The sequence below is a fragment of the Lissotriton helveticus genome, chromosome 5_1 (genome assembly GCF_964261635.1).
Source record: "Lissotriton helveticus chromosome 5_1, aLisHel1.1, whole genome shotgun sequence".
NCBI classification, from domain to species: Eukaryota; Metazoa; Chordata; class Amphibia; order Caudata; family Salamandridae; genus Lissotriton; species Lissotriton helveticus.
In genome coordinates this window covers 1,827,264,514-1,827,404,780 of record NC_136065.1, presented here as the reverse complement: position 1 = coordinate 1,827,404,780, position 140,267 = coordinate 1,827,264,514, and the positions used below count along the sequence as shown (strand labels likewise).

Below are 140,267 nucleotides of genomic sequence, written 5' to 3'. Positions count from 1 at the left end.
ATCATGGAACTTATATATGACCAGCACATAGTTCATGCAGGCCCCAACACCATCCAACACGCCATGACCACATACTAGGCTGACCTGTGTATCATCTCACTGCCATATGACCCTAACTCATTGACTTCCTTCTGTGACCCAATACAATTACTTTGGCTTGATAATATGCACTGCCAATTCCTAGACGTACCTTTCATGACTGAGGGCATTATGCGGGTCGTCCAAAGTATGCCTGGGACAAAGCACTGGGCCTAGATGGCTCAACTGTAGCCTTCTACAAAGAATACACTCAAATTCTCACCACCCCATCTCCTGACAATGAATGAGGAATCCCTAATGCACAGTATACTGGCACCTTCTTTTCCTGAGCTGTTAATCATCACCATACAGAGACCTGACAAGCCCCAGTGCTGTTGTGATTCCTACAGGCCACTGTCTAAGATTAATGTGGCCAACAAAATTCTGGCAAAGTTGATTGCAAACTCTACTTGCACTTTTTCACACAGTCCTCATTTCAGCGATGCAGTGGTTCCTCAATGCCAAGGCTTTCAGCTCTCTAGAATGGGCATTTCTTTTCCAACTCCTGCCCTGTATCGGACTCAGTGATCGCTTCTTGCACCTGATTAGATTACTTTACACGCAACCCATGGCCAGTTTGTGCAACAGTGGCACAATTACCCTGTCTTCCATATATCTCCAGGAGCACCCTGCAGTGTTGCCAACTTTCACCCACTATTTGTCATTATGATGTGGCCCGTAGCTGCCAGATTTGGGCAACATCATTCACATCGATGGTTGCCTTTACCCCCCAGAAGAATCCTGGTGTCCAAGTAAGCGGACAATGTTACTCTATATGCCTGGGATACAAATACTAAAATCGCTCCAGTTATCCGGGAAATCAATTACTTTGGTGGACATGATGGGATACCGCAAAACTGATCCCAGGATGCTCGTTTCCAATCCAGGGAGGACCTGGCCTTAAAATTTTGGGCTACACTGTTCCCATAGGGAGCAGTGTCAAGACTGATTTGCATATGGCTGGGTCAAAACTGGAATGGCATGATGAGAAAATAAACAATAGATGTATTCCCATATCCCTAACGGGGATGAATGTTTGATAATGTTCACCATTCCGTCCATCATCTTATTGTGTTGACATATTAGGATAGCCATTAACTGGTCCAAATCCATCATATTCCCGTTCACCTTGGCCATGCAACCCTTTAATTAGGAATAACCTTGGCATTGGGTGACGGCACCAGTCAGGTACTTAGACATTATGCTCAGCAGGGATATCTATGAACTTTGGAGGGCAAACTATGATTGACTTATGAAATGTTTGGAGGACCGTGTGTCGGTGTGGATGAGGCTAGCTTTGTTCATGGCAGGGAGAACTGCCATTGGCAAAATGGTAGTGCTCCCAAAATTTCTGTGCTTACTCATCATTCTTCTGCTTCCTCTTACGGCCCACTGCCAAAAATGTCTTTAGACCAACTTGCTCACACCCTGACGTGCTAGGGAAAGACAGCCATCTGTGGACAGAACAATGGTGGACAGGTGCGCTGGGGCCAGCGCCACTGCCCAAGGAGGCTGCGAAACATTTTGGTGTTTGGGTGGACAGTCTTCTGTACTTCAAAGCTAAAAAAAAAGCGGTCGCAGGGGCATGCTTTTGGCTTCTACGTGGATTCAAGCCCCAGTTTGGGTTTTTTGACCCGCAAACTCACCAGATCATTATCCAATCGATGATTTTATCTAGACTGGATTACTGTAACACTCTTTATTTAGGTGCAAATAAAGCTGGGATTCAGCGCTTACAAACAATACAAAACACGGCAGCACAATCTCTTTTCGCTCTTCCTAAATTTTGCTTGGTATCAAAACACATGCCTAAATTAGACCTTCGTGTGATATTCTGAAGATAAATTGCTACAGGATTTACTTTGAACTCCACCGTTATATATTCTGGCGGCGTTGGAATTCATCAGTGTGGGACGTGCTCAGAGTTTACTATTCGGTTGTGGCCTTCACTTAGATGGCATCAAATTCTTGATATAATTATAAAATTTACTGGACGGGAAACAGCTTACATGCAGAGATTTATATGACCTCTCATTTCATGGAATTATTTGACTCCACCATCATCTAGTGCCCTGAAGAAGTCCTGCATTAGGATGAAACGCGTCGGCTGTACTGTGTGTTGAGTCATTAGAACTGGACTCTGTTTTTATCTACGTAAAATGAAACTGGAATAAAAAGAAAAACTGAAGGACTTTCCTTTCTGGATATGGACTTTATAATTGTCCTTATTGGTCAAATTTTGTTGTTTGTGCACCTTTGCTAACAAACCCCTGCAAGTATAAGGGACAACACTGATGGAGTGATATTAGGTTAGGTGCTGGCAGCTGGAAGGTCCCACTGTTAGGTATTTTTGTTTGCGCATGCCTAAATTACATTGGCTGCCGGTTCATTTTAAGACCTTATGCTTTGCTCACAAAATGCTTACCCTACAAGCACCTCCTATGTGTTCCAATCTGCAAGTGCCATATTCACCGGGACGCATGCTGCGCTCAGAGGATCTGCACCTAGCATGCATCCTCCAAGTCAAAAGAGCAAGCGCCGGGGGTCGCTCTTTTAAGGCATTGGCGTCAACACTCTGGAACTCTTTACCTGTGTCCATCAGAAGTATCTAGAACCATCAGGCCTACAGAAAGGCCATAAAAACCTGGCTTTTCCCAAACTAATGATTCAGAAAAGGGGGTGGTGATGAACAGAGTGCCTGAATTAAGCAGACCACTCTTACCCAGTCCAAAGATCAGGGCTTGATCCATCACCGTTTTTTAGCTCACTGCACCATCCCAGCTCAGAACTTGGCTATATGCAAATTAGTCTGTTCCTGTCCCAGTGCATGATGGGAACAGGACAAACCAAACTACCAAGCCAATTCTTATACTGGGAAGGAAACCAGCTTCCGGGGACCGGTTTCTGCCATTTCAGGCGTCGTCGGCCCGGCTTGCTTGAATCCTGATGGTGCAATGAGCAAGGGACTCACATCTGAGTATACCCTTCCACGCTTATGGTGGACAAAATGATTCAGAAAAGGGGGTGGTGATGAACAGAGTGCCTGAATTAAGCAGACCACTCTTACCCAGTCCAAAGATCAGGGCTTGATCCATCACCGTTTTTTAGCTCACTGCACCATCCCAGCTCAGAACTTGGCTATATGCAAATTAGTCTGTTCCTGTCCCAGTGCATGATGGGAACAGGACAAACCAAACTACCAAGCCAATTCTTATACTGGGAAGGAAACCAGCTTCCGGGGACCGGTTTCTGCCATTTCAGGCGTCGTCGGCCCGGCTTGCTTGAATCCTGATGGTGCAATGAGCAAGGGACTCACATCTGAGTATACCCTTCCACGCTTATGGTGGACAAAATGATTCAGAAAAGGGGGTGGTGATGAACAGAGTGCCTTAATTAAGCAGACCACTCTTACCCAGTCCAAAGACCAGGGCTTGATCCATCACCGTTTTTTAGCTCACTGCACCATCCCAGCTCAGAACTTGGCTATATGCAAATTAGTCTGTTCCTGTCCCAGTGCATGATGGGAACAAGACAAACCAAACTACCAAGCCAATTCTTATACTGGGAAGGAAACCAGCTTCCGGGGACCGGTTTCTGCCATTTCAGGCGTCGTCGGCCCGGCTTGCTTGAATCCTGATGGTGCAATGAGCAAGGGACTCACATCTGAGTATACCCTTCCACGCTTATGGTGGACAAAATGATTCAGAAAAGGGGGTGGTGATGAACAGAGTGCCTGAATTAAGCAGACCACTCTTACCCAGTCCAAAGATCAGGGCTTGATCCATCACCGTTTTTTAGCTCACTGCACCATCCCAGCTCAGAACTTGGCTATATGCAAATTAGTCTGTTCCTGTCCCAGTGCATGATGGGAACAGGACAAACCAAACTACCAAGCCAATTCTTATACTGGGAAGGAAACCAGCTTCCGGGGACCGGTTTCTGCCATTTCAGGCGTCGTCGGCCCGGCTTGCTTGAATCCTGATGGTGCAATGAGCAAGGGACTCACATCTGAGTATACCCTTCCACGCTTATGGTGGACAAAATGATTCAGAAAAGGGGGTGGTGATGAACAGAGTGCCTGAATTAAGCAGACCACTCTTACCCAGTCCAAAGATCAGGGCTTGATCCATCACCGTTTTTTAGCTCACTGCACCATCCCAGCTCAGAACTTGGCTATATGCAAATTAGTCTGTTCCTGTCCCAGTGCATGATGGGAACAGGACAAACCAAACTACCAAGCCAATTCTTATACTGGGAAGGAAACCAGCTTCCGGGGACCGGTTTCTGCCATTTCAGGCGTCGTCGGCCCGGCTTGCTTGAATCCTGATGGTGCAATGAGCAAGGGACTCACATGTGAGTATACCCTTCCACGCTTATGGTGGACAAAATGATTCAGAAAAGGGGGTGGTAATGAACAGAGTGCCTGAATTAAGCAGACCACTCTTACCCAGTCCAAAGATCAGGGCTTGATCCATCACAGTTTTTTAGCTCACTGCACCATCCCAGCTCAGAACTTGGCTATATGCAAATTAGTCTGTTCCTGTCCCAGTGCATGATGGGAACAGGACAAACCAAACTACCAAGCCAATTCTTATACTGGGAAGGAAACCAGCTTCCGGGGACCGGTTTCTGCCATTTCAGGCGTCGTCGGCCCGGCTTGCTTGAATCCTGATGGTGCAATGAGCAAGGGACTCACATCTGAGTATACCCTTCCACGCTTATGGTGGACAAAATGATTCAGAAAAGGGGGTGGTGATGAACAGAGTGCCTGAATTAAGCAGACCACTCTTACCCAGTCCAAACTAATTCACACCTACTATGCTTTCCATCCTGCAATGCTATATCCGGATTTTAGCACTGGGATGGCCCGTCGCTCGGGCAGCCATGCACTATATAAATCTTCTTATCCGGCATCTGCCCAGATGACTGGGAGCATGCAGAGGTGAAACCCCTCCTCAAGAAACCAACGGCTGACCCAACTGACCTGTAGAACTAACTACCAGCCCATCTCTCTCCTCCCCTTCGCAGCCAAAGTAACTCGCCAACGCCCAGCTGACCGCCTTCATTGAAGAAAACTCCATCTCAGTCTGGCTTCCGCAGCAACCAAGACTGCCCTCCTCGCCGCCACCGACGACATCCGCATGCTACTAGACCAGGGACACACCGCAGCCCTCATCCTCCTAGACCTCCCGCAGCCTTCATCACCGTCTCACATCGCACGCTACCCGCCAGGCTCCACAGCGCAGGAATACAGGGATCTGCCCTCATCTGGATCCAATCCTTCCTCCTGGGCAGAACCCAGAGGATCAGAATCCCCCCTCTCCCTACCTCACTGACATCATCTGCAGAGTACCTCAGGGATCTTCACTAAGTCCGACGCTCTTCAACATCTACATGGCCCCTATCACCGCCATCATCAGACAGCACGGGCTCAGCATCGTATCCTACGCCGACGACACACAACTTATCCTCTCCCTCACCAAGAACCCAGAAATCACCAGACTCAACTTCCAGGAAGGAATGAGAAACGTAGCCGCCTGGATGAAGGACAGCTGTCTAATGCTCAAATCCACCTGGTACAATACCTGGTGGCCCTCCGCCCTCAGGAGCCCACCCACCCCATCAGACCATGCTCGGAACCTCTGCATAATCCTCGACTCCTCCCTCTCCATGAACCGCCAGATCAACGCCGTTGTGTCCACCAGCTTCAACTGCCTCCACATCCTCTGCAAGACCTTCAATGGATCCCACCGACAGCAGAAAGACCATCACCCACGCACTCATAACCAGCAGACTAGACTACGGCAACGTCCTCTACGCCGGAATCAACAAAACTCTTCTACACAATCTCCAAACCATCCAGAACAACGCAGCCAGGCTCATTCTAGGCACCCCACGCCACGAACATATAACCCTACACCTTCGAAGCCTCCATTGGCTCCACGTCGAGAAGAGGATCACCTTCAAACTCCTCACCCACGCCTACAAATCCCTCAACAATATCGGACCCAAATACCTCAATGACCGAGTTTGTTTCAACTAACCCAAGAGGAACCTCCGCTCCGCTGACCTTGCCCTGGCAGAGGTCCCCCGCATCCGCAGAAATGGAACCAGCTGGAGAGCCTTCTCCTACATAGCAGCCATATCCTGGAATGAGCTCTCGGTCAACATCAGACGCTCCCCAACTCTCCAAACGTTCAGGAAGGACCTCAAGACCTGGCTCTTCGACTGAACCAGAGCTGCTCCGCCCCACGCCTTGAGACCCTCATGGGTGAGTAGGGCGCTCTATAAACCACTGATTGATTTATTGATTGATTGAACATAACATAACGTGGGCTGGTGAACAGCCCAGTGTAAATGGGAACTACTGACCCTCCCCTTTGAGAAGTGTGGACCTCTACTTCTACAAGTGCAGATTGTTCACTTCTGGCTGCATTCCTCCATGTTTCAGTCCCTAAACATGTTCAGATAGCCCCCTAAGTGCTACCTTATATGTGTCCCATAAGAAACCTTAGGCGGAGACCGACATTGTGGCATGCACAATATGGATGTGGGATAGGCTAACATCACACATAGGGCTAGACTGCATGCCCTGAATAGAACGTAGGTCAGCACCATCTGATCCCTGCACCCGATTACTCTTGTTGCGCTTACAACTCCACATCTTCAGAGGCATATACCCAGAAAGTAGTTTCGTAACATCACAGTCATACTTGACCCAGCCCACACACCTCTAGAAATCCTCACCTACCACTAGCTGCACGCCACCTTCTAAGTCATTCAGAACACCTTCCCTGCAACTTCCCTGACACTACGCACCTTAGAAATGATGATCGCGAACCCATCCCTGCATAAACTCATTATTTAACTCTTTGCCACAATGCAGGAAAAGCCCTGATTGCTATCCCAACTGATTGATTTGCATGGACTGCTGATATAGAATCCTTCCTCAGTGAGGAGTAGTGGTGCTACTGCTGCACTCAATCCAGAGCCCTCTCCCCAAACTTTAGGCTAAGGCTAATTCACTTTAAATACATACCTAGGATGTACTGCACACCAGTGCAGCTGCATAGGCTGGGACTGCCTGATGATGCGCACTGCACCACACACACACCACCACTTACCTGTACTTGACCTGGGAGGGCCCGCAGTTGCACAATTCTGGATGGGGGTATTTGACACTATTGCATTGATCACATACTATGCTTCTTAGCAATCCCCTCTGGTAGCTTTGAAAGGATATGTGTAGGCCATTCCCTTGGTATGCAAACGTTTACCACCATCCTGTCCCTGCTGGCCAAATAGGGCCGCCATCCACTGTGGCAGGTGCCATGCTCCTCATCTTAAACATTGTTTAAGGGACGCAGTCTATTGCGAAGAATAAATTGAGACCTACTGGGAATGAATGCCTGTGCCGTCAAGACCAAACAACGTATGGGTCCCACTTGTTACTTATCTGGCAGTTCAGCAGGATATGTGTAGGAAGCTGGCTATTTATATAGTATACCAAAAAGCTATACTTTGCAAAAAGTCAAGGGATTCCCTTTTAAGTGGACAGAGGCTTGTTCTAGCATTCCCACGCTGCTCTTCTAGGGGGTAGTGTGGTACAGCAGCCGTAGGTTTGTCAGAGAGGACTGTTAGACATCTGCAAAATACACACTCATTCAATAAATAATGAACACCACTCAATAAGGAGATGCACACCAATTTATAAAAATGACACATATCATTATATATGTTTAGGCAATAGAATGAATATGATCAGGCAAGTACGTTTTGCAAGAGAAATACTTTTATGTTCAAAAAGTCAACAGTGAATTTTTCAGAAGCTTCAACCTTATCCTATGGTGGAAAAAACAAGTACGGCATTCAGGTAGAGTACAGCAAATTACGAGACCAATCTCCTGGCATTAAGGTGAGTATGGGGCAAGGTCCAAGGCAGCACCAACAACAGGTTACCTCCAGCGGCACTAGGGCTGCCGGGTGCAGTGGTGCGATACAGCTTCGGGTGCCCAATGTTAATCTATGGGAATCGATCTTCTTGAAAAGAAGCTGCAGATTCTGGACTGGGAGGCCAGTCGGGCTGAATTATCAGGGGGGCTCAGGGGTTGTGATGCTCAGGGATGTGGGGACACATTTGGTCCTCTTCTCCATGGGCCAGGGGCGACAGGTGCAGAGGGATCCTTAGGTGTGGGGTTTTTGTCACTAGGAGCGGTTGCGGTAGAGGGGGGCCTACAGACAGAGGCCGCCGTTGGCATTGCGAAGTCCACTTCTGTGAAACACTAGGTGGTTTTCGAATCTGGCGGGTCTGGGGACGACGTTGGTACCATTGGCCCACTTCAGCTCAGCTAGGCGGCTCTGGTGCAGTGGTGCTTTCCGGCGTCGGGTTTCCATGGTCTTGGAGCCTCACAGCTCAGTCTTTGGTACCTGAAGGATGTGGGGGAGCAGCACTACTGTTCCACAGGGGTTCATAGTTCTTGGGTGAAGTACTGGTGATTCTCTCAGGCTTTAGAGAAACAGGAGTTCCAGTGCAAGTTGTCTTTTGGTGCAATTATCTAAGTGAGCAGACAGGCCGGTATGTTTGGCGCCAAGTCTGTTGCTGGATCTTCTGTTCTTGCTTCTTGTGACTCTTCACATCTGTCTCCTTCTTTAAGGTCCGCAGCTTCTGAATCTCTAGTGCCAGGGGCTTCCATAAATAGTGAATTTAGGGGCATTTGGGGAGTGATGGGTAGTAGCCAATGGGCTACCCTTGGGGTCACTATGCCCCCTATATGACCACTTCCTGAGAGAAGTGGGCATGACCCTGTACCAGAAATCCTAATGTTGCTGTCACCAAGACAGCCAACTTTGAATGGTTGCCTCCACTTCACATAGCCCACTTTAGGGATGGGCACGCCTATTGTGATGTATTCCTATAGGTTCTGTATCGATCCCCCTATTCCTGACCCTATTCTGGTTAACGAGTTAACTAGCAGCCATCCCATGATGCAGAAACCGTTATCTGATTACGCCAGACCACGGCACAGGAGCGCGTTATCTGATTAGGTCATAACGCTTGCCATCTAATTAGGCAAGCAATATTCCTCCAGACCCTGATAAGGCATACGGAGTTCTCAAAACAAATCAAACCTATGACAACCTGGGAAAAACCCTGCGGCCATTGTTTTGATTTGACCGAGAACTTCAGTAAAAGAATGCGCTAACGACCAGCTCGTATGACATCCTTATTGACGTATCTATGTCCATCCTTACGTCAATCTCGGCACCTTACAGGTATAAATATTACTGATATTGCCTTAAGCAAACACACGCGGTGGTGACGAGATCGGAGCAGCGAGACTTCCCGAAGCCCAGCAGAGAGCGAAGCCCACTAGCTGCCCCGCCTTCCTGACGCGCTGAGAACGAGACGCTGCCTTTCTCCTGCCGAGAAATCCAGCTCCGGCGCTTCCGAGCAGCCCTTGCAGGCAGCCTGGAATATCGAGACCAAAGATGAGAGATACCATCCCTCAATCATCCTAGATTCAAGGTACGGAACTGAAATACCCCTTGCAGAGAATTCTTGAATCAGTCACTTGGCAAAACAAACTTAACTTAGACTGCTACTTTCTATCCCCGCCCACGTATTAGGCTTAGGTCAGGTACACTGGGGTAGGCGTGGTTAGAAGCACCAGTTGAGTACGATTAGTCAAATGTTTATATGTATGTATCTATTTTATCCATTTTAAACCACCATATGGCTTAGAAACCATATAAATGTTTTTACAGTATTATTTTATACTTCTGCTTTTATTGTATGCACTTTACTTAACCATAAGTATTGCAATAATATCGATTCATTTCTCTTGTACGAGAAAAGAGACTGATCAATAAATAACATCTTTTATTGAACACGCCCGTCTCTTCCTTTTCTCTACAATCTGGTGAAACTAAGAATGCACGTACTGACTGAGTAAAATAAGTTGTCTTTTGTTTTCACACGACTCTAGAGATACACTCTTGATTAGGGGAGAGCAAAGTTGTCATGTTCTATGGTTGTCAGAAACTAAATCCCTTCTTGTCTATCCAGGGAGGTTCAACTCCTCCTTGTCTATTCGAGAAAGTTTCTAGTGAACTCTGAGCTAGCTGGCAAACTCAAAACTTTAAGTCTAATATCGACAGTAGAAGACCTAGTTAACGTCTGGTCTAGGTCTATACTATTGGAGGTATTATTCCAATGCGCAGAGCCTATTGGGATAATAAGAACTACACTACATGGCGCCCAACGTGTTTGGATAGGCGATAAAACTAACGCAAGACTTTAGAGTAACTCAGTCGTGCTTTTTCACTCAGACCCCTTTTTCCCATAATACTCCAAAGACGTCTGGAGTGGGTGAGAGGTAAAATCCGCCAAACCTCGCAGGAGGGAACTCCTAGTGATTGGTTCTTGGTTCAATCAACGTTGAAGGATACACTGTTCCAAAATATTGTGCATCTCATCTTTGTTTCCATAAGAAACCTGATCTGCAAACAAACAGAATAACCATCCTGACAGTAAAATGCCAGACAGTGATGATGAAAGAGAGAGAGCTAGAGTAGCAGCTGAAGTAATAGCAGCTGATAATACTATGCAAGAAGCAGACCCGGATATAATACTCATCCCGGTCAACATAAGAAGATCTATAACGTTAAAACTTATAGAAAATGGACTGACACCAAGAGGTGGTACAGTCATATTCGTAATTGAGGCACACGAATATCGGCAGACAGAGGTATTCTATTCATGGATAAACTTTCCAGCAGCAAATGCTGTAACAAAGGAGTTCCACTGTTATAAAACAGAGGAACCTCCGGATACCTACACTCCTTTCGAGGAAGTGGAAGTACCACTCAAATTCCAAGAGCATCTGCTCTTGTTTAATGGCGCCCTAAAACATAATAATCACATCACCAGGCTCGGTCCACTAGGTAGACCAGGAGCAACGTGGCCGGTCCTAGCCGGATACACACCACATCCAGACATCGAACGAATGTCTGCAGCAGATGTTTTAGTACAACTAAAACAATTAATTAAAATATATAGACAACTAGTCCAATATGTAATGCGGACTTCAACCATCCAACCTGTAGTTAAAATCCCACAGCTGACCCCTCATCAGGGGAACACAAATAAAATTACACCACAGAACATACAGTCCTGCCTAGGTAAAGTACCAGCTAAACGGGAACAAATACCATTCTGGTTAGCACAAAAAATCACCCAAATAGAGGCGGTGTTTCCAGACACCACCCCTGTGGATAAACACAGGATTCTGACTATCTGTCTTCCAATGGGAATCGCACCACACGTGGAGGACTGTGACACTTGGGGTACAGTCTTTGCTTCCATTTACACAAAAACACATGGAGTTCCATCCATGTCAGTAATACCAGATGTGCTAAAACAAATTCAAGACGAATACGGTCCAGAACCCGCTTTAACTCTTGGTATGAAATTACTAAAAGACTTCAAGCAGGTCTCTGCAATATTACTAGCCAACATAAAAGGAGAAGCAGCAAATGTGGCGATCCGCCAGAGGTTAAAAGAGACAGATATAGCAGACCAACCAGCTGAAATTGCCAGAATTATAGAAAAATCCTATGAAGAACTAGGTAGAGATAGTTTGGGTGGAATACCAGTAAAGCCCCAACTAATTGAAAGTCCTGAAAAAATATTTATTAAAAATAATTTAAACAGTCAAAAGAAGAACTGGGATGGAAACAAACAATCCAATCCAAAAGAAAAGAGATTCCAGTCCAGAGGAAGGTCTCCTCGGCGGAGAGAAAGATCTCCGGACCAAGGACCCAAGTCTCCCCAAAGGGAGCCCTCTGTGAAAAAATACAACCTTAGAAATAGGGATAACATAAAGAAACCTGATAGATATCAAGACTTTGATACACGTCCCTCTCAAGCTTTTCAGACTTCCTCGCAGAAATCGGAAAGAAGAGGACGATCGGAACCCAGGGAAGGGCATGTCAAGTCCAAAGACAAGGAACCTGCTCATCCAAATAAAAAATTACAGTTTCCAAAAAAGAAGGTAGCCAGTATTAAAGTATTCAACAATGCCGAGAATACTGAGGACACAGCGGAAAAACGGAGAGTGGGCTCAGACAATGCTAGACAGCGCAGCAGAAGTGAGCATAGCACGCAAAGTCCTTATGAATCATCTGGAGACAGTGGACACGAATGAATACATTCAGGTGGAAACTGCAGACACCAGAGTTAGCAAACCTCACAAAATATATGAAATAACTTTACGTATAGAAGGGGATAAGACTAGAAAAATAAGGGGCCTTTTTTGGGATAATCTCTCCAAGGGCTATGACATCCTTCTAGCTGAAAAAGATTGGCCACCAGAGTTCGTCAGGGAGTGCCCACATGGCGAAGAAATAATTATGCCTGCCTTCTCAAATCATATTCCAATTCATAAAAAATATACACTTGCAAGAAAGTGGGCAGTAGCTCAGGCTCCTGCTTTATATAAAAATCATGTAGGATGGGATGAGGACTCTCCTCCTCACAAAATCCAGTTAAAATCACAACCTACTGCACAAAGGCAGTATTCAATCAAGCAAGAAGCTAAAAAACAGGTAAAAGAAATTCTAGATCAACTAGAATACCAGGGGGTGATTGAAACTTGCACCTCACAAATGAACAACCCTTTGTTTCCTGTCTCCAAACCAGACAATTCATATCGTCTAGTTTTGGATTACAGACACCTTAACTCGTGTTGCAAAACTTTTGCAGTACAAAACTCGCATAGTGCTGCACTAATGAAAAACATAGTGCGCAAAAAATATAAAACAACATTAGACATCTCTAATGGATTTTTTTGTCAAAATATAGCACCAGAGAGCAGATACTTATCAGCGTTCTCAATAAATGGCGCTCAAAAAGATTTCTATCGGTTACCCCAGGGGTACAAGAACAGCCCAGGAGTATTCTCAGCGAGGGTAACATAGTTACTACAAACATATGATGACGAAGCATTATCTTATGTCGATGACATATACCTAACAGATGATGACTTGGATACTCACTTGAAGAGAGTGAACACCATAATACTTGGGTTCGCAGCAGAGGGTTACAAATTCAACTTTAAAAAATCTAGAATTGCCCATCTAACAGTCCTGTTCTTAGGATATGAATTATCAAGTGAAGGCAAAAGCCTGGCTGACAATTTCCTAGAGAAATGTGCCGTACTCCAAGCACCTAGAACACTAAAAAACCTACAGTCAATTCTAGGCTTCCTAAATTTCGGAAGAACATACATTGCAAATTACGCAGAAAGGGTCAAACCCCGTTATGATCTAATAAAACCAGATTTAAAAAAATCAAATTGGACTCAAAAACACACAGAAATTCTGAGATCCTTACAAACAGATATGTTAATTAAAACAAAATTAGAAACACGTGATAACACACGCAACCTTGTGATTCGAGTCATCCCAGGAAGATGCGGATTCACATACCTGACCTCTAATGAGGGAGAAAAGGTACCAATTGCATTCAAATCACACTTGTACACAGAAGCTGAAAAGAAATTCAGCATTAAAGAAAACATTGTTCATGCAGTTCAAACCGCAATAGCTAGAGAAAAAGATAAAGCTGACGGTAGACACATCACAGTCAGAACAGCGGAATCAGCCTTTGAGGCATTAACAACACCGTGTAATTTACCAACAACAGCATTGAATCCGGAATGGATACAATGGGTGAATTCCATTACAATGGACAAAGTAAAATACTACTTTGATCCAGAACTAGAGGAACTAAAATATCTAGAATATGAAAGAATATTCCCTCTGCCAATCGACATTCTGCCATTACGACAGTACGCTTGTGTAATCTATACAGACGGACATGCTCAACCATCCGTTTGGGGGGAACAAGCATACAACCCCACATGTGAGATTACAAAAGAAGTGTGGCGCGGAGGTATACTAAGACCTCTATTAACAAAAACACACTCAGTAGAAACTAATTCAGAACAACAGACTGAAATAATAGCATTGAAAATGGCGCTAGATAATGCAGATCGCGAATTCCCGACACTCATAGTGTCCGATTCGTATTACTGCGTCAAATCATATAACAGCGATTTGCAGAAATGGATTCAAAACGGTTACAAAGATGACACAGGTGCAACAATAAAACAAAAACTGCTTTGGGAACAAATAGTTCTGTTAAAAAAAGAACTACCAAAGACTCACGTGATACACTCACTGAGTCATCAGCGTGATGGCGTTCACGTTGCAGGGAATTCGTTGGCTGAGAAAGCCACAGCGGTAGCAACTGAATCGGCTTCCGTAGCTAGAAAAAAGCGTGCAGTAAAATACATTGACGGTGAAACAATGCTGGCGGTGAAAACGTCATCAAAAGGCGACTGCTCAGCGTTACCGATCAGTTACCCACTCAAATATACATACATAATCGATGCGAACTCCGTTCCTTTTGCTCGAATCCCTGGAGTGGGGGATAGAGTAATTCCAAACAAGGACAGGAGAACTTTGTTAATAGCAGACGCACATATGGGCGAGGGTCTCAGACACCTCAAACTAAAAGATTCTCTGGAAGAACTACAATCAGTGTACTGGTGGCCAGGCATGAGCCTGCATCATCACATCTTTGTAAAAAAATGCCCGGGCTGCAACAGAGATCGCAGCGGCAAGAGGAACGGGGTAATACCATGGCGTTTCACTCAATAAGGGCTAAACAATAATCAGTGAAACAAGTGTAAATAATGCGTCCCATTAACAAATAAAGACTAGTTTCCACTTATAAATGTAGACCCCGGCACTCGGCTGACGTCGGGACTGTTATACAAGATTTGCGAGTCTAAATGGCATACACGCTAGGAGCATGCTACGTTTGACCAATGTTTTCACTTTAGCCCTCAAGCTTGTGGGAAAGCACGGCCAAATGAGCATAGCGAAGCGGGATTCTTCTCACTTCCTTCCTGAGGGATACGGGACGGTGTAAAGTAAAAACCAAGACATAAAGCAATCTATAACAGCAAAGGTATTAGGTTCTGGAGCTGGGTGGGTCAAACATCTAATAAGTGTCCAACGTAGTCTAAACAACTTGCCAAGAAATTCTCTGAGGGGATTCAGTCCGTACGAATTACTGTTTGGAACTAGGATGCTAGTCTTAGATCTTGACAGTCAGACTTCAGTGGTAAAAGAAAAAAGCTTTGATATCAAAGATCGTTTGGCTATTTTACAGGACTTAAACGAAACAAGAAAAGACCTGAGCAACATAAAGTTGAAACAGCAGCCAACAACCACTGAAGAACCACCACCTGTCCCAGCAAGACCTGTCTGGATTCCAAAAGTCGGGGATCTAGTCAGAGAAAAGATCGCGGTAAAGAAGGAATTTGGGCCTTCTTACAGAAAAGCAGTTCCTGTCTTGTCCATCAACGGGACGAGATCAGTTGTACTACCGCCGCTTGCTGGTAAAAAGGAGAACCGAGTTGTATCCATCGACCTGGTAAAACCACAATCATGTGGCCGATAACAAACAGTAGGCCAAGTGGACTCCCGATAAGTAGTAGAACACCAAGGTTTGCTACAAGTACAGAGGTGCTAACTAAAAGGCTAATCACATTCGAAACGCCTACAGAACAACAACAAGGACTATGCAACAATGCAATGGAACTCACACCTCTGAAAACCCAAATAAAAACATTTAGTAGAGACACACCAACCTACAATGAAGTAACAAATGAATATGCTGAAGCTGCAAGAAACAGTAATCCTGAAGCAATTGGAACAATAGACAGAACGGCATCCGGCTACTTCATCAACTTTGAAGATTCTTCTGAAGATCTAAGTGAATCAAAGACACAGCCATCAACAAAAACTTTTAAAGATAAAGCTAAGGAACTTTTGAAACAGCTGAAAGAAACCTATCTGATTTCTCCGTGGATTGAATTTTGGGTGTCATTTGGTGTATTTATCCTGATACTTTGGCTCATCATGATACTATGTTTGGGACGCTTCATTGAGGGAAAATATGCTAAAATGGACACAGCAAGCCAGAAAATCAACTTGATCCTCAAGCCACACACGTCTTCACACGTCAAGAAAAGAGAACTTTCTTCAGTCAATTTCACAGCCAATCCTATACCGGGTGGGGTAGCATGGGACAATACTGACTATGAAATTTATGGTCCGGTAGAGATCCTCAAATATCCACACCAAATCAAGATCTCGTTGAGTGACTTTGTAAAACCAAACTCATTTGCTGATGATTGGGACTTTGAAAGTATTAATAACATGATGTCTGATCTAGTGATGTCTGCTAAATTTACCAAACATGATTATTTGCAGGGTTCGTCTAATTATGATAGTATGTACTGCTACAACCACTATGGTAACCATTTTTTACATAAATCAGCACAACCTAGAAATGTTTTAAATTATAATCAATGGGAACATTGTGCAACCCCTCCAAAAGGAAGCTCAAGAACCTTTTATGACAAATATTCATACTTTTCAGGGTTCAACACAAGTAATGCTGAAACATTTTATTTCAAATTGTCAAATAAGACAGGGACAAAAGCCATGCTTACAAACACAAAATTGATATATTCGGACTCATTTTTTGAACAAATGAATACATTTGGTTTTGATTATTGGGACAAAAATGTTGAAGTAAAAAGTGTTTGGGGTACAAAAGAATGGCAAGTACAAGGTATAGAATCATTGTTTAGAGCCTGCATGATCCCAGAACAAATTATATTCTTGAATGAAACTATTCAACAAACTACCTGTCTTGGATTAGCCAAAATCAAAGACTTAAATAAACCGTCTATTCCAAAACCAACAATGAACAGCAATAACTCTGCAGATGAAGAAATAGACGTAAACTTTGTATTAAACCAAAACAGAACAAATCCTGATTGGAAACAATGGTTGATCTGGCCCACAGATACTAATAACTGTCAAGACAGATTCCTGAACAAAACACAGGGGTTCAAATTGACCAGGCCAGACCCTAGATATTCCCAAAGACAACACCCAGGGATAATCACCACCTACAGTGTGGGCAAACTCTGCCTTCAATGGCTAAAAACCTCCACACTGACAGAAATTAAGCAACACCTAACTTTACTTACTGATGGTGCTGACTTGTGTGATTTCATTATGGGACCACGCAAACAGCGTCAAAAACGCTTCATAGCAGCCTCTATATATGCAGCTTACAACGAGGCCTGGAAGATAACTCAAATTGAGACAGCAGAAAGTATACGGGAAATTGACCGTATTAATTTGGAAAAAAAGCTTTCTGTAGTGGACAATGGGTTAATGACTCTGTCCTCCAGAATCTTTTCATTGGACAGCATTGTGTCATCAGCAATCGACATAATATCGCAAGACTTACTGTTGTTACAACACGGTCAGTCTCAATTGCGTTCTATTGTACAGCTTGGCTGGACGTTGCAAAATCTGCGTTCAGGCTATGTGCCTTGGCGTTTAATCAACACAACGTCACTATTCCATATCTTTAACCTTACTGATAAACAGATCAGTATGGCACAGAAGGGTGCTGATTATACAATCCTGAGCATTGAGAAACTCGAGAGATTACCATTGACAATGTCAGAACGACCTGTCATTGAATGGATAATACATGGGATAATTAATATTCCGATGTCTACTTTCAGGTTTCAATACTGCCAAAAATATATACAGGCTGGCATGTACGAAAAATTGGGAAAAGGGTACATTAAGACAACATGGAACTTGCCCTATTCACATGCATGTGTCAGTAATAAAGGACAGAAAGTGTTTCTTAGTGGCAATAATTGTGCGATGTCACTAAGCGGTACACTTCTGTGTAATGGAATTAGTTTGCATGGAGCCTGTGAAGGGAACTCAAATAACCTTTCATGTCACCAGCTAGGCACACCTGCAACAGAGATAGAACCATTCTTTAAAAGACTCTATAACGGGAGTTACATTCTAATTGTGGATCGCAGATGTTGTAGTCTACTGCCCGGGGTTCCTTATCTCGTTAGTACGACTGCGAAGGTCATGTGCTGTGGACGCTTATTGTTCCCCAGCTCCTTTCCAGACAGGGAGGCAAGGGCATGGCCTAACTTGAAAATTACTTCTATTCGAGTTGATACTTTAAGCAGAATGAAAACAGTGCTTCTTCAGACGCCGACCAGGCTCACGTCATCAAAAGAAACGTATGATCTCCTAGTCGCAAGGACGACTGCAGAGATTCACTCATTGTTATCAACTAATTCCCCCATACATTTCACAGAAATCCTGAATGAAATCTTAAATATTTCTGATACCAGTGGAGTCTCAAATGTATTTAAGACAGTATTTTCGATGGCATTAACACCATTCAAAGCCATACTGGGTATTTTTCCAGACTTCGTCCATTCGATTTTTGGGGGAGTTCCCCTCATTTTGGGACTAATTGCAGGAATCCTATTCTTAGTCCTTATATTTCGTTATGGCAAACCATGTCACAGACAAAACACCTGCGACAAGGGAAGAAACAATCCGAGCCATTGGATACCGGGACCGGATATCAAAAATCCTGGGACTAACCCGGCTTAGAGACCTGAACATGACTTGGTTTCTTTCATTTCGGCCGATATAGCAAAGATGTGTTTTACCTGTATTAAGTTGCATGCTGTGCGGAGAAGAATGCGTGTTGGACACCTGTCTGACGCTACAATCGGATGCGCCAATGGATGCAGAAACATTGTTGGGTCCGGTAAAGGTTCATGCATTGTGCTGCCCTCAACGGCTGCCAATCCTGATGACAGCATTCGTGGAAACTTCACCACTACGATTAAGGGGTAGTGAAGATCAAGATGAAAGCAGCATCGATCAGGTACAACCTTCTGTCAGCAATACTAATCAAAACGTCAATGGAGACAATCATGCACATGAATGCATGGTTACATCCTTTTCCGAGTTAGTGGAACTCTCACAGGAAGCTGTTGACAGCTTTTTCAGCAGTCTCAACGATATGATGTTCTCACCAGAGCAGAAATAACGACTCTTGAGCAAGCTAGCACACGGCGTTCCCGACACCTTGAATTTGGCCTTCAACTTTAATAATAAAGTAGCAAGATCGACTTTTCCTCCAGTCCACGGACAGCAATTTTTTTAGCAGCCCCAAAATATTTTTGTTAAATTTTACGGGACACTTTTCTTCTGCTTAAAGTAAGAACTATTCTTAGAGAACTAATTTCTATTTTTAGAAACTTCATAGACATTAGCTGCCCGCTGGTATGTTTATAAATATTTTTGAACTGTGATGAAGTGAACTTTTCTTCTGTATTAAGAGCCATTTCATGTGTAATTCTAATATTCAATTACTAATAATGTATACATATGCGTGATTATTTTAGCATTATTCTACTGCTTGAGTGCATATAGTACATATGACAATTTTTTTCCCATATGTTACATAATTTCAAAATGCATTATGTGTATTTTGGGGTGGTAAGGTATACACGATACTCTACAGTATGTTTTACTATGCCTAGATTCGTAAATATGGCCATAGTTAGCGTGGAGTGGGTGTGATGTATTCCTATAGGTTCTGTATCGATCCCCCTATTCCTGACCCTATTCTGGTTAACGAGTTAACTAGCAGCCATCCCATGATGCAGAAACCGTTATCTGATTACGCCAGACCACGGCACAGGAGCGCGTTATCTGATTAGGTCATAACGCTTGCCATCTAATTAGGCAAGCAATATTCCTCCAGCCCCTGATAAGGCATACGGAGTTCTCAAAACAAATCAAACCTATGACAACCTGGGAAAAACCCTGCGGCCATTGTTTTGATTTCACCGAGAACTTCAGTAAAAGAATGCGCTAACGACCAGCTCGTATGACATCCTTATTGACGTATCTATGTCCATCCTTACGTCAATCTCGGCACCTTACAGGTATAAATATTACCGATATTGCCTTAAGCAAACACACGCGGTGGTGACGAGATCGGAGCAGCGAGACTTCCCGAAGCCCAGCAGAGAGCGAAGCCCACTAGCTGCCCCGCCTTCCTGACGCGCTGAGAACGAGACGCTGCCTTTCTCCTGCCGAGAAATCCAGCTCCGGCGCTTCCGAGCAGCCCTTGCAGGCAGCCTGGAATATCGAGACCAAAGATGAGAGATACCATCCCTCAATCATCCTAGATTCAAGGTACGGAACTGAAATACCCCTTGCAGAGAATTCTTGAATCAGTCACTTGGCAAAACAAACTTAACTTAGACTGCTACTTTCTATCCCCGCACACGTATTAGGCTTAGGTCAGGTACACTGGGGTAGGCGTGGTTAGAAGCACCAGTTGAGTACGATTAGTCAAATGTTTATATGTATGTATCTATTTTATCCATTTTAAACCACCATATGGCTTAGAAACCATATAAATGTTTTTACAGTATTATTTTATACTTCTGCTTTTATTGTATGCACTTTACTTAACCATAAGTATTGCAATAATATCGATTCATTTCTCTTGTACGAGAAAAGAGACTGATCAATAAATAACATATTTTATTGAACACGCCCGTCTCTTCCTTTTCTCCACAATCTGGTGAAACTAAGAATGCACGTACTGACTGAGTAAAATAAGTTGTCTTTTGTTTTCACACGACTCTAGAGATACACTCTTGATTAGGGGAGAGCAAAGTTGTCATGTTCTATGGTTGTCAGAAACTAAATCCCTTCTTGTCTATCCAGGGAGGTTCAACTCCTCCTTGTCTATTCGAGAAAGTTTCTAGTGAACTCTGAGCTAGCTGGCAAACTCAAAACTTTAAGTCTAATATCGACAGTAGAAGACCTAGTTAACGTCTGGTCTAGGTCTATACTATTGGAGGTATTATTCCAATGCGCAGAGCCTATTGGGATAATAGGAACTACACTACACTATCTGAATAACTAATGTTACCACCTGTTCAGATGCCAAAGGGCTCTGGACAAAGGGGGTTGGCTTCTTCTCCAGATTCACATACCAAACGTGGTGGGCTCTTTGAAGTTCCCCTGCCTTGGAATGATAATCTGTAGGTCATCCTGTGGGAGGGCATGTAGACACCCTCTGCCTGAGAAAGCTTTGTTTTTCGCCTCCTGAGAGCAAAGGCCCTCACCAATGGGGGTCAGGAACTTGTCTCTGGTGGCAAGCTAGCAAAAACCAGTCAGTCAGCACACCAGTAGCTGGTAGGATATTAGGGGGAACCTCTGTGTGTGTACATTAATAAATCCAACTCGAGCATCAGTGTGGTTTTAATAATACGAGATTTTGATATGAAACATCCCTATTTTCAGTTAAGCTATTGTGTAGCTGGGACATCCCACACCACCGTATAATCTCTTGTGTGACATGATATCTGTGATCTGCTTGCTGTGAAGATATTCACCATGTAATATGCATGTACCTGTGTACCATGTGATGCCGTATATGATTAGATTGATGCACCCTCTATGCTCATAGCATTTGCGAATACCATCAAACAAATTACATTTACAGTGTCGCACTATTTGAACGAATAGATTTAATTAAAGCAGTGTAAGACATAAAATGTTGCCAGTTACATCTAAATAAGAAACGTTCACCATGAGCAGAACAATAACAACAACAGTGAGAAATAATCTAATAAAGGCAACTGTATTGTGTTCTGCGGAGCCTCTGGGGAGGCAATGCATACTGGGGGGAAAGCATTGAATGAGTGAGAGGCGGCTTCCATCTTAATTAAAATAGTGTTGTGCACAGAACATTTGCCCGACAAATACATATCAAAATATACACTTCTGTGTCTTCGGGTGCAGTGGGTGAGATGGTAGCAGCTGCAAGCTAGAGAGGTTCTGACCAGCTGCCTATTATCCAATTATCATCCTATACACTGGCACCCATCTGACCTATATAGGGTCTCTTTACGGACCGCACCACCATGTCCCTCCTTTCCTCACATAGGACACCCGATCACTGGAGCGCTCCAGGCAGTGGGCCATAGTGAAGTCCATCTGTCACACACACCACAACAGAAGACTAATAGCCGCGAAGGCTGGAAACCCAGGCCCAGTGGAGATCGGGACTAATGACCACCACCGCAGGTATGCTATACCTACATGAGAGTAAGAGGAGGCGGGCTGGAGGGCAGGCGTGTCCAGCGGCCCCAGGGCTTAGCAGCTACTCCCTGCCATCTGCCATTGGAACTGAGGTGGTGGTTTGCCAAGGAGGTCGGAGGGGCTGCTCCACCTCAATCGACTTTCTCACTGAGGAGACTGTATGCGCTGAGTGGCCTAAAGCTCGGCCGAATAAGAATCATGGCCTGTGGAACAGCTTTACTCTGGGCTGGTGGAGCTGTGGCACTCGGGACCTGGCCCTTCCCCCTCCCCACTTCCACGACACTTCCTGTATTTTACTCCCCTGCACCCTGCCATTGTGGGGGGGGGGGTGAAGGGAGGGGGGTGGGGGGTTGTGGCCCTGGGGTGCTCAAACACTGATAACGGACAGATCAGGTGCAGGCCGAACAGAAATTTTGGCATTCACCTGACCCTACGATCCCAACCTAGTAGACTGATCCTTGTCTAATCCTCTCTCACTCAGCAAGGATTCAGGAATCATCTGCTACCCTCATCCTATGCAAAGAATATTAGCTGGCCACAATGGTCAAGAGCAAGCAAGCAGACCTGGGCCAATATGTCAAAATTGAAAAATGTACTAGGTCATTTGGTATGGTGGGTCTGCCGCAGGGCCAGATTGGGCCCAAGAGCAGGTCTCACTGGAAATGATCTGCCAGGTGATTCAAACCTCTCAAACCAGCAGGAACACAAGCTAGGAGGGGTAGCAATGGAGGTATCCCTGCTACCAAAGGACCTGAGCAACTAATACGAGAAGGGGCCCCCTGAGATAAATGTAAGGCAGACTAGCAGGGGATAGAAGACCAAAGACCAGAGGAGATAAGTCTGCCCTATATATTTTAATTAAAGGCTCATAAAGAGTCCAACAATTTTCATAAGCACATAAATGAGCTCACTGTTATTTAAGGCCGCCACATTTTAATTCTTCACACATTGCTTGAAAAAATATATCATTTTATTTTCATTGGTCAGGATATCAGTGTTATTCAATAAATATAACAAAACATTGTTCAAAAGTATACAAATCACAAAATTTCCATCACAATACAGAAAATTACAATACATAAACCCCACAATACCCACTCATCTTTCATTCATCATCACAGAATCATTCCACTAAACTTGCCACACATTCCACACATTCCATCAGTCAAACATATAGGCCTCAGTACACATGGTGCAATTATATACTGAGGTTGTTCTGCGGAATCCTCTCAGCAACTGGCTGAGGAAACAAGATGGTAATAGCAGGACAAAAAATTCACCACGCCGACGCGCGTTTCAGTGCCAGGCCAGATCTACGGCCGCACCTTCGTCAGGGCATGTAAACGATGGGGAGTGGAGGGGGCAATATATCAAGGAGGCGACCACTCACAAATCCGAGTGGTACACAGCGCTGTCTCATAAACTTCTAAGGACGGCGTTTTATTAGCATAACGACTTTCTTAATGGAGGTGCTCAGTTCAAGACGGATACACGCAAACAAAAATCAACTGGTTATTTTGGAGAACAGACAACGGGGAAGACAGTGAGCTGCTACATGTGCATGATTTCACGATAAGGAAATGAATGGATACTGGCGAGTAGCTGAACCTCAACGGTTACGTCCGGGGGGATCCATTTGAAACCAGACTGAAACCTTCCGCATTTAATCTTTAGAGCCTCTAGACGCCGGAATTGCGGAGGCCCTTCCATGCCGGTTATTTACTAGCCAGGAAACGTTTTGATTGAATGACACTTATTTGATTCACGAAAATACATCGTGAGGGTCGGTCTATCCATTCATTTCCTTATCGTGAAATCATGCACATGTAGCAGCTCACTGTCTTCCCCGTCGTCTGTTCTCCAAAATAACCAGTAGATTTTCTGTTTGCGTGTATCCGTCTTGAGCTGAGCACCTACATTAAGAAAGTCGTTATGCTACTAGAAAGCCGTTCTTAGAAGTTTATGAGACAGCGCTGTGTACCACTCGGATTTGAGAGTGGTCGCCTCCTTGATATATTGCCCCCTCCACTCCCCATCGTTTACATGCCCTGACGAAGGTGCGGCCGTAGATCTGGCCTGGCACTGAAACGCGCGTCGGCGTGGTGAATTTTTTGTCCTGCTATTACCATCGTGTTTCCTCAGCCAGTTGCTGGGAGGATTCCGCAGGACAACCTCAGTATATAATTGCACCATGTGTACTGAGGCCTATATGTTTTGTTAACTGGTATGACTGATGGAATGTGTGGCAAGTTTAGTGGAATGATGCTGTGATGATGAATGAAAGATGAGTGGGTATTGTGGGGTTTATGTATTGTAATAATTTTCTGTATTGTGATGGAATTTTTGTGATTTGTATACTTTTGAACGATGTTTTGTTATATTTATTGAATAACACTGATATCCTGACCAATGAAAATAAAATGATATATTTTTTCAAGCAATGTGTGAAGAATTAAAATGCGGCGGCCTTAAATAACAGTGAGCTCATTTATGTGCTTATGAAAATTGTTGGACTCTTTATAAGCCTTTAATTAAAATATATAGGGCAGACTTATCTCCTCTGGTCAAAGGACCTGAGCAACCTATTAGACCTTACCAAAGAGGATGAGGATCGCATCCCCTCGGCAGAGGATCAACTCCATGCTCTTCAGCCAGAATCCCCCAAACTTAAAAAAACCCTTGCTTGTTTGAAAAGCGAGCAGAGGAAGCCGAAGTCAGATCTGCTGCAACAATATCCAGCTGGTGGAGTTGCTCATGGGTCAAGAAGGCCCCACCAGGAAACATTACTGGCAGACTGGTTCAGATCTTGGGTGCTTCCAAAGGCCCTCTCCTCCTATTCTGTGTTGGCTCACACCCACTGGGTATTGGTGCTCAGGCTCTCATTAGGGGCAACTCCTCCATCTCATAATAGGGAGGCTTTTATAATAACAAACAGGGGTTCCCTAATGCGGGAGACACAAGAGCAGAAGGAAGTCTTTTGCAGTGCCTTAAAGATCCTGCTTTTTCTAGATTACACTGCTAAGATGCAGCAGCAATGGGGATTCTTTATGGAAGAGAAACAAAAGATGAGACAGGGAAATGCAATACTTGCTACTATACCCTGCAAAACGGAAAGTTATAGATCTAGGAAAAACACACTTTTTCTAAATGCCTGACAGTGCATGGGAATGGGTAGAGGAATGTGCCAACACCTGAGGACCACAACGGAAGGGCACGTCTGGAGATGCGGATAACCGCCAGAGCACTACGGAGGGACTGGAATGCAGCTCCTAGCCTTGGAGTAAACGCAAGGAGACAGGAGGCACGAAGTCTGGCCTCCACCCCCCACCGCTCCCCATGAGTCTAGTGGAGATAATGGGGCTCACGGCATTGGTGGGGTGCTGGTGCATTGAAGGGAAGAGAGTCTACAAGGAGTCAATGGACTTGATTCCAGGGTAATCAAAAGTAAGTAGCTTGGTTGCAAGTATGCCTAGTCATAGAGCTGCATTGGTGGTACATTTGGCAACGTTTGGGACTTAGTTGAGTGGTGGGGGCGACAGATGCTTTGAGTTGGGCAGTATGGGATGGGGCAGTTGAGGGAGGAGGCGGAGGAATTCTAGTTCATATTAGTTTAGAGCATTACTAAATCAGATTTCAGGGAGTGACCTTCTCATCTCGACAGCAGGATGCACACTCTACCGTACAAACGTCAACTGACTCTAAACATATTTTTCGTAGTGTTAACAACAAGGTGAAAAGAAGTGCTGTCCTACAGTACCTTACAAAACGTGTCCCACTTCTAATTGTACTGCAAGAAACCCACTTGCTGTGTTCTAAATGTGTATTCCTGTGACAACACAGGTTCATCCAGGGTGGATTACACGGATTCACTTCCAGCTGCAAAGAGGTGGCAGTCCTAATTCATTGTACATTTTCATACACAGTCATCGGAGTATACAGCGACCCACTATGTTGCTATGTTGGACTGTTGGGTCTGTTGAAGGGGGTCACTTGGTCTTTTGTGAGTGTTTATGTCCCACCAGCAATGAATATGCAACATTACATTGCATGCTTTTTTAACGCATGCCATTACAATGCAGTGATTACAACGACCACGTTGTAACAACACATGCCATTACAACGCAAGTACGAACAACGACTTGCTCTGGGGGGGCGGAGTGGGGGCTGGATGTTTGAATAATATAATTTACTATTCCAACTCCAGTCTGTGCAACAGTAGGGAAGGTGTTGGATTTTAAATTCATCACCTTCTGACACCTACAGCAAATCATTGTTCCGACTTGCGTTATAATGGCATGCGTTGTTACAACGCGGTCGTTGTAATGGCATGCTTTGTGCTGCATGCAGTGTAAATGATGTTTACCACCGGCAATGGTGGAAAACACACTGAATACTCTATCCGAATTGATCCTTGAGCTCCTTGTGGGAGAGCTAATTATAGTAGTGAGACTTTAACACAATCATGAACCCAAACCTGCATGTCTCTGCACTGGACAACAGACTCCGGCCTACCCCATTACTGTACTAGTCCTCCACATTGGGGCTGTCGGACGTGTGGAGAGTTCAGGACCCACACACCTGGGCTTACTATTCTGGAACCCATGGGTCACCCTCCAGGCTAGACCACCTTTTTCTCCCTGCAGTAGATTGGCCAGCAGTGCACTCCTCAGACATTTTCCTCGGTGGGTTTCTGAACACACTTCATTTAAACTAAGAGATGGGTTCTCCCACTGAACTGGCACCAACAAAGGCAACTGAATTTAAACAGACTGACTATGGTCGCTTTGCAGACCAGATCCAAGAGGGCACTGAGGATTTAGCCCTCAACCCTGACTCTGCACATCACCAAAGGCAACCATCCAGGAGCACATCATCTTCTCCAGTGTGTACCACTATAGGGACATTAATGATCTAGGCGCTCAACTATGGAGCCTGAATGCAACATTACACCAGGATAGGGGGCTCTTCAACACATCGAGGCGGTCAGGCTCGCCCTGAGGGCAAAGCTATTAGAAAGAGCCAAGAGACAGTAAGTCTCTTATCAGCACCGTCTATATGATATGGTAGACAAAAAGACCAAACTCTTATATTGGCTGATGCATCGCGACCTAGAGTAGAGTGGTGGCAGGTATCCATAACCCGTCGGGCACCATTGTGACCACATCCATAGTGATCACGGAAACAGTTGCGGACTACTATAGCAGGCTATCCCATGTGCTTCCAAATTCTGCAGCAGAACTCAAAATCCCTTTAATAAACGATCTCCCAGAGAAAAACCTACATCCCGAAGACAGGGACTCTCTTGACCTGCCTATATTGAATACAGAGATTTGCGCTGCAATCAGTGCTGTGCCCTCAGGGGAAAGCCCTGGTCTGAATAGCTTTCGCCACAAATTCTATAAGAGATTGGGCAGTCTTTTGGTTTGTCTGTTGCAGGTCCTGTACAAAGAAACCCGTCACCGGACACTGGTCACAGAACCTGTGGGGAGCAAATGTAGTGGTTATTCCTAAACCAGGGAGAAAACCCAAGGACTGGGCCTCATACTGCCGTATCCCCCTTATTAACAACAAGGTTGAAACTACTAGCCAAATTATTGGCCTTTAAGTTGATCAACAACTTGGTCCACCCAGACGTAAAATGTTTTATAGTTTGGAAAAAGGCACTGTATCAGGCACCTCAAAATAGATCTTGCTTCCATTCACCGGTCTCCCCGACCAGCAAACCTGTTAGCCTTAGATTTGGAGAAAGCATTTGATTCAGTTTGGGCCATATGTAGGTACGGATTCCTTAATACCGAATTTTACCGATTCGGTATTAAGGAATCGGTATCTCCGATGTACGTAAATATTCGGTAAATTTTACCGAATCGGTAATAATCGGTAAAAAATACCGAACCGGAAGCAATCGGTAAAAAAAAAAAATACGAAACACCAATACCAATTTGTAAATACCGAATCCAATACCGATTCGGCAAATACCGAATCGGTATTTCAAAAATTAGGTTTTTGATGAATCAGCCAATCCTGTGCATCCCCATTACCTCTCAAACAGGAAGTGGCCACACCCAGGCAGCTGCACTGAACCTGGAGCTGACTGTGAGGCAGGTAGCTGAGCAGAGGAGCCAGGTGCAACACAGCCTCTCATCTTCAAACAAAAAACAACAAACCTTGGAAATGGCAAGCCAGGAGAGAGAGGAGGGTGCAGAAAGAAAAAGGAAGATGAAGTTAGTGAAAAGGAGCTGGAGGTCCTGATTGAAGACGTCAGCAAGGACCATGAACAGCTCTTTGGGAAGCAGTCCCTCCATGTGCCAGAGTCTCAGAAGAGACAGATCTGGCTTGGGATCCAGAGCAAAATCAATGTCACCCAGCGCTCCATAGAGGACATAAAGAAAAGGTGGTATGACCTGAGGAAGACGGCGAAGGCAAGGATGGAGGAGAGACAGAGGCAGGCCAGCAAAACTGGTGGAGGGAAGAGCAGAGCACCTGCACCAACAGCACTGGAACTCATGGTAGAGTCCACCCTCCAGCCGGAGAGTGTGAGTGGCGTCGGGGACGCAGACAGCTCTGCCAGGGCTGCCAGGAAACACGGTAAGATGCATGCCCAGCATGCTGTGCTTCCCCCTCCCCAACCCCAATCCCCAGAGAGGCATAGGGACTCCCACTCCAGTCCATGTTTTACTCATTACCTGCAATGCATCGTGGGAGATGTAGTCTTAGGAAACACATGTACAGAACAGTCATTCTAGCAAACCCAATAGCATGTGAAAGCAATTAGCAAGCAGAGGACAGTCAGTGTTATCGGCAGGCATGATGTTTAATGCAATGCATATGTAGCCAGATTAGTGAGTATATCTACATTCTGTAATTACAGGCGAGACATCTCGCAGTGCAGCAGAGGGGAGCAGAGGGAAGGCACCCAGGCCAGAAGGGAGACAACATGAGGAGGAGCAGTTGCCTGCAGGGCACACAAGCATCGCACAACCACCACCAACTTCTCCATCCCCAACATCACCACAGCACCAGACAACGCCGCCATCACCACCAACTCCATCCGCACTGCCACAATTACCACCACCACCACAGTCAGGCAGGAGGCATGCCGTGGCCACCCTCCAGCAGATGGAGGTGTCGGAGGAGGAGGGCACAGGGGGCCAACAGTCTCCAGTGGATGAGGACGGCAACATGGAAAGGGCTGAGACACCATCAGAGCATGGCCACACATCCTCCAGATGCCGTAGGGCAAGGCCAGCAAGTCCTGAAGTCATGGAGCAAGGTGAAAGTGTGTTCGCTGGACTGGAAGGCAACATGCTCAAGATCCAGCGCCTGCAATGGAGAGCAATGCGGTCAATGCACAGGGAGATGTCGCACATGAACAAGCACATGCACAGAATAGAAAAGGGAATAAGTGCAATGAACAACAACATGTCTGAGGGCATGAGAGAGGCAGCGACGTCTGTGAGTCTGTACAGCCAGTTGGAGCAGGACCGCCTTTCTAGGCGCAGGGAGAGGCAGAGACTTGAGGTTTATACCAAGGTAGTGAACCGGCTGTCCACTGCTACCTCCCTAATGTACAGATGGTCAATAGCCATGCAGGAGGAGATGGCACATTGTAGTAGGGATGTGGCTAGGGGGATGGTGACGACATCTGCACTGGAACTGCTGTAGAATGAGAAGGTGGCCACTACGGAAGCGGGGGGGGGACAGTGAGGAGGCTACTAGCCGTAGTAGCATTACACCCTCTCCCACCGAGAGCAGGAGGCGCAGCGAATGCCACAGCGCTGCCCAAGAACAAACAGGCAGTACAGACAGTGTGGCCAAGGAACGTGCCAATTCAGCGCGTGGGCGCAGGAAATAGGTCCAAGTAGGATTTGGGACTCATTTGATGAGTGATGTAACCCATGTCTGTAGGGACACTGGTTTTGATCTTGGTGGTGTGCTTATTAAACACCATCACACAAATACAGTGACTGGCTCTGTCTCCTTACTCACTCAGAAATAGTTGCGTGTTATCTCAGCCCGTCTGTGTCTCCCATCCGATTCTGCTGCCACACCAGCTGTGCAGGGCTCTGGCTGGGGATTGTCCTCGCCCTCGGAGTCAGTTAGTTCCACTGCTGTTCCTTTTTTTGTGGCAAGATTATGTAGCATTGCACATGTTGCTATTATTTTGCAACATTTGATGGGGCTGTACTGACGTGCATCTCCACTTTTGTGGAGGCAACAAAACCTGCTTTTTAGAATGTCCAAAGGTGCGCTCCACCACGTTGCGTGTGCTCTTATGTGCCACATTGTATCTTCTCTCCCCTGGGGTGGATGAGTTGAGATATGTGGTGAGTAGGAAAGACCGGAGGGCATATGCGCTGTCACTTAAATGTATGAGAAAGTGGCATTTTTGTGTCACCAATAGGTGATTCCAAGGTATACATCAGGGTGTGTGACATTGATTTACCTTAGAAGGTATCCTTCTCCGAATTCACCAGCAGCCAGACGTGTATAGATCCCACTGTTCCTGAATATGTCAGTCATGGGTACTCCCTGGGAATTTGGCCACAATGTCAGTGATGATGAAGTTTGCATCACATGTCACCTGCACGTTTATGGAGAGAGTGGATTTGCGGTTGCGGTAAATGTTTTCTGTTGCTGCAGGTGGGCATATTGGTATGTGGGTCCCATCGATGCAGCCTATTACGTGTGGGAACTGTGCCATTTGGTAGAAATCCAGCTTGGTCTTCTGCAGCTCCGACTGTGTGCTGGGGAAGGTTATGTAATGATGCATTCTGTCCATCATTGCGTCCAGGAAGGTGTCGAAAAAATGGGATAGGCAGCTCTGTGACACACCACCTACTGCGGCTATCACACCCTGGTAACTTTCTGATGCCAGGAGGTGCAGGCAACAGAGCACCTGTACATGGGTGGGTATTGCGTGCGCCCTTGGTGTCTGATGCTCAAGACATGGTTCCAGGTCCTGTATCAGGTCAAGGATGGTGTGTGGTGTAGCCTGTACCTCTCATGGATTTCTGGCTCAGTCAATTGGAACAGTGTGACACGCAGTCTGTACACACGCTCTTCCCGTCTCCAAATCCTCACTCCTGCTGCTCTCAAACGTAGCCGCCTTGCTATGTTCACACTGTTGCATTTTGAGGCTATTTTGAGTCTATTTTTATGCACTGCACCTGATTACCACCTGCTCTGGATCAGTGGTAAATAACGATTTGTTAATACCGATTTTGGTCAAATTCGGTATTACCGAATTTTGATACATCACTTTTCCAATTTTTTACCGATTCGTTATTTGCTGATTCGGTATTGTTTGTTTCGGTGTTCACCAATCGTTAAATAAGGAATGGGTAAAGATTTACCGATTCGTTATTACCGATGGCATTCAGTAATACGTACATCGCACAGGGCTAAATACTGGTCGGTAAAGTAGAAATTTACCGAATTTTGGCTTTATCGACCGGTATTTAGCCACCTACATATGGCCCTATGTGACATACTGCTCTCCCCCTAACCCCTACTCCCCTGTATTCCTCCCCGTAGGCCGGGGCAGGCATTAACAGCATCATATTACATTCCTTCCAAATTGGAAAGAGAAATGAGGCAAGTGTTTTCCCATTGTCCCCACTCTTGTTTGCCTAGACAGTAGAACACCTTGCAGCATGAATCAGTAACAATACCCAGATATGGGGGATGGACTGGGGCAAGGGTGTGGGAGATCACATCCCCCTTTACACGGATGATGGGCTACTATAAATAAAACAGCCAAAACTATCCATAAACCAGAACCTAAAGATATTGACTGTTGGACCTGGCCATTTTTGCAGGGTTATACACAAACTTTTTGCCTACTTTTTCTGACCTGCTTTTGCTGGCCTTAGGACTCCGGGCACTTTACCACTGCTAACCAGTGCTAAAGTTCATATGCTCCCTATCTAAATTGTATTTGTGATTTGTTTATCCATGATTGGCGTATCTGATTTACTAGTAAGTCCCTAGTAAAGTGCACCAGGTATGCCCAGGGCATGTAAATCAAATGCAACTATTGGGCCTGCAGCATGCATTGTGCCACCCACATAAGTAGTCCTGCAAACAAGTCTCGGACCTGCCACTGCCGTGTCTGGGAGTGCAGTTTTAAACTGCCCTTTCGATCTGGCAAGGGCACCCACTTGACAAGCCCAACCTTCCCTTTTGCTGCTACATGTTAGTTTGCCCTAAGGTAGGCCAAAGGTGGCCCTGTTGGCAAGGTGCAGTGTATATAAAAGGTAGGACATGCACTGGTCTGTTTTACCTGTCCTGGTAGTGAAATACTGCTATTTGTTTTCCTACAGTAAGGCCTATCTCTCCCATGGGGGAGATTGCTTTGAAATTTCTTTTAAGTGTATTTCCCAATGGGAGCAGATGATAATATGGAGTTTGGGGTCTGAACAATTTAAAAATACATCTTTTGGTGAATTTGGTTTGTAAATTGTGTGTTTGGAAATGCCACTTTTAGAAAGTGGGCATTTTCTTGCTTAATCATTCAGTGACTCTGCCTGTCTGTAGAACCCACATCTGGGTTAGGATGGCAGTTGGACTCTTGTGCATTCAATCTAAACAGTTACACAAAGAGAGCTGAGGTGTGCCTTGAATATCCTGGTGGGCCATCACCATGCTGATGGAAATTCTTGAGCTAAAGTGGTGGGAGGAGTTGACACTTGAATAGGACTGTTCCTGTCCTCACACAAAGCTGTCTTCGCCCCCCTATTGTGTGTCTGGATCCAGGTCAGAGAAAGACAGGGTCTTGTGCACTACAAAGACGTTCCCTTAAAGTTTGCCTAATTCAAAGGCAGAAACTGGTATAAGTGCTGAAGCAGTGACACCATAATTTCAGAACACTTCTGGACTGAGTACATTCTGTCAAGAAGTGCTGGATTCTGTAGGAGGGACTGCCACTTTGCTGTGTTGGCCTGCTACTGCTGTTGCTTTTGTATTGGGCAGTGAAAGGACTGGACTTTGCTTTCTACATCCTGCAATCCTAAGTTTCTCCAAGGGCTTGAGCTGAGCTTGCCTTCTGTTGCAGAAGTCTCAGGGCTATCAAAGACTTCATCCATATCTTGTTTCCAGCAGTCAGGGTCTTCTGCTGTGAGTCCTGTGTTGCCAAGTGGCACCAAAATCAGTCTTGAGCCCTTGGAAAGGAGTGGTGGGTTCCACAATCTAAGAAAAACCACCCAGACGCCATCATAGACGCCGCTGTGTGCACAAGAGCTGTAGTCCCTGCTCGCTGAGTATGCACCGCACCGACTGGGACGACATCGAAGCCCTGGTCTCACCAACGACATCACTTCACGCCATCATCAATGCTGCCGCCTGCACCGAAGTCGAAATCACCACTTGTGAAGAGCACAATGTATCACCTCAACATTATCGTAGACCCTAGTTTGCTGACGACAGCACATCATCGAGTTCAGCTCTGTCCTTGACGCCGCTGCTTGCACTGCATTTCTCTGAGGACATTGCAAGGCCCGGATCTACTGACAGCAGAAGACGCCGCTGTCCGCACCCAAGCAGAAGGCACCGCTCGCCCAGAGCGTGACGCATCGCCCCGACAAAATCGCAGCTCCAGCCTAACTGACGCCAGCGCTCTCGACCTTGACATCATGGAGATCGATCCTCAGCACATGTGACCCCAGGCTTTATAGACTTTTGCACAATCCTCAGAACCGACGCGGCCAACACCTCATCTTTGGATTTCATCGCAAGATCCCAGAGTCCTCTTCATTTCCGATGGTACTGTTTTGCGAGACCTCCTGATGCCGTAGTACTAAACTATTGGATTTGTGTTGGTGACTACACCATGATAGCCCTGGTTGGCGCAGTCGACTTCAAGGAACTGTATTTTTTAAATGTTCTTAAATAACTCATATCTTTACTTGTGTATGTTGGATTCATGTTGTTTTAGTCTGGTTTTATTCAGCTCCATATTGGCTATTTTTCTAAACTGATGGTGACTCCTTAGTTTTCACTGTGCTACTGTGTGTATGTAAAAATGCATTACACATTGCCTCTGAGGTAAGCCTGACTGCTTGTGCCAAGCTACCAAGGCGGTGAGTAGGGATTATCTTAGCTGTGTGATTCCCTTAGCCTGACCAGAGTGAGGGTCCCTACTTGAACAGGGTGCATACCGACTGCGAACTAGAGATGCAATTTCTAACATTAACAATATATGAGGAATCCTAGGGCTTCAAATGTAATGTCATGTGTTTCGTGCTATACAAGTTGTAGGTCTAGTTTTTCATTGCACCCATTACTATATAAACATGCTTGCCTTTGTGCTACATTGTACTTTTACACAGAACCTATATATGTTTTTGCGTTCTGTTCTTTTCCTGGGATTTAGTCTAAGCACTACCTACAAGGTCAAACTACAGTGTCACTATTTATTCTTTCTGCTCAGATAATAGCACCTAGATGTAACACAAGATTGCAGCTATTGTTTATGTGCTCACATATCCTATCATATAGATGAGTACATGAGACACAAACAGACACATAGAAGGAGAGATCTGAGACAAGCACTGTGTCTGCTGAGATGTAGAGCATCAATCTATGGATGCTAAAATATGGGGTCTGCAATGAAAGTGAGTGTAACTGCACACCTTACTTTTTAATGTGAACCTCACTGAATGCCAGTAATGTCAATTTTTTTTCTGTGTGCTTGCTACCGTGTGTTTAGTGATTAGACCACTGTCACTCAAAGTATGTGAATCAAAAAGAGGGCTCTGGAATACCAAAGTCTGAGCACGGTGCACAGCTTAACAGACGACAGTAGGTCGTCTCAATATTTTTATATACACAAAGTTTAAAGCTGTAAACTCAATTAATTCGAATGTTCATTCGTGACCAAATTCATTTTTATATGAGCATTTCAAAGAAAAAAAGGCAATTTAACAACAGTTGATTAGTTTGTCATGGAATGTCTAAATGCTGTTGAAAGCGGAAAAACGAGATAAGTCCAAATTAAATTATAGAGAGGTCCCAATGCATTTCGGGTTCCAACAACTGAACCCTTCGTCAGGGGGAAAAAAACTCAACGGGATCCAAAATCCAACAAAATCATCCAATAATATCTTCCACAGGAAACCTACAGCACAAAAGATTGCGTCTATCAACCCTTGACTCAATCTACTATAGAAACTGAAACCATCACCTGTTACACGATTTACAATTAGGGTTTGCACTCACCAAGATTAAGAACATAGAAAGAAAGAAAACAGTTTGAAAATGTGAAAAGAAGTGCGAGAAAAAGTATGAAAAAAAGAACCCTAGAAGTGAAATTAGTGCTCAACAATATGTTGTGCCAAATTATTGTAAAGGATCCTGGAGAATTATCTCTGTGCTCATGCCTCTAATGCGGTTATACAGATGGACAAGAGATTCCGTCTCCCAATACAATTAACCATGATGTCCTCTTACCAATCCTCACAATGCAATACGTCAGTGGAGAAGAGGTCCCTCTGCCCTAGAGTTGAACGCGGGTGGTATTTAATTCTGTAAAGCGCATCATGTGTAATTCGAAGTGTGCTCTCTAATGCCAATACGAAACTGTTTTCAGAAAAGTCTATACAAACTGTCTGTTACTGGCTCGTTAGTGTGTGTAGAAAAAGGTTGGTTGGACCGCTTACCGTTCATGAATATCCACGAGGTGAAGATTAACCTCGGTAATAATATGTTACGGGTCCACTACTGTTCGTCAGCGTGTAGTATCTCAGTACGTTTATGCCACTCTCCTGCATATAAGCAGAAAAAGAGGCGTGTGAAGGTCAAAATGGAATCGTGAGTTAAAACGTTCCGGTATTTGGCAAAGTTACTATCCGAGTGTTGCAATATAAAAAAGCATGTACCTGCTCGTGTCTGTCCTGTGTACGCTCACGATCGTCCGCCTCGCCGCATCGATTGTCAAGTTATCCTAGCATGCGCTGCGAATTTAAAGGCATAATGTCACATTTTAGTCTATGTCGTGTGGGGTTAGAATCCTGATGAACCCGAGCTCATGTAGATCCATGGTGAATGGCAAAATGTCGTCTAAGGTACTCAAAATTTGTATGTCCGATGTGCATGTGGTAAAAAATAAATAAAATTAGTAGATGTGAAATAGCGGGTGAACATCCGCCACTGTTGGCCATAATACGTCCGTGTCGATATCCAGTCCGTCGGACTGAAAACTTTATTGTTCCCGCTTGTTGTCAATCAGAATGGGGATATAAAAGAATAACGTGAAGCTCATCTACTTTATGTCTCCTTTCAATATGAGAAACCATGTGAGTGAATATGTGAATGAAGAGAAAAGCTGAATAAGAACTGATGCCTGTGGAAGTGCAAACTGTGGAAAGTGCAGAAGAAAGCAAAGAAACAAAGCATGTCGGGTGTAAGTTCGTTGCTTGAAAGTGCGCAGCAAAGTAACAGTATTGTGGTGAGTAAAATGTCATGAGAGATGGGAAGGGGAGTCGGTGAGAGTGCAAATCCTGTACAGAGATATCCATTTGCATGAAAAGCAAACAATAACATCACAGAAAACATAACATTTCATAATGATCATTTAAACCCGCTGGAACCACAGTACCCAACAGTTTGATCCAATATGTTTCTCTGCGTGCTAAAATTGTGTGTGTGTCTATTCCTGGTTGTGCGGTAATGCATTCTAATACTGTGAATCGAAGCTGTGGTATGGTATGTGTTGCCTGTATCCAGTGGACTGCTAATGGTGAAGTAGTGCTTTGATTTCGAATGCGACTCTTGTGCTCCACAATTCTAGTCTTGATCTTGCGGCTGGTTCTTCCAACGTATACCATGCCGCACAGGCACTTGATAGCATAAATGACCTGTTCGGTGTTGCAATCTGATGTGTATTAAGGAAGAACAAAGGTCCAAAGCAATTGCAGAGATATAAGGCAATGATATACAGACCATAATAGGCTGCTATCTATCTGTCCAAGTCCAGCCGGACAGGGAGTTTATTTTTAGAATACTCATTGAATTATAACATCTCAATACATAAACAGCATTTCATAAATGTAGGGCACAATCCTGTGCCATACTCAGAACAGAAATAGAGGATAGCTTTGTGAGAAAAAAGAAAATTTCACAGGCAAAAGAGAAGTGAGCAATCTGGACACTTTTTAAATCAGTGTTACAAGTGTTTGCCAGAGTAGTACATACAGAAAGTAATACACATTGGTTTAACTGTATGACTACTTTAAAAAGGTCAACGTTTCGATCCAGCGCTCTAAATTACATTGGGATCATTATCAGGACTGTACAAAATTATTATGCCTGGATAAAACAATGATACGCCTGTATGGGGAAGGAACAAGGAGAGAAAAGAAGTTTTCAAGTTTTTTAAGAGAGACATCAGCGTGTACACATTGCGCTACTACTTGTAAAAAATCGGATTCGAAGTGAGCATCAGAGGGATGCTTGATAAGGGTTGATCGGCGTGAAGGCGAGGCACATCCTGAGGGGGCAATGACGTGAAAATCGCAATGAGAACCTTGGACGCGTGGGTGTGTCGATTAACGGGCTAACAGGTGCGAGATGCGGTGCATGGTGAATTGACCATGCACGGTGTGATAGAGAGTGGCGAGGGTCAAGTCATGCTTAACTGAGGGGTGGAGCGCTTACCTCGATGGTACGGGTTTTATAATTCACCAGGATTTCGGGTCCCCTGTGGGTGGTGAAAACTCGCTTGGGGCTCGTAACGTTGGTAGAGTTACCATCGTTCGCACATGGTTCGGTTTTGCTGTGAAAAAACCGGAGCATCAGAAAAGTGGCCGAGGTGTGCATTTCCGGAAAATGGATCCAGTACATACCAGGGTGTTGGGCGAAGCGTTGCACAATTTGTAGGCAGGATTAGGTAGTGCCGGAATGACGGGTGCGGTCCTTGTGCTTAATTGGATCCGCTGTGAGACCGGGACAATGCGCAACAGTTAGTGAGGCAATGGGGCGGTAATGACCGGGACAATGCGGCTAGCGTAGCAACGGACTTACCGGGGTGAAGGAACAATGTCCGTGGATACTGGGCGAGCTGGCGCTGGCAGCCACTTCTGGTCTGTTACTGCGATACATGCAGGGCGGGGGCCATGACAGTTACATCTAGTCCCACCGGCAGCATGTGACCAACAGATCGGGTCACATGACAAGGGTGTAGGCTGTCTACTAAGTGGGCCCGACGGGGCGGCCATCTTAGAGTGCTGAAAGTGGTAGAAAGGGAAGTGATGTGCAGTGAGGGTATGCTATGCTGTGGGCAATTGGGGTGAATTAAAAAACGCCACGAGTGAATTGGTGACATTAAAATTACATACATTTTAGAACTCGATTGCATTCGAGAGGTAAATTACAGTACAGTTGCATGAGTACATATTTACATTCAGGCTACGCAATAAGACTAAGTTCAAGTTTGGAGATCAGGGTTATTCAGCTTGACTGGGTTAAAAGGACATTCTCAGGTCAATGTTCAATTCAATATGCAGTTGGGCTACAGAAGGGTTGTCCAATCTTCGCTTCGATTGAGCCCGGTTCGTATGGTGTCAAATTGAATTATGCTTTTCAATTCCTCTCGGTTCATAAGTTGGGTTAGGTTACCACCTCTTTGTGGCAATTTGACCACTTTAAGGATTGTCCATCTTAAGTCATCCTCAGTGTGATTCGCTTCAGAGAAATGTTCCACCAAAGGCGCATTGGCGGTCCTACATCTGATGCGGCTCCTGTGGTTCCAACACAATGCCAGGCCAGCTCATGAGTTTTCTAAGAAACCATGGGAAAAATCTAAATAAAAACCTAGACAACGCAGAGGTACTCTGCCACCTAACTCATCTGAGAGGTGATATGATTTTCGTGATCGCACAAAAATTTAAACTCCTGATTGATATCAGATTCCTGACACCCATTCCCCTTGTTCCTTTCAGGAATCACCTGACCAACAATACGATAGAAGAGGGCCATCCGATCACAAACAAGGCGAGTATGTGTATCTGAAAAGTGAGATACAATGCTCTTCTGACATGAAGATAAAAAAGGAGGATAGGTCTTCTCCTTATAAAGCATCTTTTCAGAAAAAGAAAATTGCAACATCAACAGCTAAATATGCCACAGACAGGGAGAACCCTCCTGTCTGTGGCATATTTGGCTGACTCTCCTCTACAGCATGGCAGAGGTCACCATAGCATGCCGGAGTCTCAACCAATTTCTGGTGGCGAAAGTGATTGAAACTTTTATTACAGTTGAAACCACGGACACCCATGTAGCCCCTTCAGACAGACTATATCACTTGGATATTCAAATTGAGGGTGATGTTCAACGCACCATTAAAGCAATCTTTTGGGACAATTTAACTGCTTCTTATGACATTCTCTTGGCGGAGGTCGACTGGCCCCCACATTTTATTCTTGCATGTCCTCCGGTTGAGGATATCATTCTCCCCTCTTTCTTACATCATGTACCTGAAGAAGTCAAACAGGCTTATGCTTCGGAATGGCCCTTGAATTGGCCCCTGCCCGTTATCGTAATCATGCAGGTTGGGATAAGGATTCTCCTTACCACGTCATTCCTATATGGTCCACACTTCAGGTGCAACCACAGTATCCAATTAAACTTGATGCTAAAACACCTGTTAAGGAAATTCATTCCCAACTTGAGTACCAGGGAGTAATCGAACCCTGTGTATTTAAAATGAATAATCCACTTTTTTGTGCTGAAACCCAATCATGCTTATTGCATTGTATTAGATAACAGACATTTGAATAATCATACTTACACATTTGCAATGCAAAATACCCATAGTGGGGCACTGATTAATATTGTTCGTAAAAAATACAAGATCACCATGGATATTTCCAATAGTTTTTTCAGCCACAATTTGGCTCCAGAGAGCCTCAACTAGTCTGCATTTAGCGCCCTCAGTCGTTGCTGGGAGTTTTGAATTTTGGCAGGACACGCACACCGGATTATGCACAATGTATTAAACTGCTTTATGCCTTAACATGTCCAGATTTTTCTGCTTCCTGCTGGACGTTAGAACACACAGCAGCAATCTGATCTGCTAGTACCACGTAGTTAGCATACCGTGTTAACAAGACTAACTTGCTCGTCCGTGTTTTACCGGGTGGCATTGGATTGACTTATTTCACCTTTAATGAAGGTGAAACAGTTCCTATTGCATAAAAATCACATATGTATTCACATGTGGAAATGAGTTTTCTTCAATTGAAAAATGTATAACTGCTGTGCAGATGGCCATCCTGAAGGAGCAGCCACTTGCTCAAGGTAATTTCTCCTGTGCCTGCCTTGAAGGCTGTCAGGAAAGCCAATGTTCCTAATTCAAAATCCCTCCACCCTCGTTAGATAGAAAGGGCTATGTCTTTAACAGCTGTAGAGGTAGACTTCCTTTATTATCCTTATTTGTAAACACAAGCATTTTTGCAATATGAACATGATTATTTTTTGCTTTCTTCAATTCTGCCTCTTGACCAATACAAGTCTATCATCTATACTGATGGATCTGCACAACCGGGTATAGGATCTTGGGAGCAATATTCTGCAGTATTTGCTATTGTTCTAGGTACGGTATCTGATGGCATTTTTCATCTTCACATTACTCACACACAGTCTCTTATTGACTGCACTGCAGAGTTGGCTTAGTTAAAGGCTTTACTTCTTGCACTTAAATATGCTGATTTTAAATTCCCCACGCTTATAGTGTGCTATTCATATTTTTGCGTACAACCATATAATGATAATTTACATTTTTGGAAACAAAATAATTACAACGATTCCAAGGGTAGCACAATCAAGCACAAGCTGCTTTGGGTTAAGGTAGCAGATCTTAAGGATAGGTTGCCACACAATCATGCTATACATACATTGAGTCATTAACTTGTAAATGACCAGAATGTTCCTTTTGTGACTATCCTGGCATTGGTGATCGCATGATTCCCAATACGGAACGCAGACATGATTTAATTGTGGCTGTAAACGAGGGTATTGCTTCTGCGCATGCCGGTGTTGCTTCCATCATTTCACTCTTACAGCAAAGATATTGGTGGCAAGGTCATACCAACAAACCAGAAAATATGTTTTAAGTTGTGACATATGTCAACAGATTACATGTTCTACTGTGTCTCATCCACTGAAGACATAACTGTTTATTTATAAGCAGTCTTTTGGCTGTATTTACTAAGATCACTGCAGGCCACTAAACACTGATTCTGCGTTCGAATATATGTTGGTTGCAGTTGATTCTTGATCTAGGTTCCTCTGGGTTTGGCCACAGTGCTTAGCTAACGCTCAAACTGTTATTAAAGACTTTCACGTTTTTATTGGGACATATGTCTTCTGCACATTCCACTCAGACCAAGGTCCAGCTTTCGCTACTAAGGCGTACAGTGATTCGATTAAGTCCATGGGTGTGAAAGTGCATTTTTCTGTGACGTAAAGCAGTCCTTAACAGCTAGAGTATTAGGTACAGGGAGTGGTTGGTTGAACCACTCTAAGGGCTTCAACATGCATTAAATAACCTCCCTAAAAGATCTCTCAGTGGGCAGTCCCCGTACGAAGTACCTTTTGGCATCAAGATGTATGTTTCAGACCTTGATGGACCAGACGTTGTGGTGCTGCCACAACCGTTGACGTAGAATACCATTGTGCTGTCTTAATGTACCTACAAGAGTTCCGTGACACCAATTCACGAAAACATTTTCCAACAAATCATCCTTTGACTTCAGGAGTTGCTCTTCCAGTTTCTGTCTCGTTTCCGAAAATTGGGAGATCTACTTAGAGAAAAGGTGGCCATCAAAAAGGAATTCTCCCCAACATACGATGCTCCTGTTCCGCTCTTTGGTTTTCAGGGTACACGAACTTGGATTTTTCCACCACTTCTTGGTTCTAAAAACAAGCGCTTTGTATCCATTGCACATGTCAAACTACACCAAATGTCTGATACTTAATAGTATGCCCCGGGATAGCCGTTCTTTTTTGAAAGACTTTTCTCTGCAGCCTGTGAGCACTACTGACACTGCTTCTCGCCTTTGCCTATCATTGTGAACATAGCGAAAAGGAAGTTGTTATCACTGGTGAACATTGTGACTCTGTCGGGCCTTCACTTGTTTGTAAACACCTAAATTCATGGCACATGCAACACTTCAGTGCCCATTTTGGCTTGTTTTTTAATGGGAATCCTAGTTCCCGCAATCCTCCCTTTCACTACGGCACTCTCTAATGGGAGTTAGCTTATGCTCAGTGATCAAGACTGTTGCGGAATGTGAGCTGGAGTCCCATATATTTTGTCCATTTCCAACGCCTTGTTTCCCCTTCCACATAGGATAGTAGATAGCTCGCTGTGGCATTCCATTCAACTTTGAAGACAGACTTCAGCAAGCTGGACAGACTCAAAGCGTTATTGTTTCAACAAGAAGTACCTCGTACATCTGTTCCTGAGACCTTCCAATCGCAGGTGGCTAGAACTTCTAGCAAAATACAGTCATTGTTAAATACTAACCTTCACCTGCATTTTGGAGAATTAGTGCACCAAATCTTTAATACTTCTAGTATGGCCGGCCTTGCTCACTTTTTTAAGGTTGTAGGCACAACCTCATTAGATCTTTTCAGACCATCTTTGGAGTAATCCTGACTTTTATTCACTCAGTTTTCTCTAGTGTATTTAGAGGTTTCCCATTACTGTTATTCCTCATTTGCGGCATTCTCGTCCTGTTCCTGCTTCCCTGCATAAGATGCTCCTTTTGTGGGAGTTCAGGACTGGCCTTGCTCCAACACTACAGTGAGCGTATGAATCATATATTTGGAACACTTTTACCACAACTGGATCTCGATAGCTTGTTGACATTCCAGCCTGCCTGGTTTACCTACATGCAACCCATGTTCCAATGTATCTGGTGTCTCTTCGAATGGGCACGGGGACATATGCCTGGCTTCACAGACACCTGCTAATGAGGCCCTTAGCAACCCATGTTTAGAATTGACCTTTGGGCATGCAACGTCTTCAGAATGCGAGGCTTGAGCCTTTGGCCTACGAGTTACAATGCGCATCGGCGCATGGATTACAAGATGTAGGCTCTATCAACATGGATGCAGGTTGCCTGGTAACTGTCTCAGCATTGGCTGAGACCAGATAGCATGTTCCTTCTTAGGAGCTCGTGACTTGGTCTGTTGACCAAATATTATGTTGGATTCCTTCTTGGAGTCTTTAGCCTATGAAATGGCAAGTAACATTATGGATTCCTCCGAATCACCACAAATGACAGTTTTTCAAAATTGTATTTTGCAACAATTATTAATTTTTTTATATTTATTCTAATTTCGGAATGATGCTCAGTGTGTTGGCCATAATAGTAATACCTATCATCTTTTGAGTGCTATAGTCCTGACCAAGGGGAGGGGGGTCATGTGTTTCTTGCATGGTCCATTGTAGTTTTCCCTATGTTAGCCTAACTATACACGCTGTAGGCCTCATTTTCCTTTGCACCCGTTACTATATAAACATGCTTACCTTTGTGCCACATTGTATTTTCACACAGAACCTGCATATGTTTTCGCGTTCTGTTCTTTTCCTGGGATTTAGTCTGAGCATCCCCTACAAGGTCAGATAAAAATGCCCCATGTTATTCTTTCGGGCGAGGCACTGGCCCCCAGACATAACACAAGAATGCAGCTGTTATTTATGTGCACACATATCCTATCATATAGAAAAGTACATGAGCCACAAACAGACACATGGAATAAGAGTTCTGGGACAAGAGCACTGCGTTTGCCGAAATATAAAGTGTCCATCTGTGTATGCTACAGTACAGGGTCTGCCTATAATCCCAGAGATCTTTCATATAATCATTTAGCTTTGGTAACAGGGAAGCTGGATTATATCGCCCTGTCTTATAAAATGACCGGGCTTTTCATAGTATATGGATTATTAACCATGCTAACAGTATTATTATCATTCTTTTGTTTCTTAATTGTGGCACGTAAACTTCATTTGAGAGCATGATAATTTGAATAAATATTCTAAACTTTCTTCGTGTCTCCTTGTTATCTCATTGTGGACAGGTACAAGTGAGAGAGCGAAAGGGTGTGTCCGGTTACGGCAATCCCTGAGAGGCTTGTGATCAGGGGTGCCAATTCACTTGTTTCTCTGGTAAGGTTAAGAGGGCAAGTAAGGCACTATAGCTAGTCAGGCTCATGAATATTGAGGTCCCTACATACTGATGGTCCATAGTTCCAAGCATAGTTCTTTTCCAGAGCAGAATCCCTGCAACATTAACTGGCACTGATTGGTGCTGACACCAGTGGGGATGACCAGTAATGTGGCCCTGCCGATGACCCCAACTCTCCAGCAGTTATTCAGCTCCTTTAAATACTTATGCATACAGGTTATGCACAGACCAGGGGACAATTAGGCAATGAATGTAGAGCTGCTGCTGTGAAAATCTAAACTACAGCTAGCGGCTTGGGGTAGTCTCCCACTGTTGAACATGGGATGGTGGCCCTGTACAAAAGGATATCCCTTCCACAGATGCTTTATATCCAACAGAATTCCATGTACCTGTTGCCAAACACCTTTTTCGGCAGTTGCAGGCTTCCCTCACCTCTTAAATGTGGGGAGACGACCCCCCCCCCGATGAGTGGCATTTACAAAGATGGCACAGTCACCATGGGATTTTGGGTGCCAGATACCACTGATATCCTGGGCACGACCCTAATTGGAATTGTATTTATACACGCTTAGTACCCCCGGGCGAGGCATCAAATCGTTTATTTGACAAGTAGCACACTACTACGGAACCCAAAAAGGATTAGTAGTGAATTAGTACAGGGAGATATGAAATCAATTTGAGCAGTGGACATGTAAGTTTGTTATTTGGATTGAAAGGATAGTGGAGGAATAGAAGCTTTTGCATTTATATAGCGCTCGCTACTGCCGAGGACGTGTTGAGGTGCTTTTCGGCATGTAGTACGCTACTCCGGAACCCAAACATGATTAGTGGGGAATTAGTATAGGGAAATATGAAATTCATTTGATCGATGTACATGTTAGTCTGTTGGTTGGCTTGAAAGGGTAGTAGAGGGATAGAAGAGAGAAGGTCTAGAAAGATTTTTTTGGGGGGTGAGTTTTTATCAGAAGGAGGAGTTTTGGGATGAGTAATGGAGAGGTGGTGGGAAGAGTCAGAAAGAAGGGTTTAGAAAGGTTTGTTTAGAAGTTCTGAATAGTAAAAGACGTATGAGATGATGCAAGGAGAGGTAGAGGAGGGGAAGAGTCTGGAAGGGATTAATTTGGGGATTACAGTAGTAGAATGAGGTTTGAGATGAGTAGGAAAGTGTAAGTAGAGAATATATTGAGAGAGGTATAAGGTGAGATATAGGGTAGTGCAATGGAGATGCTGATTTAGGAGTGAAGTAATAAATATAAGGATACATTGTATTGTATTGTAATTGCATTTATATAGCGCTTACTACCCCCGATGAGGCGTCAAAGCGCTTTTCGGTGAGTAAAACCCATAAAGGATTAGTGGTGAATTAGTATAATGAAATATGAAAGTGATTTGAGTGATGGATATGTTAGTCAGTTATTTGGATTGAGAAGGATAGTGGAGTGTAAATCTACAAGAAATCGTGTGAAGGAGGTACACAGCAGGGAAAATACAGAGCGGGCAAAAGTAAAAGAAAATGCAGTGCTTAAGGGCAAGTGTGTATAGGGGCTGAGTGTGAGTAGGGGTGGTGCAGAGAAGGAAATACAAGGAAGTACTTGCAGGGCAGAGAGAAAACAGGGTGCTAAAGGGGAAAGAAATGAGGTGTGTGATTTGCAGATGGAGGACTGCAGCAAGATGTGGGTAGGAAACCGAGAAACTGCTGAGAAAAGTGGTACAAGGGAAGAACAGAAGTGATTCAGACACTGAAAACACTACTACCTTTTCCACCAATCTTAATAAAGGTTTAATTTACAGTCTGATATCAAAGCAAAATGATAGTGTTTGGCTTGTTTTAGGTCCATGTCAGTTACTGTGTGTGATGTGTTATGTGGATGAAAAAACTGAAAGCTCACAGAGATGCAAAAGATATATATTTTTTTAAGCTGTGCCTTTATTTATATTATATACAGCAGAGGACCCTCAATTAGGGCGGAGGAGCTCTGCCCCACCCCCTGTCACCACCCACAAATAAAACGATAACAAAACAGGTTTCTAACACGTTTCATCATAGTTCCATTTCAATCCCCCAGGACCTACCCCCAGGAAAGTATCTAAATAAAAAGTAGAGAAATTAGTCTCTTGCATTGTCATCAACAATAAATACCAATGACGCAGGTGTTCACACAAGTACTTGTCTGATTATGTTACAAACATTTCTGGTGTTGCAGGAGACTTTTGCTGCAATTGTCTAGCAAGGGTACATCATTTTGAATAGCTTGAAACAAAAGTGTTGTACATGTAATGTTGATCAGATGAGTATACTCGTGTTACCTTGGTTGCAGTGAACGAATTAAAAAAAATATTAAACACCTTAACATATTGTCACGGAAATAATTAACAAAACAAGCAAACAGTTCAGACCAACGAAAATAAGAAGCGTCAACTGCCCACCCAACACCTAGCAAATTCTGCATCCACGGTGAATATTGTTTAGGGACGCAATGTGCTTTGGTAGACAGTGGACAAATGTTGGAGCAGAAACACACAAAGTGAAAATGCACAATACAGTAACTAAGGCAGATGTCAGCCAGGATAAGGGCAAGTAGGAAAAGGAGTGCGTGGTGGGAAGAAGGTCAACTACTAGTATCCACACAGTACATTACAGAACCTGGGGAATAACAAACATTTCAATAAGTCGTCCAACAGACCCTTGGCACTCCAGAAGGATAGCAACGTCACCTTACAGAAAGAGGAGATAACCCCATCAGCTTGTCTTCCCATTTGTTCGGAAAAAAGGTTGCAAAACATCCTATCACAGACCAACTTATCTTGCATCTTATTCCACAGATTTGGTTATCAACATTTCAGGCTACTTCTCTAGTCTTGCCAAAATAGGACTCCCTCAAGCCTTTCATATTTTAAGGTGGTTGTTAGCTGCACAGTGCTATGTTAAGATAAAAGAAAAGCATACTCCTGCCCAGTAAGATTTTATTTAAGGTGCTAAAAGTGGAGGCACCTTGGAAGGCTGCAGTCTAGCAATCAGGCTACAGGGTTGCTTATCGTGCTATAGTATAGTATTTCCCAGGATATTAAGACTACAGATATATGTGTTTACCAAGACTTCCCAGAAGGTCTACCATGCTGCTTTAGTTGTCACTCCATGGTTTCCACAGCCAAGAGGAACATACAATACAGTCATGCACTCAAGAGTTGACCCAAAGCTCTAATGCACCTTATATCAAGACAGAAATCTGACTTCTTGCTTTATGGATCTGCAATCTGTCAGGCAGGGTTCAATATGGCAGAGATAGGGCTATGTGAGGATGCAAAGTTATATTCTGAATGGCTTAACCTAGTGAACTTTGTGGCAAAACCCAAGTTTCTAACTAAAAAACAGTTTGGAGGGTGGGAGAGAATGGAGTTAAACTGGCAATGAACGTTCCATACTACAGCTCACAAACGCTTAATAGCCTGAGTCCCACTGAAAGGTGTGTGATGAGGTGCAAAGAAATTGGTGGGCATGGAAATCGGGACAGAATAGAGGAAAGAAGTTGTTTCAGCAAACCACACCTAGATCGAGCCAGCCCAGCAGATGCTCAGGACCCGGGTCTCAAGTGCCTTTGCTGCCACCCACACACCTCGTCCCCAGCTAACCTGCTACTGCACCTATCAAAATCAGTTGCTCAAGTGTAAAGTCACTATGAGGAGATGTGGAACTGCAGTCTGGGGCTCTGCCAGTTGAAGAAATCGAAGTGCACCAAGAAAATAGATGTCAAAGTCAATGCCCGATTATATTGAATTTTTGATCCATGAGTTCGCCACTTTCTATTGGTAATGAAATTTCCATGAGGATCCCTTGAGGAATTTGTATGGAGACAACAAAGTATTAAATAAAGACCTTGTGGAAGGACTAACTTTAAGAGAATTATGTTTGCTACTGCCTTCAGCTTTATCATACGTAACAAATTGAAGTGTGCTGCTGTGTTGGTGATAGCGTTGTTCTCCTTGGGGGAACGGTTTCTGGCAATAAGATGTGCAAGACCTGAACTGCCAGGGTCCGGTAGCCTACATGTGCCAACTAAACAAGACCAAAGTGCAACAAGTTAGAACAAAATACCTGGGGCAATCAATTTAAAGGCATTTTCTCCCAGATGCATCTACATTTTCTTGCAGTACATCTTCCATGTTGTTAATCAGCTGGCTGACATTAGCTTATTTTGAACTTTTATATGTAAGCTGTTACCTTCTCCATGAGTACATGGAAGGAAGGAATAGCTTATAAGGAAGGTAATATAGAGATTTAAGTTGTAGTTAACCCCTTCCATGCTTGTGATGAAACCACGACGTCATGAACCACGTGTGGCGTGTGCTCATGACGGCGTGGTTCCGTCATGCCGCGACCGCTCTGCCCACACGGCACTAATTCCACGCCTTTGCAGGCGAATTAGTGAGTGGGCGGAGTCGTGCCGGAACCATGCCATCATAAGCACAGCCCGCCAGTGGCTCATGACGGCGTGTTTCTGTCACAAGCATGACGGCGGCGCTGCACGACCCTCCTCCCCCCCAGTGCCGCAGCGGAATTACTGCCACGGCCCAGGGGTTAATAAACTGATTTTCAAGCGTTGCTGTACGTGAAATACATTTATTTGTATTTATATGTATATTTTTTAAATAATTCAATAGCGAAGCAGTTGTAGTTAAATAGTTATGATTAAAGATTTACTTTAAGCAGTCACATATACATGTTAAACAAAAAATGATAACTATAAGTAATATGTACATTTGTTAAGCAGAACTAACAAATATCGTTTTATAAATGTAATTAATATAAAAGCAATACACATATGTAGGTACACATCTATATTCCACATAAATGCTTTATACAGAGGAATATGCTGTAGATATAGGTTTGATTATGGTAGTTTTGTGGGGAAGGGGCAACTCTTGAGTAGTCTTCTGAAAATAAGGTGGTTATCCGTGGATCTTATGTTTGGAGGTAAAGAGTTCCATAGTTTGGCTGCTTGAACAGAGAAGGATGTGCCACTTATGTTTTTTTTCTTGTACGGTGAGGCGAGGTGCCAATCTAGAGCAAAGGTTCTTTGAATGTATTTGGCGATTTTATTCCTGATGAAGAGCAGTCCTGTTCCATTAATTGCTTTGTGAGTGATATAAAGCAGATTGAACGTGAATCTCTGGCAACCGGTAACCAATGTAGGCCCTTCAAGGCAGGCGAGATGCGGACTTGTGGCTTTATGTGTAAGAGTAGTCTGGCAGCAGAGTTATAAACCGTAGTCTTTTCATAGTTGTAAAAAATGATCCATGGTAAAGGCTACTGGCGTTATCGAGTTTAGCTAGAATAAAGGAGATCGTAGCCTGGACCTTGTGTAGAAATCTAAGGTGGGGGAAGATGCGCTGCAGAGTTTTTATAGTAACGAAGCTTGATCTTGCTAGATTGTCCTCTTGGGCTTTCATTGATAGCTTGATTCCAAGGTTTCTTACTTCCTTTGATACTTTAGGCGGTGTTCCCAGACCGTCGGCCATGCTGCAAGTAGATCATCATTTTTCCAATAGCCACATGTAAGTATTTCGGTTTTGGAAACATTCAGTTTGAGATAGCTCCATGTGAGTGAATGAATGAATACGCATTTATATAGCGCATGGCTACCCGAGGGCATCCCAGCTCTTAATGTGGGGCCTCAGTCAACAAAGTACAAATCAAGGGAAGAGAAAGGTTTTAAGCGGTTTCCTGAAATTAAAATAATTTGATTCCAGGCGAATATGCTCAGGAATTTGGTTCCATAACTTGGCTGTGTTGTATGAAAACCGTCGACCTCCTGTTCGAACTTGCTTAATCATGGGCACTATGAGTAAGCGTTTATGGTTGGATCTCAACGTGCTGTTGGGGTGGAATAGTTGCACCATAGATTAGATCAATGGGGAGCGTTTTGCAGAAATGGCTTTATCAACGATGCACATCTCCTTAAAGCTAATTCTGGCCTGAATGGGAAGCCAGTGCATACTAATAAGGGCTGGTTTGGCTGAGCTGCGTTTAGGGATGTTCATTAATATCCATGTCATCCATAGATCTGAGGCAACTGAAAATTTGCAATTTTATAATGTCTTTGGGGCTTTCCAGTTGAAGGAGTATTTGTGTGTCATCTGCACAGTTAGAGAATGTGAGGTGAAATTGATTGATCAATGCTGGTAATGACTTCATGTAAATGTTGAAAAGCATGGGTGAGATGACAGAGCCTTGAGGGACCCCTGCTTTTGTAAAGTACATTTTGAATGGGGAGTATGGATGACATTAGTTCTGTTTTGAAGGTAGGATGTGATCCAGTCGTAAGCAGTCCCCTCTATGTGGGCTACATAGAGTGTTTGTATTAGTGTGTCATGGTCAACCGTGTCAAAGGCAGCTGAGAGGTCCAACAGAAGTAGTGCCGTAACTCTGTTGCAGTCAACTGTGTTCTTAAGGTCATCACAGATGGCAATGAAGGCAGATTCAATGCCACTTCTTGGACCGAATCCCGTTTGGAAGTCTGAAAGTATGGCATGATCTTCAATGAATTGTGACATCTGGGCGAATAAATCTATCAGTTTGCCCAGGAAAGGACCATTTGTAATTGGACTGTAGTTACTAGCATTAAGCGGGTCCAGGCTTGTTTTCTCTAGTAATGGGCGTATGTATGACTTTTTTTTTAGATCTTCTGAAAAGATTCAAGTAGTTAAGGAATTGTTGCTGATTCTTCTTACTGGTGTGGCAGCAGAGGTAGATAGGAGAATTTTCTTGGAGGCTTTTGTGGACAGGTGTCAGAAGGGCTGCCAGCAGGCCTGCTTGCTTTGACCAGGTTTATACATTCATTGTGTGAAGTTTGTTGGAAGAGATGGAGATGCTGAGTTAGCATACTCTTGGAGTGATTTTTTGAAAAAAGGTCAGTGCTGGTGGATTTTCTTGGTTTTAAGTAGGAGTCCAAGGTATCTGCGTTGGTCGTGTAATGATTTGTCAGTTTGTTTGTGAATTCTTGAGTAATGAGATGAGCACCTTCGTGGCAATTTGGTTTCCGAAATTTTTTAGAGTTCTTTATTTGCACATTTAGGATTTTGAATTCTGTCTGAATAGCATTTTTTCTTATGCTTTTTTGATTGCTGACTTTTAAAATCTGTTAAGTTTCGGGAAGTTTGTCTTGAAAGTTATTTTGTTTTTAGCCAGGTACATTGTAGCTTTCTGATTTGTAGTTTTAACTCTTTTAGCTCTGTATTTTCCCAAGGTGCCTGTTTTTTTTTTTTATCTTTTGTTCTTAGCGGTATACGAATAGCAAATCTTCCTGTAGCCACTCATATAGTTTTTTAACTTAATGTATTGTGTCTAAGAGCCAGATGTATGAACATATTTTCCCATAGACACAGAATGGGTAAAACTGTTTGATACATCTGGCCCTAAATCTGTAGTGGTGGATAGTTGTGTTTCTAAGTGTCCAAAATTGAGTTTGTTCCACAGTCGGTAGGTTGATGCATGCAAGGTGGATTTAGGTGTTCCTTTGTTTGATAATCAAATTTTTTATTATTATTTTCAAACACGTAAAACAAATCAGCAGATACACGGAAATCATTAATTCAAGTACATTCCTATAGGCAATGCATCCCACAATCATGAACCCCATAAGACATACACAGACGAGGTATGGGATCAGGTTAACCAAAACCCTCCACATTACCCAACCACTTCCCCGCACTCTACAATACATTTCGCCGCACCCCTAGGCCATGTAAAGGGCTTTCTCCTGGGTCGTGCACCAGTCCACCCCTCTACACCACCTCCCCTGGTCAGGTGGGTCAGGACTTTTCCAAGCCGCCGCTATGTCCCGCTTGCCCGCAATCATAGCTGTATTAAAGAATAACTTTTCATTTCTGGACCCATCCAGCCTGTCCATGATCCGCAGTAGTGAGTGACGTTGATCATGAGGAACCTCCCAACCCAATACCTCTGTTAGTTCCACCTCGATAGATCCCCAGAATTGCTGCAAGCGGGGCACGACCGAACCATGTGGAGGAAGTCAGCCGGGGTATGAGTACATCTCGCACATGACGCATCCGGGCGCAAGCCCACTTGGTAAAGGTGCAGTGGAGTGAGATACGCTTCATGCAGGTAGTAGAGCTGAATCAGCTTATGTTTGGCAGAGATAGGGACTGTTCTAGGGGCCATGAGGACATCGGACCAGCCCAGCTCGGGAAGGAGGGTAATCTATATCCCCAAGTATTTAAAGGATTGTCGTCAAAGTAGTATGGTGGACTGCCAATCAAAGCAATCCCTAGAGAGATGCAGGGGGACCAGAACAGATTTCCCAGGGTTTAGCCACAGACCTGAGGGATGCTCGAAAGAATGCAAGATCTGGAGGTAATATGGCCTGGAGGAGGCTGGTTCAGCCAGGAAGACCAGGACGTCATCCGCGTATAATGCGATCTTGTCCGTTTCGGTATTGGGCCACTTCCATCCACGGATGCGGTCCCCAGCCCACACCAGGGAAGCCAAGGGCTCCATCGCCAGGGCGAAAAACAAAGGGGAAAGGGGGCAACCCTTCCTAGTGCCCTGGCAATGGGAAAGGCCTCTGATAGTACCCCGTTGACCAGCACTCGTGCTCTCGGGTGAGCGTAAAGGACATAAACCAGAGATCTGAATTGGAGCCCGAACCCCATCTCGGCAAGCACACCCTGTAAATATGTCCAGTCCACCGAAACAAATGCTTTTTCGAAATCTACGGACAAGAGTGCTAAGTATGGGGTAAGCAAGTGCCAGTGGGCTAGGGCCAGCTGCAGCCTCCAAAGGCAGTGGCGGGTCCCACGTTGAGGCTTGAACCCACATTGGTCTGGGTGGACCAGCAGGGTTAAGTAGGGTTTCAATCATTGAGCCAGAATGGTGGTGTCCAGCTTAATTTCGGTGTTGAGGAGGGAGATGGGACGGTAGTCTGCGCATCTACGGGAGAGAGGCTGGGATTTCGGGAGAACCACGATGGTGGCGATATCCGTTTCAGGCGGAAAGGAACCTCTCTCCAGGGCCTCATGAAATAGGCTGGCCAGTTGGGGCGTTAGGGTGTCTCGGTATGCCGCATAATACTCCTGAGGAAGGCCATCGGGCCTGGGGTCTTACCCGAGGAGGTGAGAATGATCGCTTCTTCGATTTCTTTCCATGAGATGGGCCGATCTAGGTCCTTCTGAGCAGCCATTTGTAGCCTAGGGAGACACACCCTACCCCGGTCAAGGAGAGCGGAGATTGACAGCTTGGGGTTGTGGCTGTGTATAGCCTCCGGTAGTAGGCAGCAAAGGTGTTGGCCATCGCCACAGGGGCACGTTGCACCGCTCCAGCCTCGTCAACCACCTCTAGGATATTACGGTTCACCCTGGGGTATGTGGCCAGCCTGTGCACGAACGTGCCATTTTTGTCCCCCCAACCATAGACTCTTGCCATCGAAGACCTCCAGAGGAGCTTAGCAGCTTCCAGGGATAGTTGTCTAATGTCGTCCCAAATGTGGGCAAGCTGTCTGGCCTGGGCGGTATCATCTGATATGGATAATAGCTGTTCCAAGTGGCGCGCCTGTGCTTCCTTGGAGGAGATCTCGCGAAAGTGCACTTGCCTTTGGATCTTAAGCTGCCCTTTAGCGACGCACCGTATGGTTGCCTTCCCCGCCCCCATAGGGTACCCGAGAGGCTATGGAACCACAGTTAGTAGCAAAGTATTGTTTAAGCTCATTCCCCATCACTTTTGTAATGTCTTTATCTTGGAGAAACCAAGCGTTCATCCTCCATGTTTGGCGGGCCGAAGGAGGGGTAGCCTCTGTGCTAAGGAGTATTGGAGAGTGGTCGGAAATTCCTCTGGGCTGAATACGGACATCTAGAATCTCAGAACAGTCGGGCGCAGGGACAAAGATCTGCACCATGCATCGCAGAGTCCCAGGGATTCGGTCCAATTCTTCAGCTGTTTCGCGCGTGCCATTCGGGCAGCGGAGGAAGGACGCATAGTGTCAAGGGTCGGGGCTAAAACTGCATTAAAATCACCCGCAACAACTGTGTTGCCCGTGGGCGTATTATTCAGCAGGGCTGCAGTATGTGCAAGTGTGGACATGAGCATCGAGCGGGTGGGCATATACAGACATGAGAGTGAGGGGGGAGCCAGCCAGCGACTGACAAACTGTCACAGACGAACCTTGGGGATCGTGAATCACTTGGGAGAGGACGAAGGGCAGGGTGCATCTCAGGAGGATGGCCACCCCTCGTGAGCCCCTGGAGAAGCCAGACTGCCATATTCTATCGTACCCATAGCGAGCTAAGAGGGGGCAGCAATTACCAAGGAGGTGCATTTCCTGGAGCATGAGAATATCTATGTGGAGACGTTGCGCACATTTTAGGACCGCCGTGCGTTTGTGTCGGTCCAGCAGGCTGTTGACATTCCACTATAGCACGTGGAGAGACGCCCTAGACAAAGTATTAGCGGTCATGGTAAGTGTTACCAGGTCTAGGACGTGTATATTGATATGGGTATACAGAAGCGCTTGGGAGCCCGCAGTGATGTGAGCATTTGCTTGCTACAAGGGCACTACCTGCCCTCCCAAAGGTAGCTTGTGCCATTCCGTGATAGCTGAAACAAAAAACAGCAAGAAACATAAGATAGGCAAAAAAAAACTTGTCCCCACCCTACACTCAATGAACGGCAGCATCTGTCGACCCCCCCATGTGAACAATACCCAACTTCAATGAGTGAACAACCAAACTAAAACTCTTGGGACTGGTGAAGCGTGTAGGACCCCTCCTTGTGTCCGGATGCATGTTTACGAGACCATCGGGAAAAGTTCTGAGCTAGATCGCTGTCTCCGGCCGCGGAGCCAGGCCCGGCAGGCAGAGACCAGCTCAAGCAGGGTCCTTCAGGAGCATCGGGCTATGTGAAAGGTCTGTGTCTGGGAGATCAATCACAGAAGACACGGGCGAAGCACCTCCGTTGCCCAGGCGGCCGGAGGAGCCAGAGCGCCTTCCAGTCGAAGGTCCCTCTTCAAGATTGACTGATGTGAGTGGGCTAGCGGGAAATCGGAGCGGGCCCGTCTTCGCGGGATCGGTTACATTGAGGCTGAGGAGCAAAGGGAGTGAGATTGCCAAGTCGGCCCTCCGCTCCCCCCAAGCCCAGGGTTCAGTTCTCAGCCCGCAGAGGGTGCTCCTCGTTGCCCAGGTCCAGGCCTCCATTGGGTTGTCAAAGAACAATGTCTTGTTTGCGAACACCACTCGCAAGCAAGCCGGGAAGAGGAGCAAATACTGAATGTTAAGGGCCCTCAATTTTTGCTTAACCTCTCCAAAAGAGCGACGCTGGCCCTGGACCTCGCGGGTGTTTTCTGTGAAGGTCATGAAAGCACAATTTTCATGGTGGAGCCCCTGCTGCTTGTGGGCTTCAGAAAAGATGGCATTGCGGTCTTTGAAATTAAGAACCCGCATTATGATCAGGCGGGGAGGTGCACCCGGTGCCGGTTTGGGGGCCAAGGACCGGTGAGCCCGCTCAATCGTGAACCAAGGAGATAGAGAGCCTCCGGGGACCCATGACTTCAGCCATTTCTCTAGGAAGTTCACCGTGCGGCCCTGCTCCACTCCCTCCGGGAAGCCCACCAGGCGGAGGTTGTTGCGTCGGGCCTGTTTTTGACATCTTCCGCCCGACGATGCAACTCCTGAGTGCGGGATTAAAGACGGGCCACTTGCCCCTTAAGTTGCTGCATGACATTCTCCACAGTGGAGATCCGGGTTTCAGTCTCTTATCCGGGCAGTCGCGTTGCAGAGGTCCTGCCTGATGAGAGTCATGTCTACTCGCACTTCTGCGATCTTGCCCTCCACCGAGGTCTGGGATGCGTGGATGGCCTGGAGGATGATGGCCAAGTCGCAGGCGGAGGAGCCTCTTGTTCACCCACTCCCCCGGTTGTCCCCACATCCGAGGTGGTGAAGCAATACATTTTTGTCCGGGTGGCAGGGGCCTTCGCCGATTTGCCCGTTCTGCCCATGGTCAGCCCAAGGGAGTCGCAGGTTCCCAAAGTCCCCACAACTGGACCCCACAGTGGGAAGCCGACAAAGCAACGCAGGTGGACCAGGGGGCTGGCAGGTGCAAGCAGTCGGAGCGAAGAATTGGCACGGACCAATCTACTTTTCGAACAGTGCGGCCAGCAGAGAAGGGTCTTGATCCAGGGCTGTATGCGGTCCCCTTCCGCCAGAGCCACAGAAAGGTCCGCCGGGGGGACAAACCAGAGCAGACGAAGAGGTCTAAGAATAGCAGCGGGTCCAGGACTAGAGGGTTGATGTGGGCAGATGCCCCCAGGGATGTATTATTGGCTCAAGGAGAGGATTAGAGAGCCATGCAAGTCCTGCCTCCCGTAGCTACGGCTATAACCCCCATTAGATCTCCGTGTCTGGCTCGGACATACCCCTCAGGGGGACACAGTCACCCATAATGGAGGCCAAAGTGCTCCTGCCCCCACCCCGGGCCAGAGAGGAGAAGCCCTGCAGGTTGCGCCGTCGTAATAAGTGCGCAGGAGGGGTTAGCTCTCCCTAACAGCAAGTCTCAGGAGGCGCGCCAGGAGCGGGGAGTGGGGGGAGGAGGTGGGGGGAGAGGAGCCGCGCCAACCAGGGGGCCCCCCTCACCCGCTGCCGCCCGATTGACGGCCGCACCCCCACTCTTTACCTTCAGGCCGGTTCACAGGAGCACTCCACCCACCAAACGACGACCAGCTGTGCCTGCAGCAGCGGCTCAGGCCGCAGGGCACAGCAGGGGCGTATTCAGGCCTCTCTCTCGTGGATTCCGTGGGACCCCCACTCCCGGCGGGCTCCACAGCAGATAAAGGCCTGTGATGTCAGCGGCGTCTGTCTGGGCCCCAGGGGCGACTAGAGAACACTGCACCTAGCAGGCTGCTCGGCAGGTGGCAGCCCACAGTGCAGGCAGTGTCCATTTGGTCTTCGGGGGCAACAAGAAACCACTTCTTCAGTGGGTCGCACAGCAGGTGATGGCCCACTGCGCCAATGACATCTGTCTGGGCCTCGGGGGCAACAGGGGAGCGCCTCCTCCAGTGGTCCACCCAGCAGGCGCAAACCGGGGTCCCGGGATCAACAGGGGACCGACGCCCCGGCAGGCTGTGTCCCCGATGGGGCCCGCGGGGCCAGCAAAGTCAGTCTGGCCCCCGATGGAGGCCTGCAGCACAGGCAACGCCGGTCCGGGCATCAGGGGATCATTAGTACCGGTAAGCTGCACCGTGGAGGAAGGCCCGCAGCGCCGGTCACGTCAGGCCATGCCTCAGAAGCAACAAAGAAGGTCCAGGCCAGCCCCCCGCGGGTTCAGCAGGAGCGTTACAAGCGGCCAGCGGGCACAGGAGCACCCAGCGGAGCCACGGCGCAGCAAACACTATTGGTCCCACCTCGGAAGAGCTGGCAAGCCCAGAGCAACAGCGCCAGTCCTCCGCTGTCTCTCGCTGGCTGTATAAGGTACCAACTTCGGGGCCGGCGGGCCCTGCAGGGGGAGCAGTGATCTAATCGGCACGAGGGATGCCCTCCACACCGGGAGCCCCACAGCACAGTCAAGCAGGGCCAGTCGTGGACATCGGACCGGCGATGGGTCGGGAATCTTCACAGCAGCAGCACCTACTTGAGAATGCCGCACGGCGGGCCCGGGAGGCTGGGTCCGCCCATCCCCAAAATCAATGCCCAATAACCCAAAGGAAGCTCCGGAGGCCCCCAGGCATCAAGGTATGTGACGCAAGGTGCCAGGCAGTCCTGATGGCAGTGGATGGCCGAGCGGATGAGGGAGGGCTCCTGAGCACACCTAAAATGCGACCGCCATCTTGCCGCTCGTAGCCATGCCACCGGATTTAGGTGTTTTTGTGGTTTTTTAGGTTGGATGAAAGCAAATGGTGGTCTGATCATGTGACTGGAGTCATTGTTTGAAAGGTAACTAGTTCTGTATTAGCAAAAGTGGCATCTAGGATACGTCCAGGAATATGTGTGGACAATCTGATGCAGGTTCAGTGCGTCTACGCCAGTAATTATGTTTTTTGGATGGGGCATATTAGGTTTGCTAAACCAAATGTTTAGGTCACTCAGAATGCATAGGTTGGAGTGTAGTGTTATTAGGTTGAAAACAGTGTCCAGGAGTGTATCTGGAAATGTTGCATTGCTAGGTTGAGGTCTACACAGGAGGATGAAATTACAGGAGGAAGATGGTGTAGCGTTGCATCTGGTGAAGAGGGCCTCACAATCTTGTAAGGAGACGTTGTCCGCTTTAGTGATATTTAATGTTGGCTTGAATACAACAGCTAGGCCACCTTCTCTTTTTCCAATATGATTTTGCGTTATAGTTTGATCAACACTGGAGCCATGTCATCTTCCAACCACGATTCAGGTATGAGGAGTAGGTCAGGTTGTGTATCAGTGCGGTCGTAGATGTGATGCTTGTCTATTGAGAGCGATCGAGCATTTATTAGTTAGCAGTTTAGAGAATGTGCTTTAGTGATGTTTTGACTGTTTTGTAGAACAGTGATCAGTGTTTTTGTGGGCTTGTAGCAGGTGTGTCTTTAGTGCTGGTATTAACTGTATAAGCATAGCAACAGTGTAGTTGTTCTGTATCATGTTCCTCATCCAGCAGGCTAAGAAGGCATTTTGATGGGTTTGTGTGTGTGTAGGTGGTGGTTGAGAGTGAGTCCGAGAGCTGTGTTGTTTTTGTAGAGTAGTCTTATTATGCAGTAGACCTGGAGTTGTGCAGAATGATATGTTGCTTTTTAGGTTTGCATTATGTTTAGGGTGGAAGGTGAATGGGACGGGGTGGTGGTGCAGCATGTGGGTCATGTCTGGTTCTAAATTGTCCAATACATGAGATGCGGTTAACAGAGTTGCTGTACATGTTAGGTGTTGGGTGGAGGTAGGGAGAAAGCTTGGCAGTGGGATTGGTTTAGGGTGCGTATTTTTTGTGTAGTTAAGAAGGTGAGAGTGGGTGTATGTTTCTAGAGGTATGTGTGAGATTTTGTGTGTGGTCTGTTTTATTTTTGAGTAGTAGTGAGAGGATGGGATGATGTACCTGTTTTCTGAGAAGAATTTGTATGGTATGTGTTGTTGGTGAGTGGAAGCTGCACAGTAAAGGGGGTGGTGATGTGTTTTGGAAAAGAGTGTATGTGGTGTGTGAGAGGAGATGAGTTAAGAGTGTTTGTGTTAGATTTGATTGCTAAAAGAGGTAATAAATGTGGTGCAGTGGAGTGTAAGGGTTGTGTGGTAGTGTTTTTGTGGTAAAAGGAAGAAGAGGGTGTTGGTGGATGAAAAGATGGACAGATGAGTATGTTTGTTGGTGACAGAAAGGGGTCTGTTAGGAGTAATTAGATCATTATCTACTGCTCGGTGTGCATCCTCCTATCAAGAGGCCCCCCTGTGTTACTCCCCAATTATTGGTTGTTCCCTTTTTGTCCCGCACTGTGGCAGGCCAAATGCCCTCTCCACACCAGGCCCCTCGCGAAGACATCTTGGCATCATGTAGTAGCGAGAGGGGGATTGACTGGGTTGCAGGAAAACATCTGAAACATTTCATAGGTGGGTCAAGCGACTGCGTAATACCATTGTTTTGAGGCCTGAGGGTGAACTTCCAGAGTGGCTGCTAACGTTCCCTTGTTTATTTCTACCTCCTAATTAAAACATGCTACATATTGCCACCTGCTACCAGAGTACCCAGACTAAGTGTGACTTTGCCCATGCGCGGTCTGGTATGCGGGAGGCGTGGCTGGTTATCTTCCATCCGGGGTTATAGGACAATTGTGGTGCACCAGAAGGTGAGGGGAGGCTAGGGTGACGGAGTGTGCAGGGTGTTATCCATTTACCTGCTAGGAACCAGTAGCACATCATTAGGGTGCTGAGTGTGTAAGAGTGTTCTGTACGAGCTAGGCTGGTACCTGTTGCATTGTTTAGCAGTGCAGAGTGAGTTTTTTTGTAAATGTTATTCAATCCCGAGAAGAAGTTGGAGTATAAACAAAGAAAGAATAGAGGCAACGAAAAAACGAACTGTACAGAGAAAATATCCAACAAAATGTTAATATGCGTTCACAAATGAATAATAGTCCTTCATTGATGTTCATAGGATGATTTTAATGCAATCTTCATAAAGTATCTTGAAAAACATGAACTATCAACACAGCCAACGCGTTTCGCCCTAGTTGGGCTTCCTCAGGGCTGTAAATATAACAATAATATAATATAATCAGGATATACATATCCATAGTTTATACAAAAACATTTAAGCAAACATCACAAGATTAATGAAGGAAAATACAAATAAAAATTTACACATGAGGCCCAATCTATTTACATATGAAAACACAAATTGAAGGACCATGAAAGAAACAAGAAAAAACCAAACAGCAAAATCTGGAAGGGAAAAAATAGAACATAACATGACACACCCAATGTATCCAGATGTATTATATAATTGTGTACAAAAGACATTACAAACATTCAGAATTTTCAAAGGAGCCATAAGAACTATTGGACATATACGTATGTAGTCCAAACAAGAAAACAAAAAATAATAAATACTGTCATGACAAGAAATGCACAGAACTGCCGCCTCGTAGGATATACACATATTGAAAACGCTGGCCGGCAGAAAAATTTAAAACATAAAACAGCACAAAAAGTACGAAAGTATGAAAGGGGACAGCGTGAAGAAAATACCAAGGAATTAAGTGCAATATAAATACATGCTTAGAGAGCCACTGACAATACAGCAAGAATGGGCCATATGTCTCCTACACAGTTGGTCGCCTATTATGAACCCACACAGTAAAGCGTGAATACCCAAGAAAAAGGAATCTCACCAGATATTATGAACGAAGAAGGCAAACGGGTAAGGCAATCTTCGGATGGCGCATATAGGTCTCCGTTTCTGAATTGAAACTGTAAAGACAACATATAGCTATAATTTACGATACAAGCTGAAACACGCAAGCCTGACACCCCCATGCCATTATTAAAAAAGTTTTGATACCTATTTAAAGGTTGAGGTATCCAACACCTTCTTATTTCCACTGGGTAAAACAGCGTACGATGAACGAATGTGTAGGCATATAACTGCTTTCGTGAACGCATATAAACATTTTGTTGGATATTTTCTCTGTACAGTTCGTTTTTTCGTTGCCGCTCTATTCTTTCTTTGTTTGTAATATTGGGGTTCTCAGGCAGTGGACCTAAGAGGTGGGCAACATTGGCAAATAAGATTTTGCTGTGAATTTTGTGTATATTGTTGGTAGTGCAACCTTGTAAATCCTTACTGCCTTTCCTTGCTCTGTGTATTTTAAGAAGTTGGATTATCCCTGTACTAAAAAAATCCAACATGAGACCATGTCAACCAGCATTCTTGATCCTGCAATTGCTAGAAAATGAATGTATTATTGTTTCAGTCATCGCCTTTAAAAAAATGTTTTAAAATGTCGTAAATCAATCCTGATGTGATCTTAACAATATTATATATACAATTTTTTTTTTAACTGTCTTCACCCGTGTATGTGAACTTTTATGGTTAACTTTAACAGTTACCGAATAAATAACTTCTGATTTGATTTGAGTGTGTGAGAGTGGGAGTGATAGTCAAAGTCAACGGACAGCATGTGATTCACAACACTGGCCAGTGGTGCTGCTTTATTTATTTTAATGTTTTATAGAGCGCGAACTTGACTATCAATGGCTAAAACACACTGGAACATGCTATAGCAAATTGCATAAACTAGACCTAGTGGTGTTTGCCAATGCTTGTTTCTTTTAGCACTCCGTAAAAGTGCAAGTGTTTCTTTGCGCGCGCTCTCTTATGTGCTACTTCCTTCCTACAAATAATCCACTCCCCAGCACACTCCATCACTCCTCGAACCACAGCTCATCAATCTCTTTCTTTACTCTTTCTTAGTATTTTTTTTGCTTGTTTATGGTATCCTCCTTGTCTCATGCACCTGCCATGTTCTTCTGCCTACTTCCAGTACCCACTACATTAACTTCCCGCCTAGGTGATCTACCATTGCACCCCTGTACCTCCTGTTGCGCCACCTTGGAACTGTAAAAATGGTGATCCATGCATGAACATACACCAACCACAGTGTCATGACACGTCTTCGTACAAGTCATTTCACTTTAATTTTGCTTTGAGCATGAACAAAAAAGTATTTCTTTTTGATAAGTGATTAACAACATTGGCAAAAAACATTACCAAAATCAAGTGATTGAAAAGGCAAGATTTGGGTGGCTTTGCTAATGCTCACCTTCTGTTTTTAGCCTCAGTTTCTATTTTACTCCCGTCGTATCCACTTTCAATGTAATATCATTTAATCTCAACATTTGAGTTGCCATAAATCAACATAAAATGACTTATGTCTCATGTCTCATATGATTAATTTATTGCAGTAAAAAGTATATATATATATATATGAAAAAACACAGTATGCTTACTTCTTAGAACGATAGTGTACTTAAAACAAGCATTGGCATAGCCAATAGGTCTCGCTTTTGGGACCTTATAAGTATTTAGTTATGCCTCAGAATATCCTTGGTGCAACAACATCAACTGTTGCATGGCTAAACACTTATAAGGTCCGAAAGGCGAGACCTATTGGCTATGCCAACGCTTGTTTAAAGAATGTATATAATACCGTTACGGCAAGTTCTACTATATCCGCCAAAGACAACGAAGGGGTCTTTTTAAAACCTGGAAACGTCAGAAACATACTGATCAGGTTAAATTATGAATTGATTGCATTACTATTTGTCTTTGTAAATAATAATTCAATAAAAATTATGTGCATGTTACACTTAAATGTATTTCATAAGTTACATAAGGGAAGTGAATCTGATTTGGCATAAGTCAACAATCACCATTCACAGAAGTGTACAATCAAAAAACCAAACTACATCATTCCCAAGAAAGACCTAAAAACTAAACTGCTCCTGTGTCCACTTCACTAAACCCAAACTTTCGCAGTGAAGAAAGAATACCGAATAAGGACCCTCCTTTTACCAACTAAAATGAATCTCTGCCATTCTGTATTTTAACTTGCGTTGTGAAAAGACTCAAAGGAAATATGGTGCACTAAAAAACGCAATCTAAAAAAATATGAGCAGCGCTGTGAAATTCTGATGTTAGCCGAGATAACCAGAAGCCTTAGAATGAGGGGGGTTAAATACTTTGACTGCATACAATATTTCTATGAGTTGAGGGAGAGGAGGCATACACAGCATACAGAGAGTGGGAAGGAGTAGCTGCATGCGGAAGTAAGGTGGAATACCATATGCTATCACACTGTTTGTCTATCTATATTAAGTGATGCATTAATGGCAGTTTCCCCTCCTCCTGTGTTCGTACCCTCACCTCAAGTGCATGATTGCAGAAGAGGGTGTTAATACTTAATTGGAACATTAGTATGTTGGGACCTCGACTGAAGATAATGAAGTGGCTCAGGGCCAATAATGAATAGTAGAGACTTTCTGCGCCGACATTTTGCTCGTCTCTCTACTTCTTCCAGTTTATTTTAGAATCTTCTACCCTCAGTGTGTTAAGTATTCCATTAGGTATATAGCCCTTCTGACTTGGGCTGTATTAGTTGTTAAAGCTCCTCTGCCTTGTTATAGAAACACAGGCAGGGAAATGTCTTTCAACAATCGTAATAGCCTGGAACTGCCTCAGTATAAAAAGAACAGCAATGGCATTCTACTTTATTCGGTTTCTTCAAATACTTGTACTATTCTGAATGACCATTATGCACGTCAAGAAAAGCAGGTGCTCTTACAGAGCATTACCTGAAGAAACACAGCAACAGGCTGTGCAGCTGAGCGACTTAATGCATTTATTATGCATGTGCACGTGCAAATGAGCAGAGGACGGGGCCAATTCTTCTGACTGTGGGCAAGGATGGGTATTCCGGGTAGTTCTGGAAATATTCTTTTCTGGCACCGTTTGCGTTTTAAACAAGAAAATCAGTAGCTCGTTAAATTTGCCCCTTCACAAAAAGGGTTATCAAATGGAGTGTTCAAGAAATAAAAACTGAACTGTACAGTAAGCTAGAAGTACAGCACTGTGGCAAGACGCGCCGGCCCTTTGTGATGAGGCACGCTGGCCACGACCCCGGCCATATATTTATGTCTTCCTGCGAGCACGAGGGCAGCCGCTTACAAGAACGTTTTACTTCTGGTAAACCTAACTGCAGGAAGGGCAACGGAGAATGGTGTGGCAGCAAATTGCAGAACCCCAGCCGACCTCAGAAATGTTGCACCGACAACAAAAAGAAAAGAACAAGCACATTCCTCGCCCTAAAAGGAGGCAGCCGGGGGAGGGGCGAGTGTAGGCAAAAGTGAAAGCGGTTCACTTGCGAGAGCAAGCAGGGCCAGGAGCCATAATTGCTACAATATGGCGCGGCACGCCCCCGCAAGTGAATCGCCGCACGTGCACGTGTTACCATTGAAGGCAATGGAACGCGTTCACGTTTTTGGCTGAGAAGCCAAAGCGATTGCTAACGGTCTTTTTGCCTGTGCAGTCTATGCAGCGAGACCTAAAAAAGGAATAGAAACTAAATCCTGAACCATGTGATTTTGTTGGCACAAAGAATAGGCATTAAGCAGACTCGAAATTACAGTAACCTGAAACCATTGGGTAGCACATAATGATGAAAAAAAATAAGCACTGCCAAAGCCAATGGTCGTACCTTTTCGAGCCATTGACTTTGCTAGTGCTGAATATTATCAGCAAACAAGCATTGGCATTGCCAATAGGTCTCGCTTTTGGGACCTTAAGTATTTAGTTATGCAGCACAATGTCCTTGGTGCAACAATATCAACTGTTCCATGGCTAAACACTTATAAGGTCCCAAAAGCGAGACCTATTGGCTATGCCAATGCTCGTTACTTGTAGTTCTCTTTTTTAAGCCACCGTTATGAACCATGAGGAGAAACTGCAGTTTACCCGGAAATTCAGTTTTATGATTCCAAATCTACTTGGAGCGCTCTGATACCCAAGGGTCTTGTCCGTGCAATACAAAACTACAAAAATAAATAGTCTGTAACACCCTAGTTGAATAGGCAGTGTGGCATACCACCATTTGTAGTGGATGTGCCAAGTTCGGACTCCACTTCCTATTTCTTTCTCTTTCATTATGACGTAGTGCTACGCTTCCTGTTCACATGGTCACGTCTTCTCCTGCTACATTAAATCTAGGGTCATCCGTCGGTCAAGAAACTGGGGGGAGGTGCACCACCCACTGGGCGTGAAGTTAGTGACCAGTGTTAGTACCTCTAAGAACAATACCATGCATTGCGGTAAAGTTAGCACCTAGAGGGGCGTCTTTGTGTGTGTAACATTCTGTTCAGAATATTCTCAGAAAGATTAACTAACATTTAGATGGAGTCAGTCACAGCATCCCTATGCAGAGAAATGTAGCTTAGCGTGGGTAACTAAACATCTCTGCTAACATTTCATTTCAGGACCAGGATCTCACGAAAATGATTTTACATTCATAAAACATTTCTCTGCAGTCTGACTTTGAGGGTAGTGGAGTATTTTACAGTAGCCTGGCCTGCCGGGAGTACTTTACTACAAATGCTAAGGGTGTGTTCATGCAAGCTGGCCTGGGGTCCTGGGCTATGCGTCTGTTACTGGAGCAACCTTTATCCATTTACCCAGGACATTTGGAGGGCTGACGGGGCTCCAACATGAGGGCAGTGAAAAGTAAAAAGTGGCAAAAGTGTGCATTTGGTTGACTTGTACACTAACCGTTTCTGTGATGTATTCTTGACAACATTCGTGCCTAAAGTACCATTAGTATTATGATTATTGTATCTGCGGGTTTCACTGGCAGGAGTGCGTGATGTTTGTTTTAGACTGCCTTTGAACGCAGACCTGTTATGGTGTCCATGTCGCCATGCTTTTTCAGTGACCCAAGTTGGCTTTATATAGCACTTCCCGATGAGGCATTAGTGTCGAGCACGAATCTAGTGACATTGACGTGGTGGCCAGCATCGCTGCGATCCAGTCTCACCTAATTGCCCCCATCCACATTGTACTCTTAGCCACATATCTGTGTAGCTTGCACCTAGATGTGTGGAATAAATGTCAACCACCATAAGAACACCTTCTTGCTTTTCTAAAAGAACGTAATTATGTTTATTAAATGTTTTATTCAGTGTAAGAGCAAACTTTTTTTTCAGAAAGGCGCCTTGACGGGGATAATAAGAACTACATATATGGAATTGCAATACACAGTACATTCAAAACGCCGTGTACGAGAGAGGCTGCTCGCAGTCTGGCCTACCAGCACTGTTCACATTGTGGTGTGTGGTTTTTCAAATGGTTGTAATGAGCTCTGGTTACTTTGAACTAAATCTAATCATCTTTCTCCTAAGGCGCCCCCAGCCCCCTCTGTGAATAGATGTTTAGCTTCGAAAATGTAGTGGCACGACAAGGGGAACAGAGCAGCTAGCAGCTGTCACTCCAGCCACATTTCTGTTCATTAAAAGCAAGCAAATTTAAAATTTATATGGCTCAGTTGGCAAAATTAGTAGAACAGCTAGGTTTTGAGATCATCTTGTATGCTGATGATACTCAGCTTATGTTCACTCTTGGTCCGGATATAGAAGCAGAGAAAGCACGGTTTGCCAGAGGAATGTTTGTAATCTCTAGCTGGATGACGCAGAACGGTCTCCAGTTGAATCCCGGTAAAACAGAGGTAATGCTAATGGGAAAAGCTACAGCTAGTTGGTCCGATGAATGGTGGCCCTCCCAACTAGGAGCAGCTCCTGTTCCAACACAGTGTGTTAAAAATCTAGGCCTAAAACTAGATCAGTTACTAACTATGAAAAGAACACATTGCTGCCACTACTAGCTCCTGCTGCTATAGTTTGCATTTGCTGCGCAGAGTCCTCTCTTTCATGCCCACGAACCATCGCAGAACCCTGGTCCAAGCCATTGTCATTAGCCGTTTGGACTACGACAATGCTCTGTTGGCAGAAGTGGGAGAGACTCTGCTAAGCAAACTGCAAGTGATTCAGAACACGGACACCAGAATGGTACTGAACCGCCCAGCGGGCTCCCTCTCGGCTGCTTTGCTGAGAGAGCTTCATTGGCTTTCGGTGAGAAAGAGATCGTTTTTTAAGATCTGCTGTCTCACCTACAACGCGCTCAATGGAAGAGGCCCTCAATATCTTCAAAAGAGTCTTGTCAAACATATTCCTAGTAGAAACCTCAGATCCGGTGCTCTTGGTCTTCTACGAGTGCCACGTATACGTTTGAGTCGCACTGGAGGAAAAGCATTCTCAGATCTAGCTCCAAGATACTGGAATAAGCTAACGGTTCCCCTCTGCAAAATCTCTATTTATAGTACTTTCAGAAAACAACTAAAAGCATTCCTATTTTAATTATACTTTCGACTTCCAGCCTCAGGTAAAAATTTATAGACAAGCGCCGAGATGCCCCCGAGTGATTCGCGCGCTATGGAAATGTAAATAACATAACAAAGGCTTGCCTCCCTCCGTAACCGCGATAATCACAGTGCACCAAGGATCAAAGGAGAGTCGGCGCAGGACAGGTGGCGGGTTTGAAACCAAACCTGCTCACTGAAGCTACCCAAGAGGCAAGCTTCCAACGCTCCTGATTTGTGTTGGCTCGTCACTCGATGAAAGAAGGAGCCAACCGGTGAAAGGTGGAGGCTGGCAGACTTTAGCAACATTTCTGTAATTGTTCATGGCGTTTCAGCATGCTTGCAGCAGTGTTCTGTGTACACTCTATCCTCTTCACGGTCCTAACCCAGCCTGTATTTTGAAAAGTAAATCCCCCCCCGGGATGCCGTGCACCCAAAAAAAAAAGATAAAGGCGAAATTATGGCAATGGACACACACTACCACAGCCTCTTCCCTCGCCAAAAAGTCCTTTTCCATGCAATTTCTGATAGAATAGGACCACATGCCTGTTGCTGTAAGAGAACAGACCACAAAGTCAGACACAGACTCATGCACTTTCTTTCCAGCTTTGGCAATGCGCCTTCATAATTATTGCATTTCATTCGGCGCTGGATTGCCTGAAAGTTTAAATAAACAAGCATTGGCCAGCGCCTCCTCGATAGCATTCATGTCACAAGCTCACACACCTTTCAGAAAATAGCGGTGCATCCGTTTTTTAAGCAAGGAGATGCAGAACAGGCGCAGCGCTTCCACCGGATGATGAGGGGCGCATTGTGAAGAGAGAGGGAAGCGAGGAGCTTCATGAATATGAAGAGACCTAAAACAGACCTGTGGCCGCGAGACACGCTCTGTGGTGGGAGAGGGGTAGGGGCATGCGCTGGTCTGGAGAGCAAGCGAGAGGAAAGCTAGAGGACGCCTGATTGCGAGGAAAGCCAGATGGCAGCTGTGCGCATGCATACGCGCTTAACAGCAAGCCTAAGGCAAAAAGCTTGTGGTCTCATTTCTAATGTCCCAACTCACTAAATGTCTCGCCAGACCAGCGCATGCGCCGGCTCAGGCGAGACCTAAAAATGCGTGTTGCTGATGCTTTGCAGCACAGGCAAAAAAACACTACGAATTGAGCATGCATGCGAGTCCTAAACGGGGTCACTGTGAATTATGGTGCATGGAAGGGCCACATTATGCAACAAGAAAAGGTAAGTTATTTGGCGAAATGCACCACATTTTGTGATAGTATTAATTAGTTATTTTGTCATTACACTTGTCTACACTGTCTCGGCATTGGTTGCAGCTCCTTAGCACCAGGTGTACTCCTAAATATAGCAATAACCAACAGGTGACCAGTAAAGCTCGGCAAAAGTACTTCCTCTGCGCTGCAAAACATGTTGCTGTATTCTCAGTAACTTTTGAACCGCTTGCGCTAGACACATTTATTTTGATAAAATGTGCAGATCATGCAGCAGATGATAGATTATGTGGTAAATCTATGTGCAAAAAACATTGCAGCTTCACAATCGCATACCACTGGCCCCCGATCATAAAGCATGCATGCATCTGAGAAATGATGCTATGGTGGGCCAGCATGATGGTGTCACCATGTATGCGTATAGGTTATGATATTGCTGCCATTTATTTTTTCTATTTACCATTCCAAGTTGCCAGATGCCAATCTTGAAAAGGGAATTGAAGAAAAAACACATTTTAAATGTGCGCATTTTTAAAAGTAAATGACTACAATGAGTGCCTATAACTACACTAAGCACAATTTCTCCCCCCCCCCCCCCCACCCCCCGCCAAGGAGGCGAAAAGGCAGAGTTGGTGAGCAACTGAGAAAGAAGTAAACATAGAAAGGAAGTAATGGGCAGTGAGCTGTGAGTGAGGTGGTGCCGGAGGTGCTGCGAAATAAGAAAAATAAAATCATGACAAATCTTTTTTTTCAAGTCAGGTAGGCAGGATGGTACCTAGCATTTGGAGGACAGCTATTTGAGAGTGAAAGCAGAACATAAGGGAGCAAGAAGAGAATCTCATGGAGTGCTGAAAGAAAAGGAAAACTTTTCTTCCCTGGACATGATCAGTGGAAGGATTAAAGTCATCCAATCGAAAGACAGTATAGAGGTTTTCCTTCTGGTGAGAGACAAGAAGAGGAAGAAAAGCCATTAAATACAAAGCAACTAACTGAGAGTGAAAGAATGCCAACCAAAGGTAAGTAATGGAGTGGATTAAAGCCCACTCTTAATTATGCTATGGTTCACAAACTAAAAGCAGTCTGTAGGCAAGTCCTTTAAAGGATAAAGATTGAAAATAAAAAACATTGGTATCGCACCCGCATGGAGGGCCAACAGGGGCTTCTGGGCCACAACTATAGGGCGTGGGGTCGTTTGCCTCTGATGTTCTATGAACTATCCCATAATGGACCAAGTACAGACCCCACAGTACCTGAATCTCAGTGGTAGCAATGGGGAGCAGGCACAGGCTCATCAGGGTGGATAGTGTGGGGTGCTTCAAGCTCAGCTGTAATGGACCTGCAGCATCCGTGGCTCACTCACTCTTCTGGGAAGAGACGCACCAGCTGAAGGTGCACCCATGCTCAGGCTGCGACCACAGGAGGTCTCGTGTAGACAGGCACCTAAAGTCTGTGGTTCCAGTGGCATTGCAGGTCTCGGTCTCATGACAGACTCGCTTTTGGACTTTGGTTGAGATGTGGCCTTGGGCCTGGGATCAAGGATTTCAGGCTGCTTGAATGCCATCTTCTTTGGGCGACACAAACCCGCCACAACACAAATCGCAGATACAACGCCACAGTGCACTCTGGCACAGTTCACTACCACAGCAGCAAAGTCTGCTTGGGAGGTCGGCAGATGCCACAGAACAGTCCACTTGGGTACAGCTCGTAGAGTGTGTAGTTTCTAACTAGACTAACTAGAGATGCTGGTCAGTAAAGAGTGCACTCATGTGTCATTAATAATGCTGCTTGCACTCCCTCAGTCTTTCTGTGGGGATGTACACAAGTTTCTGGGGTCAAGCTGCTTCTGGTTCTCCCTAGGCAATGTGCACTTTCTGCAGGTTTGGCAACCTCCTTCCTTCTCCTAGCGCAGAGTTGGCTTCCAGGCACTTCAGGACAGAGCAGCTGCTTCTTTGAAGGAATGACTACGGGTAAGGTCCCCTCACCTCTAGGACGCGGGCGGTCAGGCAGACACCAGCTCTGGTTGCACAACAGTTTTCTGAATACTGTGTGGAGCACTCCCTTCTTTGGTCAAATAGAACTTAGAACTGGAACAAGTGGGTCAGCTGCTCATATTTTTATAAAGTTAATGCAGACAGCTAATGTGGATTCAAGGTCTTCTCTTTCAGAACCAGTTTGTGGGTGGTTCTTCTTCCGAGTGTCCTCACCAGGCTTCCATCATTTCCTGAAAATAAATCTGCCACAGAGGTAGCTTCTACTTGCCAAACGGTCGGATTTTCACGAGTAGGTCATATAAAACACAAATGTGGCGTGAAATTAGGACGCACAGATGAATTTATGGATTTTATTTGTTTATTAGCAGTCTCACCCAAGAAAAATACAGTTGACTGAACTGAAGAGTGATTAAATAGGGCAGGAGTTTTAGAGGTGAAGCATCACACAAATGACCACACAGTGGCCAAGACATTCCAATACACATCTACCGATTAGCAAGAACAGTTGACTGTATTGGACTCCTTGAAGGTTTTTACCTCACTCAGAACCTGCCTGAGGCCGACCCTGGCATGGCAGACAATCTCTCAGGCTGCAAGCAATAGCTTTTCTGTGACCCTGACACAGACTCCCCTCCCCCGCAAGAGCAGATTTCAGGTAGACAGTAGGGAAAAGCTTGCGAATGTCCAGGCTACTTTTAGCTAGCTGCCATTGTTAAAGGGGTGACAATATCCTCCTGTCAAAGCCTGCCCCACCATCTGGTTTAGGCCAGCGCCCGAGTAGGGGGGAGGGAGGAGGTCTGAGATGGACATTCCTTTTTTTATTGAACTCTATATCCAAGCAGTATGGAATATCTGATCTAGGATATGGATGCATTTCCACTCAATCTGAGTGCCACAGGAATGTTTCCCATAGGCAAAGATTGGCCTATGTAGGAATTTGTTTACCTCATTCAGCAACTGTCATTGGTCCAAGCTGTGACCACTTCGCTCAGCGACTGGTCATACATGTTTTTTCATTGTCCCTCCCAATACGCCAAGTTTCTCCTAGCAATAAAGCCATCTCTGGAAAATATAATAATTTAAGAAATGCAGAGCACCATATGCAAATATGGTCTAATTCAAGGGTTGGTCACATAAAATGCATAAATAAAAAAGCTCTCCTGCTTAAATATAACCTCCTGAAAGGGACATGGGCAAGTGGGTGAACAGGCGAAAGAACCTCCGTGCAGGTCTCAATTCTTTGTAGTGAGAGCCACTTGCAGCAGAATGAAACAGCAGCTACCATAAGGGCAAGGGCAGCCTCGCAAAAGGATCCAGAACTGAAAGCCGCCACCTACAAAAGAACTGAACCTCAAAAAGTTTTACATGATTTATTGTCAATTCCACTATTAATTTGTCATCGTTCACGTTTCTGGTGGACCAGCTTGTGCCTTTTCAACAACAGACAAAAACCAGATCCAGTAGGGGCAGTTTGCACCTTTCACTTCTACTGTCCTCTGAAGTCTAGAAAAGCCTTCAAAAACGGTCCCACTCTGAAAATTAGGAGTACATCCATCGCGTTGGCTTTCCAGGGCTCAACTTTTATTATAGCTTGACGAATGAGCAGTATGTAGTCAGGTGGCATATGGGCTAAACTGAATGGTTGCTTCATGTGGCAAAGGGGCAAGTGAAGCTGCCTACCAAGAGCTGCCCTATCCAGGCTAGAAATGCTAACTGTTTCACCTTCACATCTCAATGAAGCCAGTAAGCAGAACTAGGGCGGAAAACAACTCAGACAGTCGGTGACTTGCACACTACTGCTTCGGACTTTTGGAACAGAAACGCTCAATTTTTGGAGAGTTGCATGCTACCTGAAAAGAAATCACAAAGGTTTAACATAAGACATTGTTTCCAATAAGGAAACACAGACTCATTCACAACAGTTTTTCTGTGGTTCTTCCTCTTAAGATAAAAAATAAATATTTAGATTAAGTCAGCACAATGTCCTCCTCACAAAGCAGTCTTCTTAAGTGAAGGGTACTAAACGTCGAGGGTGCTGTCCGCTCTTATTGCTCTGCAGTCTCAAATAAGGAGGGTGAAAGAGCAATCTTGGACCCAGAAGGTGTATCCTTGGGCATGGGGTGTAAACATTAGAAGGCACTAAAATGTCCATCATGATAAAGTAAGATTTACAAAGAAATAAGTAGGGTAGTGGCTCATAGACAAACCACTCCTCCGCCAAAAGAAACAAAAATGCATAATTTACTTTATAAAAACACTACTTCTCAGGCAGGCTTATCTTCTTGTGAGTGTTTCAACCGTCTGCTGCCAAGATAACGACTGCCCCAAAAATGCCTACGCTCTGCCCAATGAGCTTTAATTGGTTCCAGAACTCCACCCGGTGAGAGTCGTGCCAGTAACCTAGATTCCCATCAATAAACAGGATATTGAGAGGCAGGATGATGGCGAGGAGCTGTGCTGCTGTAGTGACATAGTAGCCAGACAGGAAGGACAGGGCCAGTAGACCATACAGAACGAAGAGTAGCTGCAGGGTGAACTCTCCCCCAATGATGTGGTTCAGGTATGCCAGGCGGTCATCCTTGCTGTGCTGCAGAGAATAGGCCTAGGGAGAAGAAAACTAGCAAGTTAGACAACATATCTTCAGGTTGGGTGTTAAAACTACAACATGTTATTTACTAGCCAGACATAAATACAGCTCACTACCATTTATAATTATAGATAATTCAGCAAAGAGAACCCACAAATGCATAAACATTTCTAGCATGTATGTATATTAGTGCTGAAAATGAATGAAATAACAAGTATGCGCTTCAAAAACGGCAGTTAATTTAGCTTAGAGATTTTAATGCTTTTGGTGGAGTTCTTTGTGTGAACTGCAAGTTATTGGTTCAAGTCCCGCAGAATTATATTCAAATGTTCGTCCTGCCGTCATTAAAATACTTTGACTTTGCTGTCTCGTAACACTATACATTACCTCTGTTATTATCCAAATAAATGTGGTAGAGCCTCCGGAGTGAGGGACTTGGGGAAATAAAAAGAAAGAGGTAACTTGTAGGAAATCTACAGAACCAACAGGGGCCTGGGGTTATTAATTTATGTTTACACATATGGGTAGCAGAGCTGGGGTTAAGTCCCAATATCGTCCTAATTGTATGCTGAATGGCTGCACTTTTCAGGCTCTGGTCAGCTGCCACATGGGGAAACCTACCAAATCTAGACATTTCTGAAAACTAGACATACAGGGGAGTCCAGGGTGGTATGCCTTGCTTGGATCTCAAAGTTTTCTTCCCCACAATGCCCTGCAAACCTCCAACTTGGCCTAGATCTGCACATTTACCTTGTATTTCGGTGAAGTAAACTTCCAGAATCAGCAGGAATCCGCAAAATTCATACCAACCTGCGTTCCCTCCACTTGTCCCGATAAAAAAGCTGCCCCACCTGTGTGACTTGGCCTAGTGCCCCCAACAGGCACAAATTGAACCAAGATCAATGAGTCGCTCCGCAAGACTCCTACAGATGTTTGATGCTTGCCTCTTGCATGCACTAGGCCCATGTGTTTTATTTGGCAAAAGTTGAGATTTGCAAGGGATTCTGGGTAAAACATACTTGAGAGCCATGCCAAGTCACCCCACCCTTGATTCCCCTAGGTGTCTAGTTTTAAAAAAATGTACAGGTTTGATAGCTTTTCCTAGGTGCCGGGAGAGCTAGGGGCCAAAATCCACAGCTACCCACTTTGCAAAAAGTGGGTCAGTTGTGAGTAGAAAAATGTGATGTATTCATACTGCGTTTTGGGCCATTTCCTGTAGTGGGCACAAGTCGTATCTGCACAAGTAAGGTAGCATTTTTATCAGAAGACGTGTAGGAGCATAGAATGGTGGGATATTTATGATTAACATTTGGATTTTGCTGCAATTGGGCCTTCCAAATGTAAGCTGTGTGAAGGAAAGAAGACATTTTGAAGAATACCCTCTAAATCATATGCTCTTACAGATATCTACAAATTCAGAGATGTACAAATAGGCACTGCTCCTAAACTCCATACATTGTGCCCATTTCAGATATACATAGAATACCTTGATGCCTATTTTTCCCTCAACATATTTCATTCATCATATGAATTGTTCTATACTTAGTACACAATGAAAAAACATTGTACAGTGCAGGTGAGTTGTTGGCTCTGGGTACCTCAGGTTCTTGGAGAACCTACCAACATTTTTTATTCCCACAACAAAAAGGGTCTAGTGAAGGTAATGGTACACTGCTTTTGTAAATCGGCCATTAAGACAAAAAGTTACAGATGATAACTTTGTCACAAATGGCTGTTTTTTTCTACTCATTTTCAATATTTATTTCAACAGTTTCTTTTGGAAAACGTTTGAGGGATCTACACATGACACCTTGCTGAATCAGAAATGGTGTCTACTTTCAGAAATATATAGCTTTCCTGGATCTACCATGTGTGTTCACACTGGTTTGCACCACGAACTGGAAATAGGTTAAATGCAAAAAAAAAAAAAAAAATAGGGAAAATGGACTACCTTTTTGAAAAATGACAAAACTGTGGTAACAATTTTTATTTTTTGATTCAGCTCGGTATGTTCCTGAAAGCTGGGAAGATGGCGGCTTGACCACATCAAACAGTTCGTCGATGCAATTTTTATGAAGAAAAGACTGTTTATCCTGTTTTTCAAAAAAATACACTCAAACTTTTGCTGTATTTTAGCTCTTTTCTCGGTCCCCTACAGGAGAATCTACAAGAACTGCTTACCTTTAGAATCCCCAGGATACTGCGAAAAATAGTACACAAATTTGGCATAGATAGCTTATGTAGAAAGAAAGTTAGAGGCCCAAGCACAAACAACCCCAAATATCCAACAAGCATTTGCAATGCAATAGGTCTCGCAATTGTTAAAGTTAGAACTGTTGACTTTGAAAATGACAATGTTTTTTACTTTTGCTGAGTATAAAGTTTATTTCAAGAATCTGGAGTATGGATGGGGGAGAATGAGAGAGGCACTGGAGATGAATAGGGAAGAGAGACACTGAATGCAGGTGAAGTAAAACCCAAAACATGTATAATGGAGACACGAAGTGGAGCAAAAGATTGGTGGGTACAATAATAATTAAAGAGACATGATAGACGAAAAGCTAAGAAGAAAGAGAAAAGAGACTGTGGAACGATATGCTAGAAGGCAGAGAAACTGCCTCTATACCAAAAAAATAGGGTGTTATGAGAGGAGAAGTAAGGGGAATAAGACCGGTGAGAGAAGCTGTACACAGAAGTGAAATTATTTGGTAAGAGGAAATAAGGAGACTGATTGAATGAATGTGATGAGAGAATGGGCAAATAGGAAAAAGTAAATATGGAGGCGACACGGTTAGCACAGTAAGTTTGACTAAAGGTGGCAATACCATTCACGAGAGCACATGGGAGATTGCCACACTTACCAGAACAACTGGATATCTTAAGGAAAGCCACCTGCAAAAGTGCCAATAAGCTGGGAAGACGCCATCTTCTAAACAAAACTTATTGCATTACAAATAAGGAAACAAAGAGCTGCGTTACTCACTGCCCACCTCCTCTCATATAAAGGAGCCAACGCTGCCTATGCTCCTCAAAGCACGAACGGAAAAATAGATTTTTCGAGCCACGCCTTTCACTGGAGTGGGGTAAGGCGGGGCTTGTAGAATGCCGAACAGAGTCTGTCCAATTTTGTAATGCATGCAGGAACACTACAGCCGCCTGCCAGCAGCACCAATAAATACACACGGTCTGCAGAGTAAGGCACAGACTAGCAAGGGGGGGGGGGGGGGGGCACCACACACCCAGCCAAAAATAACTAGTCTACTCAATTTGTAAGACGTGGACATCTCGCTGAATGTACACAACTCACTAACAGATCCTGCCAAGCACCCTACTCAGCCATGGGGAAGAACCAGAATCCGTACTGTCATATGGACTAGACTGCACTGGACGCTCCTACATGAACCCCAACAGTCTGCTGCAGATACACTAGTAGGATTGCTCACTACTGAAAGGTGCAGCTGCACGAGAGAACACCCAGGGCAGCGCAGTGAAACTCCAGTGTCGAGCAGCCATGCATGACACTTCTAACAGTCGGCAGAATAAGCCACAGAAACCAGCATTCCACCAATGGAATGCAAGGACATTAAAGATGGCAGCGAGGCTCCCATAACCAGTCCCAATGGAACAGGCGGCCACTACGGATCTAAAGAGAACCCCGCTCTCAATACCCCCTGGCAGACTGGTGCGCCATGTGCCAGCCGTCCTCACCACTCCTAGACTTTGAGAAAATTTGACTGCCACAAATGTACACAATTCACAACTCTACCTGCGTGCTCTAGGAAGCATTAAGCAAGCATGCAAAAATAATTAAAACTACTACTAAACAACCCACAGCTCCAACGCGAGTACTTCCAAGATACCTCGGCCCTTACATCACGGAGCAGGGTGCATTCTACGGAGGTTTTCATACCTTTCTGTGGGGAAGAGGGAGGGCGCTGCGAGGAATGCGGCACTTGTTAGGCCTTTTATCATGAGAAAAGTATCAAACCTTGCAGCAAGAAGTCCCTCTGCAGCTTGTCTCTGCCTACCAGGCAGGCTGGCGATGTTCCCCAGTGTCTACATAGGACACGGGATCTTGTGCAAATAATAAATAAAATGTAAAAAATCCTCTGCAAAGTCGCAGTAAGTTTTTTTTGTGCAGTTTTTCTCACGTTGTCTGTTTAGTGTGCACAGTGGGGACAGGGCAGGCATTGCCATCAACCTTGTCGGACAGGCAGTGATTAGTTTCTGTTTGCTGGGTGCGTTCGGGGCTTTGGAGTTCATGTTCATGCACGCTGAGGTAAACCTCTCCTTTGACCTCGCTGGTGCCAAATAAAAAAAAAAAAGTTACGTTGTTAAACACAGTAAAATAAACAATGGCGCGCACGTCACGCCTGTGTGGGCACAATCATAGCTCCTCCCACAGCCTATTGGTGTCTATTACGCGCTTGGTGCGCGTAATAGACAACTATAGGCCATGGAGGAGCTATGCGCGTGCTTCGGGCCAATTGCGTGCAGTCTTTTACAATAAGACGCACGCAAAGGCCAATGGGGGAGCTCAAAAGGAAACTGACATGCACGAGCGTGTGCGATTCCTAGGGCAGCTCACAATCCCTGTTTTTTACCTACAAAAGCTCACGCGACTTGCGTGAGCACTGCTACGCAGGTCGCGAGACCTAAAAAGGGATCAGTACGGAGGGGAAGGAAAAAAGGTCTAGCAGTGAAAAGGTTAAAATGCCAACACACAAAAAGGCAAAGAGACATGCAAAAACTTCCATTTAAAATGGCTAATTCGGGGCGTGGCCAAGATGGCGGGCTGACGAGACGCTCTCCCTGTGAGCTCCTGAGTCCCCGGGGCCCTTGATCCATCCTGTATCGCTGATCTCCCCCTGATCTGGCGGAGGGGAGAGCGGAGGCGGCCGTGTGACCGGTGCAAGCAGTTTCGGTGCCCCCGGTGACGAGAGGGCGGAGAACGACGCCCCGCAGCGCTAGCCCCTGGAACGGGCGGACTTTGCGGCGTACACGAGGCCGGGCAGAGGAGGAGCGGCCGGCCCGCGGTGCCCCGGTGTGGCGGTGAGTTCCCGGGCCCACTGACTTGCGGGGCCCGGCTGAGAGACCACCCCCCCCCCCCCGGTGGCGCTGGTACGCCCGGAAAAGAGGAGACGGCGGCCATAGCGGGGAGAAGCCTTCCGCGCCTGCAGGTGGGAGGAGCCGGAGAGGCGCGCTACGCGACCCCGGGGATTGACGGAGCTGTGGGGCCTAGCGGGCCGGTGGCGCCGACGGACTTACTGGACGGGCCCTGGCTCGGGAGCAGCCCGAGTTGAACCCTGGTCACACGTGCTTCCCTGCCCGGCCGGAGAGAGGCAAGCAAGACTGCTTTGGGGTTGCACGTGGGTGATCTGAACACAGGGCCTGGGCGGGAGGCTACAGCAGACTGCGGCAGTTCTGCCCGACGCCGCGTCACGGCGCTTTGGGCCTGTCCTGCCGCCCCTCGCCCCCTGGTGGGCTTCCTGGACCCGGGTACTGGCCCTGGGGCCCTTCGGATACCTGACTGTTTGGTGGATGGTGCCCGGAGTGCACCTACCCGGTGTTGACTCTCCCGAAGCAGTGGGGCAGGCCCGGACAGCTGTGGTGGACTAGAGCGGCGGCCGGAGGCCTTGCGGCAGGGAGGCGACCCACTTCGGGGAGACGGAGGAGCACCGAGAAAGTATTGCAGCTGGGGCTGGTCGTGACCCTCTTTTGTCTAGTTGGCTGGTGAGCTTTGGTTACGTCGCCCGGGCGGGGGCCGTGGCCTTGAGCCCCCCGGGTTGCACTGGAGAGGCCTGCTGCAGGAGCCCACGTGCTTTACAGACCCACTCCCATCCAGCCAGCCTTCTCTCGCTGCGGAGCGCCGCCGCCTCTGCGATGTCGGGCAACAGAGGAGGCAAGAAGGGTGATCGTACCTTGCCCGAGATGTTGAACAGGAGCGCCCCGAGGCAGGACAGATCACAACCGGCACCGAGCCCCTCGACCGGCTCTCGTGGAGCAGAGGGGGGAGAACCCCCGGTCACCAGGTCCTTTCTGGAGTCGCTGTTTAGCACACTCAGGGAGGACTTTCAGACGCTGAAACAGGAGGTGGCTGGAGAGGTCCGAGAGGTGAGGAGGGACGTCGACTCGCTCGGAGACCGGGTCGCCGCCATAGAGGATGCTAATCACTCCAGAGACGAGGAGATCACGCATCTGCAACAGGAAGTACTGCGGCTTAGAGACCAACAGATCGACCTTCAGGCCCACGCCGAGGATCTTGAGAACCGGTCCAGGCGCAACAACGTCAGGGTCAGAGGCGTCCCGTCCAATGAGGAGGGGGAGGACATAACGGCCTACCTACGGGATCTGTTTCGGGATATCCTTGGAGAAGCGATGGACTTTCCGGTGAGGATTGACAGAGCGCATAGAGTTGGACCACCGCGCCGAGCCTCGGCACCACCCCCGGATATCCTAGCCTTTCTGCCGGATTTTCCTCTGAAGGAGAGGATCCTCCGTGAAGCACGCCAGAAACAGCCGGTGAGCTTCAGAGGTCACCAAATTGCTCTGTATCACGATCTGTCCACGATCACATTGCAGAAACGCACATCCTTCAAAATCGCAACGGATTTCCTGAGAGAGCATGGCATGCAGTACTCCTGGGGACACCCCTTCCGGCTTATTTTCCGGTGGAACGGCACGCTGCACCAAATGAGATCCCTCCAGGACACGTGTGGAGTGCTGGGCATCACCGCTACGGATGATGAAGCACCGACACCTCGCCGACGCACTTCTCGAGAAGGCTGGCAGACAGTTCGACGGCGCCGATCCACGCCTCAGCCATCTAGGCCGGACTCTCCTACGATCAGGGCGGAAATGGACAGCGCCATACGGGAGGTGTCCGGCTCCACATCGCCTAGTGACGTGGCCGTGACGGCCTGAGCATCATCCGGGGGGAGATCGTCTTGGCATTACCGGCACTGCAGGTTTGAGGGTTCCGGGGGGGGGGCTGGGGGCTCTGGGGGAGCACTGATGGTGGCTGGACGTCCACTCGGACACTTTACCACAGACTTGCCCGTTAGGGGCTGGACTGGGACATTGGGGATTTCCACGAAGTTGGGGCTGATGTGGGGAGTGGGAGGGGAATTGGGTAGGGCTGCGGAGGTGGAGTGGAGATGTGAGGAGTTGGGGTGTTTGAGGATTGTTTGGGGTGTTGGGGTGGGGGGGATCCGGGGTTCGGGAAGTGCCTCATTTGTCTCATGTTGTGCTTCTTGTGCTCCCCTGCCGCCTTGCGGGGGTGGGGGGGGGTCCACTCGAGTGGGGACCCAGTCTGTATGCTGGATGCCCGCAATGGTTCCATGTTACGGTTACGGCCTTGTCCTTCCCATGCTGGACCAGTGGGTGGGCTGTTGTGCTGGCTCTGCAGGGCTTTTGTTCCATCACTTATTGCCTGCCTGGCTGGGGCCCTCTGCTGCTTCAGGCCCACTTGTCACTGCCCTTTTGATGCCCTTGCATGGCTCGCGAGTGCACTTGTTCCGACTTGCATTCCCGCCTTGTGATGTGCTACCCATGCATTCGGGCCCGCTTACCGCTGTCATTTCCTTGTCTATTCATGGCCCTGAAGATTGTTACCCTTAATGTGAAGGGGTTGAATAACCCGGTCAAACGCAGGGCGATACTGTCCCTACTCGAGAGCACCCAGGCGGATATATGCCTTTTGCAGGAAACTCACCTTCTGGCCCGTGACTGTCCCAGGTTGAGGTCCCCGAAATTCCCGGTTCAGCTTTTTTCCTCTGGGACGACTAAAACGGCGGGGGTCGCCATCTTGGTGTCTGGGAAGTTCAGAGGGGAGGTACTGCACAAAGTGGCGGAGCAAAAGGGGAGGCTCCTGGCTTATAGGGTTAAGATAGGGGGTTTCTTTTTCACGGTGGGCTCAGTATATAGCACTAATGATCGCCAGGACTTGTTTTTGCAATCTGCTTTGGCTGACATCGCGGATACCCCAGATAGGCACATACTTATTGGCGGCGACCTGAACATGGTCTTTAATTCATCTTTAGATAGGTCCGCGCAGCACCACCCCCAAACTGGGGAAATCTCGCAGCTTAGCGCCTCACACTTGGGGGACCTGGACATGCACGATCTATGGAGACACCTACACCCCACTTCAAGAGCCTATTCCTACTACTCTCATGCACATAGGACATACGCCAGACTGGACTACCTCCTGGTGACGGGACCGCTGGCTGCGCTAGCGACTGCTTCTGACATAGGGGTTCTCACGCTGTCGGACCATGCTCCGGTGTCGGGCTGCTTCCGGCTGCCGCCGGTATCTCCTTCGCGCGGGGTCTGGCGCCTCCGGGATACCCTATTACATAGGCGAGACGTACTGACTAAGGTTCGGACCGCGATTGCTGGGTTCCGGGAACATAACGAGAACGATGATACCTCCCTGGCGACGCAGTGGGCGGCCCTGAAAGCAGTGCTCCGGGGTGAGTTCATTTCTATCTCCTCGGCGGAGAATAGGGACAGACAGCGGAAGAGGGACGAGCTTACTAGTTCGGTTCGGGAGCTAGAACTGGTGCACCAGAGGACGGGGGCCCCCAGAGTCTGGAGGCAGCTCAAGGCGGCGCGGAAGCTTCTCTCTGCGTTGGACTTGGACAGGGCGGAATATGCAGCACTTCGCCTGAAGCACGCATACTATACTGGTGGTGACCGCTGCGGCCGGTTGCTGGCGAATAAACTTCGAGTGCGACACCAGCTCCAAAGGGTCAAGGAACTGTCCGTACCCGGGGGTGGGTTGGCCTCTGAGGACAGCCAGATTGCGGACGGCTTCCGTAGATACTATGCGGACCTATACGCCGGTGAGCCTCCCTCGGCCCAGGCCGAGACTGAGTACCTGGCGTCGGTCGACCTTCCTGTACTCACGCCGGAACAAGCGGATCACCTTGTGGAGTAGTGTGGCTCACTGGTTAGAGGCAGCAGGCCTGAGAGCAGAAGTCAGCCCGGGACCAGGGTTCAATTCCCGACGCGGCAGGGTCGTGGACCTTGGTCAGCGGACTCGATAATTCTCGCTTCGGTGCTTACTATAATCAGGGGTTCCACTCGGCAACTCTGGGCATTAGCTTGCCTAATCTCCACAACGGCCCCACCAATTCCGGGGATGCCTGGCTCCACCTTGGGGACTCCCAGCAAGGGACCATCCCACAGGGAAAGCCAGGACGGGTTCCCCAGAGTTATACAGCGCCGGGACGCCCCGTTGCTGGGGCAGCTGTGCGCTTTACAAGTATACTACATTTACATTTACCTGGAGAGGGATATTCGCCCGGAGGAGGTGATCGGGGCTATCTCCCGACTCAAACATGGGAAGGCCCCGGGACCCGACGGTTATACTCCACTCTTCTACAAAACGTTTTGCCCGGAGTTGGCCCCACTGCTGACGCGACTTTTTAACTCCTTTGCAGAGCCCGGGGCTATCCCCCCGGACTTACTGGGGGCGACGGTTTCGGTTATTCCTAAACCGGGGAAGGACCGTACCGAATGTGCGTCCTATCGACCGATCTCACTGCTCAATGTGGACCTCAAGCTCTACACGGGCATTCTGGCGGCGCGTTTGGCGCCTCACCTCCCGGGATTGGTGGACCCGGATCAGGCTGGGTTTGTCCCGGGCCGGCAGACGGTAGATAACACCAAGAGGGTGATCCACGTTTTGGAGAAAGCCTCTCGGGTCCCTGGGGAGCGCATGCTGCTTTCGGTGGACGCGGAGAAGGCGTTCGATCGTGTGCACTGGCCCTACCTTGAGAAGGTGCTTTGCAAACTGGGGATGGGTGAGAAGTTTCGCACCCTCATCTTCAACTGTTACAAGTCTCCCACTGCGACCGTGAGGGTCAATGGCTGCAACTCCGCCCGATTCGCAATAGAACGGGGAACCAGACAGGGGTGCCCCCTGTCCCCACTGCTCTTTGCTCTGTACATGGAGCCGTTTGCTCAGAGGATTAGACGTAACCCGGAAGTGACGGGTGTTAAGATGGGGGGCTACATTCACACCATCAGCCTGTATGCGGATGATGTGATCTTTATGCTGGACAACCCGAAAGATGCGCTCCCTGCTTGTCTTACAGAGCTGGACGCTTTTGCGGCAGTGGCGGGGTTTAAAATGAACATGAGCAAGTCTATGGCCCTTGACGTCTCGCTCGCCTCCACCACCAGGCTGGAACTACAAGACCGATTCCCCATGCAGTGGTCTAGAGACCTGATCCCGTATCTGGGTGTGCTGCTGGCACCATCCCTGCATGCCATGGTCACGGCTAACTATGCAGCCTTGGGGAAGAAGCTGAAGGAGGAGTTGCTCCGTTGGAGCAAAGGTACGCTATCACTATTGGGTCGCATCGCTGCAGTAAAAATGACTCTCCTACCGCAGGTGCTGTACCTGTTTCGGGCTTTGCCACTACAACCGCCGAAAGGGTGGATACGGCAGGCCCAGGCCGACATCGCGAGATTTGTTTGGCAGGGTCGTAAACCCAGACTCAGGAGAGCCCTTTCCACGCTGGCGCCCGAGTCTGGTGGCCTTGGCATCCCGGACTTGCACAAATACTACCAGGCGGCGCAGCTGAGATACTTGGTGGAGTGGAGTAAATGGGAATCTGACAGACACTGGCTGTTTCAAGATCAGGCGGTGGCAGGCAGGACTTTGCAAGAGATACCCTTCCTGCGCCGAAATCATCGGCCCCCTAATCTCTATGCGTCCTTAGTTACGCAGACCACGCTTCGGGTTTGGGATGCCGTGAGTGTTCGGAATGAATTCACCACCTTCCCGTCGCCGCTCACGCCTTTGGCGGGGAACCCTGACTTCCGACCCGGGACGGAACCTGGAGCGTTTTCGCAATGGCAGGCGGCCAGGTGCTGTGCATTGTTTCATATTTATGGCTCGGAGGGCGCTGTGCCGTTCGATGACTTGCGCAGAGACTACCATCTACCCGAGACGGAGCGTATGCGCTACATGCAAGTCCGCCACTGGGCGCTACAGCCGCAGGTGCGGGACCTGGCTGATCGCAAGCTCACTCCGTATGAGATGTGGCTTGCAACACGTTCCTCGGACGCCAAGCTCATCTCGGACATTTATCGGCTCCTACAACCCCCCCCCACACCACTTTTATAACCCCGGGAGGGCTCGCTGGGAGCGGGAGCTAGGGAGGGCGTTGAGTCACAAGGAATGGGACGACATCTCCTATAGAGCACGGCACTCGGCATACCACACTGGACTCACGGAGACCTTTACGAAGGTATCCACGTACTGGTACTACACGCCTCAGAGGTTGCACGACATGAACCATCACATCCAAGACACGTGCTGGCGCGAATGTGGGCAAACAGGTACACTCACGCACATTTTATGGGATTGCCCGTTGCTGGGTCCGTACTGGCGAGAGGTCTTAGATGAACTAGACCAGTGCTTTGATATTGAAATACCCCGCCTTCCTGCCTATGTTCTCCTAGGGTTACCCAATGGCCTGATGTACCCACTGCGGTCTAGAAGGGGCAGACACATAGCGATCGCTTTAGGATCGGCGATCCAGAACATACTTATTTTCTGGCGCACCACCACACTTCCTACTATCACGGGCTGGTTGCACAGGCTGTGGCATGTTTTGGGGATGGAAAAGATGTCCCTCACGGTGGCGGGGGAGGTGGACAAATTTGATGACCTGTGGCAGCCTTTTAGAGTCCTGTTACAATTGGAGTTCAAAGAGATCACTTGTCCACGATATCTCAGGCTGATGCGGTTGACCGCCCCGATTCCATGATTGGTGTGAGGGAGAGGATAGGATGTGAGCAGAGCTCCTTTGAGAATGTGGAGGACTATTGGACATTTGCACAGGCACGGGGGAGGGTGGGGGGAGTTCGAGCAGGGAGGGAAGGGAGTTGGGGGGGTGTTTTTCTTTTATGGGTTTGGAATGGGTAGGTCATGCCGCTCATGCTCCTGTTGGGGCTCTGTAGACGTTTAGCTGATCGTTTTCTACTGTTGATGGCGTCTCTGCTGAGAGTCTTTGCTGTGCATTATCGTGATTGCCGTATTCCTTATATGTATTGTTTTTCCTTGTTGTGGAAACGATAATAAAATACTTTAAACCTAAAATGGCTAATTCGAGGTTTTGAAAGGAGGCAGGATTCCTTCTCAGAGAGGGAGTTGAGACTGGGATGCATGGCAACAGTGCGCCATCCACGTATACCCTGTCCCATACAGCAGAGTACAATGTTTATGGTCTCAGAGATGATAGACAACCAAAAAGAGCAAATCCGGGCGTGTTCCACATCATGCAAAACCAATTATAGAGACATAGAGACTCTACTTGTAGCCACCTCTGCATCCAGGAGGCAGAACCCACCACCAAAAGCAAAGTCAAATTCAAAAGGTCTTGTGTACACAAGCTATTGGCTTTGTAAAAGCATGGCTGATACTACATTTTTTTTATTTTTTAAATGCTGGCCAAGTCATAGTATTTTTTTTTTCATGGCTGGGAAAAAACAACATGGAGGAAGTATGGAGACAACATGGATGAAGGGTAACATGGATGAAGGGTATGATGGAAAAAAGCACTATCAGGCGACCAGTGCGGACAGTCCCACATTGCTTTTTAGGTCTCGCCTTGGAGCGCTGTCTCAAAGAGACATGCAGTATCCAGAATATGGGTTTTAAAAAACACCCACTTTTTCATTGGTTCCTCTTACTGTCCTTCAGAAATGCTGGCTGATCATTGGTAAACACTTAATAGTCCATCCTTTTGTTCTGCCTGGACACTGCCCCTGCTACATGAAACCTTTCATTATGGCCCATAGGTTTTGCTTCAGTGCACTACTTTGTCTTTCGCTCTGCCCTCGCTGCTTCTCCCAGTTCACTTAATCTCATGTGCCTTCTCAGAACACCACCTCCTGCACTCTTGTAGCATGTTTGTATTCGGAGTAGCTGCTCTTCACTTCCTCTCATGGGCTGCAGCTGCCTCCTCCCTAAATTGCAAAAAACACAGTTGATGGACAGAATGTAGAACAATGTCATACATTCATCCCAGTACAAGGATCTGGGCCTAAATCCATCGCCATAAGTTGGCAGGGTATGCTCAGACGTGAGTCCCTTGCTCACTTTGCCACTGGATTCAAGCAAGCCGGGCTGAAGACGGCTCAAATGCCAGAAACCGGTCCTCGGTAGCTTGTTTCCGGTCCAGGGAAGGCATGGCTTGGCAGTTCGGGCTGGACTGTTCCCATGAGGCACAGGGTCAGACTGATTTGCATATGGCCATGTCTGAACTGGGGTGGCAAAGTGGGCTAAAGAACGGTGATGGATTAAACCCAGATCAGTTGACTGGGGGCGAGTGCTTGTATTGTCAATGCTCCGTCCATCATTTCCTTTGGCCTCCTCCCGAAAGGCTTTTATGTATGTTATATTGTATTAGTATATTTTTTTAATGTTGCGCTTGTGTGTTTGACATATGTATGGTTACTGTTTATTATAAAACAGAGTGTGTTGCTTAATTGGTTTGTGGATTATTTTAATGCCCGTTAATTGCAACATCCTTAAGAAAGCAATGCAGCAAATGCACAACACTTATTGTTAAAACAAGACACTGGCATATTATGTTTGCTGCTCGTGTTGCAAGCTTGCCAACTGCATTTAAATCATGCATAGGCACCAACATTTAGACCGGATTTTGAAACAGCCCGGTACTCCATCTGGCCGCCGTCCTCTTTACATGATCACAAAGACATCAATAAATGGTGCTGTGTATCTTTTAGAAACACATGTGTCCCTTTTACTTGAATATCCTTTTTCGGCTATCCGCTTCCACTGGATTGGAAGGCCTACAGTTTTCTTACCCTGCTGGAGCTAATTCTCTGTTTAATTACTTGCCTACTTGCTTTCAGAAGTGTGCTCCTTAACACCACTTAGTTAGTCTGCTGCTCGTTTTTTAAGCCTGCAGTCCCCTTTCAAATTGCACATAGCCATGTCTCGCTTTGGTTAATTGCTCTTTATTTATTTCCAGTCGTTTTCCAAGTTGTGCCCAGCAATGTATCAGGCCTCAAAGTTGGTATCTATTTTAATTCTTGACTGTGTGTTTTATTTACAGGCCCAGAGTTAGCCCCTCGGGACCCATTAAAGTTCCCCATCTCTTCCGAGGTGCCTACTTTTCTTATGAGGTTTTCTTGGGCCGAGAGATATTTGATTGGCTCTTAATTAACTATTATTACAATGTTTTTGATCCAACTGTGACAAATATAGATGACCTAGAGGATGTAATAATCGAAGCTCAGAATAATCATATAAAGGATTAGCAAATAATTTGGGTAGGGGATTTTAATATAGGAACTTGTGACCCTAGGGTCCAGGAATCTTGTGGTATCTGCGATGAGAAGGAACAGCCCATGAACCATTTCAAACATACTTCTTATGGGGATAAATTAAATAGAGTTGCCATTGCTAAGAATTTGAAATTCGCACAAGACCAGGATGTGGTTATCTCCCTCCAGGTTCCAACATATGTGGGTCCCTTATCTTCTTCAACTATTGACCATATTTTAATTATGAAGATCTAGCTAAATTCTTTACGGGACGTGTAGTTAAGGCTAGCTGTATGAATGACCACATCCCCATTGTTTTAACTTTAAATATACTTTTGACAGCAGAAAAGGACAAGAATAGTCAGAACAGGGTAGCATATAACAGAAATAAGGCCATCAGTATTAAATGGGAAAAGGTTGATAAGATGGCCTTTCTCGCAGACCTAATGACAAATTATTTGGCCGATATCGAGACAGTGCTCTCAGACTCTCCCTTATCGGAGAATGACGTAGTGGCCTTTACAAATTTAAATGGCCTCATGGCAGATCAACTAAATATAGTAGAAAAACCCCTGAAAACCCAAGATGGTTTAACAGGAATTAGTATTGTACTTTCCCCTGAGGCGGAAGCCGGGGACTAGGCTGCAGTAAAAACCTTTTAAACTTTTAAAACAACTTGTGATAAGTATTGTGATTGCAACAATCTTACTTTAATTGTATTGAAACCTCGGTCCCTCGCTGTAATTCGAACCCCGCTCCCCGGTCAGACGAGTAGGCTCTGACGCGGGCGCAGACAGGGTTGGACGCCATCTTAGGGGTGAACGAGGATAGCGCACCAGCTGTTGGCTGCCTCCCACCCTCCTCCGCCCTATAAAATGAATGTTGATTCCCGACGGTGCAGCGGGCGCGCCGCCGGCACGCCAAAGGCAAGCCCGTCTGCGCCTGTCCGCGTCAGACCGGGGCTAGGGGATACCCCACTTGCTCCTTCATTGAGACTGAAGAAGCATTACAGCATAGAGTCTCTCTACCAACTACGGACCCCTGTAATAATAAGTTGCCATCACCAGTTCCACCCTCTGGAGATTCCCCACCTCTGTCCTTATTGTAACACAGAGCTCATCAGCCCACCAAGCAAGAATGATTCGCGGGACTACCGCGTTTCTTTTAAATTGTAGGTCCCTGCCTAAACATAGCCTAGAAATGGCACTACTGTTGGACGAACATATGCCCGATGCAGTCTTCTTGACTGAAACTTGGCTGACTCAAGACTCTGAGCCTGACCTGGTGCAAGCCCTTACATCTGGCTACCAGATAGCCCGCACGGACCGCGCTCACGGAAAAGGCGGGGGCTTGCTATTATTTACAAGGACATATATACGTGTCCCTGCTCTATAGAGACCATCGCTGACTGTGAAAGCATGCCCTTTGTCATTGAATTCTCCCCCAATGACAGCTTTACAGGCATTCTTATTTACCGTCCTCCTGGGTCAATTAAGCAGTTCCAAACAGCTCTACCCTATGCTGTGGCCGAACTGGTTACCTCTCAGTCAAATTTCACGCAACTTGGCGACTTCAATGTTCATTTGACAATATTCTGGACAACGTCGCCATAGAGATGACGGCGAGTCTGGCTGCAGTCCAACTAGAGCAACTTGTTCCATCTCCCACACATGTCAAAGGCCACCTTTTAGATCCTGTATTTAGCAACTGCGCACACCTCAAAGTAGGCACTATCAGTCGTCTTCCCTGGACTGATCACTTTCTGATTCCCCTCAATTGGACCACACAAATTCCTACCCTCCACTCCCACCCCGTGAAGAATGAGAAACTGGCCTAAACTACGCTTGGCACACTGGACCAACATTCTTACAACCACTAGACCCCTTCTCTCCTGCGACCCTTTTTCAGATAATAATGAATATGACAACTTGATTACGAAATCATTGGACTCCATACTCCCCCCTTCGTACCACCAGTTCAAAAAGGCAGCGCAAAACAGCGCCTTGGTACTCAGAAGAGCTTAGAGGTAAAAAGCGTCTATGTAAGAGGCTGGAAAGAAAGTGGCGCCTGAGCTATGCCACCACGGATAAAGCCACATATAGGGAGGCTATTAGAACCTATAAATCCGAAATAAAATCAACACAATCAGCCTATTACAGCGAGAAAATAATGTCGGCTAGATCCAAGCCTAAAGGGATATACCAAACAGTAAAAAGTTTGACTAGGCTTACACCACCTCCGGCCGCCAATTACAACCCACTCTCCCGATGTAATGACTTGGCTGAGTTCTTCTTTCACAAAGTAAATACAATTTACTTATCCTTTCCGGATATAGATTTAGAATCTCCCACCCAAGGACCTCATCTAGCTGCAGAAGTGGAGGATTCTCACCGAAACACCTTAGATCATTTTCCCCTGTTAGACCCAGAAACTCTCGAGCCCCTGATGCACCAAATAAAGTCTGGCTCGCCATGTGACCCTGCCCGTTCGAGCACGCTGGTCTTGGCCGACAAAGTTATTCTCCCCACACTCATGGAGTTATTGAACTCTTCCATAGTGACTGGGACAGTACCACCTACCCGGAAACACGCCTTGGTACGAGCTCTCCTGAAGAAACCCACCCTTGACCCTGGCAACCTCAATAATTACCGCCCGATTTCATTGCTCCCCTGGGCAAGCAAAGTCCTCGAAAAACATTAACATCTCCTTAACTAGGTTTCTCGAGAGTAACCACCTGCTTGACGATACCCAGACGGGCTTCCGCCCCAAACATGGGACGGAAACTGCTTTGATGGCGGTAACAGAGGAAGCTAGGTGGATTTTGGATCAGGGGGGAGCAGTGGCAGTGATCCTCCTTGATCTAAGCGCCGCCTTTGACACGGTGAACCACAAAATCCTCCTGCGCCGTCTCCTTAATCTAGGAATATCAGGAGAAGCCTTGGCTTGGTTCAAATCATTTTTAAGTGATCGGACCTTTCAAGTCTTTGAAGGAGCCTTTGTCTCCGCAAGCAAGCCTCTAGGCTGTGGGGTGCCGCAGGGCTCATCCCTGAGCCCCAAGCTATTCAATGCGTATATGAGATCGCTGGCTGGGATTGTCCGTCCGCATGGTATTAAGATCATTACATATACGGACGACACTCAGCTAGTGGTCTCTCTTGCGCAAAAAAATTGCCACCAACCACAGACCAATCTGACAACCTGCTTGGAACAGGTTAAGAGCTGGATGACTAAGTCATGCCTGAAGCTCAATGGGGATAAAACCGAGCTTATGCTTCTTGGTCCATCATCCCCCTCCACCATGGAGCTGTTATGGCCCATTAGCTTGGGCACACCCCCCACACCCAGAGACAATATAAAAAGTCTTGGGGTGTGGCTGGACAAGTCCTTGACCTTTAATACACAAGCAACTAAACTGTCAGCGATCTGCTTTGGTCTCATCAGGATGATGAAAAAAATCCTTCCGCTTCTACCTTTTGAGGCCAAACAGGTAGTCATGCAGGGCCTAATCCAGTCCCGCCTTGACTTCAGTAACGCCCTGTACTTAGGGGCGCCTGAATATTGTCTGCAAAAACTTCAGCGGATTCAGAACTGTGCAGCACGCGCACTGCTTGGAATCCACGCAGAACCCAGATAGAGCCTGGGTTGAGAGCTCTACACTGGCTCCCTGTCAGGGAAAGAATTAAGTTCAAATCTATGTGCATCACCCACCAAGCATACTGGAAGTCTGGCCCAGCAATCAGTCATTCTCTGATTACTCCCCACCAACCCAATAAACAGCTTTGCTCATCCTATGCCTTCTTAGTGACTGCCCCCCGGATCCGGAGATCTAGAGCTGGAGGCCGGTCTTTCTCCTACAATGCGCCCAAGCTATGGAACTCACTCCCCCTCCATCTAAGATCTAATTCTAATTTGCTGAGCTTTGGTAAACAGCTTAAAACCTTTTTTAACTAAGCTAGGCTAACCCCTGGTCCGATTACACTGGAAGGTACCAACCTAGTTCTTAGCGCCTGGACGCCTCAGGGCAGCTGCTGCGCTTAATAAAACCCCTTTTCATTTAATTTCATTTCAAGATCTGCTCTGAAGCCCATAAGGCGCTATGGTCGGCCTTAAAAAAGACCCAGAGGAATAAGGATGAAATAACAAAAGCAAAGCAAGATCATAAAAATGTAATTGGAGAAAGGAAACGGTACCTGAAGGATAAGGCCTCGAAAGATCTAATAATTACCTAAACGCTAAAAGACTCCTGTGCTTTCTGGGAGGTGGTAAACTCATTCTCTATGTCCGGTGATGTAACGCCCTACATAGATACCGTAGTTCCAGCTGAAGTCTGGCTGAATCACTTTTCGGGAATATTTTCCCCGGAACAAAGGACAGTAAATAGATCTTCAGTTATAAAACAAAAAAACTGTGATAAGATCTGCCCAGGCCTTAAGAAAATCAACAGAGGGGAGTAAAATACTGCTGGCCTTAGAGAATAGGGATGGGGTCGATTTCACGACGCTGGTGTGAAATGCCTGGGAAGACCAGACTGCAGTTGGTTTTCTGTTGGACACGTGATCAATTGACACTGGCGTCCTAAGTGAGAGGTTTGCAGGTATGCTACCACGACGCAACCTCCAGGTGGTGTAAATATTGAAGTGGAAATATGAGAAGATAACCCCTCGTTGGCCCTGAAGAAGTTGCATAAAATAGAGCAACGAAACATGTTGGCTATAGTAAAAATTGGTTCAGTGTGAACCGGTTTTAATTTGAAGAGCTCGCAGCCCAAAATAAAATAAGGAGTGGCCAGCTAGCTCTTTAATTTTAATGGTGAGATCCACATTTATTATTTCTCACTGGGGTAATTTAGGTGTATGTGTACACACAATAGTAAGCGTGGTTTTCCTCGCCTTGCTATTGCATGAATAACCAGCACGCTTTCTGGTTTTCATGAAGAAAAAGCACTGTTGTATGGTGTCTGGTCTTTTTCTTGTTTCGGTCTCCTTTCTTTTCCACTACAAGAGAGTAAGTTACCTATGATGATAAGTGGGTATACTGATAATTGTCAGCCAGCAACCCCATTGGCGGTTCTACCGTGAGGTACTTTCTCTCTTTCTCCACATATTTTTCATTTGATGAATGGTGTGGTGTATTGATGGTATTTGACATTTTCTTCCCCTTTTTTTACATTCTCATAAGAAAAGACACTGGGACAGAAATAAATAGTTGTATAGTAAACGTGTTGGGGAATTGTGAAATGTTGCACATACCCCCAGAATTTCTGTCACCGGAAGACTAAAGTATTCAGTGTTTTGATGGGTTAGGCCATATTGTGTACATTACAGTTTGAGTGGGGGGCGGCCTTTTCCCTTTCTCTCCCCCTTGCACTCCCATTACATTGACATATAGAGAATAGTCGCCCAGAGAAAGCTCCGGGCCCGGACAGAATTCCGGTTGATTTATATAAGTATTTACCAGATTTCTGGGCCCCTTTGATTACAAACGTTTTAAAAGCAGCAATAGTGGGCCCACTAGTCAAGGCCTGGCAAGAAGTTATTATAGTGCCGATTTTTAAAGAGGGGGACAAAACGCAACCTCATTGCTATCGTCCAATTTCCTTGCTTGACCGTTCAGTTAAAATCTTGGGCAGGGTAATCTTGGCCAAACTAGAACTTTGGGCACTTGAACACCAAGCACTCTCGATCTATCAATTCAGATTCCGGCCAGGACTCTGAACTGTGGAACAAACACTAAATCTGGCATTAATTGTCCAAAGGTACACCAAAGCACAGAGGTTTTGTTCATCTAGCCTTTATGGACCCAACCTGTGCCTTCGACACAGTTAATCGCAGCCAACAAATGGAGCAATTATCACCCAGCTTAGTAGGCTTCCTGAATACACCTCAGTCTCAGTACGCTATAGCAGTAAGGGAGATTTGACTGAAGGATTCCCCTCTGATATAGGGGTTAAGGCAGGGCTGTGTCTTGGCCCCTTTCCTTTTTTTTTTATTATATACTAATGGGCCTGGAGACCAACTATGTAAGGTGGGGAAGGACACCCCAAGATGCAACTCATGCCAAATCCCCGTACTGCTATATGTTGACGATGCTGTCCTGATAATTGGGACAACAAATGGCCTACAAATAACGCTTGACTCATTTAATGCTTTCATGAACGATCAGGGGCTAAAAGTTAATCCTACTAAATCATTTATCATGAAATTTGGTCCAAAAAATCTAAAACGAGAAATGTTTTATTGGGTGTTGAAGAAATTAAGAAACTACCACATTTTACTAACCTGGGGGTACATGTGATGTTGAGTTTAACAGGAAAAATGTCTTAAATATCGTAATCATGCAATTTCAAAAATAGATTCATGCTATTTTTAGGTTTGCTAAAAGATTGGGACATAAACCAACTAAAGAGACTTTATGTATTTAAGAGAGTAAAAGTCTTCCAGTGTTAACATCTGGGGCTGGGGCGTGGGGACACGTAAATTGTAAATCACTTCAAATAATTCAGAACAAGTTTCTAAGAAGACTTCTCTCCGTGCCCCAGAGCTCCTCTGTTTCTTTCGGTCATGAGGAAGTCGGACTGAGCTATTTGAAAAATTATACTGCAATACAAACACTGTTGCTCTGGCTATAACCTGGAAGAACCCAGAGGCCACCCTCTGTTGGACAATAATGGCAGACTGCCTGAAGCTGGATAATAGCTTAGACATACCTGGTTAAGGTATGTCAAAATGAGTTTTTCTAAAATGAGTGTCATAGAATACTATACAAACCCGGATTCATTAAAAAATGTATCGTCTGCCACTATTAAATCACTCTTCTATCAAAGTCATGTGCGGGCAGGCCCTATATTTAACATGACTGGTCATTCAGAGCCTCCCCCCTCAGCTACAAAGAGAACCTGCCTTTTATCTGCAAATCGAGCTAAATAAAAGGAGGACATTTCTGTTGACTAGGTTGTGTTGAAAAATTACACACTTCTTAGTTGCATTCCCTAGTCAAGGACTGTGGTTTGCATCACTCCCTGTTTGTCCTTGTGACAGTTGCTCATCCCAAAGTACTACGCACTTTATCTTATTTCGTAGATTTTATACCCCCCCCCCCAGAGGACGCAGTTCATCTGCCCACTATTATTGGCAGCAGGGAATATCTACTCTTCCTAGGAACAAATGAGATAATATACTGCATTTTAAATGATTTTTTTTTTTACTGTTTTTAAGATTCGAAGTAGATACACAAAGTTTACAGATTTAAAAAAAATTAGTATGTGGATTCGCTATATTTTAAATGAAAATACGTTTGTACATTCTCTTATGGCTCTTTTAAAGTCTGATGAAGTATTCCTGATTGATTGATACTCTCCACATTATTCCACAGCACACCATGCCACATATTTCCACTACACAAATCCACACCACATAATACAACAACTATTACAATACAAGCCACTACACACCACATAAACACACTACATAACACTTCGGGAAAAAAACATTGCTACTTAAAATGCCAAATAGCTCTAACTCAAACAAATGCAAGACCTATTGCATTGGGGAGGTGAGGAGGGGGGGGGGGGAAACGGAGGGAGAGCAACAGTATGGACAGCAGTTGGGTGGAAGGGAAAGCAACACCACCAACAAGAGGCGGGTAGAAGGGATAGCAACTACACAGAGAGGAGGGCAAGTAAAACAGAGGATGGAGCCACATAAAGGTGAGGGACCAAAGCAATACAGACGTCAAGAACACAAGGGAGTGTGCTCGAAAAGCTATGCACTCTTGTCGCGTGCCTAGACTAAAATAAAAAAGCACTGGCAATGCCATTAGGTTTGGATTTAAAGGAATGTTAGTTGGTAATGGGAAGCATTACAAGTAAATACCATGGCAATAGACATGTATTTGAGTGGAAGCAAAAACTGCAAAATGATACTGGTGGAGGTCAAAAGGTCAGGTGACTGTTGCATTGTCATGCCAGACCTAAGACTCAATGCAGATTAATGACTGCCCTCCTCCCAGATGTGCGGCTGCCCGAGAACACAACATCAAATATCTAGTTATCCAAGACATTTTAATAGCATTTTAATCTCATGTGCATGCCCCTGAAAGTTCAAGCCCAGGGAGTTGGATAAATGAACAAAATGGTTACAGCTGCTTGGAGGGCAATCACTTTTTTTTTGTGGCAGCACACAACTTCTGCCCAATCAAAATGTACTCCTGGTTCCCAACATTTTGGCAGAGCTAAAATCCACCTCTAGTGATGCTGACGTAATTGTCTGGCAACAGCTGTGCTGTCAAGCCAGAACATAAACAGTAGCGCCCAATAAGGGAGCAGGGGAAGGATACAAGTATTAGGGCCATGCTCCAGGGTACAGACACACACTAAAAACGGGCGTGAATGAAGCACATGCCAACTAATAAAAAGAAAGCAAGTGAAAGTGACAATGAAGCCAACCAATGGGGGGCCTCGAAGACCCCTGTTAGTAAACAAAATGTCTAGGAAGCGATAGCGCAGGTGCCATTGGGAAGATCTAAAAATTAAAACGGTGGTGGTGTACTTTGAATCTTCACTTGAACAGTGCAAATGTGTTCAATTTCAACATTACATGTTTTATTTCATGTCAGTAAGATAATGTGTATATAAAATGGATAGTGTTTGGCAATCTAGGTGGCCATTTTGAAAATACAGTTCTTGGGGAGAACTTTCTGACCTTGTAGATTCTCCTTCAACAAGCTAAATGTCCTACTTAAGGGAGGGCATAGAGCTGAAAGCAAGCCTGTCCGTGCCCGATTGGGCCCAGGGGCAACAAACCCTGGCCTTACACCTCCAGGGAGGATATCATACCCAAGGGTACAGCTGTGTCTAATCAGTCAGACTACAACACAGAGTTGCAGGGCTAGTTTCGACCCCCCTTGCTGGTACTCAAGGAAGGATGTCATCATTGCAGTTATCTCACAGAGCCAGGGACTCAGATTCCTCTCACCGAGCAGACGGCCTAGAGAGGAATAAGCCAGCACTCCATCGGCTCTTCAGTTTTAATTGCCGTTCTCTGGTGCAGCATCATTCATAAATCTTTCCTTTTTTTTTTACTGGACCACAAGCCTGATGTAGTTTTCCTTACAGAAACCTGGCTCCATGAGCATCCAACGCACTATATTGCATTTGGCAGGTTAGCCATCATTTTCAAGTCTGTGTTTTCCTGCCAGGTACCAGACCTTTCTTGGATGGTGAATGTGCATTCCTCTCCCTAGGTATGACTAATAACTTCACCGTTTCTGGGTTTCCAATTTACCACCCACCCATTCCTGCTGAGCAATTGGAGCTCCAGACTGACTGAGGCACTCTCTCTCTTATTCTCAAATGTGTCAATGTTATCTTAGAGGACTTTAATATTTGATAGCAGCAATTGCTATAAAGCTTTAGTCATTGTTGATGAGCAATTGGAGCTCCAGACTGACTGAGGCACTCTCTCTCCCTTATTCTCAAATGTGTCAATGTTATCTTAGAGGACTTTAATATTTGATAGCAGCAAATGCTATAAAGCTTTAGTCATTGTTGACGATTTTATAGCACTGGGGCTACAACATTTAGTTAAGGGACCCACCCACAAGGCCGGATATCTCCCAGACTGGTAGTCATCAATTTATCCAATGCCTTTGTAGAGTTGCCCATTTTCCATTAGCTGGTTGGATCACTTTGCAATCCCGGTTCTGATCAAGGAATGCATTGATAGAAAGGCACAGAGCTCCTGCAGCCCTTTCTAGGAACTGGGCTAGCATTTGATCCCATAAACTTAATGTTCACCTTCAAAAAACGTACCTGCCTAAGCTAGAGGGGTTGGTAGATACGCGCACTATTATAGTGGATCATTGGTTTTGATCCACTTTGGATTTAGTATTTCCGTTGCAACTCAGCAGCAAAGGTAACTCTTGTCCTCCTGCTCCATTATTTACAGACACAGTCTTAGCCCTAAAGGAGGACTGCAAGTGTTTGGGTGCATTAGACATAAGCATTATTTAGTACAAGATAAAATAAGATTGTAGGAGGCCTCTAGAATCTACCATAGGGCCTACAGATCTGCACATGCTGCTTATTACTCAGAAATAATTTCTACAGCAGCAACTCCATGAAAGAAGCTTTCCAGATTGTTAATGTTAATGCTAATGTAGAATAATGACTCTCACTTATAATTCTTTGCACAGCACTGTCCTTACCCACCAACCCGCTCCGCAGTAGATCTGGCGTCGCAGCACACAGAGGGGATGCTAGATCCCCTCTGTGGGGCCCGATGATGAAGCATGTCATCACTAGGTGGTGAGTGAGGGCTTTCTTTCAAAATATAACGCCTTAAGTGAAGTCGTTGATCTGCTCCCTATTGATGGTCTCTACCATTGCTATAGAATACTCTTGTTTTGTTTATTTCATTGATACTGGGGTGTAAGAGTATCCTACTACCCTACCTCTCCCTTTGTTTTGGAATAATGACTCTCCTCATCTCACAAGGATTACAATGAACTAGCAGAATTTTTCTGGAAAAAGGTAACTACCATCTATGCCACCTTTGGTAGTTCAGTCATCTTAAATGATACTACTACAATTAGTGTCCCAACAAAGAAACTGACTTTCAGCCTTTAGAAAGCAGACCTTTTCTGACCCTTTTAAAAGCTATTAATCAGGTTCTTCTTCTGCCCTTTTACTGTCAGGTATGTTAAGCACAGTGAGTGGTACGCTCTCTCCAATCGGAATTGATCTGCAGAATACTTCCATAGCTTGCAGAAAGGACCCTAGGGCATGGAAGCATTCTATGGTACTACCATTATTAAAAAAATAATAGTTTGGCGGTATCTGACTAGTCTATCTCCCTATTTTTTTACTGTCTCTCTAGAAAAAGATCATTGAGAAGAACATTATTGGCCAGCTCTCTGCATCCCTAGAGGCCGAAAACATACTGCATCATTCCCAATCTGGATTGCGTCCGAAGAACAGAACTGAAACAGTGGTCCAAGGCATCCCTAAACACCTATGGCAAAAGTTCGATAGAGGGGGAACCGTGGCTCTGATTCGCTTGGGTTTAAGTGCAGCATTCTACACTGTTTCACATCACTGTTAAAAAGATTTGCAGGTATCTGGCTTCAAGGAGAAGCTTTATCCTGGTTTCAGTCATTTCTGGAAGATCATTAATTTCAGGTAATTGCAAACCCCATAAATTTTCTCTCCATTTATTCCTATGCAGATGTTATGTTATGTTATGTTACTGTTTGTTTTGTAGAGCGCTCAGCTGCTCCAAAGAGCGTCCCGGCGCTTAAGATCATCACACCAGATACCAGCAGCAAACACACAGCCATAACAGAAAATAAAACCAGAATTAACCATAACAGCATTACATAGCAAACAGGTGAGTTTTAAGTCCTTTCCTAAACACCGAGAGATTGGTGCATGCCCGCAGCGTCAGGGGCAATGTATTCCAGAGGCGGGGAGCAAGGTAACTAAAGGAGCGACCTCCACAGCGAGCACGCTTCACTGTTGGAACGATAGCCTTAGCCTGGGCAGCAGATCTCAGAGGTCTAGATGGAAGATAAAGATTGACCCTTCTCTGCAGATATTCAGCGCCGATTATGAGTAAATCGCGATATCACTCTCCACGATGGACAACAGCACCACTCCTAACATGGTATATAATCACCTACACAACGAGAGGTGGGTAATAGGCAGGCAGCGGTCTCACCTTGATGAATGTGTGACTACAGGGAGTCGCTCCTGTCCCTCGCTCGTTCAAGCTACTAGTTTGATGAAACTCTGTTTGAGAGTTTATATCACTATAAACCCTATCTTGGTGGGTACAAGACCCTGAAAATCCTATTTGGGAAGAGAAGGTGTGTCTTGGGATCCTGAAGGTCCTGATGAATGCCGGAGTGACCCAACATTGTGGGCGCAGTTGTATCGGCAGAAACATGCCGACACATTTGCAGTAAGTAGGGGTGTAGTGATCCTTATTTTCTCCATTCACCACCATCCTTCAAGTTTTTAACCCTGGCCGGATAGCCCAGGAATAAAATTATAAGCAGGGACACATCAGAGTTAGGTTTACACTTCACAAAGCTGCACTTTTTCTTTGGTGATCCCAAAAACGTTATGTGCGCATTGTCTCCCAATCCCTTTTGCTCCACCCCAAGCGTTGGTCTGTGCAGGGGTTTCAGTTAGCAATCCAGATGAGGAAGCATGTCACAAATTTGTGAGTGAGGGCAGTTTTTACTCACCGAGCACATGCCACCACTGGAAAATACGTTCCTACCTCCTTTTTGTGTGTTATAGATCATGACTGGGGAGGCTGGGGTAGGAATTTAACCTCTCCCCCCTTATTTTTGTGTATTTGATGGTACATAATATCTGAAGGAAGTGGCGAACTGGATGCGACAATTGCCCGAAATGAAATAGCAATGAGACAGAGGTCCCCCTACTTTTGGCCAGAGGAGCTGGATATCTGCCCCAATCCTAGTCAGGCGAATCAGGATTTAGGCTTCTGATGGATTACAGATTGACCATGGACCAGAAGCTATTTCGGCTTGTTTATATACTAAAGAAAGATTCTATGGTTCCTACCTTTCAACACTCAAGAAACTACAGTGCAGGCTTTAATAACTTTTAGATTGGATTACGGTAATGTGTTACATCTGGGTACCTCTCATTCCAGTCTTAAGCAGCTGCAGACTATCGAGAATGCGGAGGTCCGCTTACTGTGCCACACGCCTCGTAATGTTTCAGTCTCCCAACATCTTCGCCAACTTTACTGGCTTCCTATATCTACACATACAAAGTTCATGCGTTGTGCTTTGTATATAAAGCAATGCATCTGGCTGGTCCTCTATGTATACAATCTCTGATCTGCCTAGATATCTCTAAGTGGGAACTCTGAACAGGCAACTCGAACCTGCCCATTATCTTCAAAGTAAGCCTGGCAAGACAGGGGGGGTCGCTCTTTTTCCTTCCAGGAGCCAAATTTATGGAATGCATTGCCACTCAATCTGAACCTATGCAACTCTTATGTGATATTTAGAAATATTCTCAAGAACTGGGCTCTTTTAGATCTCATTTCTGTTTGTTGGCTCTGTCAGCTCTGGAAAACCCTGTTGAGGTAGGAAGGTGCTTTATAATCGGAATGGAATGTGTGAAGTATTATATCTTTCACAGTGCGCTACTGTGTAAAAATATTTAAACTAATAATTAATGAAATTGGAAGTTTTGTGTGAGTTTGAATCATTATGATAATGGCAATAGTGGTCAGTTTTCATATTTATAAATTGTTACAGGCCTTACCAAATGTGTGCCTCATGTGGCCCTATCCCCATTTATTTGCATGTATGTTGTGTGATCATGAGGGATATAAAATAGTGGTTTAGGGGTGGCTATGTTTCTCTCAGCCATCACAGCCGAATGCTTTCAACCCATTCCTTAGTCCAGCATAGGTTTCTGTTACTATGGGTGAAATACACCAATTCCTCATTTCTTACTAGAGTTCTGCTAATGAAGCAGAACTCTAGCAACCAACTCTAATAGGCTATAACAACATTTCGGGTTGTATCTTTCCATAAAAGATGGCTGTACTATCTGTTTTTTGTGTGCCTCGTCTTTTTAAATTAACTATTAATCAACCTGCTAAATACATTCCTTTTTGAGTAATAAGGCAAATCCCTGACTGAACGAGGATATTATGGATTATTATTTATGGTGTTGTAATAAACTGCAGGTGCAACCAACCTCCATGAATTAGCCTTGTCTGTTCAGCCACACCACCCTGAGAGAGTAAAGTGCCTAAATGAATTAGCGCATATATCCACTAAGTGCTCCAGTACTGTGTCCAAGAGACAATAGTGGAAAAAAGCAATATACAATACCACCAAGTAACCAATCACAATCCCATGCCCCAAGAGGTGGCTGTTCAACATTCTAGCACCAATGTCACCTCTCAGGTGTAAGTGCCTTATCTCAGTACTGTGTTGCTTTCACTTCCATTCTCACTACACATAACTCTCCCCACAGCCCTTTGTGGGGAGCAACAAGCAGCTACCACTCCCTCCAACTTTCACATACTGCCTTTGCCAACTCACACTCTTCCTACCGGACAGGCACCTAAGGCAAGCTAGCCACAACACACAATGATTTTGAGATACTTAGTATGATGCTTTCAATTCCTCTAGTCAAGAACCTCAGACTACAACACAATAGAAACAACCTCTAAAAATAGTGGCAATACCGAGAAGTAAAGCATTGCGAGGTAGACAATATTCCAGATAGACACTTCACAGGTGGACAATTCTCTAGATTTGGCCACCAGTACTGCACACAAAACATTAGATATGATCTCTAAAAGTGCAAATGCGGACGGTAAAGTGTTGAGAACGAGATATTGCAGATGGGCCTTTCAGGTGGACAATACACCAGCTGGCCTCTAAAGGTAGAAGAGATACTATAGACGAGATGCTAGAAACTTCTCAAAATATTGCAGATGGGGAATGCAGTGGAAAAAAGCCCAATTATCACTTTCCTGCAAGAAGGCACACATTAAAATTGGGGAAGTAGACTCAAACAGCAGCCTAAAAAGGGAGTGTGCCGGTTTTGGACGTGTGGGAAAATGTAATCGGGCAACCAACATCATAAGCTATCCTACAGGGATGTTATGTAACAGAATCTCAGAGTTCTAACCAATGAGATAAGCAGGCCTTCAAATAGCACAGGTGTGTTAGGTTCCAAGGGTTGGCGTTCTCCAAGAGATCAATACAGAAATATATGCAGCAAAGGCTATGGGAGCATTACACCAATTAGAGATAGTGCAAGGACATTTAAGGAACCTGTTTTAATGTTAGGGGGCAGTAGCACCAGAGACTAAGCTTTACATCGACCGGCTAGAGCTCAAAGTAGTACCACTTTGTTTGAAAGAACGCTCCCCAGGGACCATCAAAAGTTCTGCCCAGTTTCAACCCTGATTTCTGCCAAAAAGACACTAAAAAGTGAATCCATCAAAGCAATTACCGCTTTCTTGGAGGAACCATTTATAGGCATAGTCCAGAACTTGCATGAATATTTAACCTTCTGAACAAGTGGTAGAAAGACAGACATGATGCCTTCAGACCAAAGCACAGCCTGTGATACCCTAAACCAGCACTTCCTTATAAAGGTGTAACGATTAAAATGATCTTTGCAAGAAAGTGATTAACTTCTTTTTTTGAGGAAATAAAATAAATAATCGCAGAGTATTAAGTTACCCGTTATTAAGATAAGGCTTCCGTTATATTTTTTGGTGCCCTGCAAGAAATCATTTCAGGAGCTATTCATATTTTCAAGCTCTAAATCCCTGCTCAAGATCCCCAGAATGAAAAAGACACGAACAAGAGGCAAGGCCTTTTCTTATCAAGCGCCCCTTATATGGAATCAACTCCCTATTGCCTTAAGACAATGTCCCGACCATCGGAAATTTAGGAAAGCCTTGAAAACAGCTCTATTCTAGATCAGACCATTGCCGTTACCTCTGCTGCATGCGCCGAGATACCCTTCAGAGGGTGATTCATGCGCTATACAAGCCTATAAACTAAACTAAACATGCAACAGCTAGACACGCTGATCAGTAATCAGCTATACAGACGACACAAAGAGTTATGCATTGAAAGGTATCAAAAGAATAACCTTGCCCTCTTCCATCATCATACAGGTTTAGAACAAATTGTTAACTTGGCTTGGGCGGAGACTAAGTAAATGACTATGAAAAAAAATCTAGGAACATTGCCACAAACCATGCATCTAACAGAGCTATATCAAAGAGTTTTGGGCAACTGTTCAGTTAATCAGTGCCTAGTTCCCAACATCCTGTATTGTTGACACCAAACATATGGTGAATCAAAATGTTACACTATTTAGAATGAAGTCCTTTGATGGCTACAGTTCATGGATGACTGCAATTCACCACAGGAAATAAGCTGCAAAAATCAATAATGCATGTAGATCGTAGCTTCAAGTAATGCGTGCTGCTCATGTAAGAGGCATGATCTTGTTCTTTAAAATAAAGAATTCAAATCTTTAGCATGTCTTTTCAGAATGTAATCAGATTGTAGATGTCTACATACCACACAAATGAGGTAGATGCCCAGAAAGACTTGTCCAGTTGTTTGCAAAGATCTGTTTCGTGGTTTCTGTCGATACATCTCACCAGCACCACTAGCAAGGATCAGCAATCCGCCAATGATGGCGATTGTTCGAGAATACATTCGCACCTGTGAAAAAGTAACGTAATACATCAGCAAATGGCCAGTCATTGACAGGGCAGTTTTTTGTATATAGGAAAAAAGCGTGCATTACAAGAACATTGAGCCCATTTGACAAATTAGTCACAGCGGGATGGGGAAAGAATTTAACAACATGGCAACATAACATTTTTTACCTCCGAGAGATTGCACCAAAATAAAATGTAAAAGCCACAGCTTGCAAGACCCAGTGAAAATTAAATGTACTTTACCCCCTCCCCCTGCACCATTATTGCATAAACGGAATCCTCTACAGGCAAATCCCTAAAAAGCAAAATGGGTAGGGTTCAAGTCAAACACTAACACATTCGAGATGAAGAGAAGGATGAAACATTAAAATTATATTATTCTGCTAATCACTTTATATTTAGAGTACTGTCACCATGTCACAGAAAAACTGCTTCAGAGACTTGATTACTTGACCAAGTAAAATGGATGATCAGTGTTTACCACATGCATAAGAAAGTTCTTTAGAGTACATGTCAAAACAATAAAAAATCTAGGACTATACATTAAAAGATTAACCCCATGGCTTTAACGAGAATAGAACAAGATATTTAAAACAACCTTATTTTAAGTTAAAGGAGAATAGTGAATGTAAAAAAATTAAAAAACCTTTGTGGCCTAGGAGTTTGAAATTAAGTAAGCATTACAACATTAAATCAGGTAAATGGTTGTTGCAGCTCTATCATGACCAAGGGGCTACCCCAAAGCCCACTCTAAATAAAAGTACCGCATTGGGAGTATTTAGGAGAGAGAATAAAGGTACATTTTTGTTTGCTTTACTTATACGTTCTTTGATTTGCAAGATGAGTCGGAGTGAATAAGACAACGCTGAGCCACACAAGAGTAATCAAAAAAGGTGGACGTTATATAGAAAATCAAGAGCGATTAGAAAAAGGAAAAACATGAAGGAAGTATTTAAACTGAAAACAGATCTCCCAATTCTCCGATATGTTGCAGAACTTAATCAGTTGTTACCTATTACTCAGCTATCTTCCACAAACGACAGAGAACATGAACAATATAACAACCATCATCAAATCAGTTTGAGAAAATTATCGCAAACTTCTTCAAATTTAGGAAGCTGGTCATATAGTTTAAATATCAACTCTTCATACAATGCCATACATGGCCAACACCCATATGTCGGAGGCAGGCACCGTCTGTGTGGTCCAGAATCTCTAGATTCCGAAGTTTCACCCCCCGCCCATGCACCCACCCACCAGAGGCTGAAAGCCATCAGGATGTTTTCATTTAATTTCTGGGATGACCGCTGTATAGTGTAAATCTGAAGCTGTATGAGAGTTTCTTAATTCCAATTCTGCCTTCTTCCCAGTCAAGATGCTTCCCGAACAGTTGCTCATTTTCTTCCAGTCCCATATGTACAATGCAGTCAGGCAAGACATCTCCAGCAATACGCGGATGGGTTCCGCCAGGCAAAAATTAACTGGAGTGGTGACCATTGCAACTGGTTCAAGTTTTTAAATAGCACAACTTCAGCCAGGCTTCCCTTAGATTGCTGTTTTGAAAATAAAGTATATTTATTTATTTGTTTATTTATTCAAAGTTTTATATAGCGCGAACAAGATCCTTACAGATATCAGAGCACTTCACATAGACAGGGTAGGGGCAGTAGGAGTGAACAGAGATAATGGGAGTAGTATGGTAGTCAATAACATGGTGGGATAATAGTAACATACATAAAACATATCAATATACAATCAGGTAAACAAGTAATATAAGACGGTACAAGTCATTGATCCCACTATAGAGGTGCACCGTGGGTGTGTGGATGGCTTATACCAAAGTCTTAGTGAAGCGAGAACACTGAGTGGGGGCATCTGGAGAGTGAATCAACGTGTGTCATATATTGGTAGTGACAACATCAAGTTAGAGGTAAAGTGCCAGAGGACAAGGTGAACAGTGATACAAAGCAATGCAGAGTCTCTGATACAGTACCACTCATGTTCAGGAGATCTTGGCCAGAAGGATGGTTTTCACCTCTTTCTTGAAGAGTGCAGTGGAGGAGATCAGCCTAGTTTCAGGCGGGAGCGCGTTCCAGATCCTGGGTGCCATTCCAGAGAAGGAGCGCTTGTATGTTTTCTCTTTCCGGAATCTACGCGGTTTCAGGAGTAGGTTTTTTGTACTTCTATTGGACCTCGAACCTCCTGAGATAGACAACTTTTGAGCGAGGTAGTTGGGTGCATTGTGGTGCACGGCCGCGTGTGTCAACTGCAATTTTTAGCTGTATTCTGGCTTCAAAAGGCAGCCATTTTAGAGACTTTAAGTCTGGGGATATATGCGAATGTTTTCTTGAGCCAGTAATGAGTCTTGCTGCAGCGTTCAGGGAGGCTCTTAAGGGTGCAGTTGTGGATAGCGGGAGTCCGCTGAGGGCCACAATTCCGTAGTCTATTCGAGGGATGACTAGAGATTGTACAGCAGTTTGGAAGTCTTCGGCAGGGAGGAAAGGTTTAATTTTCCTCAATGTGTTGATTTGGAAATTAGCTGCTTTTGTGGCTTTGCTAACGTGCTGCTGCATGTTGAGCTTGGCGTCGAGTGTGATGCCTAGGGATTTCGCCGAGTCCACGATGGTAGGTTGGACATTGAGTGCTGTTAGGTTATTGAGCCATGTTTGGGTGATGGAAATTTTCGCCGGGGGTGAGATGAGTAGGAACTCGGTTTTCAGAGCATTTAGTTTGAGGTGATTATCTGCCAGCCAAGATTGAGTGTTAATAAGCGTGGAGTTCAGATGTTTGATATCTTCCGGGGATTGTAGCTTTAGGTAGAGTTGTGTGTCGACGGCGTACATATGGAATTGGACATTGGAAGCTTGGAGCAAGGTGGCGAGCGGTTCCATGATGAGGTTGAACAGTGTGGGGGAGAGGGAGGATCCTTGTGGAACACCTAGATCTGCAGGCACAGGTGTGGATAGCACATTGTCGATCTTGAACTTCTGTGACCGGTTGTGAAGGAAGGACGAAAACCATTTGAGAACAGTTCCCGATAGTCCCATTCTAGTGCTTAGCAGCTCCAGCAAGTTCTCATGTTTGACCGTGTCAAATGCTGACGAGAGGTCAAGAAGGATGAGGAGGCAGGACTCATTACGATCAAGAATTTGGAGGGCGTCATCAATTATGTGTGTCATAGCTGTTTCCGTGCTATGTTTCGCTCGGAAGCCTGATTGATGAGGGTTGAGGAGGTCAAATTGGTCAATGTGTTTAGTTAGTTGTAGTTGGACACATTTTTCCAGCAGTTTGGCCAGGGTGGGGATATTGGTGATGGGCCGGTAATTGTTTAGGTCAGACGGATCAGCTGTAGGTTTCTTGAGTATAGGCGTGACTTGCCCCACCTTGAGGGAGTCCGGAATGAGGCCTTGTTGCAGGGAGCTGTTGATTTTGGTCCAGAGAGGGAGGAGCAAGGGGATGAAGTCTTTTACAGCATTAGCAGGTAGAGGGTCAGTGAGGTGATTAGAGGGCTTCAAGGTGCAGAGCAGTTTGCGTATTGCTTCTTCCGAGTAGGTATCGAAGTGCAGCCAAGATGCCTTGTTTTTAGGTTGAGTGTAAGACATTCTGGTGGCGTTGGGGAATCGACTTACATCCATGATGAGGTCATTTCTTATGTTGTCAGTCTTTAGCTTAAAGAAAGCAGAGAAGGCTTCACAGTGTGGGGTGTCGCTTGTTGTGCTGTTTGATTGTAGGGGTTGAGTCTTTGTTTGGGTCTTGATTAGTTCGAACAGCTTTCTTGGCCTGTTTTTTGCTTGGTCCAGCTGGCGGCTAAAGAAGTCCGCCTTTGTGCGCTTTATTTTCCTGAAGTAGGCGTTTCTCTTGTTCTTAAGCCTTTTGAGGTGTAGTGCTGAAGGGTCTGATCTCCAGGTGCGCTCTGCCATTCGCATAGAACGCCTGTCGTCATTGAGTCTATCATCATACCAGGGGTTAGAAGTTTTGGAGGAGACTCTCTTCAGTTGCAGTGGAGCGACTTCATTGACTACAGTGTTCATAGAGTCAAGGTAGTGGTCCATCAGTGATTGTACATCCGAGGCACCTGAAGGGGGAAGGAGGAGATTGCCAATGTGGGGAGGCAGGGTAGAGGGGTTAAGGTTCTTCAAGTCCCTTTTCCATGTTTTGGTTTTGATTGGTTGAACTGGGATAGGTTTAACTTTTTCATTGATAAAGAAGGTGATAATGTGGTGATCAGACCAGTCGCAGGGTTGAATCGCCTCCAGTTGTGTTGAGTTCTCTTTGGCAATGATGAGATCGAGTATCGAGCCTTTGTCGTGTGTTGGTCTATCGCATATTTGGGTGAGGTCAAGCGCATTAAGGAAAGTTTTGAGACTATTCACCACTGTGTCTTTCTGATCGTTCCAGTGGAGATTGAAGTCCCCCAGGTAGACTTGTGTTGTCTGCCGACCGGCATTGGAAGTGATCATGTCCATGAGTTGTTGGGTGAATATGAGATTGTCACCAGGCGGGTGATAGAAGAGATGTAAAGCACAAGCTTGTTTGCCGTCGCTGGTGATGTCGAGGCAGAGGAGTTCACTGGAGGAGAAGGAGGGGGGGTGATTTTAGTAACGGAGAGGTTACTCCTAAAAATGCATTCCCCCGCCCGTCTTGCCAGGAGACCTGTCCAGCCTAATGATGTGATAATTGGGGGGGACTAGTATGTCCATAATCGGGGTAGAGGCTTCAGTAAGCCACGTTTCCGTTAGAATGGCCAGGTCCAGATCCCTAGCTGAGACGAGATCAGCGATGTCGGAGGAGTGTCTCTGGGCCGATCTGCAATTGAGTAAGATGCATTTGAGTTTGGGAGAGTCAAGGGTGGTCGAGCTTTCTAATGTGAGGGGAACTTTTCTGAGGTTGTTAGGGACGGAACCTCTGTTGTTGAGTGTTGGGAGCCTCAGAGGGTTTGTAGGAATTGTGGGTATGGGGATGTGTGTGTTGGGTATGTGTTTTATCGGATCTGGGCCATAAGAGCGTAGTAGAGAGCATAAGTCACGGTCCGACAATGGGTTGAGGACACGCCGGGGGCGGTGGGCGTTAATGCGAACGGGGATAGTCGGCCGGCGCGGGTGTCGTTGGAGGCGAGGGTATGTAGGGAGGGTGCGTCGTTTGTAGGGTAGAGGGATGGTGGGAGGTAGACTGGGCTGTGAGGAGAGAAGCTCTTTGATTGCGTGGACATCTTTTTTGATTTGTAGAATATCCTCTTTGACTTGCTGGAGGGTGGATAAAGTCTGGTCAGGAGGTGGATTGGGGATGGGGTTTGTGGTGAGAGCCATTGGTGAATCATTGGGTAGTGAGCAGGCAAGCGGGCAGGGTATCGAGGGGGTGGATATACTAGCGTTGTTGGGGGGTTCTGCGGTGCTAAAGAGTGCCAGTTCTCATCTGTGTATTAAAATGATAGCAGGCATTCGCACAGGTCACTAAGATTTCAGCTCGTGGGACATACGTATGCTTTTAAGGTTTGAAACAGTAGATTCTTATAGGGTGAAAAAAAAATTCTAATTATTCACTGTGTTTGAAACAATCTGGCTGGATATTCCACAACCCTCCAGGAAACAAGAACTTTTGGCTTGCTAGTTAGGCCTCCAAATATTTCACCACTACATGTGAACTGTGAGACAATAATTTGTACCAAGTTTCTTACATTTACAATTTCTCATATATTTCACATAGCTGGATAATATAATAAGCACTGGCAAAGCCAATCAGTCTGGCCTTTCACATAGCTACAGTTAACTCAAGTACAGACTAGATGTCCTTTCCAAATCCGAAAAACTGTTCAAAGTCTTAAACAAGACTGCAGGTCTTCAGAACTTTAATAGATGTAGCTCTCAAATCAGAAGCAACTACTTAACCAGCCTATTACAATGCTGCAATAGCTCACATTATTACTAAGTGTGCAGATTTAATAACAAGTCATGCAACAAGATAACATGCTGCATTGCGTGACAGTGAAAGGTCCGGAACATGCCATATCTACTATGATATGGCACACTCCTGCTCTCCCTCTGCACTGGCACACTGAGTGTAGCCTAGCGCCAACACAGGTACCCTTGCGCTACGGTGCAAGGGTGCCTGCGTTACAGCTAGTATTATTTTTGTGCTGAATGGACATGCACCAAGGCTTTTCCCTCTTTCTACGGGTGCTCCAGAATGCAGCACACGTAGAAAGAGGAAGAAAATAAACCAATTTCTCCTTGTTAAAGAGATGTTTATTGATTTTAGTATTTGTCCGGAATCACAGTAAAATCATACTATACATCACTGGAGATAGTGGCATGACTGCCAACACATTCTATTCCAACATTGTACATATTCTCAGTGTCAACTTGCAGTAATGAAACGTGGTACTGAGTTCGGACATCCATAACATATAAACATAACCTTGAAAATTCCCCTCCTCCTCCTTACCTATTTCTCCTTGTTACACCTCACCTTGGAAGGTGTAGCATTTCAACACATTCCGAAGTTAACTAGTCTTAGTAAATATGGGAAGGCCCAGACTTCATGGGTGGATGCATGGGAAAACCTACACTCCACCCATGGAATACCTTCCAGGGCAGAATAACTCAAGGCAGCAAATCTCCCTCTAGGGGAGAATGGCTTAACTATAGCTAAGAGAAGAAATACATTCACAAGCTTAGGGGGTGTAGTTTTAGTACATACACTTGCATATACTATTTTGCTATTTTAACTGGTTGATCTTGTTTTCCATAGGATTAATTATTGCCAAAGCAGGTACATAATAATTATTTCAAAATACCGATAGTTTCTTTTCTTTTCTTCACTGGTAAGCATAACACAAATAGTTTATTTTGGTTGTGTATGTTTTTGTGGTAGAAAAGTCGCATATGCTCCATTAGTTTGTGATTATTGCGGTGTTGTTGCAGCTTTGTGAATCTTCCTCTAGGGGTGACTAGTGTTAAAGTAGCATTAGTGACACTCCTTCCAGGGAAGAAGGCTGTCACTGCAGCCTTGTAAAGAATGACCCGCACCAAGCTGCGGGGGGTGTCTCTAGTAAATAAAATTGATAACACACTTGCAACAACAAAATTACACAACTGGTTGTGCTGGTTTTCCAAAGTGGGTTCATAATAATGAGACCTATTTACAGAATTTAATCCACTTCTTGATTATTAGTTTGTTATCGCACACTACTATTTATAGGAATTTGTATTCACTAGTGAGCACAACACAATCAAATAGTTTATTTTGGTTATTTATGTTTTGGTGGCAGGAAAGTCTTTCCTGCTCCCTGTTAGTGCAGGCTTATGAAGCATCCTCTAAGAGCGACTAGTGTTAATGCAGCCTTATCGACACTCCCTCTAGGGGCAAATGGCGTTAAATACTTCAATAGGAGGATGCTGCTCCACAAGTAGTTACTACAGGGCTCTCTCAAGTCTGATATAAGTAGATGAAATGTCAATTACAATGCTGTGTGGTGTGGCTTCAACCTAAAAATCTGCATATACACTCTAGCTATGCTAATGACTTGTGCTAATTTTCAGTGGGATGAATAAATATACTAAAGCTGGTTTATAGTGAGGAACGAACACTAATACACAATAAATGCCTTGAGAGTAATGAAAATAGTTGATGTAATCCTACTATACATTGGGACTATAGGACGTGCAAGCGTTAAACAATTCATATTTTTGGGGAACTATTTTTTTGTGTGTATTTGTGCAAGGGAAAAATGCAGTACTCAAAGTGAAAGCATCCATGGCTGGAGGGGGCTGGTCTATTGATATATATCTTTAGTTGTGGTGGGGGAGAGTATAATTTGAGTGACATGTCAACAGACCAATAGTGAAAGAGTGCTAGGCCTTAAAAGTGCTACAGAACAACATTTTGGGAGATCATTACTTGAACTGTAGACACCGTCCCCTAAATGCAACTACAATCTACTACCTCATTCTTTTACAGCTGAAATTAATATAATAATAATAATAATAATAATAATAATAATCACTATCCCATCTACATCTCTTGGATCACGACCACCCAAGTCCTCTTCTACAAAGCTCTAACTCTGCTACCATGCGTCCCTCAAATAGTTTTAAAGAATTACTTTGATGCCAGGAAAATATTAGACTTTTTCACCATTTTTAGGTTAGGGCAAATAAAATCATTTTAAAAATACTGAAAGATTGAAAACCGCTACTATAGATGCAGTACAGGTTTTGTTATACTACATCAGGAGAGAATTTAACACACATGGACTCCTTTGGGAACTTCTTATAGGTGTTTTGTACTGAATTTAGTTTCTACCAAATGTAAATGTGCTAGACTGGACTCTTACCTTTAACCAGTCACTGTAGTGCACATAGCCGCCGGTGTAGGATACGTAGGTACTGAGGGCCAACTGAAGAGCGGCACCAACTGCAAACCAACGACGTTTCACTCCGAAGGACATGAAGCTTGCACAGAGCACTGCTGCCCCCATATCGAAGTAGAGGTATGGAACAGGGATATCAGGCTTCCTGCAAAGATAGGCAATTCACATGAAGAATCAAGGAACTCAGGAAAGATGACACAGCTTAAGTATTGCTTGGTCCTCAGTTTCAAGGATTTCACATACTACACGTTCATATTTTCAATTAGGTCTTTAAATCATTTGCCATTTTTATTAGTACAATAAGCTTGGTGACCAAGAGAGACAGAGAGCAATCCTAAATGAGAATCCTGCTGCAAAAAAATAAGCGTACATGAAACTTGCATTGCAAATCAAAACACTGAGTCTTGGGCAGGACACAGATCAGCAAGGCACCTAAATATGGAACACCGACTTATAAAATATTAACATAAATGAATTCTTCTTACACAAAAATAAAAATCTAAAACAATGTAGATGGCGGCTCTTTAATGGAATTTGCAGCGCGTCCCATCCTGTATAAACGGTGCGGGTATGGAATGAATACATACTCATGTAAATACACAAACAAGGCAATGCCAATGAATCAATGCAACTGTAAACACATGGATACTTATAATTCTTATGCTCTGTTTTCTCATGCCCTCAATATAGACAGACATTTCACTAATATTACAAAGCGGAGCAAGAAAATCTCCAACCGCCGTTGCTCGGAACTCCCTTTACACCGGTTCTGACACTTTACAACAAGCATTGGCATAGCCAATAGGTCTCGCCTTTGGGACCTTATAAGTGTTTAGCTATGCCACCGTTGATAGTTGCACCAAGGATATTGTGCTGCATAAGTAAATACTTATAAGGCCCCAAAGGCGAGACCTATTGGCTATGCCAATGCGTGTTATATCTACCTGTCCTAATGAGGGGTTTGGGGCAGTTTTATTCTGCTTGCCTGGTTTTAATATCCCAGTTGTCTCACAGACACTCGTTAAGAGTTTGTCTAAGGATGTAAGCTTATTCTGGGGCAGCTATGGACACATTCTTTAAGGGTTTGTGAAAGTCTATTTTCCGACTCAATTGTCAGGCTGTTTCAGCCGCACTGAAGTAGGGTGTGGGAAAGAACTAATCGGATTCCCTCTTTAACATCGCGTAGTCAAAAAGCAAGACGCATGAAGAGTTTCAGATGGTACTATTCATCGGCCCCAATCTGGGTCGTTTCTCATGCAGTAAGGTCTATGGCATTGACACTCACTGGACTTCTATGGTAGGGCTAAGAGTGAAGCCGCATAATGGGAATACTGATCAGAGATTTTCCGCATCACCCCAAATTAGCTTGTACTCAGGACAATGGCCACCCGAACTACAGTTAATCCCGTGCAACAGCTAGAATAAGACAACAAGATGATGCAGCTTAGAAACGCGTGCTGGAGGTGTGGCTATGACTGCATATCATTCAATGGCAAGTTATAAATCTATACTGGTGCCAAACATAAAGCTCAGCCCCTTAACTCCAAAGGTCTACAGTTGAATCTTTCGATTTCGTGGGAAAATAAAGACTCAAGAAAATAACCTGCAAAGAAAGACCTAGCAAAAACAACGACCAGTTAAAAATTATCACATCCAGTTACTCTAAGTTGCCAGCTGTTGCAAAACTGGATTAAAATGCTATTCAAACTCCACTCCTAGAGCTGGAGGCAAGAGCTTAAAAGCAAATTTGTCTACGGGGATATTTTTATTTTTTTGACAATCTACATGTCTGGGTCTTTTGTTGTCTACATTTCAGTACTCTACCTTTCCACCTGCTACACTTACAGCCCCCCAAACCAACACTTCATTTATAGCAGACTCCAGGGTGAGAACACCTGCAACTACTAAAAGGCCCTAGTGAGTAGAACTAAGTGTATGTCATACTAGAGGAGAGATCAGACAACCTCACACTAGGCAACTCAACGGGACCACCAGCTATGTGCCCAAGACTGCTGGAAGGAGATAAGTTGCCAACACGTTGAACCCATACCAATAAAGAGAGTAAATGCACATGAAAGCTTTGTTTAACAAATCAGTTTAGTGTTCAGCCTATTTCTAATCAATCCCATGGTCAGAGAAAGTGGCCAAGTGGGTAGGTAGGGCAGGAATAGAATTCAGGACACCCGTTTACCCAACCAACTGCCTAAGCACTACATCAAACCTTCTTGCAATGAGGAGAGCTTCACCAGATTTTCTTTCAAAGCCCATCTACCGGCACGCACACGGACGTGACCACTGACAACATGTAAGCTCTGGGTCAATGCCTGGACAAAGATAGGAAACCTTACCATGGCAAGTCGCATTTTAGTTCTCGCTAGGCACCATCGCACAAGCCAACCTCCCCTCCATCTTCAAAGTAGGGGGTGTGTAACACCCAATACACCCCTTGGAGCTATGCACCTGGTGATTTTATCGTGAGAGACGCACTGCGAGAGCTCAACCAACACTGCGGTCTGTTAGACCAGCACAGCTCATGCACGGAGCAGAGTCACAGCACTCCCACATGTAAGACAGAGCTCTGTCAAAGACCGGAAAATACATCATCGGAGTTCTTCCATACTGCTCTCCATACGCATCCAGAGTGTGGGACACCAGATGAAGTATGCTGTCAAACTTACTGTACACTGCTGTGGGAGACAGTGACGCCATGATGCACTGCAGAGGGTCAGGCACTGACAGGTCACTGAATGGATATTCACTGTAACACATTTCATGCGCTGCACTGTGAGAGTGCGTCACTGCTTGAAAACAGAACATTCCCACTATCCTACACTGCAGTGGTGTTACTGTGAGCACCGTACAGCTTCAGACGGTGAACTGTCACTACGTGAAGGTCAGCGATTTCCCATTGACATTTCACTGCATGGGGACACATGCTTAAAGCTGCCCTAATACCAGCGGCGAGACAGTGACAGGCTAATGTGTCGAGGCGCCTCCTCTACAATATGAGATACTCACCTGTCACTGCATGGAGACACATTTGCAGAGATCTCCCGCACAGCAGTGTAGGACCGTGACAGGTCCGGGCACAGCCAAAACTTTCACATATTCAAAATGTGAAAAATACAGGTCAGTAAACACAGAGTGAAAGTAAGAGCTATTCTACACTTCAGTGCGAGGCACTGACAGGTGAGTGAACAGAGAAATACAGGCAAAGCTTTCGCACACTAAGAAATTAGAAAGTGACATGAGTTAACGGAGACATGCAGTCGAATTATTCTACAATGCAGTGAGTGATTGCGATAGTATAGGTCACAGCAGGGAGATGCCCTTACAGGTCTCCTACACAGCAGAGAGAGAGACGCTGGCAGGTCAGTGCAAGAAGACATCCCTTCAGAGTGCTCTGGAGAACTCGAAACTGCAATGAAAACTGGTCAAACAGAGATCGGGAGACGGGGCCACATACATGACACTCCTGCACTGTATTATGAGTCACAGCCTCGACGCGAGTTGTGCGCACTTTCGTAGTAAGTCCAGCACTACACATGGCCAACGACTAGAATTATGGCACCCTCCCAAATAACCGAATGATGGTAGAGACATAATATAAAGTCCCATAGGGAATAATGTTAAATTAAAATAGATTTAAGAATTAAAAAATAAAATATTGGTAGTGTCATGAGTGCTGGACAAGTCAAATGAACAAGTTGAAGAGGAGGGGGGCTAACACTCACCTGAGACATAGGGTTGATTTAAGCAGGTTTAAATTTAGGCCTTTTTCCCTTGAGCTTGGGTTAATGTAAGGGTTCATTAGCAGGAGCGACCAATGTAGTCTCTAATCGTGGAATTCGATTACTTGTAACCAGTTCTCCTGCATGGTTATAGGGTTTATTTTTGCCCGACGTTTTATGGACACTTACAGTGGCGGGCCACCTTCTGGTCTGCTATTTTTACACTCTTTAGAGCTGGTTTGCTGTAATTGAAGCCAAAGATGGGATGGTTGATCACAGACCATGTTTCTTGTAGGGCAATGATTTAAAAGTCACTCCGAAACACAAGAAGGTCTGCGAACCGCTGTTTCTGGACAAGGCCACTGGTGTTCCAGGAGCATAAGGACAAAGATGAAGACTCAGTAGAGCATAGGGGTGAGGTTTTCTTATTTCAATCAGAGCACCTACAGGTTAATGCTGAAGGCAGCCACTTCCACTCTTCCCTTAAGGGGTCTTGTGCCGCCCTTTCTCGTTCGCTGTAGGGTATGATGGTAGCGCCGAAGGCCCCTTGAGTGGGCACAACTGGGGCGGTCTTGTGTTTTGCAAGAACCGCGAGACAGCAAATTTCATCGAAGGTACTGAGCCTGATGCCCCAGGCGTCAAAGGACTCTTCTCTGGATAAGGACTTTTGATTGTGTGCCACTGAGGCGAAGGTCACCAGCGTGGGTTCAGAAATGTGTGCGCCCCTTGGGCCTTATACCTCTCATTGTTGCAATCAGCTGACTTGAGCAAGTTCCTTATCTGCTTTCACAATACATCACAAGACCAACATTAGGATAAGCAGCAGACGTGTGGCCAGAGTAAGAACTGTTCACTTGTACAGCAAGAAATGTGTTTGAATACGCTGGGGGAAGGAAATCGCTGCCTAGGAGGCAAGAAAACATTTGACACAGGACAAGGTGGAACATAAAAAGTCCTCTATATTTTAACATTATAGAAGTGAGAGACCAATAAAGAAGGCATTAGTCTACCTTAAGCTAACTTTATTCACACAGATGCATTTCATGTACAGAGCAGAGATAATAACCAACAACAAATTCTCTGTATACCTGGCATGAGAGGACACGCCAAGACCATCTTACAGACTGATAAAGGACTTCCGATGACAGAGTGCCCACCTCAGACTCAATTCATGCCTTAAGTAAGAAGCAAAAACCCAATGATGAACCACAACAGTGGGTAAGTGCTTTGCGTCCTTTTAGGTAAGGCGTGGTCCTTGCCACACGTCACTGAATAGACCCGTTATAGCTTGTTGTTTGAGAAAATGCACGCAGTCAGTAGCTGAAACAAGCTAGTCTAAAGCCAATGGCTGAAAGTGACAACCCAAAGTCCACTCTATGTATATTGCAAGTAATAAGTCTGTTTGACAGTTAACCTGTCAAAATCGAGACCTACAAAAGTGGCACCTGTAATGCAGCATCAACTTTGACGCCAATTAAGGCTGCTAGGCACCTGAAAACAATAGTTTCAGAGAGCTGTAAACTAAATACCACTTATTTGAATCCCAGTCGTCTGGTATAACTTTTCACTCTTTTAGATAGGTAAATGAGCATCGATACATTGTTATCTAGTGGTACTTTAAAATCATTAGCAACTGTTATGCTATAACTAGGAGTACGCTCTGTGCTGAGTTAGAGACTCATATGCAAAAAGAACACCAATTATTAAGCATGGGCGGATTTTGGGAATTGGCAATCCGCGAAATTGCGTATTTACGGATTCGCAATCCGTAAAATCCGCGAACTCTCGCGAATTTTGCAGATTCCTTTTTTTTGTGTTCGCAAGCGTTTCTGCCATTTCGCAAGGGTTTTTTACCAGTTCGCAAACGCGAACTTACTTGTCGGGCAGACCATGTTGTTTCTACGTCTGTTTCACCACTGCCACCCTCTGGCTCACCCATGCCACCCTCTGGCTCACCCATGCCACCCTCTGGCTCACCCATGCCACCCTCTGGCTCACCCATGCCACCCTCTATTTCATCACTGTAGATTATGGGGGGAAAAGCACACCTGCCCTGCCTCAACTACTGACATGAATGAATTAGGGGCTGATTAATGTGTCACTGAATTTGAACTTCCAGGCTGGCACCTGCTTCCTTATCTGTAATTGCTTTCTGTTGCAGTGTAATTTTTTTAACAGGACCTTTGTTGTATACTTGTAGCTATTCTCTGAGCCTGCTGGGAGGGTCAGAGCAGGGTCATAGAATAGTTGCAAGTAGGCAACTGAACTCTGAAGGGGAGCCCTCCGGAAGCACTACAGGGAATGATTGAACTTTTGCACCTGCTGAGTGCTTTCAGTTTTGCAAAAATCCAAATATCCAGCAGCATCCACAAAAAGTAATCCTTCCAGGTCAAGATGCAAATCAAAGTGACCAGCACATGAAGAAAGCACTGGGAGGAGCCTGCAGGACAGGAAGAGGAAGTTGGAGACTGTGGGGCACTTCCTTCCTCCCACCCCCCCCCCCCCCAAATGAACTCCTTGCAAAAAAAAAAAAAAAGTGCAGCCAAATGTCAGCCTGAGGAGTTATTCTGATAAAAATCATAATTTTCAAGGTTTATGCTGCCTGCTGGTGGATTTCTTGTGCGAAATTGCAAATTTTGCAATCTCGCAATTGTCGCTGCCCGCCGCATCTACGTGTTCGCAAGTGTTTACTCCCGCGATACGTGATCACGGGCCTTTATGACGTACTCGCGTTGCCAAACTCTCGCTGTGCAAGGTGGCAAGCCGCGATGACGTCGACAAACTCCCGCGGGATCCCGCAGCAAGATCCAAAATGGCGCAGCACACGCAAACATGGAGAAAAACAACTCTGCAAACGCTGAATGACGGTAAGTGAACGCTCCGCGCCGCAAAATTGTTTAGTATTCTAGTTGGCAAGTGCGACCAAGCAAAAAATCCGCTTCGCACGGATTTGCGAATTTTCAGCAAATTCGCGAGACTTCGTGGATTGCGAATTTGCCGAAAATCCGCAAAATCCACGAGCGGAACGGATTTTACGCCCATGCTTACCAATTATATAACTATGCCAGAAGTCATCAAACAGGGGTGTTGCCCTTCTTATTGGGAAAAACAGGACTGGACAAGATAATTTAAAAAAAATGTCAGACCCATCGCCCTGCTACCAGCAAAGGGGATGGTGGTGGAAAGACATATGGAGCTCTAAACACTTGGAAGGGAAAATTTCTTTACATTGGACAAGCAGACTTCCAACCAGAACACAGCAACCATGGCATCCATAGAGCAGCTCAGTGCCTGGCAGAATGAGTGACAGTGTGGAGGGCTTCTTCTCTTTGACTTCTCTGTTCCCTTTGATACGGTCAACCCCTACGTCCTATTGGAGAGCCTGAGAATACTTGTGTTGACAGGCTATGCCGGTTCTCTCTTAATAATTCTCCCACCTTTATACTCCACGGAGACTTCACTTCCCTGTGGTGTTCCTCAGGGCTCCTGCTCAATTTTCATATTTACCTTCTATGTTATCATATTTAATATTTTGTGTTACAAACCTTTTCCTAGGCAGATGACACACCCAAATTTTTAAGTCTCGCCTAGCTATCGCGTAAGCGATGCTCTGGCGAGATATTAAGTACGGGGCTTTTGAAAGTGCTCCCACAGGCTGCAGGCGGATCGGGTACAGTGCATGTGCGCCGGGCGCGCACACCATTTGTCAGCCTGCGGAATCACTTTTGCGGCCGCTTTGATGTTCTCAGTGAGCCGCGCGGCCACTGTGAACATCAAAGCGGCCGCGAAAGTGACCACCATTTGTCGCCGTTGCATTCCAAACATTTTCCCCGTTACGTTTTCACCAGTTACCTTTTTGTACCACAACCATTATGATTTTGTTTTTGCCTGCTTCATGGTCTGATTTTTTTAATTACGAAGAGCATGCAATACTGACATCTCGTGGTTTTCTTTGGCAAAGCATTCTACAGTTATATCTGATCCAAACCAAACCATCTATTGTTGAAAAACCGCACTCGTTGCTGGTGACAGGCAGTGCAAGCCCATACAGCTTTAATGTTACAAGGACGGTCACATTTGTTTCAGATCTTAACCCCCTTCCAGGCTCATGACGAGCTCAGCTCGTCATGAGCGTAACCTGTCGTGCGCTCATGACGTGCTGAGCTCGTCATGTAACGCGGTAATTTCAAAATTGCCGCGTACAGCGGGAAAAGCCTCCGCATCGATGCGGTTAAAATACAACAATAACTGCGTGCAATGAAACGTGATGGGGGCTCCCTTTTAATCGTGTAGCGCAGTTCATGCATGCAATACATAATTTAACAATTAGTTGAAAACGCAAGTTATCAATCAAACACTTGCAGTCCAGATTCTTTCACCAAGGTTTAGTGCTCCTTAACGAACGAACTTAATGTATCGTCTTATAAAGGTAAACGGTACAACAGGGTCCGAAAACAATCTCTACAAAATAGTTTTTCAACGTGTGTACAAAAAGCCAGGAGCTTTCCCTTCTATCAAGGTGCAGAGATAAGTTGCAGATTTACTCGTGAGTCGAGGTGGAACATCAACTTCAAGTTTATTGGAGTTGAAGAGGCAACAACTGCACCAAGAAGCAAGGTAAGTGCTTATAACGGAACGCTAATGACCGCCTGTAAATCCTCTAATTCCAAATGCAGCGTGAAAGAAACTGCTAGATGATAGACCATAATAAGGGAACACAGGCATGCACCAGAACAATAAAGCATGATACTACATATCCCACTGTAAAATAAAACAAAATATTACCTATAAGACTATATCAATAGGCAGTCTTTTGCGTTTTGGGGGTAATCAGAAGAGCTTAAACTAGTACACATGATGCAGAAAGACAATCCCCTACACCCACACGTTGCAGGTACATGATCGGCGAGTACACCGGCATCAGGCATGTAGCTCAACCCCCCTTTCCTGTGATATGTCAGGCAATCCTTTAGGGACTCTCATTCAAAGAAATCCAATAACACCCCTCATCACCTTCAGACACACCATATGAACTATATCCCTTACCTGCTACTGATTACCTCAAATAACAATGCTCCTATTCCACCAATCTTAGTTTTCAATGGAAACGAGTAATTTTGACTAGAGAAGAGAATTTAGACTCTGCCCCTGCCCACCTCCCCCTTTCCGTGATTGCAGGGTTTCCTGATTGTGACCCAGTCACCTCCCTGCACATAGCCTCATTCGCCTTCTTGTTCTGATCGGAATAAACCTTAATGTTAGTTAGTTACCAATTTATATTTTCCCTGGTAGATTGCACATCAACATGATTCTTCCCACACACAACTCTATATTCTCCGATTCAGTCAGGGCTCAATTTAGTTTTTAGCTCTCTACTCCTAAGTTAAGGAAACTGAGAACCCAATGTTGTACAATGTAGAGTTGTCACATAACTCTAAACCTTATTTCTAAGTGATGAGTCCACATCCATATTATTCAACAATGCAGTTTGAATTATCTGTTTGGAAAATCTTATCTTCTCTCTCCACTAAATCAGCTACACTGTAAATGATCCCCATAGCTTGTTCCTGTTACTCATTACCCCTATATTCCGAATTGAAAAACTCGAAATCCTGATTTTTATCCTGGGCAAATCTGTCACCAGGTATTATGGGAAAAGCATACGTCATGTGAAATTTGTCCTCCTCTTGTAATGTTGATGAGGGGGGTAAATGCTGTCTCCTCCTACAACTGAGTAAGCAGCTGGTTCAAAGGAAAACAATATCTTGTTAATGAGAGGAGTGTCGGAGGTAAGATTCACGAATCTGGGCGCGCAAATGGCGGGGAGTGTGTTGTAGCTGTGGCAGTTGTTGCGGGTTTATTCATTTATTTATTTTATGCGTTTTTATACAGCGCGGACTTTACCCAAAGGTGTCAGAGTGCTCCACAATAGAAACTGTAATTGTGCATGTAACAAAAGCAAACAGGATACAAGCAGAGGTAGCAAACGATACGTTAGAAGAGGAACAAGCATTTGCATTGAAAAACACTGGCCAAGCTGTTAAAAACCGGCCTCCGTGGCAACCCCATTTGTGAGATATTCACACTGCCTTCAGCCTCAACTTCCAAGCTCACTTTCATGCATCGTCGTAAGCAACCACCATCAACCTAAACTCACTCAGACACCTGACACACCTCATTTCAGAGAACGAACTATACAGATGTCATATGGTGGATGAAAAAACTACAGAAACAATGTTGAAAAAGGCAGATACTCTTAGAGAATAACAGATGAGGTAAAATGTAAACAGGTATTAGGCAAAAGGTTTGCGTAAAGTATGCAACAAGAAAGGTCTAATTATGTGCTATAATAAAGCACATTCCGTGGCAGTAATAAATTGCAATCTTATTTTTAACATGAATCAATTCACTCTGGGCAAAACGTTTCACCCATTAGTACTATTTTAACAGCAAAATATAGCATTTACCAGCTAAAAGGTGACACATTATCCTTTGCATAGCACCATGTTCATTGTGTTCAAGGTTGAATCATCTGATGTGTCTCCTTGTACCACATGACGCACTATCTATTAAGCCTGCTCTGTACCTCTGACATACTCTAGGCCTTACTTAGAGTGTGGCGGAGCGTGTCATCCACCAAAAATTGGTAGATGTCCTATCAGCAGATTTTAGAGTGCTTTCGGCACCAATGCCCTCATAATATGGTGGACAGGGCTTCTGCCACTTTTTGGAGGATGTTCTATATCTGCTCAAATCTGGATAAGGTCATTTGTCTTCACTGGCCCGTTGGAACATATGTCGATGCACAGAGTGTAAGATATGCACACGTATGTACATCATCATATCGATCTGAACTGGGTCATGGTGTCCCTCTCCCCTCAACAATGGTAATAAATAGCATATAACACTGTGCATCTGCATCAATTGTTCATGCCTTGCCAATCGATGATGCATGTTAGTTATAAAAACAGCAGCTTAAGCAGATCCAGTACACACACAACAATAGTTCACTGATGCTTTATTCACATATGTAAAATCTTTAGTTGATTACTGCCATGATAACTTAAGGGGGGGGAATTATCCTTCTCAACCAATGTGAGTATGAATTCATCAACCAAAGAGCCATCAATTCTGAATTACAGATTGTTTAATTACAAACATTAGTTAATCATCAAATAATATTTCTAAATAGTTGCAGAGGTGGTGATAGGTGCTTAAAGAGATCCCACAGCGCTAAGAAAACATACCAAAATATATCTGTACAGACAACAAATAACTTTAGTGTCCAAATTTGCTGGTCTAATTGCCTAAGATGGCGACAGCGTTTCAGTCCCTTATAGTATGCAGTGGTCATCATCAGAACATTAACAAGCAGTTGCAATGCAATAGGTCTCGCATTATTAAAGTTTGAGCTATTGGTGTTGCATTATATAGCAGTGGGTCTCGCATTTGCAAAAGTTTACGCTATAGGCATTGTTCATGACAATGCATTTTTTAATCTATTTTATAAAACAAACACATAAATAAATGCTATTATCATTTACAATGCCAATAGCTAGTGTTGCATTATTATTAGCAATGCCAACTGCTCACACTGTTATAATGCGAGACCTATTGCATTGCAAATTCTGGTTATTTTTATTTGACCAACGTTCAACCAACTCCTATGCATTATTATTTTTTTTTTTTTAACATTTTCATTGAGAAATTAAAACAATAATTGTACATCAATCTTAGCATGACATAAATACAGATCGTAAAAGTGCGTGCATATATATTCACTCCTCTGATCGTAAGGGCCCCTCGCCACGCTACTGTAATCCAAAGCCCCTCCCCTACTCTTGCGTGATGAGCACATCTTCTAATACACAACCATTCAAATTCTATCATCTGAGTCGTAGGTCTCCGGGAGCGCTGGCTCACAAATATCACCCCTATAGGAGTTCCAGCTGCCCCATACTCTTTCCCACTTTCTGGGACATCCCCGGTATACAAAGACGGACTTCTCCGCAACCATTGCCAGGTCCATGCCAGCACACCACTGGGTGAGGGTCGGACTGGTCCCGGATCCCCATCGCTGCGCAATGTTTCACTTCGCCAAAGTTACCCCCAGGGTCACCCATCCCTGCACCGTCGTATTTAAATCTGTTGGTTCCCAGATGTTTAATAAGCAATATTTTGGCTCCGGCAATATCGTGATTCCCGTGACTTGGGAGAGTGTCCTCATTACTGCCATCCAGTATCTTCCTATTGCGGGGCAGGTCCACAAGGTATGAAAGAAGGTTCCCAGTTCCCCACACTCTCGCAAGCAATGTGGTGTATCTGCACTTCCAATTTTATGCAATAGCACCCTGGTGTAGTATTTTAAGTTGTACCAGGCGTAGTCTGGACGGAATGGCTGCCTCTTTCGGGGAGGAGAGTGCTTCTCGCCAATACGCCTCATCAATGTCCCCTACATCCTTTTCCCATGCCGCCTTAACTGTTCGGGTAGGGTTGGGTCTATTGTTGATAATTCTTTTATATGTCATAGAGATCGCTTTTTTTGAAGATGGTCAGTCAGGAGCCTATCCTCTAGCAGCGAGGACTCCTCTGGGGTCGTGCCTGGCGGCAGGGCCGATTGCAGGGCATGCCTAACCTGTATATAGCGAAATCGCTCTGTCGTAGCCAGGCCATAGGTGGTCTGTAGTTGCGCGAATGGAATTACCTTTCCCTTCTGCCACAGATCTCCTAATTCTAAAATTGTAATTCTGAAGCTTATAAAGAGCATGGTTACACTTACCAGTGTGTCCCCGCGCTGAATAAACCGCTGAGGAACCCGTCCTGGCCTGTTCCTGTGAGGCGCCCAACTCCTGGGCACCCCCCTGGTGAAGCCAGGCATCCTTAGCGATTAGGGCCGGTGTGGAGACTAAGCAAGCTATTGCCCAGAGTTGCAGCGTGGGACCCCATGATTAGAGTAGGCACCGTGCTGAGAATTATCGGGTCCGCGGACATTTGAGCTCAAGACCCTGCCGCGATGGGAATTGAACCCTGGTCCCAGGCCAGACCTCTGCATCAGGGTCTGCTGCTCTAATCAGTGAGCCACACTCCTCCACTCCTACCGATGATATCCGTATATTGACCCAGTTCCAAAATCCCTTGGAGTTGCCAAGTATACCAAGTTTTTGGGTGTCCCACAGTGGCGTCGCCAAGATAATCGCTCCCTCCCATCCCAATGCGCGCTGCGCCATAAACCAGATATTGATCTATGAAGTGTCGGTCCGGTAGCCGAGTGCTTCCGCCTCTTGTTATACAGGGCTTCCAAGACCACCTGGTCTTCATTTCTAACCTCTCATGGGGGCTGGCCCTTTTACTTCTGTTGCGCCACGGTATGTCTTATTTAATCTGTAAGTACTATTTTCTTTAATGATTTTCTCTTACTGCAGGCATGACGTGCTTTCCTTACATTCAGCACGCCCTGTGCGTTTTCACTATCAAGCAGCCCCGGACAATGGCGGCTGCTTCTTTGAAATAAAATAGGTCTTGCGTTTACAAGAGTTTGAGCTATTGCCATTGTAAATGACAATAGCTTGTCAATATGTCTTAATCAATGTTCCCTCTAATTTTTTTCATCTGTGTGCGGCAGTGGAGGGTCTCTGTGCGCTGCAACCATGGCTATGTGCGCCAGGAACCAAACCGCGCGTGTCTGCGGCACCAAATGGCACTCAAAAAGTTTACTTTAAAAAGTGAAAAGATGGTGCATTTTCACACATACAGTGCCACAATAAGGGTCTTAAGGGCAGTTTGCAAATTGGATAAGCACGCCATGACATGAATTGGTTACACTGGCAAGTACACTTCCAGTTTAGAAAAGCACAAGACTTCAATGGTGGTACCATCATAAGATTTTAATAAATATTCTTAACTGGAGCACAGTTCATTGGGTGGGGAAATGTCCCCGTGCACTCTCTGTCCGGTCTTTCCTTCTGTACCCCTCGCTGCCCCGTATCTCTGCCCGGTTTTCCCTTCTGTTCCCCTCGCTACCCCCGTGCCTCTCTGCCCGTTCTGCCTTCTGTTTTTAGCGTCCCCTGTATTCTGCCTCTGTGCCATTCGTTTTTTGTGCCCGTCAGCCCTCTGTGCCACTTGTTTTTCCCTCGCTTTTGTGTCCCTTTTGCCTTCTATTCCATTAGTTTTTCCCTCATTTTTTATGCTTTTCTGCCCTCTGTTCCACTTGTTTTTCCCTTGTTTTTTGTGCCCTTCTGCCCTCTGTTCCACTCGTTTTTCCCGTTTTTGTGCCCTTCTGCCCTATGTTCCACTCGTTTTTTGTGCCTTTCTGCCCTCTGTTTCACTTCATTTTCCCCTCATTTTTTGTGCCCTTCTGCCCTCTGTTCCACTCGTTTTTTGTGCCTTTCTGACCCCTGTTCCACTCGTTTCCCCAACATTTTTTGTGCCCTTCTGCCCTCTGTTCCACTCGTTTTTTGTGCCCTTCTGCCCTCTGTTCCACTCGTTTTCCCCTTGTTTTTTGTGCCCTTCTGCCCTATGTTCCACTAGTTTTTCTGCCCTCTGTTCAACTTTGTTATCCCCTCGTTTTTTGTGCCCTTCTGCCCTCTGTTCCACTCGTTTTTTGTGCCTTTCTGACCCCTGTTCCACTCGTTTCCCCATCATTTTTTGTGCCCTTCTGCCCTCTGTTCCACTCGTTTCTTGTGCCTTTCTGCCCTCTGTTCCACTTCGTTTTCCCCTCGTTTTTGTGCCCTTCTGCCATCTGTTTCACTCGTTTTTTGTGCCTTTCTGCCCTCTGTTCCACTCGTTTCCCCCTAGTTTTTTGTGCCCTTCTACTCTCTGTTCCACTCGTTTTTTGTGCCCTTCTGCCCTCTGTTCTACTTGTTTTTGTGCCTTTCTGCCCTCTGTTCCACTAGTTTTCCCCTCGTTTTGTGCCCTTCTGCCCTCTATTCCACTCTTTTTTGTGCCCTTCTGCCCTCTGTTCTACTTGTTTTTGTTCCTTTCTGCCCTCTGTTCCACTCTTTTTCCCCTCCTTTTTTGTGCCCTTCTGCCCTCTGTTCCACTCGTTTTTTTGTGCCCTTCTGCCTTCTGTGTCACAGCTCTTGTGTGCTGTGAGGAAAGTTTGGGAAACGCTGGCGTAGACAGTTTCCAAACACAGCGTGTGCTAAAGTACATGCTGTGTTTGGAAACTGACTATGCTTTTGTTAGTAAAGCGCGGGGCAGAATGTGGCCTTTTGTTTAAGTATTGCTGTTAATCAGAGCCCCTTCACGGGCTCTGATTAACAGCAATACTTAAACAAAAGGCCACAGTCTGCCCTGACCTTTACTAACAAAAGTGTAGACAGTTTCCAAACACAGCGTGTGCTAAAGTACGCGCTGTGTTTGGAAACGGACTACGCTTTTGTTAGTAAAGCGTGGGGCAGACTGTGGCCTTTTGTTTAAGTACTGCTGATAATCAGAGCCCATGAAGGGGCTCTGATTAACAGCAATACTTAAACAAAAGGCCACAGTCTGCCCCGTGCTCCCACATAGCCACAAGCTCCACCAGCCCCTGGCCTCCTTACCTGCACTCCTCACGACCGCCGCTCGCTTCTTTAAAGCGGCCGGCGGCGCGACATCCTGACTGTGTGCGCGCTACACGCGAGGTGGTGCGCGCTGACGTAAGGAGCAGTGCGCGCACCCTAGAGGGAGCGGTGGTCTTAATAGCCAATCAATTAATCGCCCGTAAATGGAGAATGCAGTCTCTACCGAGCTCTCACGAGTCAGTCTTGAAGCTGAGAATGTTGATGGCAATTTGGTGGGGGTTGAAAAGCTCTGGACTAGAGGCCTCTTTTACTATACTTAAAGGTTCACGAACCCTGACCTTCTCTTCACTCCTTGAGACTTCTGAATCACTCAACAAGAAATGTTAGATAGTACCTTCATCACGAAGATAACATGAATGATGTGGGGCGATTGACTTTTTTAGCCTTATGCTTGAAACAATGGGTGTCTCATTTTAATGATTTCCTTGAGGGTGGAGTCACCGCTACTTAAAATTAAACAAACTGTTTATACCCGATGCATATAAGTGGCTTTAATCTGATTAAAACACACAAGATGAAGGATGGAATGTTGCACAATGGCAAAACACTCACTCCCAGTCACAGATCTGGGTTTAATCCATCGTTATTTTGCTCACCACGCCACCCCATGTCAGACATGGCAATATGCAAATCAGTCTTGACCCTGTGCCTCATGGGAACAGTCCAGCCCGAACTGCCAAGCCATGTCTTCCCTAGACCGGAATCCAGCATCCTAGGACCGGTTTCTGGCTATCAGCCGTATCAGCCAGGATAGCTTGACTCCAGTGGCGTAGTGAGCACTGGACCCACGGCTGGGCATACATACCCATCTCACATAGGGCGAACAGCAAAACACACAAGATGATGGGTGGCATGTTGCACAATGGCAAAACCGAACCGGTCCTAGGATGCTTGTTTCCAGTCCAGGGAGGACCTGGCTTGGCAGTTCGGGCTGGACTGTTTCTATGGGGCACAGGGTCAAGACTGATTTGCATATGGCTGGGTTCAAACTGGAATGGCGAGCAAAAAACGATGGATTTAGGCCCAGATCTCTGTACTGGGGTGAATGTATGACATTGTTCTGCATTCTGTCCATCAACTGTTTTGCATTTAATCTGATTAAACCAATAAAAGGGAAAAAAAGCTGTCTTTTCCTGGTAACTCGCACTCCGCAGCCAGTGCCTGCCAAGACAACCCTCAACCCGGAGCCAGTGCCTTCCAGGGCAACTCACACTCTGGAGCCTTCTAGACAGGGCTTTAAGAGGGCTGGGTCGCAGGTGCTGAGACGGGTCTCTATCAGGCTCTCCAGTTTTGCCCTCAAACTCAGGGTGGAAAAAAAATCTTAAACTGCAGCAGTACCCCCCTTCACAGCCTTTGATGTAAATTCAGAGACTGTTATGGTTCTTATACAGTCTTATCGTTTAGGAACTGAAGCATTTCAATATTCTACACAACTAAGCCATAGTTGTTGCCTATTTATCTTGCAAAAGTGAACAGCCATTGGTAAAATCAATAGCCCTGACATGTTGTAGGTGTAATGTTACTTTTTGTAAATATCTGGATGCAATGACAGAAGCACCAAAATACCAGTTGGGCGGCGCCCTATGCTACGCACAGATTTTTAGCTTGTGTATTTTTAAGTCACACCATTAATGTCATTGGCCACTCACCTTTGAGAGACCCCACTAGTTTTATCAGGCCACTTAAAGCACTGCTTCTAGGGCAACCCTCACTGCGGTGCCAGAGCCCAAGCTTTCCAGGGCAACCCTCAATCCACAGCCCAAGCTTCCCAAGGCAACCCTCACTCCACAGCCCAAGTTTCCCAGGGCAACCCTCAGCCCAAGCTTCCCTGGGGAACCCAAAGCTAAAAATCTGTGATTAGCATAGTGTGCAGCCCGACTGGTATTTTCCTGTTTCTATCATTGCATCCAGAAACAACAAGTAACATTACACATACAGCAAGCTTGGGATATTGGCTTTGCCAATGGTTGTTAGTTGCACAAAATAAAATTTGCATTTAGCATGGCTAAGTTGTATAGAATACTGAAAACGCTTCCATTCCGAAAGAACTAGAAGGAGTCTCTTCAAAGTTACCTCAAAGGCAATGAAGGGTGGTACTGTTGCAGAGTTAATATTTTTTCATTCAGAGAGTGAGGGCAAAAATAAAAGGCCCGATAGGGACCCGCCTCGACACCTGCTTTTTACAACTGCTTAGTCCGACAGTCCACGTGTCCAAGGGCAATCCTCACTCGGCAGCCCATGCCTCACAGAGCACCCCTCACACAGCCACTTAGAAAAACTATTTTGATCATCATACAGAAGAAAATAGGGTCCTTCTTAAAACGGCTGAGCAGTACAGTCATCGCTAACCAGCTCCACCTCCCAACCGGTGACCTTCCTTAGCTCTCACTTCATGGGGGCAGCTCTCGGCCCCTCCCCAAATCGCATAGCAAAGAGTTGGCCCGTTATGACAATTCGAAAATAATTATGCAGCTGCAGGCAATTGCATGTGAACAATTCTCCTTTTCTAATAGTAAATATCACCGAGCATCTCTCACAACGCAAGCAATGTACTACAGCAAATCTCACTCTCCAATCACCCATTGACAGCTCACATAACCCACTTGCTCTCTTCTATGCAACCTCTATCCTTCTCGAGCTGGAGTGGATGAGATGGGGAAAGTTGTCCTATCCAAATAGGACAACTTTCCCCATCTCATCCACTCCAGCTGGAGAGTTCTTGGCACCTTCATCCCTGTGCCTGTTTCTCAGTGTCTCCTTGAATGTCTGACCCGGCTCTCCCTGCAGCAGGACTACGGCTGCACCACTCCTTACCGCTTTGCTTCGGCCCTTTCCGCGTACAACATAAGTAGGCTGAAGCAGTTCCAGAACGGGAAGCGGGTCAGCAACACCGAACCAAAACGCATCAACAGCTGCAACATACGCCGCCGTCCTCCTGCCGCCATCTTGGAGAGGGGAAAATCACTTCCGGAATTGGCCACTGTTCTAGAATTCAATATTTCCGGTCCGTTGGCTCAATGCTTCCGACCTGTGCTTGGGGCGGAGCGACGGACAGCGTCAGCGGGACTTATTCAACTGAGGAGAATTAAGGGCAAGATAAGTGATTACGAGGAATCGAGGAGAAGCAAGAATTTAGAATGCTTATTATTCTTGATAAACCAGTTAGGCACTGACAAAGTAGACACATTGAGACTTAAAATAACATTGTCAACGTTTTACTGGCATTACAGCTTAGTTTACGGTCCGTGACGTGTTATGTTCGACTTTCTGACTGCTACAATATTTTTTCAATGCTTATCCTTGAGCGAGTTATTTTCATGACTCTATGTGTGACAACTTGCGTGATTATTGTGCCCCAAATGGTGAAAGTACTGAACTGTTAACCGCCCGAAACCTTTCGCTGTACTTTGAAACCAAACCGTGAAACATGCATTTGCAAAGCCAATAGGTCTCACTCATGCTAGTTCTGTTGAATTTGCCGGTTTGTTTTAGCCATGTTGTTCACTAGCATGGCTGCTGTTCAGCCTGACTAAAAGTTAGTGGCATAGAGGAGAGTGGCACGAAGTGGAATGATGAAGAGGGGAGTAGAGCGGAGTGGTGTGGCATACAGTGGAGTTGCGTAGAATAGAGTGGACTGGCGTAGAATGCATTGACGTGCAGTGTTTCAGGGTAAAGTGGTAGAGCATGCAGTGGAGTAGAGTGCATTGGCATAGAATTTAGCTCTGTACAATGTAGCGTCATGTTGCATAGTAAAGAGTAGTGGCATACAGTGCAGTAGAGTAGAGTGCAGTGGAGCAGAGTAGAGTGACATACAGTGGAATGGTGTAGAGTGGTGCAGAGTAGAGAATAGTGCCATAGAGTGCAGTGGGTGTAGAGTGGAGTGCTGCAGAGTAAAGTGACGTAGAGTGGAGTGATGCAGAGTAAAGTGACGTAGAGTGCATTGGCAAATAATGCAGTAGTGCAGAGTAGAGTGGTACAGAGTTCAGTGGCGTTGAGTGCAAAGTAGAGTATCGTAGAGTGCAGTGGTGTAGGGTGGCTCAGAGTAGAGTGAAGTGGCAAAGAGTAGAGTGCAGTAGCATAGAATGGGTTACAGTGGCGTGCCGTAGAGTAGAGTGGGCTGGTGTAGGGTGTATTGGCGTAGAGTGTTGCAGAGTATAGTGGCATAGAATTCAGCAACATACAGTGCAGCGTCATCAAATGCAGTGGCGTATATTTGAATGATGCATAGTAGAGTACGGTGGTGCAGAGTTTAATGCTGCATAGTAGAATGGCATAGAGTGCAGTGGTGTAGAATACAGTGTGTCGAGATCAGTGCTGTAGAGTAAAGTGACATAGAGTGGCACACAGTACATTAGCATAGAGTGGTTCAGAGTAGAGTGGCGTAGAATGGAATAGCGTTGGGTGGTGTAGAGTAGATTATAGTGGTGTAAAGTGAAGTGGTGTAGAGTGCAGTGGCGTAGACTGGCGTACAGAGCAGTGGTGTAGACTACAGTGGTGCAAAGTAGATTGCAGTGACGTAGAGTGCGGTGGCATAGAGTGGAGTTGCATAGAGTAGATTGTTTCAGAGTAGAGTGAAGTGGAGCAGGGTAGTGTGAGGTGGCACAGAGTACAGTAGTGCACTGTAGAGGGCAGTGGCTTAGATTAATGACATAAAGTGGTGTAGAGTGCAGTGGCATAAAATGCAGTTGTGCAGAGTAGATTACAGTGGGTTACAACGGATTGGCATGGAGTGCAGGGGCATGGAGTGGTACAAAGTAGAGTGTAATGGCATATAGTGTATTGGCATAGAGCGCAGTGGCGTTGAGTGAAGTGTTGCAGAGTGGCATAGAGTGGAGTGACGTAGAATGGAGTTGTGCAGAGTAGAGTGGAGTGGCTTAGACTGCAGTGGTGTAGAGTGCATTTGCGAAGAGTACAGTGGACTAGACTAGAATGGATTAGAGTAGATTAGCATAGAGTGCATTGGCATAGAGTAGAGTGGTGCAGAGTATAGTAGAGAGGCATAGAGTGCAATGGAGTAGTGCAAAGTGGAGTAGAGTAGAGTGCAGTGGCGTGGAGTTGTGCAGAGTAGAGTGGAGTGCAGTGCTGTGTAGAGGAATAAAGCGATACCAAAGGGGATGATGGACGGAGCGTTGGAGCAAATCAAACACTCACCCCCAGTAAACTGATCTTGGCTTAATCCATCATCATTCTTTAGCTCACTCCACCGCCCCAGTTCAGACATGGCCATATGCAAATCAGTTGACCTTGTGCCTCATGGGAACAGTCCAGCCCGAACTGCCAAGCCATGTCTTCCCTGGACCGGAAACAAGCATCCTGGGACCGGTTTCTAGCTAAGGCTAGCTTGAATCCAGTGGCAAAGTGAGCAAGGGATGCACGTCTGGGCATACCCTGCCAATTTAGGGTGAACAAAGCGATACCAAAGGGGATGATGGTCAGAGCGTTGGAGCAAATCAAACACTCATCCCCAGTCAACTGATCTGGGTTTAATCCATCATCATTCTTTAGCTCACTCCACCACCCCAGTTCAGACATGGCCATATGCAAATCAGTCTGACCTTGCCAAGCCATGTCTTCCCTGGACCCGAAACAAGAATCCTGGGACCGGTTTCTGGCTAATCAGCCATCATCAGCCAGGCTAGCTTGAATCCAGTGGCAAAGTGAGTGAGCAAGGGACCCACGTCTGGGCATACCCTGCCAACTTAGGGCGAACAAAGCGATACCAAAGGTCCTAGGATGCCTGTTTCCAGTCCAAAGGTCTAAACTGGGGTGGCATGGTGAGCAAAAGAATGATGGATTTAACCCAGATCTCTTGACTGGGGGTGAATGTTTTGATTTGTTCTGTATTCCGTCCATCAATTGTGTGTCTTTTAATTTCATAGAGTGGAATAAGCATGGTGTGGTAGCACACTTCAATTACCGACAACACATCTTCAGTTGAAATCACTATTACCTTTATACAGACATACAGTTTCCCTGATAAAAGTATACAGCGAACAAACGATAATATGTGGCAATGTCATCACCTAGTGGATTGATCTTTTGACCGGTTTAAAATATTTGTTTCTACCACACTTCAGAATTACCCAAAAATGTGCTTCATTTGTGGTTTTCTAATTTTCAAATAATAAATAAGTTTGTTGACTGTGCACAGGCGTTAACACTTAATTTTAGTCTATTGTAGCGTGCCACAGAGGTCTCACCTCGTCGTCCTTGAGGTGTTGAAATCAAATCATCACCACTGCGTCCCCTCCAGAAAGATTAAGACCAGACTTTTTGAACACAAGAGCAGTATTAGAAGAAAAGATGAAAAATCGACAGTGGCATCACACTTCAATGAATGTAGACACAATGTTTCACAATTGAAATTCTTGGTTTTAGACACACTTGATGCTGATGAACATGTTGATCTCAATCGGAAACTACTGCAAAAAGAAAATGAATGGATATTTAGACTGGATGCCCTAAAGCCCCATGGGCTGAATGACCGCACGGAATTCTCGTGTTATCTGTGATGTATAATAACACTATGAACAATGACTGGCAACAGAAGATAGTGACAGTGGTTTATTATTCCCCTATATTTGATATATGCCACTTACTTTCAGTTGTATAGTTTTAGTTTATGTTAATTGGTCAGAACCGTTAGTATCATTCACAGGTTTATATATTTACTGACTCAGTTTAACATGAAGTACCTCTAGTACATTCGCTTTGTACATCAATACATTTCACACTCCAAGATGGTTGCCACCTTTTAGAATGTTTACATAACGTTCAGTATGCCATCATTTATTTCTAAAACCGGACAACTACACGCTTTATAATGGCGGAACGAAAGCATTGCGCTATGGCGTTTCAGATAGCATTTTGCACTCTACGCGACAGCCTCGTGGCTTAACTGGTAAGAGTGAGTTCATATCGATGTTCTGTGTTCAAATACCCGGCAGAACTGCATCCACGCGGTAACTGAGTTGACCCTGTCATCATGGCTTTAGCTTTAAACTATGCGTCACATATATTTTGCACTCGTCTGGACACCACTATTATTGTGTTCCTGACGATTATCACTGGCCATTAACTCGAGAGCACAATCGTATAAACCGTATTTGCAGAATACTCCTTATATTTATTCATTTTTTTACTTTATGCTTCACAAATTTATCATACTCTTACCCACGAACTTACAGCCCACTGGCTGTTCACGTGTTGTATATGATGCACTATCACAATGTTGTTTATGAATAGGAAGTGTAAATATAAAACACACAGGATACTATATAGGAGAGAGGCTTTCTTTATTGTTTAGATGAATGTTCGAGCTTGTTTATGATATTGATTATCTGAAAGTGGGTCCTCATCATGTATATTAAATTACAGATTCCCCTGATGAAGTGCCATATGGCATGAAATGCATTGGGATTTTGCGAAATTTGAAATAATGGATAAATTGTATGTGAAGTACAACATAACAATTTAAACTTAAAGAAGATGGAATAAATACTTTATTCACAACTGAGATCGAATGATGTTATGTGATTGAACATTAAGATTGGATTATCTATATCACATTGAAAATATCGCGCCCGCGATCACTTATCTACAGCTGCGCCCAGAGGGTCGCCCCTTACTTGGAGGGGACGCAGTGGTGATGGTTTTCTAATTTTGAAATATCTGCACAGTTCATTTACAGACATTTAGAATTTGTTATGTGCTGAAAAAAAATAACATCATACAGTCTCCCTCAAGCACTCCATGGTGCCAGCATGATTGTCACATAAACCCTCTCACTTTGAAGTCAGAAAAAGAATAGTAAACACCAAGCTACCTGGAAGAAAGAGCCCTGGCATTTGACTTCTGTCTTTGAATGAACAGCAAATTTGACAAGATAAGTACTAGATTTAAATGCCTGGTTACATAAAGCGATCTCTGGTGGACAAATACAGTAAATAGGGTTTGGGCAAGAGAAGGGATAAACTAGAGCTGGACAGCCTAAAACAAATAGAGCCAGTAAATAGAAAGCAAGCAAATGTGAGTTAAAAACCACATAGTCAATGGCGGAATACATTTACAAGGAAGCTTTCCGAATGTCCCCAAGATGTTGTTAGCAAACCAGACAGATGCGCCTAAAAAATAAAAGGACCACCACACAGGCTTGCGGTTGTTAGCTTTCATATTTATTGGGCACTTCTGGAACTAAATAGACAGTTGTCTATCTAGAAAATGAAGGTGTTCCCAACCACACCTGGGCATTGTTGTTGCCCAGAGATAACATGGGCCTGGACTTGTCTCTGGTCAGGAGATTAGGCAACTGGCTGCTCTTTTCGCATTTCATGTAGTTGTCATATGGTGGCACCAGCTTCTGTGATAGAGGAATTGTCTTTTACTATGAAGAATCAACCAATGTTGGAAGTCTGTAGTACACATGTTTTGTTCCAGGTTTAGGATAGGCATTTTGCCATGCCAACTTTTTCCCGGTATGCTGCAGGATAAGAAGCTGCTGTCAGAGCATTTTCCTGTTAGACGGAGGCAGGAATAGGCGGCTGCTTTTAGAGGTTTTTTTGGTAGGCGTTCTGATAGAGACTGCTTTCAGAGCCAGACCCTCGTTTCAAGACCAATCTGATGTAAGAGGCACACATCCACCGCTTCTAGCCACCGATGAAGCTGTATGTTTGCTGGACTCCCCTGACATTGTACATGCCGGCTACTCGGAACGAAGACCTTACTGTTGGCGCTTTTGTATTGTCTTTACACGACCCGGGACGACGACAAACCTAAGTTCCGAGGACTCACCTAGAGGCCGCACTAGACTGAAAGATCTCCCCCCTCCGCGCCTGGAGGATCATTGTCCCGTTTCTGAGACCAGCGGGGTGTCGGCTTCCTCAGACCATCTGAGCTCCGTAGTCATTTTGCGCCTGTTCCTCCTTTTTATTTTTTATTTATTCATTTAATGCAATCTTATAAAGCACGGACTTTACCCGAAGGTGTCAGAGCACTGTACAATAGAACCAGTTATGTTACATGAGAGAACTGTTACAGGAATGGAACAAATAAAAATAGCATGCCATAGAATCAAAGCGACGCAGGCATAAGGCACACAATCTGAAGCACAGCAAGCACAGACTGTACCAGCAAAAATATGAATATAAATGACACATTTTACAATGACTAAAGAACTTCCTGGCGAAAAATAGCAGGCCGTAGAATCAAAACAATGCAGGCAAAGGGAACACAAAATCAAACGCAGCAAGCACAGGATGTACAAACAAAAATATAAATATATGTGACAAAATTACAATGACTAAATAACTTCTAGACGGGGTCTGAGAAGGAGGGAATTAGTTCTGAAAGTGTCTTTGGAATAAAAAAAGATTTGAGGTCCGCTTTGAAGATCTGGATGGAGGTGATGGCACGGAGCGAAGGAGGAAGCGAGTTCCAGATTCTCACCATTACCTGAGAATGATTGTGCCATCAATTTTTCCCTTTTGAAGGAGGGGGGCTGAAGAAGGAACTGTTCCACATTCTGAGACGGTCTTGAGCCTCCAGACAATTTTCCGTTTATTCGCCAGATTGTGAGGGGAGGAAGAGTGCATAGCTTTGTGGGTGATGCACGCCGTTTTGTAGATAGCTCTAGCCTCGATGGGAAGCCATCGGAGAGAAGACAGGATAGGAGTGATGTGGTCACTTCGTTTGGACCCTGAGATGAAGCGAGCTGCTGAATGGAGGACGGATTTGAGGGGAGAGAGGTGAGATTTGGGAAGGCCAGTCAGAAGAGAATTACAATAGTCCAGTCTAGAGAGAACTAGCAATTGGACCAACATTTTTAGGTCATTCTCCAGGAAGAAACTACGAATCCCCCTTAAAATGCACAGCTGATAACGTGCGCTCTTGGCCATGGAATTGATGTGTGAGATCAGGTTGAGTCTTTTGTCAAGTATGACACCTAAGGATTTAGCGCAGTCCACAATGATGGGTTTACTGTTAAGTAGATTCAACTGATCCAACCAGGATTGAACAGGAGGCGGGGAGAGAGAGCTAGATAAGAGGAGAAATTCCGTTTTGGAGGGATTGAGAATGAGTTGGTGCACTAACAACCAGTTGTGAATAGCGTTGAGAGTAGAGCTGAGTAGTGAGAGATCATGAGGGGAAGACACCTTGAGGTATATTTGGTTGTCATCCGCATAGAGATGGTAGAGGATTCCAGATTTGCTTAGGAGGTTCCCTAATGGTTCCAGATAAAGATTAAACAGAGTGGGAGCAAGGATAGAACCTTGAGGGACGCCTTGACCAACCACCAGTGGAGACGAGAGACTGTTCGCAATCTTAATCATTTGGGATCTGTCCGAGAGGAAAGAGGCAAACCATTTGAGTACTGTGCCTTCCACACCCATTCTCTGATGAAGAGTATTCAGGAGGGTGTTGTGATTAACAGTGTCAAAAGCTGCAGAGAGGTCAAGAAGAATCAGAAGGCACGATTCCCCCGAATCGAGAATATGCAGCGCATCATCAATCACTTGCAGCAGGGCTGTTTCAGTGCTGCAATTTTGAATAAAGCCCGACTGGAACATGTCGAGGAGATTATTGTCCATAATGTGTTGGGACAGTTGTTTTGCAACACATTTTTCTGTGATCTTTGAAAGAAAAGGGAGATTGGTGATAGGGCGGAAGGTATTGAGGTCATTTGCATCTGCAGTGTTTTTTTTTTAGAAGGGGTAACCTGTCCTGTTTTGAGGACAACTGGGAGGGATCCGTGACTGAGGAAGAGATTGACTAGCCTGGTCCAGTAGGAAAGAGTGTTAGTATAGAAATCAATGGCAATGCCACTGGGTATGGGATCAGAAGAATGGTCGGAGGGTTTGGTTTCGCGGATGCATTTGAGGGGATCAACCTCCGAGATGGCGGCAAAGTTCTGCCAGGTGACTAAGGCTTTTCGCTCCTCAATGGGGGTGGGGTGGGTGACCTGTTCCACCAAAGATTTTACCTTTTGATCGAAGAATACAGTGAACTCAGTTGCTTTCAATGAAGCATCCTCAGGCTTGATGGTTTGGGGAGAACAATTTGGGTTTTTGATGAGGTCGAAAAGTTTTTGGGGTCTGTCTTTAGCTGAATCGAAGAGGGATCTGAAATGAGATGTTTTTTCCTGGAAGATGTGCTGGTGGTATTTGGAGCCTGCTGAGCGTAAAATAGAGAGGTTGGGGGTGGATGGAGAATGTCTCCAGTGCTTCTCCAAGATTCTGAGGTTTTTCCTTTCGTCATAGAGAGCTTTGTTGAACCAAGGAGCTGCTGGGGTGGGTCTTTTCCTTTTGCTTTGGAATTGAGCAACCTTGTCGATTTCGACTGCAAGGATTGAGAGGCAAAGGGGGGTGAGATCGTTGACATCCGTATTGGGGTCTAGACTAGGAAGTGAACGCATAGCAGAATCACATAGAATCTCAAGATCAATGTTTTTTGTGTTGTGGAACCACGTAGAGGCTCTTTTAGGTTGGCCGAGAGGTAAAATGTGAGAGAGGTGAAAAAAGAAGGGAATGAGGAAATGGTCAGACCAGTCAACACGGATGGGTGAAGCAGTGGTAATCTGGTCTGATTTGGATATCAGAAGGTCCAGAATTGAGCCCTTGGTGTGTGTAATTTCCGAGCAGTGTTGGGCAAGATCGTTAGCTGAGAGAAAGGTTGCAAGCTTGTTGGCAGCCGAGTCTTCCACGGAGCCCTAGTGGAGATTGAAATCACCTAGGAAGATCTGCTTGTCGCTTTGTGAATATTGATCACTAATGAAGTCGATGAATTTGTCTATGAAGGAAGAGCAGTTACCAGGCGGGTGGTAGATGATATGGAACCTGAAGGGTGAGCCATGCTGAACTTGGAGTTCTAGGGAAAGGCATTCAAAGGTGCAAAAGAGGGTGGTGGGAAAGGATTTGATTTGTAGGGCGTTTCTGTAGATAATCGCAATACCTCCCCCGATCTTGCCTGTTGTGTCGTTTCTGAGGATAGAGTAGTCAGTAGGTAACAAAAGATCAAAAGAAGTGTGAGAGGAGTCATTAAACCAGGTCTCAGTTAGAAAGAGCATGTCGAGATTGTGGTGAGTGATAGTGTCAGAGATTTCCAGTTTGTGTTTGTTTGCAGATCTGCAGTTATGGAGCATACAATGTAGCTCTGACGCAACTGTTTTGGTGATGTGAGTGTCTGGACTGATGAGGGGGATAGGGATTAGATTCTTGAAGGAGGGTGCCCCTTGAGGGGGAGGCTGGTAAGTTCTGAAGGAAGAGATGGTCTGAATGGCAAATTGAGTAGAGTTGTTAGGAGAGGCGAGTGGTGGGGAATTGACATTGATGGTCTTGTAGGTAGCCAATAAGTTGGTGATGTCTGTGGGGGACAGATTGTGGTTGGTTCTATTGGGGCACGGGAGAAAGGAACTCCTCGGGAGGTTATTAGGAAGGGGGATATGTTAGCACATAAG

At 45.3% G+C, this 140,267-nt stretch overlaps 1 protein-coding gene and 1 long non-coding RNA gene across 2 annotated transcripts; both read right to left on the bottom strand.

Moving 5' to 3' along the window:
• Positions 1–60,470: 60,470 nt before the first annotated feature.
• On the bottom strand, positions 60,471–69,577 carry LOC144755866 (uncharacterized). Its single transcript, XR_013594982.1, has 2 exons — positions 61,220–69,577; positions 60,471–60,575 (listed from the first exon to the last, which is right to left on the bottom strand). It is a non-coding gene; the product is annotated as an uncharacterized LOC144755866 (long non-coding RNA).
• A 1,769-nt stretch (positions 69,578–71,346) lies between these two features.
• Positions 71,347–130,851, bottom strand: TMEM101 (transmembrane protein 101). The gene is made up of 4 exons (XM_078645231.1): positions 130,631–130,851; positions 112,489–112,669; positions 104,011–104,157; positions 71,347–73,608 (listed from the first exon to the last, which is right to left on the bottom strand). Exons 1-4 carry the CDS (start codon positions 130,759–130,761, stop codon positions 73,300–73,302), a joined length of 768 nt encoding a protein of 255 aa, XP_078501357.1. The 5' UTR covers positions 130,762–130,851; the 3' UTR covers positions 71,347–73,299.
• Between the last annotated feature and the right edge of the window lie 9,416 nt (positions 130,852–140,267).

Excerpts from the sequence above, each read along its gene's own strand:
- TMEM101 (XM_078645231.1), bottom strand. The coding sequence starts at position 130,761 with ATGGCGGCAGGAGGACGGCGGCGTATGTTGCAGCTGTTGATGCGTTTT. Across the intron at positions 112,670-130,630 it reads GAAAGGGCCGAAGCAAAGCG|GAAGCCTGATATCCCTGTTC; the intron begins GTAAGGAGTGGT and ends CTATCTTTGCAG. Across the intron at positions 73,609-104,010 it reads GCATCTACCTCATTTGTGTG|GCCTATTCTCTGCAGCACAG; the intron begins GTATGTAGACAT and ends TCTTCTCCCTAG.